The sequence below is a fragment of the Lissotriton vulgaris genome, unplaced genomic scaffold (assembly GCF_964263255.1).
Source record: "Lissotriton vulgaris unplaced genomic scaffold, aLisVul1.2 SCAFFOLD_1450, whole genome shotgun sequence".
In the NCBI taxonomy this organism is placed as follows: Eukaryota; Metazoa; Chordata; class Amphibia; order Caudata; family Salamandridae; genus Lissotriton; species Lissotriton vulgaris.
The window spans coordinates 157,261-301,439 of record NW_028243200.1 but is presented as its reverse complement, the minus strand read 5'-3'; the positions used below and the strand labels follow the sequence as shown (position 1 = coordinate 301,439).

Sequence of the window (144,179 nt, the reverse complement as noted above, 5' to 3'; positions counted from 1 at the left end):
TGAGCAGAATGAAAGCCATGCTTCTTCAGAAAGCTGTGGCCTTAACCTCAGACCGAGAGACTTTTGATCTCTAGCTCTAGTCTGTACGATATTCCCACTCCACTTTGGGGAAATGGTTCATCATATCTTTAACATGTCTGATACGAGGGGGATTGTGAACCAAGTTAAACGTATGTGTTTTAGACGGGTCAGCACCTTTCAGACAATTTTCTGAGTAATTCCGTCCTTGATACACTTCGTATTGGGAAGCGTTTTTGGAGGGCTTCTGCTGGTCCTACTATTTGTGTTGGGCATCCTGATTTTAATCTATATGCTTCACAATTAACTTCCCAGTTCATGGGGAGATGGAAAGAGCCCTACAGGTGCAACGTTGTCGTGAGTGCATGGTGCTCCATCTGGGCACACCTCGGCTTCGGGATGGCTTTCGATGTGATCAGTGAATGAACTCATATATGGACTTTATAAGACTTTTAGAGCTCTTTTAGTTGTAGCAGCATCTCTTTTTAATGATTTGTTTCATTTTGACATGTTTAGGTCTCGCCTGAGACAATGCGCTTGCGCATTGATCCGGCGAGATTATAGTAAGCGGAAAAGAAAAGTCTACCAAAACGGCTGCGGATCACATACAGTTCATGTGATCTATGCGCCTGCACAGAGCCAGCCACATAACACACCACCATTTGCGCCCCCCCATCAGACTTGAAAGGAAGCCGCTCGCACACCACCATTTGTTTGAGCCTCGGCATCAGACTTCAAAGGAAGCCGCTCCCCCGACCCCATCAGACTTCAAAGGAATGCACTCCCGCGCCACGCAATGCCGAGAGCTTTTTTTTAATTTTTAGCTTCAGTCTCTGTGCTGCTGCACCACTCTCCGCCCCCTGCCTCCACACTTTTTCTCTCCCTCATCCTGACTAGCATATTACTTTGTCGCATTCCGCATGAAGGTTTCTGATTTTCAAACAAGCCAACACCACAGTAATCTTGGGTGCGGGCACAATATCCTTACATCGCTTTCCGATGTGTTCTTTTCGTGTGCATTGCTTTATCCATTAGTCTCTTTTTCATGCCATGTACTTTGACCGGGAACCATGCCGACTGCGGAAACCTCGCCACATCAGGCCGTTTCCTACATTCCTGACAATCCATCACACACAGGATAACTAGCTGATAGCGATACCTTCAGAGGGATGAACGCCCCCTTGAGTCTCTCTTCCCACGTACAGTTCGGTGCCCGCTCTTCACTTGTTTAAGCTTTTTGCCCTCACTCGTGTTGTTTACTGATGAACATGCACTTTGCTCCAGCAAAGATCATGTATGTATCGTGTGTGGGTGCGGTCCTCCCTGTTTTGTGACATTTCACGCTGGACTAGTTGCTTCCACAGTTGCCTTGACAATAGCACACCTGTTGTTGCCCGTATGCACTTAGCTTGTGGTACATACATAGCCGCCTGACTAGAATACCGTAACCTGGCGCACTGCACATCACTCAGGGACACCACCATATCACTCAGGGACACCACCACATCACTCAGGAACACCACCACATCACTCAGGGACACTACCACATCACTCAGGGACACCACCACATCACTCGGGGACACCACCACATCACTCAGGGACACCACCACATCACTCGGGGACACTACTAAGGGGCACCACCACATCACTCAGGGATACCACCACATCACTCGGGGACACCACCACATCACTCAGGAACACCACCACATCACTCAGGAACAACACCACATCACTCAGGGACACCACCACATCACTCAGGCACCACCACATCACTCAGGGACACTACCACATCACTCAGGGACACCACCACATCACTCAGGGACACCCCCACATCACTCAGGGACACCACTAAGGGGCACCACCACATCACTCAGGGACACTACCACATCACTCAGGGACACCACATCACTCAGGAACACCACCACATCACTCAGGGACACACCACCGCACTCAGGAACACAACCACATCACTCAGGGACACCGCCACATCACTTAGGGACACCACCAGATCACTCAGGGGCACCACCACATCACGCAGGGACACCACCACATCACTCAGGGACACCACCACATCACTCAGGAACACCACCACTCAGGAACACCACCACATCAATCGGGGACACCGCCACTCACTCAGGGACACCACCACATCACTCAGGGACACCACCACATCACTCGGGTGTGGAAATTAGCAATATTAATGTACATAAGCGGCGTTCATTTGCCTTCTCCCATCCCCCTCCCTGTAGGCACCATGAATACCGTGAAACGTTGACCGCACCATCCCGCTAGTAAAAGCCCGTGCCCATTTTAGGCACCATGGACTTTTTGCCCGCTTATTGGAATCCCCGGCTTCCTTCCTGCGTGCATCTGAACACCCCCCCCACTCTCACATGCATAGACCATAAAACCCTCTCCCTCTGCGCGACCCTGCTCTGAAAAGTAACCCTCCTGCTTGACCCACGCACCCCCCCCCATTTCCTCTTGAAGAAGCATCCTTCGCCTCAGCTGACATAACCCCCCCCCCCCAGCTGTACCTGACTGCCCCCGCTCTCTCATATACGGGTCATAAGACCTCTCTCTCTGTGCGACTCTGTCCCTGGGAATCACACCCCGTGCCTGACCATCACCTCCCTTCTTCCTATGAATACCCTTCCCTTGATGACCCCTCCACTGAGCCCGATTGTCCGCACGGACCACTAGTCATCTCCTTCGCCTGAGGATACAGTTCATTGCCCACCACTGTATGCACTCGTCCCTCTTCAAAAGAGCTACTATTGATCATGACCTCCCCACCCCTCCGAGAATCGATCAGGCGCACACATTCCAAAGGAATCAGCGGAACACTCAGCTGAGCAATAGCCCCCTCCCATTGTATGGTGTGAGGACCTGTACTGTAGCCACGTGTTGGATTGCGCCAGAACGGGGAGGGGTCGGGGATGTCTTTTCCTTGCCTCACAATGTCGTTATTGTAATAAGGAATGTATGTGATGTATAAAAGGCGATGCCTCAGAGAACTTGTTAGAGCACCTCCCGAAAGACACTGTGTTTCGTGTCCGAAATGACAGGCTCTCCTCATGAGAAATAAACTCTGTTCTTATGATCCTGCCTCCAGCGCCCGTCTCTTTATTTGGTAACTATTCAGAATGGGAACTAAGAGGCGTCTTGCGCCAGCAGCCTGGGCATCGGTTGTAAATTGGGCTGACTTTCCACAATTGGCGTCCCAAACGCGGGGCCCATCAGCGACATAAGGTCCAGTAAGAGAGGTCCAGACGATGGGGGTGAACATCTAAACGATCGGAGTATACCTGCCTTAAGAGGACCCTCGTCCGGCTGCTGATTGAATGAACTTCACCGATTCCGAACGGACCTCTCTCGAGTGACCTACTGTCCTGACTGGGATCCCACAGGCATGATGCGGTAAAATCATGGAGTAAGAGAACGATCGGGCGCTGGGAAGGGGAAGACGAAGAACTGTCCACATGGTCCGGTCCGGGTAAGGTTAAGTAGGAGACGCCTGTTACGTCTAATTGGTAGGATGGCTTCATCCATCTGATTGATTGATTGATTGTTTGTATTGGAATCGGTATTTAAATACTGATATTGTTCATTGATTGGTTGCTCTGTTGCTCTTGGAGATTCGCTGTCTGCAAACAGGGAAATAACTCTCTCTCTCTTTGCAGGTAGCGAAGGATAGGTAACGCAGACTTTTGTCCCTGTTGTAATCCGTCGTGCCTATCTTTCTCACCCACTGATTGATTGTTTGGCCCGAACTGTTGTTCGCGGATTGTTCTCTGGAGATTCTCTGCCTGCAAACGGGGAAGAACAGGTTCTCTCTTTGCAGGTAGCGAAAGGGTAGGTAACGCAAACCTTTAACACGTCGTACCTACTTATTCTCCCCATTGATAGTTTGATTGACCTAACATTGATTGTTCGATATTGGTTCTTTTTGAGGTATTCGCTGCCTGCAAACAACGAAGAATAGAAATATTCTGTCTAGTCTTTGCCCGCCGTGATAAGATAGGTAGTGCAGACTTTTGTCCCCGTTGTAATCCGTCATGCCTATCTTCTCCCCACTGATTGGTAAACTAGTTCTACTCGGACCATTTATTGGAGGTAGATCATCTGGCTCAACCGGAGGGTACCCCTGATAAAAAGGGACATATAATGAAGTGATCACTGCATCAGGTTAACCGAAACTTTAGCATGAAACACATTAGAAAAAGTAGGGAAAAGAAATCGAGCAAAATCAGTAGGCCACTGATGAGTCATCGACCTCGCTAAAAAATTAAGAAACGTTAGAAAATAGCCTGCAACAAGAAAAGCATAAAAATGGCGAGAAAAGCCAAGCTTGACACCAAAGCAGCCACGAGGTAGCTAGGTCCCACCCCCCACTGCTTCAAACATGTCCATCCCGCCACGCCCAATAAAGGTAACATGGAATAGATACAAATCAGCATATACCTACCCCCACTCCGGAAGCTCCCGAAGTGCAACAGGTCCGCGGTTACGCCCATCCGGAAGGCAAGGCCTTGACGCGTGTCGAGCAGGGCCCGGCTGGCCGCCATCGGAAGGGGAGGCTGTGGGGCGGACGGCCCGAAAATTGGGCTGGTCTCCCCTTTCTCTTCTTTTGGCTGCCCTGCGGGCCACGGGGGGGGGGGGGGTTGTCTTGCCTCTGCCTCCGACCCTCCCCCCCCCTCTCTATCGCCTGCTCCGGCCGTCAGAAAAACGAAACCGGAGCGGAGGTCGGTAGCGCAATGCTGCGGCAATACTGGGGAGTTGCAGATAGCATCGCCTGGTCTGGCCGCTACGAAAAGTCCAGAGAAAACGGTGCCCTGCAGGCCGCGGGGGGGGGGATGTCTTGCTGCCTCCGACCCCCCCCCTCTTCATTGCCTGGTACGGCCATTCCAAAGTGCTGGAGCCGAGAAACGGCGTGGGGTCGCTGGAAGGGGGAGGCGGCGCGAACGAGCCTCCCCCACCCCCCCAGGTGGGGGCTTCCAGCGACACCCCAACGCTTCGATCAACAGGGTCCCAATCGAAAAGCGGCGCTTGGCCCAGGACCGGTGCACGTCCTGTGCTTTTTTCTCCTCGACCTTGAAGATTCTATGAAAGCCGGGGGGCCCCCGACCCTTCCACACGGGCGCCCCCGTCCCCCGTTGGGAACCGCGACATCGGCCCACTCCTGCCGTCGCCGACCTCAGTTTTGAAATGACTAAGACCCTGCAAGACCGCCAACTTGAACAGTTCCGGTGGGATGCCAGTATGACCCGGTAGAGAAATTGTTGCCTCCCTCCCCACATTTTGACTGATGGTTCACATTGCCAGTCTCTTCTGTTGCCCTTTCGAAAACAAACTCTTGAACTGCCGAAAGAGGTTCTGGTCCAACCACGAGATGGAGGAAACATTTTTTACTATACTTGGGCGTGCCGGACCTCGCCCAAAATGGCGCCGATACAAATGAAACTTTCAGCTCTTTGTTGTACCCTGATTGCTCAAGCTTTGATGTTCTGAGATATGTATGTAGTTTTTGGACAATGAAAGTAGATAAGATGGATATTGATAATGTGTTCAGAAAAGGATTTGATATAAGATGGATATTGATTATGTGTTGGGACAATGAACTGGTATAGGGTGGGTACCAATTATGTGTTAAAGCAATGAATTGATATGAAATAGGTACTGATTGAGCATTCGGACAATGAATTGATATTAAGTTTTAACGCACTATGGTTATTGAAAGTTTGACTTTTTGACATTTATGATGCTTACTCCCAATGAATTTCGATACGATGTTATTGCACTTGCCGCACTTTATATTATGAAATGAATGGCCACCGACTTCGTTCCCCTCACGCCCGGCTCCAGTCTGCTCTGTGGCCGGCCCACTGGGTTGTAGGCTCGTGTTTGTGCGCCAACATTTTTATTAAAGGTTTTTGAAAAAGCAAGTACAACTGTAGCGATTGCATTAATGAGTTTCGAATGTGTTACTACTGTCTCCGATATAAGCGAAAGGTAAGCAGCTTTATTAAGGTTGAAGGTTAAAAAGCCCGATACTTAAGCCGTTACATTGTATGCCACAGGCAGCAGGAAAAACGTTTTAGATGCCCTTAAACAATACTGAAGAAACGCCACCTGACCACCACCCTTGCGCATGATCTAAAAGACCACGCTCGAGTGATCCATGCGGATACGCAGAACACCAATGATTATGTTTCTAACACTACTGGTCCCTCTGGGCTTAAACGCCGAGATGGTAGAGAATGCACCGTGTGGAGATAGGTCGAGTATGTGGTAAGTAAAAACATTTTCGGATTTATGCGCGCTGATGTGTTCTGAATGTTGTCCCCACCCCCCTTCTTTCTCCTCCCATCTGCAGGTCACGTCGGAACATCGGCTGAAGTATGGAGGAGTGATGACCAAATGACCGGCGGAAGGGGAAGTAGGGAATTGGAGCATAGTGCTTATACATGACGAGCTTTGTAAGATGTAACACCCCCCTTACTTAGACATGACTGTTCCTCCCTCAGAACATAGTGATTGGGAGGATGGACTGACGTAGATACTCGACGGGTTAGTACGATATGACAGACTATGACTCGAACCAGCACGCCAGATAATGCAACGATGACGTTTAACTAGATAGGGAAAGGACAAGGAAAGTTCCGGGGTAAGGTTTACCTAAGCACCGCCCGTCTGGAAGACTAGGAATGTTGCTAATGTCTAAAAAAAACAAAAAAAACGTGTACCACCTCCTTCTCGCACCCTTATAGATATAGCTAAGCTGTCCGACTGTTCTCCCGATTAATGCCCTCCGTTGCCTCAGCCTGGAGAACCTTTTCGCCAAAAGGGAGAAAAGGAAAAATGATTCAAAGATCCCACCGTGAGCAGTAACCCGACCAGGTTAATTCCTGACCGACTGACCAAGGTGTAAGTATTAGTAACCGAGAACACTCGCAAAGATGGCAAATGAGAGGAGAAGGAGGAAAAAGGTAAAAAGAGCTCAGAACGTAGATAAATAGGATACTAAAGATGCGCAGCATGCAGAAAGAGATCTTTTTGGCCAAATAACTGTTCTATGTTTTGTCGTGAATTTTTTGTATGTAACACATGTACTGTCTTCCCTTGTCTGAGTTTGTGTGTATGTAATGTATGGGTTTATGTCTTCCCTCTGTTTGCGTTTCCGTGTTACCCGACCCCTGCCGTTCTGTGTTGTGAGCGCACTAAATGACCTATTACCGTACACGTCTCTCTCTTTCTCTCTCCCTCTCTATCTCTCTCTCTCTCTCTCTCTACCTTTCTACATGTCATACGTGTACCGAATGGCTCGTTTAGAATGTGGACGACTCTCACTCTCTATGAGAGTCCCCCCCCCCCTCCCCCCCCCCCCCCCTATTGCCTCTTCCTTTTTGTGGTAAAATTGTGCCCCGCCGGCACCAGCCTAATTGGGTACTTATTGAACGCGAAGGTGTTCAGCAAAATTGACAGAAACTAAATTGATTGTAACTCGCCATATTACTACCTCTCCTTTCTGCAAAAATGAAAGAACTTGAATTGGCTAAGAAGGAAGGGACAGGTAAGACGGCTGATGTCCCCTAATCTGGCCCTTTTATAGGGGGACTATATGTCAATGGCATCCTATTTTTCAGTTCGTTAGAGATACAAGCCCCAATGTCCAGATTGATCCCCAATGCCCAGATTGCCCCACCCCTCTGCACTCAAGCGCGAATGTCCAAAGCGTCCCCGCCTCTCCCTGACCCCAGCTCCATATCAGCTGTCCTCGAAGAATAACTGATGACCTTGATTAACTGTCGCTCCTCGATGAAAGCCTGTTCCCCCCCCCCTCTCTCGATGATAGCACCCCTGCCATGTTTTTGAAAGGGTTAGCCGGAATGAACGATAAATAGACTTGGCACAACACAGTAGGAGTGCCGACATGTGTACTTCATGGTGGTAGGGTTCTGACTGTGACCGATGAACGTAACCCCCCAGATGCGTAGGATTGAGGGCGGAATTCAAATGCATAAATGTCTTCTCCTGCCAGTTCTCTAAAACTTGTTTTGTACCCATTCAAAGATATACGATCATCGGAGGAGAAGGGTCGGACGTGACGTACAGCCTGGCTGCGGATCTTGAGACACATGTGACCTCGACCAAAGGTGGAGCTGCAGAGCAACAAGATACGGGACGAGACAGCAATCTCAAACGTGGAAAATGAAAAGTTGACGGGCTGCCCTGAAGCCCTCAGTCTGCTAACCCACGTGTGCCTGAAGTCTTCGCCCCCTTTTGGGTCCGATTGATGGGCCTGCCTGCTCGTTTTCCTTCGCTCCCTTGGTCCCTTGATGTGTTCAAGAAAAGATCTGACCCCTCTCCGCTCTCTCTTCCCTCGACTATCCAACACCCCCTCTTTTCCACATGACTTTTTGACTCAGACGAGAAGAACAGCATTCAGATGGAAATGGGGTTTGCCACAGAAGGAAAAAGGAAATACAGGTGCTGAGCATAGGGCACCCTTAAAGGAATTGGTTAGGGAACAGGACTGTGGTCTAACAGCAGAGGACTGACCGCACCTTGCAACGCGTAAGGATAGATCCGAGCTGGACCTATAGCTCCACCGCCGGTGCTCAACAGCGCCAACGAAAGAAAACGGACTAGAGCCTACCAGTGATGGCTCACTGCTAAAAAGACACTGTGACGAAGACACCCATCAATTTGACTAAATTACTTGTGTCGAACTGAATTCCGCCCTCAACCACTTTGTATTGCTTTCAAAATGTTTTTCGGTCACTTTTAAAAGCTGTACATTGATGCCACCGAAAAGAAAGTCAGAACATTTATACTATGTAGTATGCTGAACTCTAGGCTTGTATAAGTAACCCAGCAACTGTGAATTCATATTTGCTGCATTCCACCAACCGCATCGATTGTGCCATGGTTATATGCAATTCACTGGTATTTGACAAACGCTATCTCATCGACCACACATGTATTATATGTACGCCCATTAGTTAGGAAATGAACTCACTTATGTTAAAAGCGGCGACTGTGGAAATTTGCAATATTAATGTACATAAGCGGCGTTCATTTGCCTTCTCCCATCCCCCTCCCTGTAGGCACCATGAATACCGTGAAACGTTGACCGCACCATCCCGCTAGTAAAAGCCCGTGCCCATATGTACATGACAGCCATTTTAGGCACCATGGCCTTTTTGCCCGCTCATTGGAATCCCCGACTTCCCTCCTGCGTGCATCTGAACACCCCCCCCCCACTCTCACATGCATAGACCATAAAACCCTCTCCCTCTGCGCGACCCTGCTCTGAAAAGTAACCCTCCTGCTTGACCCACGCACCCCCCCCATTTCCTCTTGAAGAAGCATCCTTCGCCTCAGCTGACATAACCCCCCCAGCTGTACCTGACTGCCCCCGCTCTCTCATATACGGGTCATAAAACCTCTCTCTCTGTGCGACTCTGTCCCTGGGAATCACACCCCGTGCCTGACCATCACCTCCCTTCTTCCTATGAATACCCCTCCCTTGATGACCCCTCCACTGAGCCCGATTGTCCGCACGGACCACTGGTCATCTCCTTCGCCTGAGGATACAGTTCATTGCCCACCACTGTATGCACTCGTCCCTCTTCAAAAGAGCTACTATTGATCATGACCTCCCCACCCCTCCGAGAATCGATCAGGTGCACACATTCCAAAGGAATCAGCGGAACACTCAGCTGAGCAATAGCCCCCTCCCATTGTATGGTGTGAGGACCTGTACTGTAGCCACGTGTTGGATTGCGCCAGAACGGGGAGGGGTCGGGGATGTCTTTTCCTTGCCTCACAATGTCGTTATTGTAATAAGGAATGTATGTGATGTATAAAAGGCGATGCCTCAGAGAACTTGTTAGAGCACCTCCCGAAAGACACTGTGTTTCGTGTCCGAAATGACAGGCTCTCCTCATGAGAAATAAAACTCTGTTCTTATGATCCTGCCTCCAGCGCCCGTCTCTTTATTTGGTAACTATTCAGAATGGGAACTAAGAGGCGTCTTGCGCCAGCAGCCTGGGCATCAGTTGTAAATTGGGCTGACTTTCCACAATTGGCGTCCCAAACGCGGGGCCCATCAGCGACATAAGGTCCAGTAAGAGAGGTCCAGACGATGGGGGTGAACATCTAAATGATCGGAGTATACCTGCCTTAAGAGGACCCTCGTCCGGCTGCTGATTGAATGAACTTCACCGATTCCGAACGGACCTCTCTCGAGTGACCTACTGTCCTGACTGGGATCCCACAGGACTGCTGCGGTAAAATCATGGAGTAAGAGAACGATCGGGCGCTGGGAAGGGGAAGACGAAGAACTGTCCACATGGTCCGGTCCGGGTAAGGTTAAATAGGAGACGCCTGTTACGTCTAATTGGTAGGATGGCTTTATCCATCTGATTGATTGATTGTTTGTATTGGAATCGGTATTTAAATACTGATATTGTTCATTGATTGGTTGCTCTGTTGCTCTTGGAGATTCGCTGTCTGCAAACAGGGAAATAACTCTCTCTCTCTTTGCAGGTAGCAAAGGATAGGTAACGCAGACTTTTGTCCCCGTTGTAATCCGTCGTGCCTATCTTTCTCCCCCACTGATTGATTGTTTGGCCCGAACTGTTGTTCGCGGATTGTTCTCTGGAGATTCTCTGCCTGCAACGGGGAAGAACAGGTTCTCTCTTTGCAGGTAGCGAAAGGGTAGGTAACGCAAACCTTTAACACGTCGTACCTACTTATTCTCCCCATTGATTGTTTGATTGACCGAACATTGATTGTTCGATATTGGTTCTTTTTGAGGAATTCGCTGCCTGCAAACAACGAAGAATAGAAATATTCTGTCTAGTCTTTGCCCGCCGTGATAAGATAGGTAGTGCAGACTTTTGTCCCCGTTGTAATCCGTCATGCCTATCTTCTCCCCACTGATTGGTAAACTAGTTCCACCCGGACCATTTACTGGAGGTAGATCATCTGGCTCAACCGGAGGGTACCCCTGATAAAAAGGGACATATAATGAAGTGATCACTGCATCAGGTTAACCGAAACTTTAGCATGAAACACATTAGAAAAAGTAGGGAAAAGAAATCGAGCAAAATCAGTAGGCCACTGATGAGTCATCGACCTCGCTAAAAAATTAAGAAACGTTAGAAAATAGCCTGCAACAAGAAAAACATAAAAATGGCGAGAAAAGCCAAGCTTGACACCAAAGCAGCCACGAGGTAGCTAGGTCCCACCCCCCACTGCTCCAAACATGTCCATCCCGCCACGCCCAATAAAGGTAACATGGAATAGATACAAATCAGCATATACCTACCCCCACTCTGGAAGCTCCCGAAGTGCAACAGGTACGCGGTTACGCCCATCCGGAAGGCAAGGCCTTGACGCTTGTCGAGTAGGGCCCGGCTGGCCGCCATCGGAAGGGGAGGCCGTGGGGCGGACGGCCCGAAAATTGTGCTGGTCTCCCCTTTCTCTTCTTTTGGCTGCCCTGCGGGCCACGGGGGGGGATGTCTTGCCTCTGCCTCCGACCCCCCCCCCTCTCTATCGCCTGGGCATTGGTTGTAAATTGGGCTGACTTTCCACACGGGGACACCCCCACATCACTCGCGGACACCACCACATCAGTCGGGGACACCACCACATCACACGGGGACACCACCACATCACTCAGGAACACCACCACATCACTCAGGAACACCGCCACATCACTCAGGGGCATCACCACATCACTCAGGGACACCACCACATCACTCAGGGACACCACCACATCACTCGGGACACAACCACATCACTCACGGACACCACCACATCAGTCGGGGACACCACCACATCACTCAGGAACACCACCACATCACTCAAGGGCACCACTCAGGGACACCACCACATCACGTAGGGACACAACCACATCACACAGGAACACCACCACATCACTCAGGAACACCACCACATTACTCAGGGACACCACCACATCACTCGGGGACACCACCACATCACTCTGGGACACTACCACATCACTCTGGGACACCACCACATCACTCGGGGACACTACCACATCACTCAGGGACACCACCACATCACTCAGGCACACCACTAAGGGGCACCACCACATCACTCAGGGACACCACCAAATCACTCAGGAATACCACCACATCACTCAGGAACAACACCACATCACCCAGGAACACCACCACATCACTCAGGGACACCACCACATCACTCAGGGACACCAGCATTTTAGTGCTGGTGGCCACATCACCGCACTAAAATGCAGTAGTCACGGATTTACAAAACTCCTCAACACACAGAGGGATCATGAGAGGTGCTCCCTGGCTCAATTCAAGCACCCCATGCAGGGAATTCTTTCCTGCACTATATACAGATAAATATCCTGCAGCCTGAGGCACTCATTCATTGCTGTGGTGATCCAGTAAAGTCCTAGACATCAGTCAGAAACACTGTCCCAGCGCTACACTGCAAAAACTAATTGTGATCTGGCGGCCCCTCTCCTGAAAGGACCCTCCCCTGACTGGATCATTTCTCCGGCTGGTGACAGCTAAGTTTTGACAGAAGAGTTGCATTTTATTTTATTCAACACTACATGGTCAGTTGCCAGAGAGTGGGGTGGGGTGTCCCCTCCATATCCACGGGATTCCAGAGAGAGAACAGGTCAAAGACTGTGCCCATCATATGTTTGCAGCTGGCTCCTGAACAAAACTGAAACCAGCAGAAGCATGTCTCTCAGTAACATAATTCAGCATTACAGCCACAATTTACTTTATGTTGCGCTCCATAGTTACATTTGTTAGATGATGTTTCTGTAATTTGTTTTTCATGCTGCGTGAGCCTGCGCATGTGTGTGGCGGAGCACACAGCGCTATCTCCGGGACACTCAGACAGATCACCTATGCCACCCTGGTCTGGAGCTGCTGTGCAAACCTGTGATCGTGGGCAAAGACAAGAGTCATGGGCTGGGTAATGGAGCATCTCCCTTTGTACGAGGCAGCTCCACGCCACTCTTACCAAAGGTAATGGAGCCACTCCCTATGTACGAGGCAGCCCCATGCCACTCTTACCCAACAGCATTGGGTTGGTTAGATAGAGAAGTGAACCTGCATCACACTTGGCAACCTTTTCAAAACTAGATGTCACAGCGGTACTATACCCCAGAGTGACACATTATAGGTTGTGATAGAGAACTGGGTGGCTGAGGCTGAAGACGTAAAGAGCTTCTCTCAGTACCCCAGAGTGACACTTTATAGGGCGTGATAGAGAGCGGTGTGGCTGAGGCTGAAGGGGTTAAGAGCTTCTCAAAGTGCCCCAGAGTGACACTTTATAGGGCGTGATAGAGAGTGGTGTGGCTGAAAGTTTTAAAACATTTTTTTAAATTTATTTTAAAGGTTTTATAAAGCGCTGGGTAGACCCGGAGGTATCAGAGCGCTTTACATCAGTATCAGACCATAGATTGCAGGTTACATTGTTACAAAGGTTACACAGTTATTAGAGCATTGCAACATAGTTACATGAAAGGTCGAGACAAACAAGAAGAACATATGTACGTAAGGGAAAAAGCAGGCAAGGGTGTAGATTCAGGGGAGGGGGTAGGAGCAGGGGAAGTAGAGAATGGAGGAGGGAAAGGGGAGGGGAGGATGAGAGACAGCATGGAAAGAGGAGGGGAGGTGGGCGAAAAGGGTGACGGGACACAAACCAGAAGACGAGTCAAAGCTGCGTCCAAAGTCCGGTAAACTGGGGTCCCAGGGCAAGTGGTATCAATTCCACATCTCTGTTGCGAGAGGCTCCCTAAATGCAGTGGACTCTCTCAGAGGGGTCTCTGAGACTCCAAGGCCTACATACTGGATCCTTCCAAAAAAGGGAAGAGGGGGTGCTTTGGCAAGGGGTGCCATACCATACCTCAACTGTGAGTGGCTCCCTTGGCGCTGTGGACTCTCTCAGCGGGTTAGCTGAGACTCCAGAATATAAATGTTGGGTCTTTCCCCAACAAGGGGAGAAGGAGTGCTTAGTAACAGGGCACAAAAGGGCAGGGGGCTAGGTGGTGTAGCCGGCAAGGGGAGAGATTCAGGGGAGAGGGGATGGGAGCAAAGGAAGTAGACAAAGAAAGAGAGAGAACTCACTGGGAACAAACAGCATCAGTTTGGAGGACAGAACTGTTTTCTATATGTTGCCATGAGTTTGCCCCATCTCTAAGGTAAGAGCCTTGCACAGGCCATTCCAGGACATGAAGCACACAGTAATTCGATTTTTTATTTTTGTTTTTACGATTCACAGAAGTTTATAGTACGCTGCACATCAGCAATCCAGGTGTTAACAAAGCAGGTTCTTGGGTGCTGAAAATGATGCGCAGTTCACCATGTTGTGTTCCCCTGTTGTCGACACCTGTGAGTATTTGGCGGCTGTGATGGCAAAGTAGGAGGAAACTCTATTTTGCTGTTTTTTTGGCAGCATAGACTCAGAATACCTCAGAGTGACACATTATATGGCATGATAGAGAGCTGTGTGGTTGAGGCTGAAGGCGTAAAGAGCTTCTCTCAGTACCCCAGAGTGACACATTATAGAGCATGATAGAGAACTGTGTGGCTGAGGCTGAAGGGGTATTACAAGGAGGATCCTGCTTTGGCCATTTCGGAGTGGCCCGTTGTTCCCAAACCTGGAATTACCTGGTAAATAAATACTGAGCCTGGTTTTACCTGGTGAGAAAACACACATGGTAAAACCAACAAGGCTGAGTCCGGGAACAGTCTCAGCCCAGGTGCCACCTTATCACTTTAACAGCACTATGCAGACCCTCCAGGATTTCGCAATTTCGCGATTTGCCGCGAAATCGGTACTTTTGTAAAAATGTCGCGATTTTTACAAAAGTGCCCACGAAATCTGCACTTTTGTAGAAATCGCAGCATTTTTACAAAAGCCGCTATATCCTGGGGGGTCTGCCTGCCTGAAGAAGTCAATTTGTTATTGGGAGTGTGACATGCACCGAGCTGCGACGTGTCTCCCAGCATGGGTCATGTGTCAATTTGCATGAAGTGACAACAGCTTTCTAAGTACCCGCGTGCCATCCATCATCTCTCCTGTAACCTGAGAACCTGGCACTCAGCTGTAGACAAAGGAGTCATCATTACCGTAGCTGGTGGACCAACACCTCCCCCCACCCCACACCCAGGAGGCTGCTATTGCCGAAGTTGGATGAACACTTAACCAGCCCGGTCATGCAGTTTTCTTCAGCAATGAGATCCGAGTGGTGGGCCTCTGCCACAACTCTGCTCACACTCTAAACTTGTGCGACAGCGAAGGGCACACAACACCCACCCACAACTTTGCTGAGGCATATTCGCACAGACTTTCCAGAGTGTCTTACGCTAGTACTGCACGTTGAAGGGAGTCAGAGTTTACTTTATCAGTGCTTTCACTTTAAAAGAAGTATTGGGTGCCCTCATGAACTCTATTGCAAGACACAAACTGACCTGACATGAGTTTACCTGCATAAACAGGGTAATAAACTCTCACCTTGCCAATTCTAGCCCTAGGTTTTCCTACAGTAGGTTGGTAGCTGCAGCCACAGAGATAGATTGATGTAGAACTGCTAAGAAATACATTTGAAGCATGAAAATTAGGACACTTGCCTCAAATTTGAATAACGGCACTTTGGTAAATTTACCAAAGGTAGTGACAAGAGCCTGTGTTTGGGGGAGGGGAGCGAAGAGAAGATGCATGGTGAGTGCTACAACAATCTGACTCCGAAAACCGCTGTCGTCATATTGGAATAGATTGTATAGAGGCATTGGGCGCTCACCAACTCATGTGTTGGTAGACTGGGAGCTGCCATGTTAAAATCACGCAGTGCACCAGACGTAGTGGCTGCAGTACTAGCTGGAAAAAACTCCTGTACAGTGAGGAGGTGTTGTTGCAAACACAGGGGAAGGATGGGACGGGGAGCAAGATACAATAAAATATGGACAGGAAAGAAATATTCCTTCCTAGTTGTAGATTTGCTGTGAAACTGCAGAAGCCCATAATTGTGAAGCACACTCTCGAGGGAAACAAAGTGTCTACATTGTAAATAAACCAAATATACATAGCTTCATGTTGTTAAATAACTAAAAAACTAAGATATCTGTGTTTGTTGTAGGAAAAATGGCCACATAAAATGCCGCAAAATTGCCACCTAATTTCCATAATTGTGCCGCTAAATTTGCTAATTCATGCCGCTAAATCCTGGGGGGTCTGTCTATGTCCCCATAACTGCCCCAGTGTCTGCCCTGTCCACTCACATTCTTCTGACTTCCTGCAGCAGTCTTCTGTGACCCCCATTCCCCATCTGTTTGTTTGATCTTTTTTTTAAATGTTTTAGTTATTTTGTATACATATAAACAAAACAATTTAACAACATTAAATTTTACAGGGGTGATGCCCCTTGACGAAACACGTGTTGACGTTTGGCTGTTGTAAATTATATCAAGACTGTACTGCTATATCTACAAGTCTTCGTGATCATCTGGATTGAGAAAATAAAATAAGGACTTTTTTCAAACTTGGATACATAGATATGGACTATCATTGTTTGAATGGATATTATCTGTAAACCTTACAGATACGCTCATATATTCTTGTGCTCAGGGAACTCTGTAAAATTTGTTATTGTGACAAGAATTACTTTGTAATTTACTGTCTCTTGACAGCGGTGGGTGGTAGCTGTCTGTGGTTCCCTTGATGCCCCTTTTGAGATAATAATCTGTAGATTTATTGCTGCATAGGCTATGCGCTGACAATACCTCACCACCTATTTATCTAAGTGTGCAATATAACAACATTGATCGCATTGTACAGAGCCAGTAGGTAATCATAAAGTCAAGATAAGAAATAAGCATGGGCGGAAAATCCGTTTCGCTCGCGGATTTTGCGGATTTTCGGTAAATTCGCAATCCGCGAGATTCGCGAATCTCCCGCAAAATCCGCAAATCTGCGCACAGCGGATTTTATGGCTTGCTCGCACTGTTCGCGTGAGTTTGCGGCTTCCCAGTACAACTTCGCGCCCCGCGAATAAGCGCTAAATTGCAGAAATACGATCTTAGCAAAACTGAAACTACTTACCAGCTTCAAAAGTTCAGGCTCATCATTAGTAGCCATTTCCTGTAGTGCTTCCTGAGGGGCCCCTCCAGAGTTCAGTTGCCAGTTGCAACTATTATGTGACCCTGCTCTGAACCTCAGAATAGTTACACATATGCCACAAAGGTCCTGAATTACAGCTAAGGGAGACAAGCAGGAGCCAGGCTGGAAGTTCAAATCCATTAATCAGCCCCTAATTCATTATTGTCAGTTGGGGCAGGGCAGGTGTTGTAACTAATTTTGCAACAATGAAAGCACTTAGCAAGTGCAAAAGATCACTAATCAGGAAGCACTAAGGAAGCAGGTGCCAGCTAAAAAAATATTCTGTGACACATTAATCAGCCCCAAATTAATTCAGGTCACTTGAGGCAGGGAAGGTGTGCTTTGCTTTTCCACAATAATGTACACTGACTGGACAACCAGAGGGTGCTGTGATGAAACAGAGGGTGGCATGGGTGGGCCAGAGGGTGGCATGAGTAGTCAGAGAGTGGCAGTGGTGACAGAGAGTGGCAGTGATGAAGAAGAGTGCCCCAAACAGGCTGGACACGTAGAAACAACAAGTTCGCAAAACCTGCGACCCGACAGGTAAGTTCGCGTTTGCGAAATTGTACAAAACCCTCGCGAACTGGCAGAAACCCGCGCGAACACAAAAAAAAAAAAAATATCCGCAAATTTGCGAGAATTTGCGGATTTTGCGTATTGCGAGTTCGCAAATCTGCAAAATTCGAGAACGCGAGATTCGCAAAATTCGCCCATGCTTAATAAGAAATCAATAGCAGACCGGCATGATCACATCAATGAACATAAACAACACCAATAATAGCTGTCAACATATCCCCTCAGTCATAGCATCTGCACCTTCCATCAATAAAGCTGATCTAACACACTATGGTGCATCCTAACTGCAACTATGTGCCATGCAAGAAAGTACATAATTACATTTTGTGTGGCTTCACTCCACCACATCACATAAGTGACCCTCATTCCCCACGTAGATTATGTTATTGCCAGTAAATTCAGGGTGAAGTAGGATATTCCCTGTTCAATGGACTTCATCTTAGAATGCCTGGAGTTAGGGGTAGTGATACCGACCAGAAGCAGAAATTTCAACTTTGTTACCACTCACATCCTGCCCCCTGATGATACTCAATTTGTGCTCAAAGGTCAATGGATTAAAAAATGAGTTAAAAATGATTACACTCAAGAGATGAATGTCTAATAGCTGGCTTCGCCCACGAGGCCCCACAGTGAGCACTCAAAACCGAGACATAAAATGGTCACTAGCTAAATAGCTTACATATGAGGTCAAACAAAAGGGACAAAAAAGCTGCTGAAGATTTAACGGTGTGGGCAGATATGCTGCAGGTATTGACGACAATGCATGACACAGGGACACAAGATTATACCACAGGCGAGGGCTGCAAGGGCTATAGGATTGATGTCCTGATGACCAGGACGTGAAACGGAGGCCACACACAGGATGGATTTAGGAAATGTTTTTAGGTAGAGCCTGGACGCATGCGCAGCTCTGCGAGTTGCGTGCTGGCTTTAGGCTCAATCTAACAAGTAGGTGAAAGAATCTCCACCCAGTCTCCGCCCATATTTGCCATTAGCTTGTGTCCTTGTCTATACTAACTGCTGCCTTCTAATTCGTTGATAGCCTTGTCCCTCCTTAGTATCGCCTCCTCTTCATTTGTCATCTCCCATGGAGACTGTCCCCTTCACTTCAGCTGTTACATGGTACTGTTATTTAGAGTGTTACCACGATTTTCTTTAGGGTTCTCACAACGTGCTTTGGTGCCTTCTTTTCCACCCCCGCCTCCCCTCCCATTGCCCGTGCATTCTCCCCCCCCTGTTGTCTGTGCCTGGTCCCCCCTGCCCTCCCGTTGTCCGTGCCTTCCTTTCCACCCCCTGCCTTCCCTCCTGTTGTCTGTGCCTTCTTTTTCACCCTGCCCTCCCTCCCGTTGTAGGTGCCTTCTTCTCCCCAACCAGTCCTGTCAAGCGTCACGCTTTAGGCGTGACTCTAACGCATTTCAGTGCGGTGTTCCGCATCACCGCACTGAAATACATTGTCACGCATTAATGCCACTCTGAAATTGGATATGCCAGGGTGCTAGCGCACGCCCCTGGCGCCTCTGTGTACCTGTGCGTCCTCGGCTCTGCTGGTCCCCGCAGACTTGCCAGCAGCTCTAGCTCAGTTACTAAACTGTTAACTGATCTTTATTGTCTGCTCAGCTCTGGAGTGCTACAATGTTACAAATCTGCGCCGCCTTGCTGCCGCTGCATATTGAATCCCCCCAGCGCGGCTCTCCGTCACTGATTGACCGGCCTTTGACCTGGCTGACCCGGGACCTCGGCCGACGCCAGAGTGGTGTCTCAGCACCCTGAACTGAACTGGGGCCTGCCACCTGTTTGCCGTGCGAGTCGAGTCCTGCACTGGACACACTGCCCGAGTCATCGCGGCTGGAGGCCTGTGAGGGAGACTGCCTGGAAGTCAAGTTTCTCCTGAGGTGGGCAGGGCCACGGTGGGAGCATGTGGCAGTGTTACTGAATTTCTTACTTTAATTTGAGCGGCAGCATTTACTCGCACTGCTCGCTGCCAGTGCCCAATTGGTGATCACAGTGCGTCATCATGCCTGCTGCTCTCTGCACTCCGTTTGCGCACTACTGCTGACTCTAGCGTCTGCACAGGTCAGGCCGCCGCACAGTGGGGCCTATTTTATGGCCATTGCTCAGCCGCCACCAGGATAGTTATAACAGGACTCATATGAACAGGCCGCAGCATGGAATAACGCGGGCGCAGGCGGCAAACCAAAGTGAGTGCCCCAAGGGTTCCTGGAGGTTCGCCTGAGCTTGGAAGTTTGCTGCAGAGAGTCGCCAATGTCAGTCATGCAGGGCTGCCTGGCTGAAGATTCAGAATAGTTAGTAAGTAGTTACCATTTGCCACCCACCGAGTGTCTGTCCGTGCGTGTTAATTATATCATTTTGAGCGCACTCTCGGGCACATTGGTAGATCAGCGCCGACAAGATGTTGGGACTCCGGTGCTGTTGGGGCGCCGGCTGGGTCACGCCAATCACTCGGATCATAGTGGTACCAGCCCGAGTCCTGACCTGAGATTGATTTTACTGGTAGCGGGAGGGGTTTGGGGGGACATTGGCGTGCAAACTGTATTTTGTTTTTTCTTTTCATCAACACTAGGTACCAGTGTGTTGTTGCAGTTATTGGGGCCTCACACTATCTGTGGTCCCAGACGCAGGAGTGAGGCCTAGCCTGGAGTGCTGCTAAGCTGCCCCATTTATGTGTCACTACGTTCAATGTTCCCTCTGCCTTTCTACGGCGTTTCTGCATTAAATTGTAGTGGCAGTCTGTTCATGTCTTTATAATGCCCCTGTGTCTATCTCTCTGTATCTGTGTCCCAGTGTCAGTTACTACATCTCTTTCTGCCTCCTTGTCTCTCAGTTCCAGTGTTCACAGTATCACTGCACAGAGGCCTTTCCCAGCCTTCTGATGCTCCCATTCAAACTTTTTTTTTTTTTTAAACCTTTATTCAAAAAAGAAGGAGATACATGCGCAGGCCCACAACCATCACGGCCGGCCGCAAAGACAATCAATGAAAACAGGAGAAACTGAAGCCAATCAGTAAACAGGATATATCAAAGCATACCAAATGTGGTTGTGGGGCTCGCAAACAGGATATGAGGTTTTCATTTTTAAATTTTAGAAAAAGAGTAGGGGCTGCAACAACAAGGACATCACACCTCACAGGATAGGAGCACAAAGGAGACGATTGGGACTTACCCCAATTACAGTCGGAGATAGGCTATAACTAAAGCGACTATGCAATCCGGGCAGCCACGGCGATAATACTGGACAATAAACCACATTACAATAATCCACATTTCAAAAAATCACCCTAGAGAGCCTACCCCCCAAGAACAGAAAAACAGAGGCTTGTCGAGAAGCCGAAAAAAGAAAAAAGAAAGGTGCAAGACCAAGAGACAGCCAACCCTACGGAAGAGGAAAGAACCCTCCCAAAGCCAGAAAAGAGCGATAGGGACCATAGAACAAAACAAACTAAAATAACAAACCCCCCCGCACCCGCCACCCTGCACCCCTGTAATGGCTACGGCCTAACCCACTAACAGCGTGCCTGTCGCCCCGGAACTGCCCCACAGAAGGGAAATTATAAGAAGAAGTGGAGGAGGAGAAAAACAAACAAGCCCCCGGACACCTAATACCCCCCGCCGGCGGTGACCCCCCCATAGCACAATCATCATCAACAAAGCAAAACGGTCAGCATTATCACGGGGAGGACAGTCACCAGGAAAAAACCCCCTCCATCCCACCCTCGGCCCGGTGAGGTATTCGGTGCAGTCCCGGCAAAAGTAAATGGAGCAACCCCAGGGAAATAGAAGTCAACCCTGCAGGCCTCACAAGGAGATCTGTCGCCAAAGTCGTAACAGTCGCAAACCAAGGGAGCGTCTCAGATGGTCCAAAGCAGTGGCGAGGAGCAAGAAAACCTCAAAGTCAAAGTCAGCCCTGACCAATGCGAATCCGTTCCGGAGCACATCCCGACTAGGCCACATCCGACCAGAGGCAGTCAAAGCGTCCATGGCGGACCAAGGCAGTGAAGATGGAGCAAAGTCCGGTCTCAAAATGGCGGCTTCCATTATGCAGACGGGCCGGAACAAAGGAAAATGGCGATCTCCTTCGACGGGACCCTGAGACTCGGCAATGAAGAACAGGACATCCAGCGACGACACACCATCGGATAGGAGACATAGAGGGAAGACCATGTACTGTAGCAGATGAAGGAAAGGTGAGGCCGACTCTCAAAGGAGCAAAGTCGGGCTGCCGCTCGGGCCCCTGCAGATGGCGGGTCAAATCGCTCGTCTGGACCGCAGACTTCTGTGCAGGCGCTGCAGCGTCCGTGGCCGGTCGCGAGCAGACATCATCCAGTTTCGCCGCCAGGGAGACACATTCGCCAGTGAATTGCGAGCGGAGCGCCCCAATCGCCGCCATTACGGATCTCAATGAATGTGCGCCATCCATCCCCTCCATCCCGGGGTCCAGAGGACGGAGGGGGACACAATCTCCAGCCCACATCGCCGGGCTCCGGGCACACATTTGGCGATCGCAACAACAAGGGCGCCCCAAACTGGCCCACTCAGCACAGCCACCGGCCGTGGGTGCAGCCCGTCGGCCCCCGGACTGGGAAACGAGGGTCAGGCACACAACCCACAGCCGCAGGAGGATCGAAGCACGTCACAGTGTCTCTTCTCCGGCACCATCCATCAATGAGGACAAGAGTCAAGAGCGGAAAGAATTATTCAGACCTGGAAGACCGGCCACAATCGCGGTCCCACAGCCGATGTTGATCAGGTCCCTCTCGGGTGTTTCAAAAATCGAGGTCCCGGTGGCAGCCCGCGAGTAGGCCAAAAATGGGACACGACATAGCTTTGTCGCTGAGTAAGGTAGGAAATCCGGGAAAGCACTGTTGGCATCAAGCAACCTTCATACATCCAGGCACAGGGCGTGGGTAGAGGATAAACGACAGGATAGACGGGCCGCCGGCGGAGGTCGGCGGAGCCGGGAGCTTATGCGGCCATCTTGGTTCGCGGCGTAGCTCCTCCCCCTTTCAAACTTTATTGATGTATATTTCACAAAGTGCAGTAATGACTGCCAGGCATTTCACTCCTGCAACAAAGGAAGCAGGGGTACACTGAGGAACTAGTACATGGTTTCTCATTGAGTAAACGGTTGTAATTTGAATTTTTTTATATGTTTCTTTCGTCTTCACTGCTTTGTTTTGCTCGCGAGAAAGTGTCACTCATACTCGTTGAAATGTCACTCATAATAACACTGACATTATAAAAATGTCACACATGGCAATCTGAAACCCTGGCAGCTATGCCCAACCCTCCCGTTGTCTGTGCCTTCTTTTCCACCCCTGCCCTCCCTCCGGTAGTCTGAGCCTTCTTCTCCCCTCCCCTGCCTCTCCCGTTGTCTGTGCCTACTCCCCTGCGCTCTCCCTCCCGTTGTCTGTGCCTTTTTTCCACCTCCTCGCCCTCACGACCGTTGTCCGTGCCTTCTTCTCCCCTCCCGCTGTCCTCCAATTGTCTGTGCCATCTTTTTCACCCTCCTGCCCGTTGTCCGTGCCTTCTGTACTGACCTGCTGGTCACTGGTCTAGTGTTTTAAAGTACCAGCCACTCCCAGAGGGCTGGCTCACACCCCACCCCACCATACATGCCAATAGACCTGATTCAGGAGGGAGAGTATCGATTTTTAAAGCCAAAACTTGCTTTATTTTAGCTGTCTCCTGCCTGAAATTGCATTTTCAACGATAGAAGTAAATGAGGAATTTTCATTCTCACGATTTTTTATTTTAATTCTCCCACGTCCCTGTCCTAAAATGTTGGCATTTATGCACCCCACACCGATCCAGCGCAGGCGTCACAGGACATGTGACCCTGTAACTAAAAGGGTCCGGGCGCACGTGCCCTGGGCAAGTTCTACCATCTAAGTACAGAGTCTGTGTCCTTACTATTATTGTATGAGGGCCTAGGGCCCCATGACTTGATCCGAAGCCGCCCCTCCCTAGCGCCTTGAGACCCTCAGAAGTGAGTAGGGCGCTATACAAACCCCTGATTGATTGATTGATTGACTTTACACCTTCTTTTCCACCCCCGTTCTCCCTCCCGTCGTTGTCTGTGCCTCCTTCTCCCCTCCTGTTGTCCCGTGCCTTCTTCCCCAGCCTATAAACATGCATAAATAAAAATAAAACCATTTGCAATGCAATAGGTCTTGTGTAAATGCAACACCCACTGCATTGCAAATGCTTGTTTGATATGCATTCTGGTACTGTAGACCTGCTTTCATATTGGAACAAACAAGGATTCGAGTCTATAAATACAAATACCCAACTTCGGTAAAAAAAATTAATTTAAAACCATAAATGCATTTAGAGTTCTAAAAAGTATAAAGTCCCCAACTCCCTCCCCCCCTAAATATAAATTGAATGAGTTTTACCAAAAAGGTTCTCTTCAACCTCATCCAAGATGGCTCCTCGATTTTAATGCATAGCTTGAAACGAGGAGGCCTAGTTGTTGCCCTTCAGTGTTGTCGTGACCCGGAAGCAGTTCTGCTTTAAGTCCTCCAACTTCCATGCTTCTTCAGACATCTGCACTGGGTCTTTGGAGGGCTTTGAGAGTTCGAGTAGCAAACCGAAGGCAGCAGCTGCAGCCTGCGGGAGGCGCTGCACCCTCAGCCTGTGGGAGGCGCTGCACCCTCAGCCTGTGGGAGGCGCTGCACCCGCAGCCTGTGGGAGCCGCTGCACCCGCAGCCTGTGGGAGGCGCTGCCCCCTCAGCCTGTGGGAGGCGCTGCACCCCAGCCTGTGCTCGGAAGGGCCCGTCTCTGTCTCTGGGCAGACTCAGTGCGGACTTTAGGGTAAGTTTGAAGTGAAAGCATGAAGCGACCCTTGTACTTAAAATGGGTGTTTGCTTATTGTGTCAGATTGGACAGATCTGACATGTTCTCTCTAAACTGCAGAGTATGTGGAGTCCTGCCTCGTGTCCAAGGTTCTCATCGGGCAGATATTTTACTTTCGGTTTGCATTGTGTGGTGCTAGTGTGAGTGCTGCACTGGAGTGTACACGGGCTGGGCTTGCAGGGCGTGGCTGTGTCAACACAGTGTGGACATGTCAGATGGGCAACGACATGGGAGGCCAGGCCCCACCCGCGAGATTTACAGACAAAGCATCGGGAAATCTTCCCTTCGCCCATTCTCCTCGCTGACATAGAGTTTAGGTGTGATGCACAAAACCTATTAATGTGCTTCGCTAAACTATGAAGCGCTATAAAATCAGCCACAGCACGGTACAGTATAGCGCTATATGAACGATCAGGGCAATGCAATACTGGGGTCACCATGTGTTTACAAGTGATTGTGTTTACTAACGTTTGCCATTCCTCCACGAATGGTTGTAAATCTCGTGTTGTAAAAGGACATTCACCTTCGGAAGATAACTGCGCTCCGTCTAAAAGTACTCGGGTGTCTGCAGCAGTGTACGCTCAGTGCCCATTTAAGGAACTCTTAACAAAAGCCACCCACAATTCCTTGCGTTCTTGAATATGTGGGTTGTAATACTGTTGCTTCTACATCATTGAGGGTTTCAGACAGTTAGTAGCAGGTCCCTGCTGCCACTTTTTAAGCTACATATTTATTTATTTTAAAGGTTTTATATAGCGCTGGCTAGACCCAGAGGTATCAGAGCGCTTTACAGGAGTGCAAGGAGGAGCCGTAATTGATACATTTGGTCAAACACATTGCCATACAAACCAATATAACAGGATATGTCCTACATCACAATCAAAACACACAAACATATTCAACTCCCCTGCACTGACACCTACTCAGCAAAGGACACCAAACCTTTGGAAGACATAAGCTTGAACGCACCCTAGTAAAGTGCTGGGCGGGCTCCGGCGAGCTAAAGCCTGTTTGCCGCAAGTACTCGTATGCTTTGGGGCCGTAGGAATAGAGTGTGGCTGCAAAGTGCCACTGTCTCTTGCTGTAAGCATCAGGGTGCTGTTAATGAGCCCCAGGGGCAAGGCTGAGAAGGGAAGAGGAGAATATTTCAACACAAGGAAATAGACTTGCCCTCCAGCCCCCAGGCATCCACACTGCTTGAAAGCAGACATGAGAGGAGAGTCTTTATTCTGGACAAGAGCAGGAAGTACAAAAGACAGAGGGGAAGTGACGAGTGTGCTCAGTTATGACAAGAGGGGCGCACAGAACCAGACTGCACCGTCTAATACAACACCAAGACCATACGCTGCAGCACCGGAAACCCTGACAGTGTTTCTCTGGGAGGGCCCAGTTATTACAACTTTGCACGTTTTGGATTACTGGTGAACAGGCAGCTGGTTTAGATGCAACTAGAAGTTAGTGGTTCATGGATATTTCCAACTCTCGAACTAAGTTTTGCAAGTGGGAAACAGAAACTGGAGTGACGACTAGTCGTCAGATACGGTGGATTAGTCCAGCCCTTTTCTTGCCAGTTGTGTTCTGGGAAATACTCTCTTCTCAGCCTCCTGCAGCCACCCTGAGTTCGTGGTGCTGTGCCTGCTGTAGGTCTTGAGGCTGGCAATGCCTCTGCAGTTGTCCATGGTGCCTTCACGCTGTTGAGGACACGTCAGGTGGCTTGGATCCCTGACAACTTTGAAGTGATGTCGGATTCTTTTGATGTTAAGTTGAAGCTCTTTGTCCATATTGGGGTGACCTGGTTTTCTCCTTATTGTGAAAGTTTATTTTTTTTAATCCCCTTGTCCATCCCTGAGTGTGTGGAAAGTTCTATTCGAGGATGTCAAACGTGTCATAGCTGTTTACAGAGCATCTGTTCATCACTCCTTCTTGTGACCTCTTGTTATAATCCTGAAGGACGCCGCTTGTACAGTCAGGGGTCCCACTCCAACCGGATTTTGTGCAGCCTGGATTCCCCCATGAGCCACCCTCCAATGCTACAATTTCACGAGGATTTAGCGTAATAAATGGAAAACATGTTTGTAAACCACTCTGGAACGACAATGTGTGACAAGCTCAGTGTCAGAGAGAACAGTGTTTTTTATTTCTTATATTCTTAATAACATCCCTGGCTCTGCTATTCTTTTGTCTGGTCCGGGAGGAAGCACGTTCATCTAACCTTCACACTGAAGCCTTTATTTGCTTGTAACTTTTTATTTGCCATTGAAGTACCACAAAGCGACGAGATATGCATCCTCTGCATTCTAGAAGGCTTTTTTTCTGGCCAAAGGTTCTATTTTGGTGGAAGGTGCTATGCTTCTTCCCCTCTGCCGAATTATAGAACATAGCTGCAGTTCAGCATTTACAAGCCTGTACATTTAACATAACAAGTTTGCCAGCACCTGGAATTTGTTTGTGCTTTTGAGTTTTTTTCTGGTACTACTTTTCAGGAGACATTCTTCTGTAACTCACATTACAGCTGTGACTCACATTACAGCTGTGAAATTGTGGCTTCCAAAAGCAGCCACTTAGAGAAGGCTGTGAATAGACCAAGGCGTCCAGCTCTTGACTTCCACCACATCTGCACCTTCATTTATCAATAGCCATCCAAGTAGGCTGCACTCTAAGGCATCCATTGACGCATCGTCACAGACACTGGTGCATCAATACATTCACCAGCGTGACCTGTTCGCAGGACACCCCCGCGCCGCACGGCCAACAGCTGTGTGTGTGCCCCCGCCTCGCTGCTGCCTGAAGCCTCGTTGTGCCTGCCTCGCCCCTCCGTCGTATTTGCGTGTTTTCGTGTGCCTGAATAATCTTTTTTTCTTCCTATTTGTTTTTATTTGCCTCTGTACTGTTGTCCCTGTTGTCCCCCTGCACGTTGCTGTATTAGGTTTTTGTTACCCAGTCCCCCTGTGCCTGCCTGCCCCGCTCCCCGCCGCCGTGCAAGCGGACACGTCTCCTTTTTGTTTTGTGCCCTCCCCGCTCCCGCCTGCTCCTCCCACTTCGCCATAAATGGCGACCACGCGTACGCGCAGCGGGCGCGCCGTTTGTGCGCCGAAGTTGCGCCAAAGGCAAGCCCGTCTGCGCCTGTCCGCGCCTGGACCGCGCCCAGTGCCAGGGCCCCAACCGACGCAAGACGAGCCGACAAACCTACGCCGCCGCCGCCCTCAACGCACTCAATACCGGCCGGATGCCCACCTGCTGCAAGGCCGCCCTGAAACGTTTCCACGGACCCTTCACCTGCACAACCTGCAAATTCACCTGCCTCCGAACAGGCACCGCACCCGCCAAGCCAAACTCCAGCAGCGACCTCAAGTGCATCCTGCTCAACACCCGCTCCGTCCACAGACACGCCGTCGAACTCTGGAACCTGCTCGACACAACCTCACCAGACATCGCCTTCCTTACTGAAACATGGATGAACGCCTCCTCAGCCCCTGACATCGCCATCGCCATCCCGGATGGATACAAGATCATCAGGAGGGACTGCGCCAACCAGACCGGAGGAGGAATCGCCATCGTCCAAAAGAACACCATCCGCATCACGACCGACGCCGACGACACCTTCACCGCTGCCGAACACCTCCACTTCCAGATTCACACCAACCCAAAAGACGACCCTCAGAGGCACCCTCATCTATAGATCCCCGGGACCACGCGCACAATTCAGCGAAGACATCACGGACTTTATCAGCCCACACGCCCTCCCCTCCGCCGACTACATCCTCCTAGGGGACCTCCACTTCCACCTGAAGAACAGCAAGGACCGCAACACCGTCACCGGGCTGGAGAACCTCGCCAACCTCGGACTCAAGCAACTGGTCAACACCCCCACCCACTATGCCGGCCACACGCTTGATCCCGTCTTCTCATCCAGCAAGCACATCGCCTTCAGCCACTCCACCGGACTCCACTGGACCGACCACAGCTGCGTCCACTTCAGCTTCAGAAAAACCACAACCCACCACCACCCGCAACAGGCTCCTCACAGAAGCTGGAGCAAGATCACCGCCGACCAGCTCACCACCTCCCTCAGCCAAAACCCACCAGCCAGCACACCGGACCCCAACGAAGCTGACCGCCTGCGCCGACGACCTCGCACCACTGAAGAACCCTCCCAGCAGATCCAGAAGTAAGAAGGCCCCCTGATTCACCGACGAACTCAATGACTCCAAGAAGACCTGCCGCACCCTCAAGAAAGCCTGGCTCCTCGACCGGACCACTGACAACATGACCGACCTCAAACTTGTGACCCGCAAGCACCACCAGCTCATCCGCACCACCAAGAAGAAATCACTTAAGGGCTGACTGGACAACAACGCCCACGACAGCAAGGAACTCTTCAGCATCGTCAAGGAGTTCTCCAACCCCAGCACCGTCAACATCGACATCACCCCTTCACAAGATCTCTGCGACTCCCTCGCTTCATTCTTCCACCGTAAGATTGCCGACATCCACAACAGCTTCGGCGCACCATCCACGCTCCCAACCGTCGAACCAACGCAGCCCACCGCCACCCTCCGCACCTGGACCACGGTGACCACCGAAGACACAGCCAGCGCGATGAACACCATCCACTCCGGATCCCCGACGGACCCCTGCCCCCACCACGTCTTCAACAAGGCCGACTCCACCATCGCACCCCAACTCCGCGACGTCATCAACACCTCCTACGACACCGCTACCTTCCCGGAGAGCTGGAAGCACGCCGAGCTCAGCGCCCTACTGAAGAAACCAACAGCGGACCCCACCGACCTCAAAAACTTCCGCTCCATCTCGCTCCTCCCTTTTCCTGCCAAAGTCATAGAGCAGATCGCCAACAGACAACTTGCCGCCTTCTTCGAGACGAATGGATCCCTCGACCCCTCGCAGTCCGGTTTCAGAGCCAACCACAGCACCGAGACCGTCCTCATCGCAGCCACCGACGACATCCGAGCCCTGCTCGACAACGGGGAAACAGCAGCACTCATCCTCCTGGACCTCCACGCCAACACAACCTCAATATCATCTCCTACGCCGACGACACCCAGCTGATCCTCTCCCTCACCAGAGACCCCGACACCACCAGAACCAGCCTTCACGAAGGGATGAAAGACTTCACCGAGTGGATGAAGAACAGCCGCCTGAAACTGAACTCAGACAAGACGGAAGTCCTAATCCTGGGACCATCACCCTCCGCCTGGGACGACTCCTGGTGGCCCCCAGCCCTGGGCACCGCCCCCAAGCCTACAGACCACGCACGCAACCTGGGCTTCATCCTGGACTCCTCCCTCTCGATGACCAGACAAGTCAACGCCGTCTCCTCTTCATACTTTCACACCCTCCGCATGCTCCGCAAGATCTTCCGATGGATCCCGACCGAAACCAGGAAGACAGTCACCCAGGCCCTCGTCACCAGCCGACTGGACTACGGAAACACCCTCTACGCCGGAACCACAGCCAAGCTACAGAAAAGACTCCAACGCATCCAGAACGCCTCCGCCCGACTCATCCTGGGCATCCCCCGACGCAACCACATCTCCGGCCACCTGAAGGACCTGCACTTGCTCCCCGTCAGCTAGAGGATCACGTTCAGGCTCCTCACCCACGCACACAAGTCTCTCCACGACCTCGGCCCCAAGTACCTCAACGACCGCCTGACTTTCCACACACCCACCCGCCAGCTACGGTCTGCCAGCCTCGCCACCGTATCACCCATCCGAAGAGCCACTGCCGGAGGCAGATCCTTCTCCTACCTGGCGGCCAAGACATGGAACTCCCTCTCCATCCACCTTCGACTGACCCCGGACCACCTCTCCTTCAGGAAGCAACTGAAGACCTGGCTGTTCGAGCAGTAGCGGACCCCTTCCCCAAGCGCCTTGAGACCCTTCCGGGTGAGCAGCGCACTATACAAATGTCATGATTGATTGAATGATTGAGCGTGCGTCCTTGCACTGTGGCCCCATTGTGTTGTGGCCATACTGTCCTCAATGCACCAGACTTTCACTCGAAACAAAATGGCATCATGTTATGGGACTTGAAATTCGTCCCTTCCTGATCCCAGCATAGCCATGACAATGCAACCTCTCCCCAGATTTGGAATTCATGGAGCTGGAGAAGCATTTGTTTTCTCTTCCCTCAAAATGTGTAGATCGTGGCAAGCGTCCATCTTTTCACACATTCATCTTTTCATCCATGCACACATGCTTTCATCTTTCCAGCTATGCACTCACTCACACGCATGCATTTGCACCCTCTACTTTCAGCCCACCAAAGCCTTAGTAGCCCAATAGTTCCATTCCCCCAATGGAAGAACCTAAGCATCGGCATTGATCTCTTATTTATAGATCTTGCCTACAGACGCCTTTTAGCTCTCTGTGCGTAAAAGACGTGTTGTGAACCAAATCAAAAACGTCCAGTGGACTTTGTGCCAGCCCATTGCTTATCATTGGTTGCCTGTCTAATCGCTTATAGGCTTGCTTCTTACTTGATCTCTTTTCTTCCTCTCGTGTTTGTCATTCCCTTGGAAAATAGCTTCTGTACAATCCCTTTGACTGGATGACATCTATCCTTCCGCTGCTCAGATTCATATAACTACTTTTTTTACGTCTCAGCCTATCAAACAGTGCAGCTGTCAGGGTTGCTAAAGACATTGGAGACATTCAGAAAGTTGACCAAGAAATGCATACCGCCCGTTTCTTACCATTAGCTTTGTGGTTTGTTTGCTGGCTTTGTTTTAGACTGTTGAGTTTGTCGCTTCCATTGCCAAAATCGTGTATACCGTGTTCTTCCACAAACTCGCTTTCTGTAAACCTGCTTTTAAATCTTGTTCTTATCTTGTTACATTTGCTGTGCAATCAAAGACAGAGGTCAAATGTTAGGATATGTCTTGCTAGGAGCTTGGTGTTTATTTTTATTTCTCTGATTTAAACATGAGACGATTTATGTGACAATCATGCTGTATGTGGGGATCTGCTTGAGGATGGCTGTACAGGAAAAATTGAGGAGGTTATTGTTCCTCGTGCCCTTAATTTTTCTCGCTATCTCCTGCTGGGCGATTTTAACATCCATATGGACACGGGGGATCTGCCTGAATCAACGGCTTTGGTGGAGGTCCTCGCGCTGGCGAACCTGACACAATGGGTGAACTTCCCCACCCATAAGGCTGGTCACTGGTTGGATCTGGTTTGCTCTAACTTCGAGATCACTATGTTACCCCCTATGAGGGTTACCTGGTCGGACCATGCCTTGCTTTTGTTCACATGGCCCTTAAGTTCTAAAGGGCCGAGTGATCTGCCTGCCCCTCAAGCTCACGCCCAGCGAATAAATGTAACCACTTTTTCAGAGTCTCTTTTGGCTAATCGGCCAATTTTGCCGTCTAACCTAGAGTCTGCTGTGGATTCATTCAATGCCTGGGTTAAACAAAGCGCCGTCGTACCCACCAATAGAGGTGGTAGTAAACGGGTCAGGTCATCGCCCTCTAAACCCTGGTTCTCCCACGCTCTCAGGGAACTCAAATCCGGCTGTAAAAAACTGGAGCGAGCTTGGCGCCTTGAATTCCACCCTGACCTGAAGAGCGATCTGCGGAGGGCGCAGAAGGTTTACTATGCCGAAATTAAGGCTGCTAAAAGCAGGTATTTCTCAGAAAGGATAGAGAAGGCGGACAACAATGGCAAAGAAGTCTTTGCCATTGTTCAGAGTTTTCTCTCTCCCAGTGCTGCCTCCCCAGTCCTTCCGGCTTCTGATCTTTGGTGCGAGGAACTGTCCTGTTTTTTCGACAATAAAATTGCTAAAATCCAAGAAGAGCTCCAAAATTCCTGTGGTCTTCTTCAGCCTTTGGCACCCTTTGCCAGCTCTGGTGGGAAGCAATCCATCAGTCAATTTTCCATCTTCGAGCCAGCTCTGCAAGCGGACGTGCTGGCCATCCTGGAGTCATTAAAGTCGGGTTCGCCCTCTGATCCGTGCCCCGCCAGGGTTCTGGGTGGAGCGGCGAGCTTGGTATATCAGGAGGTCACTCAGGTTGTTAATCTGTCTCTGGCCTCTGCCTCTGTGCCCATTTGTTGGAAACAGGCGAAATTACTTCCCCTGCTAAAGAAACCTGGCCTGGACCCTCTAGCCACATCCAGTTATCGTCCGATATCGCTGCTTCCGGCATTGGCGAAGGTCTGTGAAAAGGTTGTTTTCAGACAACTGAATAATTTCATTGAGTCCTCTAAAGCCCTTCACCCGGCTCAATCGGGTTTCAGGGCGGCTTTTAGCACTGAGACGGCCCTGGTGGAAGTCTCAGAGGCTATTAGGGAGTGCCTTGACGGAGGCGGCAGAGCGGTCCTGGTTTTGCTGGACCTATCTGCCGCCTTCGATACGGTACCCCATGCTCTGCTGCTGAATCGGCTGGCAGAGGTGGGACTGTCAGGCGCGGTTCTGGCCTGGCTGTCCTCATTTCTGTCGGAGCGGACGCAGCAAGTATGGATACCTCCTTACGCCTCGTCTCCCAAGAAGCTCAGCACAGGGGTTCCTCAGGGGTCGACGTTGAGTCCTCTGTTGTTCAACATTTATATGACTCCGTTGATCCATCTGGCTGAGCAGTGGGGAGCCAAAATAATGGCGTATGCCGACGACACACAGCTGTTGTTTACCTGGCCTAAGAACTGCTTAGATGCCAGTGTCGTCTGCTCCTGTCTATCTAATGTCTTTCGGTGGCTCCTTTCAGCCCAACTCAAATGTAACGAGGACAAGACAGAGCTGTTGTTTTATGGCAACTTCCCGGCCAACTTCAAGGATCTTATCTGGCCGCCTGATTTTGCCTGTCCCAGCTCTCTCAGAGGCCTGGCCAAAAACTTGGGGGTCTGGTTTGGACAGGATCTCAGGTTTGAAGTGCATCTAAAAAAACTTACGGCGACCTGTTTCCTGACCCTTAAGTCACTAAAAAGGTTCCTCCCACTGCTTCATAGGGAAGCAAAAGAGACGGTTCTGCGTGCTCTGATCTTATCAAGGCTAGATTATGCCAACGCCCTCTTTAGCGGTCTCCCTAAATATCTTATCAATCGAATGCAGATCATTCAGAATGCTGCGGTTCGACTTTTATTTCATCTCCCGAAAAGAACTAGCGCATCTGCCCATCTTCGAAAGCTCCACTGGCTTCCTGTGGCCCATCGTATTGTGTTTAAATCACTGGTCCTGGCCTTTCGTGCCTTGCACCAACAAGGACCACAATACTTGCACAAGAGGTTTACTTTCTATATTCCTCGCCGTGCACTCCGATCAGCTAATCTCCTTCTGATGTCTACGCCTAAAGTCAGATATGTGAGATTGGGTGGCCAGTCTATCTCTGTCCAAGCAGCTCGGTCGTGGAATGCCCTGCCGCTCTCTTTGCGAGCTTCAGCCACACTGACAGAATTTAAGAAGGGGTTAAAAACCCACCTTTTTAAACTCAGTATCTAGTTGCTTTTTTTTCTTTCTCCTTCTGGTTTGGCCCTGTTTAAGCTCACATATCGCGCCAGGATACTCTGTAGTAGCAGAGCGCGTAATAAAATATTTTATACATACATACATACAGATTTTCTTTTCCTTGCACACAACAAAATTTCAATATCGAAATAAATTTTTTTGACGATCAAATCAATACATTGGGTGATGACTTTTCCACACATTATCATTTGTGTGCTGTATACTTTTATCAGTAAAACTGGGTGTGATTGCAAATGTAAAGGTAATTTCAATTGAAGATATGTGGTCTGAAATGGCAGCATGGTACCATATCATGCATACTCCACGTGACCCCACTGTACTCTACCCCGCGCCACTGCACTCTTCTCTGCACCGCTCAACTCTACGCCACTCCACGTCACTGTACTCTTCTCTACACCACTCCACGCCAGTGCTCTCAACCTCACACTACTCTACTATGCTCCACTGCACTGTATGCTAATGCACTCTACAACACTTTACTTTAAATCAATGCACTCTACGTCAATCTACTTTACACCACTGCACTCTGTCACTGCCCTCTACGCCATTCTATTCAGCACCACTGGACTGTACATCAATGCACTCTTTGACATTGTACTTTGTGCCACTGCCCTCTATTCCACTCCACTATACTCCACTCCACTGAACTTTACAACAGTATGCTCTGCCACACTGCACTCTCTGCCACACTGCACTCTGCCACACTGCAGTCTCTGCCACTGAATTCTGCACCAATCCACTCTAAGACGCTCTGCACTCTATGGCACTCTACTCTATACCACTGCACTTTTCGCCACTTCACTCTACTCTAAAAAAATCTACTCTGCACTGCAGTTTGACACTCTATTGCACTCTACGCCACTCCACGCCATGCAACTGCACTCTACCCCAATGGACTCTTCATCACTTTACTCAAAACCTATACACTCTATGCCACAGCAGTCTATGCCAATCTACTCTGTATCACTGTGAAGGCGTAAAGAGCTTCTCACAGTACCCCAGAGTGACACATTATATGGCACGATAGAGACCTGTGTGGCTGAGGCTGAAGGGGTATTACAAGGGGGATTCTGCTTTGGCCATTCCGGAGTGGCCCGTTGTTCCCATACCTGGAATTACCTGGTAAATGAATACTGAGCCTGGTTTTACCTGGTGAGAAAACGCACATGGTAAAACCACCAAGGCCGAGTCCGGGAACAGTCTCAGCCCAGGTGCCACCTTATCACTACCACAGCACTATGTCTCCTTAACTGCCCCAGAGTCTGCCCTGTCCACTCACATTCTTCTGACTTCCTGCAGCAGTCTTCTGTGACCCCCCATTCCCCATTTGTTTGTTTGATCTTTTTATTAAAGGTTTTAGTTCTTTTGTATACATGTAAACAAAACAATATAACAACATTGATCGCATTGTACAGAGCCAGTAGGTAATCATAAAGTCAAGATAAGAAATCAATAGCAGAGCGGCATGATCACATCAATCAACATAAACAACAACAATAATAGCTGTCAACATATCCCCTCAGTCATAGCATCTGCACCTTCCATCAATAAAGCTGTACTAACACATTATGGTGCATCATAACTGCAACTATGTGCCATGCAAGAAAGCACATAATTACATTTTGTGTGGCTTCACTCCACCACATCACATAAGTGACCCTCATTCCCCACGTAGGTTATGTTATTGCCAGTAAATTCAGGGCGAAGTAGGATATTTCCTGTTCAATGGACTTCATCTTAGAATGGCTGAAGTTAGGGGTAGTGATACCGAACTGAAGCAGAAATTTTAACTTTGTTACCACCCCCATCCTGCCTCCTGATGATACTCAATTTGTGCTCAAAGTTCAATGGATTAAAAAAAAGTTTAACATGTTTACACTCAAGAGATGAATGTCTAATAACTGGCTTCGCCCACAAGGCCCCACAGTGAGCATTCAGAACAGAGACATAAGATGGTCACTAGCTAAATAGCTTACATATGAGGTCAAATAAAAGGGACAAAAAAGCTGCTTAAGATTTAGCGGTGTGGGCAGATATTCTGCAGGTATTGACGACCATGCATGACACAGGGACACAAGATATACCACAGGAAAGAGCTGCAAGGGCTATAGGATTGATGCCCTGGTGACCAGGACGTGAAACGGAGGGCACACACAGAATGGATTTAGGAAATGTTTTTAGGTTGAGCCTAGAGCCTGGACGCATAGGCTGCTCTGCGAGATGCCTGCTGGCTCTAGGCTCAATCTTACAAGTAGGTGAAAGAATCCCCGCCCACGGACCGCCAATATTTGTCATTGGCTTGTTCCCTTGTCTATCCTAACTGCTGGCTTCTGATTAGTTGACAGCCTTGTCCCTCCTTAATATCGCCTCCTCTTCATTTGTCACCTCCCATGGCGACTGGCCCCTTTACTTCAGCTGTTACATTATTTATTTTATTTATTTTATTTATTTATTTGATTTATATAGCGCGTTATAGCCACCGGGGCGTCTAAGTGCTGGTTGTCCAAATTAACTAGTAGGGCTGAGCATATTACTTGATCTTGGAGTGCGCTTAGTGACTACTCCATGCTTGTTTGAATAACACAGTTTTTAGCTTTTTCCTAAAAGTTAACAAGTTGCGTTCCTTCCTTAGGTCTGGGGTCAATTTATTCCACAGAGCCGGGAGTGTTTTGGAGAAAGCACGTCCCCCTACCGTGGCCAGTTTAAATCGGGGTTGGGATAGGAGAGTAGCATCCGAAGAGCGTAAAGTCCTGCTCGGCGTATAGAGAGAAATTCTGGACTTAAGATATTTTGGTGCATTCCCATACAGCGTCTTATGCACTATACACAGTCCCTTGAAAACTACTCTCTGCCGAATTGGGAGCCAATGAAGCTCCTGCATCAGCGGGGATGAGTGGGTCATCCTAGGTTTCTTGAAGATCAACCTGGCCGCATCGTTCATAACCCCCTGTAGCTTATCCAGCAGCCGCTGGGGTAACCCTATGTACAGGGAGTTTCCATAATCCAGTCTGGCCAAGATTGTAGCTGAAACCACCTGTTTCAGGGTAGAGAACGATAGCAGTGCCGATATTTTCCGCAATTGCCGCATTAAACCAATGCAGGTTCCTACTACAGACGTGACCTGTTTTTCCATGGATAGTTTCCCATCCAGGTACAGACCCAAACTTTTGACTGCTACCGCTGGGTTCGGTGGTGCACCCAGCTCTACCGGCCAGAAACTCTCGTTCCAGGGGTTGCCCGTGATGGAAATGGGCAACACTTCCGTCTTCTCCGGGTTAATTTTTAGGGAGTTTTTAGACATCCAATTAACCGTGGCTTTAAGTATGTCCTGTAGCCTGGTAGACGCTCCTGGCCCTTCCTCTAGCCGGATGATAATCTGGGTGTCATCAGCATAGTTATAGACTAGGCAGTCCATCCTGTTCAGGAGTGCAATCAGAGGCTGCAGATAGATGTTAAAGAGCAGGGGCGACAAAGCAGAACCCTGTGGGACCCCGCAGGTAATAGGCGCGGAGGTGGAAAGCAGGTCCCCCAGTTGGACTCTTTGTGTCCTGCCCTGCAGGAATGATGCAAGCCATGCCAGGGCTGTACCTCTGATACCAAAAGACCTCAACCGCGACAAAAGTTGTTCATGACACACGGTGTCAAACGCCGCGGAGAGATCTAATAGTACCAGGGCGCTAGGTGTTTTAGTATCTGCCCGGCTCCTCAATTCATCCAGAATTGATAGCATGACTAGTTCCGTGCTATGATTAGCACGGAACCCTGCCTGATTGGCCTCCAACAGGTTGTTACTGTCAAGATGTTTTGAGAGCGATACCAGCACATGCTGCTCAATTACCTTAGCCAGAAAAGGCAACTGGGAGATGGGACGAAAGTTCTTTAGACACTTAGTGTCCGAACCAGGTTTCTTCAACAAAGGGATCAATCGAGCCTCCTTAAATGCTAACGGGACCTGTCCTGTGTGGAGCGAAGTATTCAGTAAGTGCAAGACTTCTTCTTCCATGCCCGGGAGGGCTAGCTTGAATACTTCCGGCGGGCATGGATCCACCAATGAACCGGATTTAACTCGGTCCGTGATCTTGGTCAGTTCCTGCTGTATAATGAAAGGGAACTCGGCTAACGGAGTGAGAACTGGCGGAACAGTATAATCAGGTGGGCTAGGACAGTCGAGGGTTATAGTTGCAGCGATTTCTCCCAGAATGTCGGAGATCTTACTCACAAAGAAGTCCTGGAACTTCTGGCAATCTTGTTGGGTGAACTCAGTGCTTTGGTACTGTTATTTAGAGTTTGAGCACTATTTTCTTCAATGAGGTTCTCACAACGTGCATTGGTGCCTTCCCTCTCATTGTCCGTGCCTTCCTTTCCACCCCATGCCTTCCCTCCCATTGCCTGTGCCTTCCTTTCCACCCCCTGCCTTCCCTCCTGTTGTCTGTGACTTCTTTTCCACCCTGCCCTCCCTCCCGTTGAACGTGCCTCCTTCTCCCCAACCCTCCCGTTGTCCGTGCCTTCTTTTCCACCCCTGACCTCCCTCCTTTACTCTGAGCTTTCTTCTCCCCTCCCCTCCTGTTGTCTGTGCCTTCTCCCCTGCACTCTCCCTCCCGTTGTCTGTGCCTTTTTTGACCTCCTCGCCCTCCCTCCTGTTGTCCGTGCCTTCTGTAGTGACCTGCTGGTCACTGGTCTAGTGTTCCAATGTACCAGCCACTCCTCGAGGGTTGGCTCACACCCCACCCCACCATACATGCCAATAGACCCGATTCAGGGGGGAGACTACCGATTTTTCAAGCCAAAAATAGCTTTTTTTTAGCTGTCTCCCACCTGAAATTGCTTTATTATTATTATTATTATTATTATTATTATTATTATTATTTTCTTATGTTAAATCTCCTACGTCCCTGTCCTAAAATGTTGACATGTATGCACGCCACACCGATCCAGCACAGGCGTCACAGGACATGTGACCCTGTAACTAAAAGGGTCCGGGCGCACCTGCCCTGGGCAAGTTCTACCATCTAAGTACAGAGTCTGTGTCCTTACAATTATTATATGAGGGCCTAGGGCCCCACAACTTGATCCGAAGCTGCGCCCTCCCTAGCGCCTTGAGACCCTCACAGTTGAGTAGCGCACTTGCAAACCCCTGATTGATTGATTGACTTTACACCTCCTTTTCACCCCTGCCCTCCCTCCCGTTGTCCGGTGCCATCTTTTCCACTCCCGCCCTACCTCCCGTTGTCGGTGCCTCCTTCTCCCCTCCTGTTGTCCGTGCCTTCTTCCCCTCCTGCCTCCCTTTGTCCGCGATGCCTACCATTTGCAATGCAATAGGTCTTGTGTAAATGCAAAACGTATTGCATTGCAAATGCTTGTTTGATATGCATTCTGGTACTGTAGACCTGCTTTCATATTGGAACAAACAAGGATTCGAGTCTATAAATAGAAAATCACAGCGCAAAATCCCTGGGTGCCATATTCGACAAAAATCTCAATCTACATTGCAAAGTCTGCTCGATACCAACTACGCCTTCTTTGGGGACTTCGTCGCTTCTTCCCGGAGCAAGACCTTAACACCCTGGTCCAATCGCTGGTCCTCTTCAGACTGGACTACTGCAATTCTCTTTTCACTGGCCTCCCCAAATCCCACCTGCCCCCCCCTTAAATCTATTCTCCATTCATCAGCTCGCTTCATTTATGGGGCCAAAAGAAGCGACCAGATCACACCCATGCTATCCACCCTCCGCTGGCTTCCCATCGAGGCAAGATCTATCTACAAGACTGTCTGTATCACCCACAAAGCCTTGCACTCCTTGCTACACGGCGAACAAACTGAAACTCTATGGAGGCTCTAGACCATCACCCAATGCAGAAAATTTACTGCTTGAACCTCCCACTTTCAAGAAGGAAAGATCGATGGCCCAATCCTTTTCAGGCAACGCGGTGAGAATCTGGAACTCACTTCCGCCTCAACTCCGGACCACCACCTCCTCCCAGGCCTTCAAAACTGACCTCAAAGTTCTCCTCCTTCAAAGACACTTCCAAATGTAATTCACACCCTCTCTATTATCTGAAGGAAGACCCTCCATTATAGAGAATCCCTTTCTCAATGACTATGGAAGTGCCTTCCCGGTGTGTTCTTGTGGTTTGAGTGCCTGCCATTTATTGCAGTATTATCCTTCTACCTGTGTTTGGTACTCGTTTGCAACATGCACACGTCACTTTTCTCTTGTAACACACTGTTTGCTACCTCTTACATTTTGTTTGCTTTAGATACTTCCACTGCTACAGCGGAACTCCAAAAATCATTTTAATCAACATTACCTTTTCCCTAAAACCTCCTAACACACATTCATTCGTCAGTGGGGCCCATAACACTGCACATTTACCTTGTTCTCTTAATTCGGTTTCAAGGATTGGTGAAACACAAAGGAGTAATGCTGTAACATTCGCGGAGTGTCTACCTATTTAACCAGTTATTATTTACACCTATAGTTTTATACGATTTACCATGGTCTTAATAAACATGAATTTTATTCAGACACACCACCATAGTGGCAATGGATCTGCTAGAAAGAAAATCAGGCGTGGGAAAAATTACAAGACCAGCTTTAATATTCAATTTTCCTAATTTTATTAAAAGCAAAACTTTAATATGTCTGGCATTAAGTAATTCTTTATTCAGTAAAATCTTAAACTTTATTTCAGAATGATCATTTTATTTAGAGCTCAGAAAACAGTCATTTATTTAGAAGTCAGTTAAAAGATTAGCAAAGAATAGATAGTTCCAAACTCATTCTCTCCTAACATCCCTAACTAACGCCCTCTTCTTATTCTTCAGTCCTGCAAAGCAAACAAGAAATAAATCAAAGTATCTTACATCCAGAAATCGATCTGCAATCCAACAGCACTTCGAGAGGAAATCAAAAAAGCGACGCTCTCTAAGCAAAATCAGGGGGTTTTATACACTAATTTCCTAACTTAATCTATCTAAAAAGTATCTAACATCACCAATTTGGGTTCTGATTGGACACATTTGGGATGGGTGAGCATCTCCTCACCATTACATCATCATATTCATAGTGAATCAGCATTTTAATAAAGGGGAATTGTTTAGGACAGTCTTTGGCCTGGTCACTTCCTTGACTTGTAACTTCGCATTACTTTACCACGTTCAGAACACTCTAGTGTCCATGTTTTGGCAACCATCCTGACTTCCAGGGCACGGTAGCCTTGAACTTCCCATCCGAACACAGGCAGTTCGCTCTCTCTTGCAGGCTTTTGGGTGCGCATGCGCAGTCCAGCACTTGCTCGCAGTTTACCAGAGCAGCCATGTTTTCGCTAGGCCTCAGAGGCCACTTTTGGCACTATCATAGAAACAAACACAAACTCATGGTAAATGACTTAGACATATTGTGAACCATATCAAAAACGTCCAGTGGACTTTGTGCCAGCCCATTGCTTATCATTGGTTGCCTGTCTAATTGCTTGTTTGCTTGCTTCTTATGTCTTTTCTTCCTCTCGTGTTTGTCATTCCCCTGGAAAATAACTTCTTTACAATCCCTTTGACTGGAGGACATCTATCCTTCCGCTGCTCACATTCATATACCTATTTTTATTCTTCTCCGCCTACCAAACAGCGCAGCTGTCTGGGTTGCTAAAAACATTTGGTACATTCAGAAAGTTGACTTAGGAATGCATTCCTCTCGTTGTTTACCATTAGCTTTGTGGTTTGTAACTCACATTTTCTGTTTGCTGGCTTTGTTTTAGGCTGTTGAGTGCGTCCCTTCTATTGACAAAATCTTGTATAATGTGTTCTTCCACAAATTCGCTTTCTGTAAACCTGCTTTTAAATCTTGTTCTTATCTTGTCACATTTGCTGTGCAATCAAAGACAGAAGTTAAATGTTAGGATGTGTCTTGCTAGGAGCTTGGTGTTTATTTTTCTTTCTCTGATTTAAACGTGAGATGATTTATGTGACAATCATGCTGGCTGGTGGGGATCTGCTTGAGGGTGGCTGTACTGAATTATTTTTCCTTGCGCACAACAACATTTGAATATCTAAATGAATTTTGTTGACTATCAAATCAATACATTGGGTGATGACTTTTCCACACATTATCGTTTGTGTGCTGTATACTTTTATCAGTAAAACTGTGCGTGATTGCAAGTGTAAAGGTAATTTCAATTGAAGATATTTTGTCTGAAATGGCAGCATGCTACCATATCATGCATACTCCACGTTACCCCACTGCACTCTACCATGCACCATTATACCTTGCGGTACAAAAGGGAGTGTTTGATTGGTTCAGATGCTCAGTCCATTACCACCCCCTTTTGTTCCGCTTTTGGCCGCCATAAGTGTGGCAGGGTATGCTCAGACGTGAGTCCCTTGCTCACTTTGCCACTGGATTCAAGCAAGCCGGGTTGAAGACGGCTGGAATGCCAGAAACCGGTCCTCGGAAGCTTGTTTCCGGTCCAGGGAAGGCATTGCTTGGCAGTTCGGGCTGGACTGTTCCCATGAGGCACAGGGTCAGACTGATTTGCATATAGCCATGTCTGATCTGGGGTGGCAGAGTGGGCTAAAGAACGGTGATGGATTAAACCCAGATCTTTTGACTGGGTGTGAGTGTTTGATTGGTTCAGATGCTCCGTCCATTACCACCCCCTTTTGTACCACATTATACCTTGCCACCCGCTCCGTCCACAGGCACGCCATCGAACTCTGGAACCTCCTCGACACCACTGATCCAGACGTCGCCTTCCTCACGGAAACCTGGATGAACGACTCCTCAGCACCCAACATCGCCATCCCAGAGGGATACAAGATCACCCGAAGAGACCGCGTCAAACAGACTGGAGGAGGCATCGCCATCATCCACAGGGACACCATCCACATCTCGACCAACACCGACGACACTCTGAAAACCGCTGTACACCTGCACTTCCAGATCCACACCGACCCGAAGACCACCCTCAGGGGCACCCTGATCTACCGACCCCCGGGACCACGCACACAATTCAGCGAGGACATCGCCGACTTCGTCAGCCCGCATGCCCTCCCCTCCGCTGACTACATCCTCCTGGGGGACCTCAACTTCCACCTGGAGAACAACAACGACCGCAACACCATCACCCTGCTCGACAACCTCGCCAACCTCGGACTCAAGCAGCTGGTATCCACCCCCACCCACCTCGCCGGACACACACTCGACGCAGTCTTCTCATCCAGCAAAGACATCGCCTTCAGCCACGCCACTGCACTCCACTGGACGGACCACAGCTGCGTCCACTTCACCTTCCAAAGAACGACGATCCGCCACCACCAGCAACCGGTTGCTCGAAGAAGCTGGAACAAGATCTCAGCCGACCAGCTCGCCGCTTCCCTGAGCCAGCACCCCCCCCCGCGCCAGCTCAGCGAACCCCAGCCAGGCCGCCGACAACCTCACGAAGTGGATCAACAACTGCGCGGACGAACTCGCCCCACTGAGGACCCCGCCTAGCAGACCCGGCAGCAAGAAGGCCCCATGGTTCACCGACGAACTCAAGAGCTCCAAGAAGAACTGCCGAGCCCTCGAGAAAGCCTGGAGAAGGGAACCAACACCGGACAACACGACCGCCCTCAAGCTGGCCACCCGGAAGCACCACCAACTGATCCGCGCCACTAAGAAAACTGCATTCAAGGACCGGCTGGACAACAACGCACACAACTGCAAGGAACTCTTCAACATCGTCAAAGAGCTCTCCAACCCCAACGCCGGAAACAACAACATCACCCCATCGCAAGAACTCTGCAATTCCCTCGCCTCCTACTTCCACAACAAGATCGCGGACATACACAACAGCTTCAGCACTCAACCGACGCACGCCACAACCAAACCACCGCCCCCCACCACCACCCTCCGCGCCTGGACTCCGATCAGCACCGAAGACACCATTCGCATGATGAACTCCATCCACTCCGGATCTCCGACCGACCCCCTGCCCTCACCACGGCTTCAACAAGGCCGACGCGGTCATCGCACCCCACCTACGGGACATCATCAACACCTCCTTCGACACCGCCACCTTCCCGGAGAGCTGGAAGCATGCCGAACTCAGCGCCCTACTAAAGAAACCTACAGCGGACCCCACCGAACTCCAGAATTACCGCCCCATCTCGCTCCTCCCGTTCCCAGCCAAAGTCATAGAGAAGACCGTCAACAAACAGCTGGCCGCCTTCCTCGAGACGAATGGATCCCTCGACCCCTCACAGTCTGGCTTCCGAGCCAACCACAGCACCGAGACCGCCCTCATCGCTGCCACCGATGACATCCGAGCCCTGATGGACAACGGAGAAACAGCGGCCCTCATCCTCCTAGACCTCTCCGCGGCATTCGACACTGTCTGCCACCGCACCCTAGTGAAGCGCCTCAGCAACGTCGGAATCCAGGAGAAGGCTCTGGAATGGATCATCTCCTTCCTCGACGGAAGAACACAGAGAGTCTGTCTACCACTGTACAAGTCAGAGGCCACCGAAGTCATCTGCGGCGTCCCTCAAGGATCCTCGCTGAGCCCCACCCTCTTCAACGTCTACATGAGCCCCCTCGCGGCCATCGCACGCCAACACAACCTCAACATCATCTCCTACGCTGACGACACCCAGCTGATCCTCTCCCTGACCAACGACCCCGCCGCCGCCAGAGCCAACCTTCACGAAGGGATGAAAGACGTAGCCGAGTGGGTGACGACCAGCCGCCTGAAACTGAACTCAGACAAGACGGAAGTCCTCATCCTGGGCTCCTCGCCCTCCGCCTGGGACGACGCCTGGTGGCCCCGCCCTGGGCAGCGCACCCAAACCAACAGACCACGCACGCAACCTGGGCTTCATCCTGGACTCCTCCCTCACGATGACCAGACAAGTCAACGCCGTCTCCTCGTCATGCTTCTACATCCTGCGCATGCTACGGAAGATCTTTCGGTGGATCCCCACCGAGACCAGGAAGACGGTCACCCAGGCCCTCGTCACCAGCCGACTGGACTACGGCAACGCCCTCTACGCCGGAACGACCGCCAAGCTCCAGAAGAGACTCCAGCGGATCCAGAACACCTCAGCCAGACTCATCCTCGACATCCCACGTCACAGCCACATCTCCGGACATCTGAGAGACCTGCATTGGCTCCCCGTCAACAAAAGAATCACCTTCCGCCTCCTCACCCACGCACACAAAGCCCTACACGATCAAGGCCCGAGCTACCTCAACAACCGCATCAACTTCTACGCTCCCAAACGACATCTCCGATCAGCCAGCCACGCACTCGCCGCTGTCCCCCGCATCCGAAGAACGACAACAGGAGGAAGATCCTTCTCCTACCTGGCCGCCAAGACCTGGAACTCCCTCCCTCCCGACCTGCGCCTGACCCAAGACCACCTCTCCTTCAGGAAGAAGCTCAAGACCTGGCTATTCGAGCAGTAGCGCCCCCCCCCCCCTCTAGTGCCTTGAGACCCTCCGGGTAAGTAGTGCGCTATATAAATGTCTGTGATTGATTGATTGATTGATTGCAGCACCCCACTTCACTGTACTCTATGCCACTGCTCTCTACACAACTCTACTCTACACCTCTGCATTCTACCCTGCACCACTCCACTCTTGTCATTTCACCCTTCTCTACGCCATTACGCTCTACATCACTCCACTCTGCGTCATTACACTTTACGCCACTGCAACCTAATGTGCCCCACTCTACTGTACGCCAATGCTTTCTACACCACTTAACTCTAAACCAATGCACTCTACACCAATCTGCTCTGCACCTCTGTACTTTACGCCACTTCACTATGCCGCTCTGCTCATCTCTGATGCTCTACTCCATTAAACTCTGCTCCACTGACACTCTGCTCCACTGTGTGCCAATCCACAGCACTCTACTCCATTCTGTCCCATTCTAAAACACTACTCCACAACGCTGTGCGCAATTCCCTCTATACCCCTCCATGCCAATTTACTCCACTCTGTTCTATGACCCACTACTCCATTATGTGCCACTCCACTCTGTCAGTCTACTTCGCTGTATGCCACTCTATTCTACAGCACTCTACTCTACTCTACTCTAAGCAACTCCCTCTATGCTACTCCACAACACTCTATGCCACTCCACCGTACGAGACTCTACTCAACTCTGACACTGTGCTCCCCTCTGCGCCACTCAACTACATGCCCTTCCACTTTCTGACACTCTACTCCCTCCAAGACGCTTCACAACACTGTGCGCTACCCATGACACTCCACTCCACTGTACGCCACTCCATAACGCTCCACTCTACTCCACGTTACGACACTCCACGCCACTCTCCTTTACCCAACTTACTCAGCCATGCTGAGCAGCAGCCACCCTGGTGTACAACAGTGCTAAAACATATTGGCACAGCCAATAGCTCTTGCAAAGGCGAGACCTATTGGCTTTGCCAATGCTTCTTTCCTATGGTAAGAGTAGGAATGAGTGCTATATGATAAGTAAAACACTCTGACTCAGATGCTCTGTGTAGACTTGTTATCTTTGATGTGAAAATTTGCTGTTGTAAAGCGCTCTGATACCTTTGGGTCTAGTCGCTAGTGCTATATAAAACTCTCAAATAAATAAATAAGTGAAGGTGGCTGTGCTACTGTCTGTGTGTTACCAGTTATGTGGGAGGGAAGCGCACACTGCTGCTGCCTCCAACACATGGCAGAGGCTGTAACGTCACTTCCTCTCCCATGGGTGGTACTACCATTAATTTTAGGCAGGAGACTGCACATTTTGTAAGCAAAAAAGTATAATTTTTATGAAAGTAGGTCTTAAAGTCCCCCCTCACAACCTAAATACAAGTTAAAGGTGTAATCATTTTACCTTGGTTTGTCTTTGAATCTCCCTCTTATTTTTATCCCAAATGTTGACATAGATATATGCTGTGGATGAAATAGAACTGGTGGTTGTCAGACTCCATTCGGGAAGGAGTGCGGGAGGGGGCTTGAGGGCTATGGGGTAAATGGGGGCTACAGGTAATTCACTTTAGGGGTTGCTCAAAAACAAATCTGAGGGAGCAGTAAATAGCACATAATACTATTTCTGCCTTTCTTAATCTCTCAGTGTTTTCTACTATTGTAGCTTTAGCAGTGCCTGTTACAAGCTGCAAAGTGACAGTGGGGACGGGTCATGGAATGAGTAGCATTAACACAGGTTCTAAGTTAACTCCTACTATCTGTATATTGAATATAATTTAGATTCATTCTTGAAGTGGTTTCTGATGACTATATCTGTATAATTCGAGAGTTGTGACTTTGTTCTGGTTTTTGGGCTAAATTTGGGTTTATACTTGTGCAGCTTCGGGCTTGGGACTGGCCTCCAAATCTGGCAACACTGTCACTCAGTCAATTTTCTATATTACTTTTGTTCTCAGCTCCAGATGCAAGGATTTGAAGGAAGCTCCGACTAATAACGGTTCAGTCTTGGTTCAGATTTTCTGGTGAGTGTTTGATAATCCTGTAGCTCCTCTGGTCAGTGCTCTGCTGCTGTTCCTGTACCCCCACCCCCTCCGGTCACCTCTCTGCTGCTGATCCTGTAGCTCCTCAGTGCTCTGCTGCTGATCCTGTACCCCCACCCCCTCCGGTCACCTCTCTGCTGCTGATCCTGTAGCTCCTCAGTGCTCTGCTGCTGTTCCTGTACCCCCACCCCCTCCGGTCACCTCTCTACTGCTGATCCTGTAGCTCCTCAGTGCTCTGCTGCTGATCCTGTACCCCCACCCCCTCCGGTCACCTCTCTGCTGCTGATCCTGTAGCTCCTCAGTGCTCTGCTGCTGTTCCTGTACCCCCACCCCCTCCGGTCACCTCTCTGCTGCTGATCCTGTAGCTCCTCAGTGCTCTGCTGCTCATCCTGTAGCTCCTCCAGTCAGTGCTCTGCTGCCTATCCTGTACCTTCTCAGTCCTCTGATCTCTCTCCATCCTCAGTGCTCCTATGAACTCCCTGCAGCCTCAGTGCTCCTCTGACCCTCCTCCTGCAGTCTCTATGCTCCTCTGACCCTCCTCCTGCAGTCTCTATGCTCCTCTGAGCCCTCACAGTCTCTATGCTCCTCTGAGCCCTCACAGTCTCTGTGCTCCTCTGAGCCCTCACAGTCTCAGTGCTCCTCTGAGCCCTCACAGTCTCTGTGCTCCTCTGAGCCCTCACAGTCTCTGTGCTCCTCTGAGCCCTCACTGTCTCAGTGCTCCTCTGAGCCCTCACTGTCTCAGTGCTCCTCTGAGCCCTCACAGCCTCTGTGCTCCTCTGAGCCTCCTCCCTCAGCCTCAGTACTCCTCTCTGCTCCTCCTCCCTCAGCCTCAGTACTCCTCTCTGCTCCTCCGCAGTCTCAGTGCTCCTCCGAGCCCCCGGCAGTCTCTGTGCTCCTCCGAGTCCCCGGCAGTCTCTGTGCTCCTCCGAGTCCCCGGCAGTCTCTGTGCTCCTCCGAGTCCCCAGCAGTCTCTGTGCTCCTCCGAGTCCCCAGCAGTCTCTGTGCTCCTCCGAGTCCCCAGCAGTCTCTGTGCTCCTCCGAGTCCCCGGCAGTCTCTGTGCTCCTCCGAGTCCCCGGCAGTCTCTGTGCTCCTCCGAGTCCCCGGCAGTCTCTGTGCTCCTCCGAGTCCCCGGCAGTCTCTGTGCTCCTCCGAGTCCCCGGCAGTCTCTGTGCTCCTCCGAGTCCCCGGCAGTCTCTGTGCTCCTCCGAGTCCCCGGCAGTCTCTGTGCTCCTCCGAGTCCCCGGCAGTCTCTGTGCTCCTCCGAGTCCCCGGCAGTCTCTGTGCTCCTCCGAGTCCCCGGCAGTCTCTGTGCTCCTCCGAGTCCCCGGCAGTCTCTGTGCTCCTCTGAGCCCCCCGCACTCTCGGTGCTCTTCTGACCCACCTCCTGCACTCTCGGTGCTCTTCTGACCCACCTCCTGCACTCTCGGTGCTCTTCTGACCCACCTCCTGCACTCTCGGTGCTCCTCTGTGCCCTCGCAGCCTCTGTGCCCCTCTGAGCCTTCAGCCTCTGTGCCCCTCTGAGCCTTCAGCCTCTGTGCCCCTCTGAGCCTTCAGCCTCTGTGCCCCTCTGAGCCTTCAGCCTCTGTGCCCCTCTGAGCCTTCAGCCTCTGTGCCCCTCTGAGCCTTCAGCCTCTGTGCCCCTCTGAGCCTTCAGCCTCTGTGCCCCTCTGAGCCTTCAGCCTCTGTGCTCCTTTGAGCTCCTGGAGCCTCAGTGCTCCTCTGAGCTCCTAAAGCCTCAGTGCTCCTCTGAGCTCCTAGAGCCGCAGTGCTCCTCTGACCCTCCTCCTGCAGTCTCCGTACTCCTCTGAGCCCTTGCGTTCTCCGTGCTCCTCTGAGCCCTTGCGTTCTCCGTGCTCCTCTGAGCCCTTGCGTTCTCCGTGCTCCTCTGAGCCCTTGCGTTCTCCGTGCTCCTCTGAGCCCTTGCGTTCTCCGTGCTCCTCTGAGCCCTCGCAGTCTCCGTGCTCCTCTGAGCCCTCGCAGTCTCCGTGCTCCTCTGAGCCCTCGCAGTCTCCGTGCTCCTCTGAGCCCTCGCAGTCTCCGTGCTCCTCTGAGCCCTCGCAGTCTCCGTGCTCCTCTGAGCCCTCGCAGTCTCTGTGCTCCTCTGAGCCCTCGCAGTCTCCGTGCTCCTCTGAGCCCTCGCAGTCTCCGTGCTCCTCTGAGCCCTCGCAGTCTCCGTGCTCCTCTGAGCCCTCGCAGTCTCCGTGCTCCTCTGAGCCCTCGCAGTCTCCGTGCTCCTCTGAGCCCTCGCAGTCTCCGTGCTCCTCTGAGCCCTCGCAGTCTCGGTGCTCCTCTGAGCCCTCGCAGTCTCGGTGCTCCTCTGAGCCCTCGCAGTCTCGGTGCTCCTCTGAGCCCTCGCAGTCTCGGTGCTCCTCGGAGCCCCCCGCAGTCTTGGTGCTCTTCTGACCCTCCTCCTGCAGTCTCGGTGCTCTTCTGACCCACCTCCTGCAGTCTCGGTGCTCCTCTGACCCCTCGCAGTCTCCGTGCTCCTCTGACCCCTCGCAGTCTCCGTGCTCCTCTGAGCCCTCCTATTCTCCGTGCTCCTCTGAGCCCTCGCAGTCTCTGTGCTCCTCTGAGCCCTCCTATTCTCCGTGCTCCTCTGAGCCCTCGCAGTCTCGGTGCTCCTCTGAGCCCTCGCAGTCTCGGTGCTCCTCTGAGCCCTCGCAGTCTCGGTGCTCCTCTGAGCCCTCGCAGTCTCGGTGCTCCTCTGAGCCCTCGCAGTCTCGGTGCTCCTCTGAGCCCTCGCAGTCTCGGTGCTCCTCTGAGCCCTCGCAGTCTCGGTGCTCCTCTGAGCCCTCGCAGTCTTGATGCTCCTCTGAGCCCTCGCAGTCTCGGTGCTCCTCTGTGCCCTCGCAGTCTCGGTGCTCCTCTGTTTATTTATTTTATTTATTTATTTATTTTAGGAAATTTGTTAAGCGCACAAATACCCGAGGGTGTCTCGGCGCTGAGGGTCCACTATACTTGTCCATGAGCAATTATTGTTTAAAGAGCCAAGTCTTTATCTGTTTGCGGAAAGAAAGAAGGGAAGTACAGGTTTTGATGTGGCTTGGAAGACTATTCCAAAGTTTGGTAGTGGTCGCTATAAAGGACCTGTCGCCCCAAGAGACCTTCTTAGTCCTTGGGACCTGCACAAGACCGGCAGTAGAAGAGCGGAGGGATCTGACAGGATTGTAGGGGCAGAATGCATCCTTTAAGAAAGCAGGTCCTTGACTGTGGACTAGCAGGTCTGTGCCCTAGCAGTCTCCGTGCTCCTCTGTGCCCTAGCAGTCTCCGTGCTCCTCTGTGCCCTCGCAGTCTCCGTGCTCCTGTGACCTCTTAGAGCCTTAGTGCTCCTCTGACCTCTTAGAGCCTTAGTGCTCCTCTGACCTCTTAGAGCCTTAGTGCTCCTCTGACCTCCTAGAGCCTTAGTGCTCCTCTGACCTCTTAGAGCCTTAGTGCTCCTCTGACCTCTTAGAGCCTCAGTGCTCCTCTGGCCTCTTAGAGCCTCAGTGCTCCTCTGACCTCTTAGAGCCTCAGTGCTCCTCTGGCCTCTTAGAGCCTCAGCGCTCCTCTGAGCTCCTAGAGCCTCAGTGCCCCTCTGAGCCCTCACAGTCTCAGTGCTCCTCTGAGCCCTCACAGTCTCAGTGCTCCTCTGAGCCCTCACAGTCTCAGTGCTCCTCTGAGCCCTCACAGTCTCAGTGCTCCTCTGAGCCCTCACAGTCTCAGTGCTCCTCTGAGCCCTCACAGCCTCAGTGCTCCTCTGAGCCCTCACTCCCTCAGTGCTCCTCTGAGCCCTCACAGCCTCAGTGCTCCTCTGAGCCCTCACAGCCTCAGTGCTCCTCTGAGCCCTCACAGCCTCAGTGCTCCTCTGAGCCCTCACAGCCTCAGTGCTCCTCTGAGCCCTCACAGCCTCAGTGCTCCTCTGAGCCCTCACAGCCTCAGTGCTCCTCTGAACCCTCACAGCCTCAGTGCTCCTTTGACCTCCTGAGCCTCAGTTCTCCTCTGACCTCCTGCAGTCTCAGTGCTCCTCTGAGCTCCTACAGCCTCAGTGCTCCTCTGAGCCTCCTCCCTCAGCCTCAGTACTCCTCTGAGCCTCCTCCGCAGTCTCAGTGCTCCTCCGAGTCCCCGCAGTCTCAGTGCTCCTCCGAGTCCCCGCAGTCTCAGTGCTCCTCCGAGTCCCCGCAGTCTCAGTGCTCCTCCGAGTCCCCGCAGTCTCAGTGCTCCTCCGAGTCTCTGCAGTCTCAGTGCTCCTCCGAGTCTCTGCAGTCTCAGTGCTCCTCCGAGTCTCTGCAGTCTCAGTGCTCCTCCGAGTCTCCGCAGTCTCAGTGCTCCTCCGAGTCTCCGCAGTCTCAGTGCTCCTCCGAGTCTCCGCAGTCTCAGTGCTCCTCCGAGTCTCCGCAGTCTCAGTGCTCCTCCGAGTCTCCGCAGTCTCAGTGCTCCTCCGAGTCTCCGCAGTCTCAGTGCTCCTCCGAGTCTCCGCAGTCTCAGTGCTCCTCCGAGTCTCCGCAGTCTCAGTGCTCCTCCGAGTCTCCGCAGTCTCAGTGCTCCTCCGAGTCTCCGCAGTCTCAGTGCTCCTCCGAGTCTCCGCAGTCTCAGTGCTCCTCCGAGTCTCCGCAGTCTCAGTGCTCCTCCGAGTCTCCGCAGTCTCAGTGCTCCTCCGAGTCCCCGCAGCCTCAGTGCTCCTCCGAGTCCCCGCAGTCTCTGCTCCTCCGAGTCCCCGCAGTCTCTGCTCCTCCGAGTCTCCGCAGTCTCAGTGCTCCTCCGAGTCCCCGGCAGTCTCTGTGCTCCTCCGAGTCCCCGGCAGTCTCTGTGCTCCTCCGAGTCCCCGGCAGTCTCTGTGCTCCTCCGAGTCCCCGGCAGTCTCTGTGCTCCTCCGAGTCCCCGGCAGTCTCTGTGCTCCTCCGAGTCCCCGGCAGTCTCTGCGCTCCTCCGAGTCCCCGGCAGTCTCTGTGCTCCTCCGAGTCCCCGGCAGTCTCTGTGCTCCTCCGAGTCCCCGGCAGTCTCTGTGCTCCTCCGAGTCCCCGGCAGTCTCTGTGCTCCTCCGAGTCCCCGGCAGTCTCTGTGCTCCTCCGAGTCCCCGGCAGTCTCTGTGCTCCTCCGAGTCCCCGGCAGTCTCTGTGCTCCTCCGAGTCCCCGGCAGTCTCTGTGCTCCTCCGAGTCCCCGGCAGTCTCTGTGCTCCTCCGAGTCCCCGGCAGTCTCTGTGCTCCTCCGAGTCCCCGGCAGTCTCTGTGCTCCTCCGAGTCCCCGGCAGTCTCTGTGCTCCTCCGAGTCCCCGGCAGTCTCTGTGCTCCTCCGAGTCCCCGGCAGTCTCTGTGCTCCTCCGAGTCCCCGGCAGTCTCTGTGCTCCTCCGAGTCCCCGGCAGTCTCTGTGCTCCTCCGAGTCCCCGGCAGTCTCTGTGCTCCTCCGAGTCCCCGGCAGTCTCTGTGCTCCTCCGAGTTCCCGGCAGTCTCTGTGCTCCTCCGAGTCCCCGGCAGTCTCTGTGCTCCTCCGAGTCCCCGGCAGTCTCTGTGCTCCTCCGAGTCCCCGGCAGTCTCTGTGCTCCTCCGAGTCCCCGGCAGTCTCTGTGCTCCTCCGAGTCCCCGGCAGTCTCTGTGCTCCTCCGAGTCCCCGGCAGTCTCTGTGCTCCTCCGAGTCCCCGGCAGTCTCTGTGCTCCTCCGAGTCCCCGGCAGTCTCTGTGCTCCTCCGAGTCCCCGGCAGTCTCTGTGCTCCTCCGAGCCCTCGCAGTCTCTGTGCTCCTCTGAGCCCCTTGCAGTCTCTGTGCTCCTCTGAGCCCCTTGCAGTCTCTGTGCTCCTCTGAGCCCCTCGCAGTCTATGTGACCCTCTGAGCCCTCGCAGTCTCTGTGCTCCTCTGAGCCCTCGCAGTCTCTGTGCTCCTCTGAGCCCTTGCAGTCTCTGTGCTCCTCTGAGCCCTCGCAGTCTCTGTGCTCCTCTGAGCACTCGCAGTCTCTGTGCTCCTCTGAGCCCTCGTAGTCTCTGTGCTCCTCTGAGCCCTCGCAGTTTCTCTGCTCAGTCTCTGTGCTCCTCTGAGCCCTCACAGTCTTTGTGCTCCTCTGACCTCTTGGAGCCTCGGTGCTCCTCTGAGCCCCAGCGGCCTCTGAGCTCCTAGAGCCTCTGTGCCCCTCTGAGCTCCTAGAGCCTCTGTGCCCCTCTGAGCTCCTAGAGCCTCTGTGCCCCTCTGAGCTCCTATAGCCTCTGTGCCCCTCTGAGCTCCTAGAGCCTCTGTGCCCCTCTGAGCTCCTAGAGCCTCTGTGCCCCTCTGAGCTCCTAGAGCCTCTGTGCCCCTCTGAGCTCCTAGAGCCTCTGTGCCCCTCTGAGCTCCTAGAGCCTCTGTGCCCCTCTGAGCTCCTAGAGCCTCAGTGCTCCTCTGAGCTCCTAGAGCCTCAGTGCTCCTCTGACCTCTTAGAGCCTCAGTACTTCTTCTGACCCTCCTCCCGCAGTGCTCCTCTGAGCTCCTAGAGCCTCAGTGCTCCTCTGACCCTCCTCCTACAGTCTCAGTGCTCCGCTGACCCTCCTCCTGCAGCCTCAGTGCTCCTCTGAACCCTCACATTCTCAGTGCTCCTCTGAGCTCCTAGAGCCTCAGTGCTCCTCTGAGCTTCCTCCTGCAGTCTCAGTGCTCCTCTAAGCCCCTGGAGCCTCAGTGCTCCTCTGAGCTCCTAGACCCTCAGTGCTCCTCTGAGCTCCTAGACCCTCAGTGCTCCTCTGAGCTCCTAGAGCCTCAGTGCTCCTCTGAGCTCCTAGAGCAGAGGTCTACATAAGTTTGATGCTGAAACCCCCTTGTGAAATTATTTTAGCCTAAAGACCACCGCCTGACAAAAATTTCTAGAATCTGGTCATCCTCATCGGCAACCATACACACCCCAATTCCCACGCCAAATAATTTTTACGGTGGGGAAATAATATTAAACAGTGTTTCGTCAACCAAAGGTCAGTGAGCATGGGGGCGTGGCCAGGGTGTATGAAAACATAGGGCCTCATTTACAAGAACTTGGCATAGGGCAACGCCGCAAGTCTATTTGCTACGATGCCCTACGCCAATATGAAAGGGCAGGAATGCACCATATTAATGAAATACGGCGCATTCCTGTCCTTTCCCTCTGCATTGGCGCACAAATTGGTGCCTAGCACCAACATAGACAGGACTTTTTGGGCTGGAAGGGCCACCAGGTTTACATGATTTTGTAAATATGGGGCAGCATCAAAATCCATGGGTGTTACATGGGAAACCCCAATCAACGCCTATGGAACACCTTCTTGACGCAGAGTAAGGCAACACAGTGACTTGCGCTGCTTTGTCTCACTTCATATTTATGAGGCCATGCAGGGTGACTTTGTGTCGCCTCATAGGTATGATTGAGACACTTGCACCGCCGGAGCATCCAAAAAAGGGATGCTCTGGTGGTGCAATCCTCTCCTAAATGAGTTCCAAAATATTCTGTACGTTTTTTAGCTCTTTCACCATCAGTTACATACATATAAAATAATGGGCAGCATAAATGAAAAATACATTTAAAAAAAGTTGTTACTCAGTGGGAAATACACTGTAGTACATTATGAAACCTCTATTAGTTAATGCACTGCAAAGGTCTATGTGTAACCAGGGAGCCACAAAATTAAATCTTGGTTGATGCAGTGGAGAAAGTGACTTGTGTATTTTTAGTGCTATGAGGTCAAAGCCTGTGACAGAAAGGACTGTGAATATGCAAGTCATTAAATTATACTTGCATTGCATTTCATTACACACAGTATATCAACAAATCCTTAGGGGTACTAAGGGCCGTGTAAATACAGTTAGGATTAAAAGGAAACACATCACAGCCCAGTTAACTTTTTGCACTACCACTAAAAAAAAGAAAACGAATCTTTGTCATCACAAAGGTTGGAGTCATTCATGGGGTCCCATTCACCCTATGCACTTACAGATTAACTAATAGGGCACATTTGCATTTTTCAGGCGACCAGGCACCCTGGCACGAAAGATTTTTACAGCACTGAAGCATTTTAACGAGCGAAATCAGTTGTCCCTGGAGGGATGTCTTTTTCCAAAATGAAAACAAGCCTTTCGGAATCCATGCAAAAGTGAGGCAGGGGAATGCGCGACCCCCTTCCCAGTCCTCCACGGCCCCCGAGGGGTCGCGCCCTACAGATTGTAGACCTCTGTCCTAAAGCCTCAGTGCTCCTCTGAGTCCACACAGTCCCAATGCTCCTCTGACCTCTTAGACCCTCAGTGTTCCTCTGACCCTCCTCCTGCATCCTCAGTGCTCCTCTGAGCCCTCAGCCTCAGTGCTCCTCTGAGCTCCTAGAGCCTCAGTGCTCCTCTGACCCTCCTCCTCCAGTCTCAGTGCTCCTCTGAACCTCCTCCTGCACTCTGTGCTCTCCTGACCCACCTTCTGCACTCTCTGTACTCTTCTGACCCACCTCTTGCAGTCTCAGTGCTCCTCTGAACCACCTCCTGCAGTCTCGGTGCTCCTTTGACCCTCCTCCTGCAGTCTCGGTGCTCCTCTGAACCACCTCCTGCAGTCTCGGTGCTCCTCTGACCCTCCTCCTGCAGTCTCTGTGCTCCTCTGACCCTTCTCCTGCAGTCTCTGTGCTCCTCTGACCCTTCTCCTGCAGTCTCTGTGCTCCTCTGACCCTCCTCCTGCAGTCTCGGTGATCGTCTGACCCTCCTCCTGCAGTCTTGTTGCTCCTCTGACCCTCCTCCTGCAGGCTCTGTGCTCCTCTGACCCTTCTGCAGTCTCGGTGATCGTTTGACCCTCCTCCTGCAGTCTTGTTGCTCCGCTGACCCGCCTCCTGCAGGCTCGGTGTTCCTCTGACCCGCCTCCTGCAGTCTTGGTGCTCCTCTGACCCTCCTCCTGTACTCCCGGTGCTCCTCTGACCCTCCTCCTGCAGTCTTGGTGCTCCTCTGACCATTCTCCTGCAGTCTCTGTGATCGTCTGACCCTTCTCCTGCAGTCTTGGTGATCGTCTGACCCTCCTCCTGCAGTCTTGTTGCTCCTCTGACCCTCCTCCTGCAGGCTCGGTGTTCCTTTGACCCTCCTCCAGCAGTCTTGGTGCTCCTCTGACCCTCCTCCTGTACTCCCGGTGCTCCTCTGACCCTCCTCCTGCAGTCTTGGTACTCATGTGGCCCTCCTCCTGCAGTCTCGGTGCTCTTCTGAACCTCCTCCTGTAGGAATGAATGAATGATGCTTTTATTTGTGCGGTTAATCAAAACCATTGCAAAATGCAACATGATTAAAAAGGAAGAGAGCAGCATTTCAAAGTGTTAAACAATAAATATTTTATCAAAACATTGATTAAAATCTCCATTTAATGTTTGTATATAAGATAAGACATTGGTTATAAAAACCTTAATGGGCAGAGCAAGTCAAAGGTTTGATATTGGCTAAGCATCACGGCCCAGGCCCTCCATTTTAAAAAACCCGAAGTTTGGGCCCCACTCGGCGTGTGGAGAGTTTCCCTTCAATAGAATGCGGATATGGTAAACAAATTTCCCCAAACTGGCCATGTTCTTTACAATGTCCAAAGTGTAAAGTTCTTGGACTGCCTCTTTTGCTGGTAAATGCTACGAACTAATTGAAGGGCTAAACAGCAAAGTAGAATATGGGCCAGGGATTCTCGTTTGTAATTGCAGAAGCGGCCTTCCCTAATGCCTGGTCTTGTATTCAGAGTTGGATATAGTTCTTTTAAAGGGAGAGGGTGGAGTCTGGCAGCTAAAATCCTGTGTAGGGCTTGCCTCCCCACGGCCTTTATTAGATGAAGGTTCCGACTGATCCGTGTATGTGGTAGACTTTGAGTCTCATGAAAGCCTCTTGCTGCCAGGGATTCCATATCCAGAGTGCGAGAGCATAGACGCAATTGCTTTTTATTGTTGCTTTAATAATAGTGTAGTTGGTTATGCTAGGGTTCCAGTTCTCTGTAGCTAGCTGCAGGAGATCTTTGGCTAAAGCAAGACAGGCAGACCATGGGTTGCTGGATTGAAGAAAAATCGATTTTAAAACAGCCTTCATAGAGTTTGTAGGGGCCGCTGTTGTTAAAAAGATGTATTTCGAGAGTCGCCAGCTCTTCTAGCTTTTGTTGGTTGAGATCAAATTCCAAACAAATTAAGGTATTCCTGGTGCAGGCTGGTAAACGGAAGAATCTTTTTTAGGCATTGCAATGTATTTTTTTCTTGGTCTTGCTCAAATTTCCCTGGGAATGCCTGTTACGCATAATTGAGGGATGGTAAAAGTTTAGCCCTCAAGACTCTTTGTATGGCCATTGTTGATGGACTGCCCAAAGTCACGTATAGTTTGCAGAGTGCGTAGGTGACCATTTTCCCCTTCTGCAGCAGTTTGTGGAGGTGCACCCGTGGGCGGCCCGATTAGCTGATCCAAACCACAAGGTAATTATTAGATTGGAAACAGTCCAGGGTCAGCATGCCCAACCCTTTTTAAGTTTTGCCTGAGCCAGCTCATGCGCTGCTCTGGCTAGACATTTAGTGAGTGGGCTTTAAAAAGCAGACCCACAGCTACTTGTGTCGCCTAGAGCATGCAGTTAAACGCACAGTAACTGTCAAGCGTCAGCTCACGAGATTCCTGTTGTTTCCTTCTTGATGATGCTAGCTCCCAACTCCTTCGTGAATAAACCAGTAGACCAAGAATATAACACCTGGTGCGACTTATGTACGTCTAATAAAAGAGAGAGGGACCCCAAAACCAAAGGGATAGGGTTCCACAGTTGACACAAGTCAAAAAGATAATTCCCTTTGGGCGAATTAACATTCAAACATAGATACTGACAGACAGTGATATTACAAACACCAACCATATAACAAGGAAGCAATGAAAATAGGTAAAAAACTACAAAATATGTGAAAACACTCTAAAGAAATGAATTATTAAAACTATTTATTAGCATACATTACATAAATAAGAAACTAAAAATCGGGAAACACATACAGGATGAAAAAATAGTCAATAAAAACAACATTCCAATAAAAAAGGAGCTTCAAGGAAAGAGGACTAAACTCAAACACTAAACAGTTATTTTGAATTTCCCTCAGTTTATCATCCCAGATTGACTCCTTGCATCGACGCGTTTCGGCGGTATGTTCAGATACAACCCGCCTTCATCAGGAAAATGTGTATAAATGTTTCCCAGTACTTCTGAAATTTAGATAAAATCAGTCTTAGTCGCAACTAATAGACAGAACAAATAAAATAACGGAAGTCAAAAATAGTATTCCCAACAAAACATAATGTATCTTGCTAAGTTTTGAACACACATAAACATTGCTTCCAATATACAGATCAAACAACATCAATTACATCATCAATTACATAAAGGGCTAATCAATTGATAGCCCAAGACCAATGAATTCAGATCACATAGGTAAACTCATCAAATAGGTAAGCTCATCATATTTAACATCAGTATAAACAACCTTTCTCATATGACCAAATTTCAAATCCAGTAATAAGTGGTCAACCATTATTGTAATGACCGGGTCTTAATGAGGAAATCACTACATAGATAAACATAAGAGAGGCGGCAATACAAATAGTCATGGTACATCACCTACCTCGACCCAGAAAGGGGTATAGCAGTGTAAGGGGTATATTTCCTCCTTAGCGTGAGGTATAGATATTCGTCCAGAGAATTATCTTCCTACAAAATATAGAATTCCTAATTGTAAAAAATGGATATCACATTCAGTGCATATCAGGCCAATGCTCACTTCTATACCTAACACAGTTGGTTCATATGTTAGGTAAATGACATGTGTCTACTTTGTCACAAAAGAGCTTCTTGTTGATCAAGATAGAGATAGTTGCACATAAATGTCGGTGGCAAAGCTCACATGGAGAACATATTATGTCTACCATACTTATAGATGGCAATATCTCGTGCCTAAACACAGCTCTAATACATGGAGATAAGGATACTTAACATAATTCTCATATTTCTATCTGCACATAGCGGGTCGATAGTGCCAGAAAAGAATAAAGAAAGCGTAATAGCAGTATGTGCACATAACGTGCCACAAATGTCTGGATAAACAAACGTCATTTACATATAATGAAGGCTATCCACCCTTGTTACTTACTGGTTAAAACAAATGGCGAAAGCCTTTATCGTAGATTCAGTATTAATGGCACATCCAGCGTAATGGCTGGGAGCTGAAAGTAAAGGATAAGCCATTGTTAGTTAAACAGCCACCCGATGTGAATAGTAGCTATTAGCGTAAATCTCTTACTATACTCACAAAGAGTTAAAAAACGCTGTATCCAATGCACGCGGTAATTCTATGGTCACTTTTCCATATGTAGCGTTTACGTGTATTCGGGAGTTTAGGGTTCCAATAGAGTGCCCTCAACCCGACACGAGGGAATACCTCCGTGTTAGCCCTGCATATTGAGGGAAGGCAAAAAACAGACACACGCTGTGTCTCAAAACGTGTCCCACAAATGAAAGCGCATAAAAGATATATAATGCCTCCCAGATTGGCCCTTTACCTCTTGTAAGAAGCTCTCAAACGTCCCGCGTGCCTGCTCGTAGTGCCGGATACTAACAAATGCATAACGCCGCACCGCGATAAGTACGTTAGCTTGATTTTTTTGTGGGCGTATACGATGACGAACGCGGAAGTGAAAGGCAGTGAGGAAAGACTTCCAACACGTATTCCACGTTTGTAATGTCTAAAAAAGACTGATTTGTAAACGTATATTCGATAATCACTATGGCAATGAGAAAATAATTAAATATCTATAAATGCACATTTCACTCAAAGGATTGTATATAGATTTATTGTGCTTTATCTTTTAATGTTGACATTGGGATGGATATGGTTAGGCTAGATAAGCCGGTATTTAAAAAAAAATATATATATATATGCATAGCCCAAGCAATGTGTGCCATTATTGGGGGTATGACGAAAAGGACTAAATTTAGAGTTGATATTTGAAATCTACTCTATGTAGATGGATACCCAACTGGAAACACTAGTAGTTATGAGCTAGGTGGTTGTCCAGAACCCATGTTCTGTATGTACTAACAACCCGGATACATGGAAGCGTGATTGCTCGATCACATAAACACATGTAGCTAGCCGCTGAGCTATCATCTAATGCTCAAAATCAAATCAGATCAAGTCACACTAAAGCAGAAATATTAAACTGCTCCAATAGTGCGGTCCTGACACCCCGGATACATGCATCAGTGATTAATCAATCACATAAACACATGTAGGTAGCCGCTGAGCCATCATCTAATGCTCTAAAACAAATCAGATCAAATGGCAATGAAGCAGCAATATTAGACTGCTCCAATAATGCGGTCCCACTCTTCCCTTGAATTCAAACCCCTTTTGACTGTGTCAAGGTAGGAGATATACCACTGTTCTCTTTCCTTTCTCCTCGTAACTATATTCCCACCTCTCTTGCCTATCTTGATTTTCTCCAGAATGAACCAGCCAAATTCGGATTCCTTATGTTCCATTTCCAAAAAATGGGGAACAATGGGAGCAGTTACTTTTTTGGTTTTAATAGCTGATCTATGCTCCTGGAGCCTGGTGCGTACTTCTCTTCCCGTTTCTCCAACATAGCAGAGGCCGCAGGGACATTGGATCAGATAGATGACATTCTTACTCTTACAGTTATTATGAGTCTTACATGTTATTCTCTTGGTGTTACATACAATCTCTGAACCAACAATGCACTGATTACAGATGTTACAATTCCCACATTTGGTAGTACCAATGACCCTCGTGCCATCAATTGTTCTTTGTTTCTCAACCAGTTCCTCTTTATAAGTATGGACTAGCAGGTCACGAAGGTTTTTGTTCTTCTTAAACGCAAATAGCGGTTTTTCAAGCACTAGTTCTTCTTCGTGGTTCAGGATATGCCAATGCCTATTCACAACATTTTTGATCTGATTGCTCAAATTTGAAAACTTGCTAACAAAAACAACTTTATTTAGGGGCTCCTTCTCTTTAGGGGTGTTATGAATTAAAACATCCCGGTCATAGAACCGTGCTCTTTTCATAGAGTTGGAAAGGAGTTTCTTAGGGTAGCCCCTATCCTTAAATTTCAGTCTTAGATCTTCCGCATGTTTATAATAGTCGTTTAGATTAGAGCAGTTTCGTCAGAGACGAAGAAACTGACTAAAGGGGATACTCTCCCTCTGTGATTTGGGATGGAAACTGGAGAACTCTAGCAATGTATTTTTTGCCATTGGTTTGGTGAACAGTTCAACTGCCAGCACTCCATTACAGTTCTTAATGCATAGATCCAAAAACTCAACTTTACTGGTACTACATGATTGTAGGAAGGGGGAGGCTCTAGTTGGCGCAGTGCAACACTAGCGACAATCAGGGACTCTCTCTTCCTCGTCAGGGCTGAGGGTTACCTTCAAGACAACCTCTGCTTACCCTCTAGGTAGTGTGGTTTAAGCAGTCTTAGGCTAATCTCTGGGGCACATAGGGTTAAACACTTGCAATAGTACACCTTCACAACCAACCCACCACACAACGAGACCAGACTGTATTCTGTGAAAATATATATCTTTATATAGATTTTAAGCAGGCTTGTAAATACAGTCGATATACTTTATGAAAACGGTTGCAGATTACTTGATTCGGGTTACCACAGTTCTTATAGCAGTTCTCTTGAGGCCCGTAGGCCGGTGTTAACCAAAGTTCCTTGTGGAGCCGGCGGCTTCCAGGGGATCTGTCCCACGTCGCGTTGCCTTCCCGGGGTCGCTGATCGTTGCGGCTCTTCGGCCGAGCAGGTCACTGGTCGTCCGGGGCAGCGGTGTTCTGTGGCGGCAGGGTCCTCTCCTCCTCGTCCGCTCCGACCCTGGAGACGGCGGCTGTGCGGCGGTGACAAGTGGCAGTACGGTCCCCAAGTGCAGGACGTACCCGGCCAAATGTCGGTCCAGCTGTGGGCTCACAGCTGGGCTGTCGGGCAGGCTACCGACCTTGTGGATTCTCGTAGGGCAACTGCCCGTCCTTGCAGGTGAGTGACTGCTCGCTATGCAGTCTCCTCGAGAGCTCGGACCGGACGGGTCCTCCTTCCCTTTGCTCTCGGGCTCCCTGTGCAGTTGCGGTCACGGTGTTCGGGCCAGCGGCGGCTGGTCCTTGCTTTGCTCCCGCTGTTGCTGTGGGCCCCGGTCACGGTGGTCGGGATGACGTTGATGCCTTAGAGGAGATTCCTCTTTGTCGATACTGCGGCGATGGTCAGCACCCGCAGTCGCTTTCTTCCAAGGGGGTTAGCGTCCACTGGTCCTGGGACGCTGGTCAGGGGGCAAGTTCAGTGGCAAGCCCTTGAAGATCTCTTCAGCAGAGTTTGGCACAAAGTAAAGCAAAAGTCTTCTCGTAGTCTTTTCTCTTGTCTCTCCTTCAGCAGCAAGGCACCAGACACAGGCAAGAGTCAGCACCCCTCCTTGTCTCTCACAGTCCTTCTCGTCGGGCAGAGTCCTTCTGTGGCCCAAACCGGATCTAACTTTCAAGGAGCAGGGCTCCTTCTTTTATAGGCCAATTCTTTTGTTCTCGCAGGCCAGGGGGGCCTTTGCATAGCCACTCTCAGTTCTGGAGTACCCCGGCGGGTGTACTCCGGCTTCTGCTTTCAGTGTGAGGGGCAGGCGCATCAGACGCCCCACAGGGGGTGGAGCCAGCATTGTCCGGACAGGGGTGGCCAGAGTACCTTGTTGATGGGGGCTTCGCCCTTCCGGGGCCAGGTGCCGGCAGAGTCATCCGCCGCTCCCCAGGAGGGTGGAGCCAGCATTGTGGTGGCCGAGCACAGTGACAGCTCGAGTCAAGAGGCACTCCTACCTCCCACTAAGGTGTAATCTGCGCATTCACCACCTGTCATCCCTCCAGCCCTGTCACTCACACATCCCAGACAGTCAGATACACATACCAGCAGAGGCAACTGAAATGGTTAAGCAAGCAAATGCTAACTTTCTAAAAGTAGCATCTGCAAACCCAGGATACTAAAATAAACTTGACTACAAGAAATATCTCATTATCCTGAGTTCAGGCATACTAAACATGACTCACTACCATGCTCCTTGAGCCTGCGGGGATTATAGGGTGTAATAATCCTCGCAGCTCAGTCTGGCCTAATGGAGCAGGTAGCCTTCAGTAGTGAAATACGGTCTTCGTTGTAAGTCACTACTAGGACATGCCACGCACATCAGGGCTTGTCCTACCTTACACCTACAACGCACCCTGCCCGCAGGCCTACCATAGGGGTGACTAATATGTAGTCAAGGGAAGGGTCGGTGCTGGCAAGTGGGGACACTTGCCCAGCTAGCGTGACAGTACGAGACCGCACGCGGGTTCTGCGGTCGCAGTTCCCAGACACATCTTTACGGCTGCTTCGGTGGGTGGCGCAACCAGCGCTGCAGGCCCACCAGCAATATTGGCATCTACAAGCCCCGGCACTCTCTCGTGCACTTTACTAGGGACTAACAGTAGATCCAATGCACCAATCATGGATACCAATCGTATGTACAATTTACAGTAGGGAGCACTTGCACTGCGGCACGGATCAGCCGTGGCGCAGTGCCCTGAGTATCGGAAAACCAGCAAAACATCGGAGGCACATCAGCAAAAAGTGGAAGGGAGACTCACGCCAAGGTGCCAGGTCTAACATGTGTCCCCTCCAGCTGAAATGTGGGGGGAACTACCCTTCCCCAGGGAGTTCCACATCACTAAGGCGGAAAAATCTGGACAGACCGTCAGCGTTGGCGTGATCGGTGCCAGTGCGGTGTTCCACCGTAAAGTCCATACTCTGTAGAGAAATGGACCACCTCAACAGTTTCGGGTTCTCACCCCTCATTTGCATCAACCATCTGAGGGGCCTGTGGTCCGTCTGAACTCGGAAGTGAGACCCAAACAAGTAGGGTCTTAGCTTCTTCAGCGCCCAGACCACAGCAAATGCTTCACGCTCTATTGCACTCCACCTACTTTCCCGTGGAAGTAACCTCCGACTTATGAAGGCTACGGGTTGGTCAAAGCCCTCCTCAGTCATCTGTGAAAGAACAGCCCCTACACCATGCTCTGAAGCGTCTGTTTGCACTATGAATTCCTTGGAGAAGTCAGGAGCCAGGAGCACGGGCACCGTGCACATGGCAGTCTTCAGGGTGTCAAAAGCCTTCTGACAGGTGTCAGTCCAAATCACATTCCTGGGCTGCTTCTTCGAAGTCAGCTCTGTCAAGGGGGTCACGATCGTGCCATAGCCCTTGACAAACCTCCTGTAATACCCAGTGAGCCCCAGGAAGGCTCTCACTGCAGTCTGGGTCTTGGGGGGTTCCCAAGCCAGGATGGTTTCGATCTTGGGCTGCAAGGGGGCTACCTTGCCACTCCCAACTTGGTGTCCCAAGTACACCACTGAACCCTGCCCAATCTGGCACTTGCTTGCCTTGATTGTGAGGCCTGCTCTGCGCAGGGCCATCAACACTTCCCAGAGGTGTCGCAGGTGTTCGGGCCAGGTGCCGCTGAACACCGCGATGTCATCCAGGTAGGCGGCACTGAACGCGTCCAGTCCAGCCAACACCTGGTTGACCAATCTCTGAAAGGTGGCAGGGGCATTCTTCATCCCAAATGGCATGACTCGGAACTGGAAATGCCCATCTGGTGTTGAGAATGCCGACCTCTCCTTTGCCCCATCAGTCAAGGCGATCTGCCAGTATCCAGACGTCAAATCAAACGTGCTGAGAAACCGGGCAGCCCCCAGCCGATCAATGAGCTCGTCAGCTCTGGGGATGGGGTGCGCGTCAGTCTTCGTGACTGAATTGAGTCCTCTGTAGTCCACACAGAACCGGAGTTCGGGTGTGGCTCCCGGCGCAGCAGCCTTCGGAACCAAGACCACGGGGCTGGACCAAGGACTGCTGGAAGACTCAACCACCCCGAGGGCAAGCATCTTGGAGACCTCCTCCTTGATGCAGGCCCGTACCCTGTCAGTTACCCGGTAAGCCTTATGCTTCACCGGTAAGCTGTCTCCAGTGTCCACATCATGGACGCACCAATCTGTGACACTCGGAACCAGGGAGAACAGGTCTGGAAACTGCCCCAGCAACTGGCGGCAGTCCTCCTGTTGTTCGGCGGTCAGGGAGGGTGAGAGGTTAACTCCATCCACTGACCCATCCTTCTCACAGGCCACCAAGAGGTCCGAGAGAGGCTCTGACTCCTCCTCCATTCCGTCATCGGTTGCCAACAACATGCCCACTTCGGACCTTCGCAAGTGGGGCTTGAGGCGGTTGACATGTAGGACCCGCAAAGGGTTCCTGGGCGTCTTCATGTCCACCAAGTATGTCACGGGGCTCTTGCGCTCCACAACCTCAAATGGTCCTGTCCACTTATCCTGAAGGGCACAGGGCTCCACTGGGGCCAAGACATACACCTCCTGTCCAGGCTGAAGCTCGACCAGAGTGGCATTCTGATCGTACCACCGCTTCATTTCCTCCTGGCTCGCTTCCAGATTTGCCTCGGCAAGTTGTCTGAAGCGCCTGGTTTGGTTTCTGAAGGCCAGCATGTAGCTATATACATTCTGGGGAGGTTTCCTGGGAGATTGCTCCCAGCCTTCCTTTACCAAACTCAGTGGTCCTCTCACGGGGTGGCCGTACAGCAGTTCAAAGGGGCTGAACCCTAGGGACTTCTGTGGTACCTCGCGATATGCAAAAAGCAGGCATGGTAAGAGGACGTCCCACTTACGCCTCATCGGACCTTCCAGGCCCATGATCATGCCTTTCAGGGTTCGGTTGAATCTTTCAACCAACCCGTTACCTTGGGGATGGTAGGGTGTGGTGAACTTATACGTTACGCCACACTCTTGCCAAAGGGACTTCATATACTTCGATATGAAATTGGTCCCCCTGTCGCTCACCACCTCTAGAGGGAATCCTACTCGTGAGAAAATTCCCATCAGTGCACGCCCCACCACGGGAGCCGTCACTGTCCTCAGAGGGATGGCTTCAGGGTACCGGGTGGCATGGTCCACCAAGACCTGGATGAACCTGTTGCCCATGGCCGTCTCGGGGTCCAGAGGCCCAACGATGTCAATACCCACTCGCTGGAATGGCGTACCGACCACAGGGAAGGGTTGGAGGGGATCCTTGTTCTTCCCTCCCGTCTTCCCACTTGCCTGGCAAGTCGGACAGGTTCTGCAATAAGCATCGGAACTCTTATGCATTTGGGGCCAGTAAAAGTGGGTGACAAGCCTATCGTAGGTCTTGTCCATCCCCAAATGTCCTGCTAAAGGCACATCGTGAGCCAGACCCAGTAGGAAGGCTCTGAACTTCTGGGGTACCACCAGCACACGGGCTGACCCAGGTTCAGCAGCCTTAGGCTCGGAATACAGGAGGTCGTTCTCCCAGTACACATAATGTGTTTTGGCCTGAACACCATTGGCCTGGTCTGCAGCCTGCTGCCGCATACCCACGAGAGAAGGGCATTCTTTCTGCTCCCTGCAGAATTCCTCCCTGGAGGGTCCTCCTTCTTGCTGCCAATGGGTCAGCTCAGGCAGGTCCCCCAGTTCGGCGATCTGTTCCCCTGTAGGCTCCAGGGCATCCCCCTCAAGGTCTGCTTCCTCCTGGACCGTGGGAACGTTAGGAGCCGGTTTCCCGCGCCCCCTGCGCCTTCTCCCTAAGGCCGGTTCCTGGGCCTCTCCATCAGGCCCCAGGATCTCTCGATCACCCCTACTGGCTGCCATCGACCGGGTGGTCACGCACGCCCAGTCAGGCAGACCCACCATCCGCAGGTGAGTCGTTTTCTCCACCTTTTCCCAAGGGGAGTGCTCCAAGTCGTTCCCTAGCAAACAGTCAACAGGCATGGTTTTTCTCACACAGACCTGCAGAGTACCAGAGACCCCCCCCCACTCGAAGGGAACTTGAGCCATCGGACACTGACTCTCAGAATTATCAGCGTTGATAACCCTACAGTAGGCATGGGGTACAACCTGCTCTTGAGACACCAGGTGCTGCCTCACTGCAGTCACACTGGCTCCTGTGTCTCTAAGAGCCTCGGCTTCCTTACCATTGATGATCACCACCTGCCCATATTTTTTAGTGTTAGAGGGCAGGTAGTTCGTAGGGATCATCTCGCTGTCTCCTAACGAGACCAGGGTCATGTGAACGGGATCTCCACCCCCCGGGACCATCATTTCTTCTCCCAGGTGAACGCTAGTCACTTGTCGGGGCGGAGCACCAGTGGGTGCGGGTTTCCCAAATAGGCGACACTTGGGGTCACTGGATATGTGCCCAGGCTCGCCACATTTGAAACAATTGAAGGGCCCCTTTGGAACAGGTTTACCTGTCGGGCCCCATTCTGCTTCGGGGGTGGGGAAGGCTGAGAACCCTGCTGCGGATTCCCTTGGGAACTACTTTGGGGGCCTTTTTGGAACCCTTTCTGTTTTCCCCCCTTGTCCCCCCCACTCTTCTGCTGGGGACCCTGCCCACTTTTGGCGGAGTCTCCCACGGGACCCTTGTGGACCCTGGTGCTGAGCCAGCGGTCCGCCTCCTCAGCAAGCTTCCTCGGGTTGGACAGCTTGCTATCGATCAGGTGTTGGCGTAACTCAGGAAAACAGTGATCAGACAAGTGCTCCCATGCAATTAAATCAAAGAGACCTTGAAAATCATTAACTTTGTTACCTTTCACCCAACCATCCAGTGCTCTGCAAAAGTAAGTCACATACTCCACATACGTATTCCTAGGCCGCTTAGTACATCCCCTAAACTTCTGTCTATACATTTCAGGGGTAAGCCCGTACCTGTTCAATAAAGCTTCTTTCATGTGGGCATAGGATCTCTGATTCTCGACGGGCAAATCTAGCAAGGTATCTCTCCCTTCGCTAAGGAACCTTCCCCACAACCCCGCTCCCCAATCCTTGTCATGGACCCGGTGGGAGGACATGGCTACCTCGTATGCCCTAAACCACTGCCCTATGTCATCCCCCTTAAAGAACTCCTTAACTACGTCCTTCGGGATGTGCACTCTTGACTCTACCTGCACTGGCGATGTGCTGCCACCAGAGGGAGGACGATCCAAGCCTCTCTCCTTGAGACTTATCTCCCTCATTTTTACTTCATAATCCATCTGGTGCTTTCGCTCTTCCAGCGCCATTCTTTTTGTTTCAAGCTCCAGCTGGATTTTCAATTCTGCCAATTTTCTTTCGTGATTCCGGGTTTCCTTCCTGTCCGCCAGCTCCTCTGGCGACAGGCCTTTCCCAAAGCTGTGTTCGCTGTCTTGCCGCTCGAGATCGATCAGATCCCCAAGCGCATTCTGCTCCGTCGTTGCATTCTGCTCGGCGAGGACGTCTTGCTCCTCCGGGGTCTTTCTGGACTCCACCCAGGCTTTCAGGGCCTTGTAGAGCTCCGGCTTGTTTTTGCAGCCAGCGTGCGGAACTTTGAGTTTCCGACAGAAAAACTTCAGTTCAACTCTGGTGTATTTATCCAGCTTTGCGGCGTCCCACTCCACCTCCAACACCTCGGAGGTCGTGGACTCTGCTCCATCCAGGCTCTTTGTGCCCGGCATGGCTTCTGCACTCGGAATCTTCTTTCAGCAAAATTCAAAAAGCAAAGTCTGTGGCTAAGTAACTGGACCGTAATCCTTGTGTAGTGGTCAGAAGCTCAGGTATAGATATCGCAAGTGTAAATTCGAAATCCTCACCGCTGCGTCCAATGTAGGAAGGGGGAGGCTCTAGTTGGCGCAGTGCAACACTAGCGACAAGCAGGGACTCTCTCTTCCTCGTCAGGGCTGAGGGTTACCTTCAAGATAACCTCTGCTTACCCTCTAGGTAGTGTGGCTTAAGCAGTCTTAGGCTAATCTCTGGGGCACATAGGGTTAAACACTTGCAATAGTACACCTTCACAACCAACCCACCACACAACGAGACCAGACTGTATTCTGTGAAAATATATATCTTTATATAGATTTTAAGCAGGCTTGTAAATACAGTCGATATACTTTATGAAAACGGTTGCAGATTACTTGATTCGGGTTACCACAGTTCTTATAGCAGTTCTCTTGAGGCCCGTAGGCCGGTGTTAACCAAAGTTCCTTGTGGAGCCGGCGGCTTCCAGGGGATCTGTCCCACGTCGCGTTGCCTTCCCGGGGTCGCTGATCGTTGCGGCTCTTCGGCCGAGCAGGTCACTGGTCGTCCGGGGCAGCGGTGTTCTGTGGCGGCAGGGTCCTCTCCTCGTCGTCCGCTCCGACCCTGGAGACGGCGGCTGTGTGGCGGTGACAAGTGGCAGTACGGTCCCCAAGTGCAGGACGTACCCGGCCAAATGTCGGTCCAGCTGTGGGCTCACAGCTGGGCTGTCGGGCAGGCTACCGACCTTGTGGATTCTCGTAGGGCAACTGCCCGTCCTTGCAGGTGAGTGACTGCTCGCTATGCAGTCTCCTCGAGAGCTCGGACCGGACGGGTCCTCCTTCCCTTTGCTCTCGGGCTCCCTGTGCAGTTGCGGTCACGGTGTTCGGGCCAGCGGCGGCTGGTCCTTGCTTTGCTCCCGCTGTTGCTGTGGGCCCCGGTCACGGTGGTCGGGATGACGTTGATGCCTTAGAGGAGATTCCTCTTTGTCGATACTGCGGCGATGGTCAGCACCCGCAGTCGCTTTCTTCCAAGGGGGTTAGCGTCCACTGGTCCTGGGACGCTGGTCAGGGGGCAAGTTCAGTGGCAAGCCCTTGGAGATCTCTTCAGCAGAGTTTGGCACAAAGTAAAGCAAAAGTCTTCTCGTAGTCTTTTCTCTTGTCTCTCCTTCAGCAGCAAGGCACCAGACACAGGCAAGAGTCAGCACCCCTCCTTGTCTCTCACGGTCCTTCTCGTCGGGCAGAGTCCTTCTGTGGCCCAAACCGGATCTAACTTTCAAAGAGCAGGGCTCCTTCTTTTATAGGCCAATTCTTTTGTTCTCGCAGGCCAGGGGGGCCTTTGCATAGCCACTCTCAGTTCTGGAGTACCCCGGCGGGTGTACTCCGGCTTCTGCTTTCAGTGTGAGGGGCAGGCGCATCAGACGCCCCACAGGGGGTGGAGCCAGCATTGTCCGGACAGGGGTGGCCAGAGTACCTTGTTGATGGGGGCTTCGCCCTTCCGGGGCCAGGTGCCGGCAGAGTCATCCGCCGCTCCCCAGGAGGGTGGAGCCAGCATTGTGGTGGCCGAGCACAGTGACAGCTCGAGTCAAGAGGCACTCCTACCTCCCACTAAGGTGTAATCTGCGCATTCACCACCTGTCATCCCTCCAGCCCTGTCACTCACACATCCCAGACAGTCAGATACACATACCAGCAGAGGCAACTGAAATGGTTAAGCAAGCAAATGCTAACTTTCTAAAAGTAGCATCTGCAAACCCAGGATACTAAAATAAACTTGACTACAAGAAATATCTCATTATCCTGAGTTCAGGCATACTAAACATGACTCACTACCATGCTCCTTGAGCCTGCGGGGATTATAGGGTGTAATAATCCTCGCAGCTCAGTCTGGCCTAATGGAGCAGGTAGCCTTCAGTAGTGAAATACGGTCTTCGTTGTAAGTCACTACTAGGACATGCCACGCACATCAGGGCTTGTCCTACCTTACACCTACAACGCACCCTGCCCGCAGGCCTACCATAGGGGTGACTAATATGTAGTCAAGGGAAGGGTCGGTGCTGGCAAGTGGGGACACTTGCCCAGCTAGCGTGACAGTACGAGACCGCACGCGGGTTCTGCGGTCGCAGTTCCCAGACACATCTTTACGGCTGCTTCGGTGGGTGGCGCAACCAGCGCTGCAGGCCCACCAGCAATATTGGCATCTACAAGCCCCGGCACTCTCTCGTGCACTTTACTAGGGACTAACAGTAGATCCAATGCACCAATCATGGATACCAATCGTATGTACAATTTACAGTAGGGAGCACTTGCACTGCGGCACGGATCAGCCGTGGCGCAGTGCCCTGAGTATCGGAAAACCAGCAAAACATCGGAGGCACATCAGCAAAAAGTGGAAGGGAGACTCACGCCAAGGTGCCAGGTCTAACAATGATGATGTGAATTTCAGGTTGGGATCCCCCAGGTTAATCCAAAGAAGGAACTCTTCAAGTAGTTCCATAGGTCCTTCCCAGATAAGTAAAATATCGTCTATGTAGCGGTACCAGCCCGCTACATTTTCGAAGAAGGGTGCCAGTTCATTGTTTATATGTATGTTCTCAAAGTTACCCACATACAAACAGGCCAGGCTAGGGGCACAAGTGGCCCCCATACTGGTCCCCTTGAGCTGCCTATAGTAATCATTTTTAAAGAGGAACACGTTGTTGGTGAGGATGAGTCTCACACATTCAACTATAAACTCTCTGTTTGCTCCACCAAGGTCATGGCCAGAAAGAACTCCATCTATGACCTCAATAGTGTCCACCTGTGGGATGTTAGTGTATAGAGACTCAATGTCTAGAGTAACCAGACATTGAGTCTCTTCACAGAATGGGGTACCCTCAACCAAAGATATGATGTGCGCTGAATCTCGCACGTATGATTTTAAATTACATACAAGGGGTCTTAGGAAATGGTCAACATATTTACTGACCGGCTCTAAAAGTGAATCTATACTGCTCACTATTGGGCGCATGGGTGGGTTCAGTTTATTCTTGTGCACTTTAGGCAGGCCATAGATAGCCGGAGTTCTGGGCTCTAGGTTGTTGAGGAAGCAAAATTCCTCTTCACAGATATAGCCAGCCTCCTTGGCTTCTGTGAGTAGTGCTATGCATTCTTTGGCTACTTTTTTCAGACTGGCTTCGGTAGTGCGGACGTAGTGTTCACCGACTCCAAGGAGACCAAGCATGCGCTGCTCATAATCTCCGGTGTCGAAGACCACCACCCCGCCCCCCTTATCTGCTGGTTTGATAGTGAGAGACCCGTCTTCCCTCAGCCGGTTAAGGGCCTCTCTTTCACTAGCTGAGATATTATGGTTGTAATACCGCTTCTCCTTTTCAAACAGTTTGTGAATACCACTTTCAACAGCTGTTTCAAAGGCTTCTATGTTTTTATTTACCATACTTAGGGTCGGTGTGAATTTGGACTTAGGTTTCAGCCCTGAAATGTTGGTTTTCTCTCTACTCTCTCTATTCTCAAAAAATCTCCTGAGTCTGATCTTCCTAAAAAAGGAACGTAAATCTTTCTCAAACTGGAATTTATCCAGGTGGGTGGATGGGACGAAACTAAAGCCTTTACTAAGAATCCCTATCTCTGTATCACTCAGGATTTTGCTTGATAAGTTAATCACTGGTAGTTTGTTTGTTTCCAATACTTCTTGTTCCGGGTACTTAGATACTCCTGTTGAGGAGGTGCTTGGTTGTAGCTCTGCTGGGGAGGTCCCCGATTGTAGTTCTGTTGCGGAGGTCCCTGATTGTAATTTTGTAGGGGACGTCCCTGATTTTGATATTGTTGTCTCCCTCGATTGAAGTGACCCTGGCCTCGGTTCCCATTGTAGGTCTGTCCTCTCCTTGGGCGTGATTCTAAAAAAAACCTCTGGTCATAGTTGTTGCTATCTGCTTCACTAACCTCTTCCTCCTCTGAGCCAGAGCATGATGAGTTCGAGAAGGTTACATGCTTGTTGCCCCCTCTAGAATATACCTGCCTATTAGGGGGTCGTTCCCAATTCCCACTGTATTTGTTCTGATAATAGTTTTCTTTTAGGAAAGGGTAGGTTTTCTCTTCAGCATATTGTTCAATATCATTCTTTAGCTTGTTAGTTTTTTTATTTAGAAGATAAGTGCTGTAACCCTCAACATCTGTTAATGTCTGCCAGTTTCTTTTTGGCCTCTTCCAGAGCTGGACTGTTTTTAAGTTCCTCTTCTAATTTATCAATTTCTTCTTTTTCCAGGATGATTAAGCCTTGCGCTGTTTCGATAATTAAAAGCATCCAGTCTCTGCTACATCTATTTGAGATTAGTGCCCAAGTTTCAAGGAATTTCCTATCCTCTGTGAATACTCCCGGTTCATTGCGAACCTGTAACCCAATAGGGATAGTGCCGGATGTTACATATTCGACTAGAAAGTCGGCATGGGCTTCAGTCCGAATTAGTTTTTTCTTTAAATTCACTAATTTGCCCCAGTTTTCCCCTTTCCCAGAGGCAACTGTAATTCTATTACCACTTTTAGTGCTGATAATGCGGTGAAGTTGATCTTCACTAAATCCGAATGTTTTAATTTTATCCATCAGAGATTATAATCCCTTCTTACAATAGTATACACACTCAGTGGCTAAACGCAACTCTCCAGTCCACGGACCGTACACAGAATCTCTAATAAAAGAGAGAGGGACCCCAAAACCAAAGGGATAGGGTTCCACAGTTGACACAAGTCAAAAAGATAATTCCCTTTGGGCGAATTAACATTCAAACATAGATACTGACAGACAGTGATATTACAAACACCAACCATATAACAAGGAAGCAATGAAAATAGGTAAAAAACTACAAAATATGTGAAAACACTCTAAAGAAATGAATTATTAAAACAATTTATTAGCATACATTACATAAATAAGAAACTAAAAATCGGGAAACACATACAGGATGAAACAATAGTCAATAAAAACAACATTCCAATAAAAAAGGAGCTTCAAGGAAAGAGGACTAAACTCAAACACTAAACAGTTATTTTGAATTTCCCTCAGTTTATCATCCCAGATTGACTCCTTGCATCGACGCGTTTCTGCGGTATGTTCAGATACAACCCGCCTTCATCAGGAAAATGTGTATAAATGTTTCCCAGTACTTCTGAAATTTAGATAAAATCAGTCTTAGTCACAACTAATAGACAGAACAAATAAAATAACAGAAGTCAAAAATAGTATTCCCAACAAAACATAATGTATCTTGCTAAGTTTTGAACACACATAAACATTGCTTCCAATATACAGAACAAACAACATCAATTACAGAGAGTTTATAGTTGAATGTGTGAGACTCATCCTCACCAACAACGTGTTCCTCTTTAAAAATGATTACTATAGGCAGCTCAAGGGGACCAGTATGGGGGCCACTTGTGCCCCCAGCCTGGCCTGTTTGTATGTGGGTAACTTTGAGAACATACACATAAACAATGAACTGGCACCCTTCTTCGAAAATGTAGCGGGCTGGTACCGCTACATAGGCGATATTTTACTTATCTGGGAAGGACCTATGGAACTACTTGAAGAGTTCCTTCTTTGGATTAACCTGGGGGATCCCAACCTGAAATTCACATCATCATGTAGTACCAGTAAAGTTGAGTTTTTGGATCTATGCATTAAGAACTGTAATGGAGTGCTGGCAGTTGAACTGTTCACCAAACCAATGGCAAAAAATACATTGCTAGAGTTCTCCAGTTTCCATCCCAAATCACAGAGGGAGAGTATCCCCTTTAGTCAGTTTCTTCGTCTCCGACGAAACTGCTCTGATCTAAACGACTATTATAAACATGCGGAAGATCTAAGACTGAAATTTAAGGATAGGGGCTACCCTAAGAAACTCCTTTCCAACTCTATGAAAAGAGCACGGTTCTATGACCGGGATGTTTTAATTCATAACACCCCTAAAGAGAAGGAGCCCCTAAATAAAGTTGTTTTTGTTAGCAAGTTTTCAAATTTGAGCAATCAGATCAAAAATGTTGTGAATAGGCATTGGCATATCCTGAACCACGAAGAAGAACTAGTGCTTGAAAAACCGCTATTTGCGTTTAAGAAGAACAAAAACCTTCGTGACCTGCTAGTCCATACTTATAAAGAGGAACTGGTTGAGAAACAAAGAACAATTGATGGCACGAGGGTCATTGGTACTACCAAATGTGGGAATTGTAACATCTGTAATCAGTGCATTGTTGGTTCAGAGATTGTATGTAACACCAAGAGAATAACATGTAAGACTCATAATAACTGTTAGAGTAAGAATGTCATCTATCTGATCCAATGTCCCTGCGGCCTCTGCTATGTTGGAGAAACGGGAAGAGAAGTACGCACCAGGCTCCAGGAGCATAGATCAGCTATTAAAACCAAAAAAGTAACTGCTCCCATTGTTCCCCATTTTTTGGAAATGGAACATAAGGAATCCGAATTTGGCTGGTTCATTCTGGAGAAAATCAAGATAGGCAAGAGAGGTGGGAATATAGTTACGAGGAGAAAGGAAAGAGAACAGTGGTATATCTCCTACCTTGACACAGTCAAAAGGGGTTTGAATTCAAGGGAAGAGTGGGACCGCATTATTGGAACAGTCTAATATTGCTGCTTCATTGCCATTTGATCTGATTTGTTTTAGAGCATTAGATGATGGCTCAGCGGCTACCTACATGTGTTTATGTGATTGATTAATCACTCATGCATGTATCCGGGGTGTCAGGACCGCACTATTGGAGCAGTTTAATATTTCTGCTTTAGTGTGACTTGATCTGATTTGATTTTGAGCATTAGATGATAGCTCAGCGGCTAGCTACATGTGTTTATGTGATCGAGCAATCACGCTTCCATGTATCCGGGTTGTTAGTACATACAGAACATGGGTTCTGGACAACCACCTAGCTCATAACTACTAGTGTTTCCAGTTGGGTATCCATCTACATAGAGTAGATTTCAAATATCAACTCTAAATTTAGTCCTTTTCGTCATACCCCCAATAATGGCACACATTGCTTGGGCTATGCATATATATATATATTTTTTTTTAAATACCGGCTTATCTAGCCTAACCATATCCATCCCAATGTCAACATTAAAAGATAAAGCACAATAAATCTATATACAATCCTTTGAGTGAAATGTGCATTTATAGATATTTAATTATTTTCTCATTGCCATAGTGATTATCGAATATACGTTTACAAATCAGTCTTTTTTAGACATTACAAATGCGGAATACGTGTTGGAAGTCTTACCTCACTGCCTTTCACTTCCGCGTTCGTCATCGTATACGCCCACAAAAAATCAAGCTAACGTACTTATCGCGGTGCGGCGTTATGCATTTGTTAGTATCCGGCACTACGAGCAGGCACGCGGGACGTTTGAGAGCTTCTTACAAGAGGTAAAGGGCCAATCTGGGAGGCATTATATATCTTTTATGCGCTTTCATTTGTGGGACACGTTTTGAGACACAGCGTGTGTCTGTTTTTTGCCTTCCTTCAATATGCAGGGCTAACACAGAGGTATTCCCTCGTGTCGGGTTGAGGGCACTCTATTGGAACCCTAAACTCCCGAATAGACGTAAACGCTACATATGGAAAAGTGACCATAGAATTACGGCGTGCATTGGATACAGCGTTTTTTAACTCTTTGTGAGTATAGTAAGAGATTTACGCTAATAGCTACTATTCCACATCGGGTAGCTGTTTAACTAACAATGGCTTATCCTTTACTTTCAGCTCCCAGCCATTACGCTGGATGTGCCATTAATACTGAATCTACGATAAAGGCTTTCGCCATTTGTTTTAACCAGTAAGTAACAAGGGTGGATAGTTTTCATTATATGTAAATGACGTTTGTTTATCCAGACATTTGTGGCACGTTATGTGCACATACTGCTATTACGCTTTCTTTATTCTTTTCTGGCACTATCGACCCGCTATGTGCAGATAGAAATATGAGAATTATGTTAAGTATCCTTATCTCCATGTATTAGAGCTGTGTTTAGGCACGAGATATTGCCATGTATAAGTATGGTAGACATAATATGTTCTCATGTGAGCTTTGCCACCGACATTTATGTGCAACTATCTCTATCTTGATCAACAAGAAGCTCTTTTGTGACAAAGTAGACACATGTCATTTACCTAACATATGAACCAACTGTGTTAGGTATAGAAGTGAGCATTGGCCTGATATGCACTGAATGTGATATCCATTTTTTACAATTAGGAATTCTATATTTTGTAGGAAGATAATTCGCTGGACGAATATCTATACCTCACGCTAAGGAGGAAATATACCCCTTACACTGCTATACCCCTTTCTGGGTCGAGGTAGGTGATGTACCATGACTATTTGTATTGCCGGCTCTCTTATGTTTATCTATGTAGTGATTTCCTCATTAAGACCCGGTCATTACAATAATGGTTGACCACATATTACTGGATTTGAAATTTGGTCATATGAGAAAGGTTGTTTATACTGATGTTAAATATGATGAGCTTACCTATTTGATGAGTTTACCTATGTGATATGAATTCATTGGTCTTGGGCTATCAATTGATTAGCCTTTTATGTAATTGATGATGTAATTGATGTTGTTTGTTCTGTATATTGGAAGCAATGTTTATGTGTGTTCAAAACTTAGCAAGATACATTATGTTTTGTTGGGAATACTATTTTTGACTTCTGTTATTTTATTTGTTCTGTCTATTAGTTGTGACTAAGACTGATTTTATCTAAATTTCAGAAGTACTGGGAAACATTTATACACATTTTCCTGATGAAGGCGGGTTGTATCTGAACATACCGCAGAAACGCGTCGATGCAAGGAGTCAATCTGGGATGATAAACTGAGGGAAATTCAAAATAACTGTTTAGTGTTTGAGTTTAGTCCTCTTTCCTTGAAGCTCCTTTTTTATTGGAATGTTTTTATTGACTATTGTTTCATCCTGTATGTGTTTCCCGATTTTTAGTTTCTTATTTATGTAATGTATGCTAATAAATTGTTTTAATAATTCATTTCTTTAGAGTGTTTTCACATATTTTGTAGTTGTTTACCTATTTTCATTGCTTCCTTGTTATATGGTTGGTGTTTGTAATATCACTGTCTGTCAGTATCTATGTTTGAATGTTAATTCGCCCAAAGGGAATTATCTTTTTGACTTGTGGCGACTTATGTACCCACAAGGGAAAGGGGAAGTGGATTGAGAGAAACAAAAAACAACACTGGATCTCTTCTTCTCAGAGACGTCTGATGTAGTTTCTCTTTTTGAAGTGATCTGAGCTTCTTTGATTGTCTCCAGGAAATGTATAAACACTGCGTCTAATAAACATTACATGTACATTAATCACTTGAACTAACTCACTTTAATCTTCTTCCATACATAAAGCTAGATTTTCAATAGTACATACCATATTCCTGTAAGCCCATTCTAACACTTCTGTAATTGTTTGACGGCTTGAATCAACCTACTGCTTGAATAACAAAAGATGCACGTTTTTAAAAAACAACAACAATAAATATACCAAGAATGAGCATCAAGAACTGGTTAGTTTGTTGTTAATAGTAGGGTTTGAACTAGCACAACTCAACTCGTCCTACCTTTCAATTGCGTACGATTCTCCTTGCATGGATTCTGAAAGAGAGAAGCAGAAACAACAACCTAGCTACTCTCTGTAGTACTTGGATTCTAATCACAGACTCATAAACCTCTGAGTCTTTTGTTTGGTTGATTCTAGAAATAACAACTTAAAAGCATTATCAAGGTTTTACAAGGAAGAATAATAAATATCAAATTAGCACTTTTGGCTACAAGTAATCACAATGTTTGAATTAACCAAGTCCGCTTTTAACTCTATCTTTGCCAGGAAATATCACAATTGTCTTTGTCAATGCTTGTTTGAATATCACGATTTCCTTTACCAGTGTTTGTTTTTCTGTATTTGCTGATGCGATGAAAGTTTGCTTCTAAAATCACTTGCTGCACCCAAAGCTTATTGTTTTCCTCTTTGTTGCTTAGTAACCCATAAACCTTACTTTTGTTTACAGGAACCGGAAAGTCATCAACTCGCGTCGGGACCGGAAAAGAACTTGCACCGGAATCGAGGTTTCCAGGACTGCTGCCGTCGGAGCTTCAGGGATGAGGAGTCGAGAGGTCCAGGTAAGAAGAGACTGGGAGGGAGCTCCGGGTACAGAAATCCGAGCTGCGCAGGAATGAGGGTGGAGGTCTCTGGGCGGCTGAACGGGCAAAGGGAACCTAGGACAGGAATGCTTGTGGAGATGCTGCAACGTGAAGCGAAGCATCTCTGTGAGCAAGAGCAAGGCTTTTATAGTCTAGGGATGGGAGTTGGCTGCCTTTTCACGTGCGTTTCCAGAATATTTAAACACGTGCAATACAGGCAATAACATCTAACTGGGTGAACCAAAAACCAGCATTGCTAAAAAAATAACCAGCATTTCTAGCTACAAGAGCTCACAAGTAGTTACATTTAAAAGTCTAACCTCAAATAAACCTCAGTGTACACCTAATCAGTTATGCTGTAACATGCAACATGTGATCCCATAACAGTAACAGTGCGGTTACGCGCACAGTAACACGCATTCCTCGCATCGCTCGTGGGAACCCTTACAGCGGGCGATCAGGCGCCATCTGGCTTTCCTCTCATTTGCTCTCCCAAGCGCGTGCTGCAACGCTCCTCACCCTCCCCCACCACAGAGCGCGTCTCGTCACTTTAACGGCCGTGCGGCCAATGCTTGTTTTTATTTGAAAGTTTCTGGCTAGCTTCAGCATTGATTCCTGTCCCTCCCTACAGCACTTTTAGGGCCGCGTTGCCAGTTTTTAAAAAGCTTTCAGCGCGAGGCGCGCGCTGAAAGGCAAGTACTTTCCCGCTTTCCTTTCCTTTAATACCTTTTTTAGGTCTCGCCTGAGCCAATGCGCTTGCGCAATGCTCCGGCGAGATTATAGTAAGGGAAAAGAACTGTCTACCATCGGGCGGATTATACACAGTTCATGTGATCTATGCGCGTGCACAGCAGCAGCAGCCACGTCACACACCACCATTTGTCTCCAATCAGACTTCAAAGGCTACTGCTCCGCCCCCCATCAGACTTGAAAGGAACCGCTTGCACACCACCATTTGTCTCAGACTTCAAAGGAATGCCTCCCGCTCCCCCGCCCCCGCCACAGCAATGCAGAGAGCTTCTTTTGTACTAGTACTAAAGCGTGTCCCCTTTTACTTAGCCTCATACGATCCTATGTACATTTTGCAGCGCTCGGACTGTACAGCAAAGGGTTTGCTTCGCTTTATAACACCGTTCAGTACATGATGACGTGCCTCTATGGCACACCCCGTGTCTTGCGTGTTGTTCTATTATACAACGTTATGTAATTTTGTGATGCTCCTTTTCCCTCTCTCACCTTCCGCTTAATCACCCCTCTCTTTTTTGCATACTCCTCTGCCTACTTTCTCTAACTTCTCCGTTCTCTCCCTTGCACTTTTATTTTCAGTCTGTCAATCACTCCTTTCATCTCCTAGCCTCAGTCTTTCCTCCTTATTCCTTTATTTTCGTCCTCTTCATCCCACTTTTCTGCTCTTTGACTGTGCGCCACACACTGCTGCACGCCACACACTGCTGCACGCCACACACTGCTGCACGCCACACACTGCTGCACGCCACACACTGCTGCACGCCACACACTGCTGCAAGCCTCACACTGCTGCACGCTGCACGCCTGACACTGCTGCACGCCTCACACTGCTGTACGCTGCAGGCCACACACTGCTGCACGCCTGACACTGCTGCACGCCTGACACTGCTGCACGCCTCACACTGCTGCACGCCTCACACTGCTGCACGCCACACACAGCTGCACGCCACACACAGCTGCACGCCTCACACAGCTGCACGCCTCACACAGCTGCACGCCTCACACAGCTGCACGCCACACACTGCTGCACGACACACACTGCTGCACGACACACGCCACACACTGCTGCACGCTGCAGGCCACACACTGCACGCCACACACTGCTGCATGCCACACATTGCTGCATGCACACACTGCTGCACACTGCAGGCCACACACTGCTGCACGCCTCACACTGCTGCACGCCACACACTGCTGTACGCCTCACACTACTGCACGCTGCATGCCACACACTGCTGCACGCTGCATGCCACACACTGCTGCCTGCCTCACACTGCTGCCTGCCTCACACTGCTGCCTGCCTCACACTGCTGCCTGCCTCACACTGCTGCCTGCCTCACACAGCTGCACGCCTCACAGCTGCACGCCTCACACTGCTGCACGCCTCACAGTGCTGCACGCCTCACACTGCTGCACGCCTCACACTGCTGCACGCCTCACACTGCTGCACGCCTCACACTGCTGCACGCAACACACACTGCTGCACGCAACACACACTGCTGCACGCAACACACACTGCTGCACGCAACACACACTGCTGCACGCAACACACACTGCTGCACGCAACACACACTGCTGCACGCACCACACACTGCTGCACGCACCACACACTGCTGCACGCACCACACACTGCTGCACGCACCACACACTGCTGCACGCACCACACACTGCTGCACGCACCACACACTGCTGCACGCACCACACACTGCTGCATGCACCACACACTGCTGCACGCACCACACACTGCTGCAGGCCACACACTGCTGCAGGCCACACACTGCTGCAGGCTACACACTGCTGCACGCCTCACAACACCACCATATCTCTCAGGGACACCACCACATCGCTCTGGGACACCACCACATCGCTCTGGGACACCACCACATCGCTCTGGGACACCACCACATCGCTCTGGGACACCACCACATCGCTCTGGGACACCACCACATCGCTCTGGGACACCACCACATCGCTCTGGGACACCACCACATCGCTCTGGGACACCACCACATCGCTCTGGGACACCACCACATCGCTCTGGGACACCACCACATTGCTCTGGGACACCACCACATCACTCAGCCCAACCACATCATCACTCAGCACCACCACAACAGCATCACTCAGCACCACAACAGCACTGTTCTTGCTTGCTACCAACAAGCATTGCCATAGCCAATAGGACTTGCATTAGGAAAGTGTAAGCTATTGGCTTTGTGAATAACCATGCTATTAATTTATATATTTTCAAACCCAACACTTATTAAAAACAATTGTCATTTACAATGCCAATAGCTCACACTTTCCTAATGCGAGACCTATTGCATTGCAAATGCTTGTTTTTTCCCCTTTTACTTCAAGCGTGAGGCGCGCACTAAAAGGCAAGTAGACCCACAGCTGAAATGCCCTCCTGCCAGGCGGTGAACAACAACTTGGAAAGCACGGAGAGCCTTTTATTTTTATTTAAACTTGCGACCGTCACCATCCACTAACACGCCGAACTTTATTCGGCGGTGTTTATCGAGGACGTGGCCTTCACCGAGGCGGACATCGAGGAGTAAGTCTTGTTCTCTATGTCTCTCTAAAGCCTTTCCATTTCGAACTTGTTTGTTTTTTCCTGAATCCAGTTTTGCCTGCCGTGTTTAAAATGATTGATATGAAGCTACTCACGGGCTTAAGCAAACAGCAAGTATCTCTTAGACGCTCTGCTGACATGCTGTCTTAAAAGGATGGGGTGAACATCTAAACACATCTGCTCCGGTGAAGCATTCTTGTAATAAAAAAATAGCATGTTCAGACACTTGCTTCTTCATCAGCCCCAGGGTGCATGGTTTGTTCCTCCAGCTCATATCTGGTAAAGGGCCTTGTTTGTGTGACAGACATCGGTTGCAGAAGGTTCACTTCTTGCAAGTGACCAGAGGAGAAGCTTCGGGAGGTTGCCGTACCCATATTTCATTCAGAGTGTTTCCACTCACACTGCTGCTAGCTGCCCCCAGTGTTGTGAGGCTCTTTCAGCCTGTCCTGCTTCCTTCGCCCACATCACTGGACAGAAGAGATGGAATCTTCTCATTGCATGGAACGCTGCTGTGTCCACACTGGGACATCACCTCGGAGTTGTTATCATTGGAACAGAGAGTCAGGTGCCTGTTGGCTTCCTGGGGAACGTATGAAATGAACTCTACTCTGCTGAATGTGTGCTGCATCCGGGCTCATGTGCGTCAGCGGGGGGAGAGAAGATGGCAAAGGGGCAACCCTACGTGCTACATCTACAGTTCACACTGCTGAGGTCAGTGCAGAGGGGAGTTTACATCCATCTTACACAATTGATTTGTTTCTCTCCGGCGGTTGCCCCGCGTGTTCCCCAGCGCCACATGTGTGTCAGTCACTCTACTGACCTTACAGGTGCTAGAGTTGTCTAGCGCCTGGAGGGCGCTTTCATCTACTGGCTTCTCTGGACGGATCGATTTAAACACAGCCTGCCCTTGAGAGTCACAGAATTCAACACCGTGCACTCCCCTTGCCCCCATCACCACCAGGGCCACACCGGGTAGGCGGGCACTGGGCGAGGATGGGCGGGGTCTTAGGGTGGGCTGAGTTGTGTTTTTAGGGCCTCTGTTACCCGCCCACGGCTGCCAGTTCATGTCCATCGTTTCCTTCCTATTTCTAGAGCAGTTGCAGCTGTGTGCTTTTTCTGACCCCTTCCCGTGTCACCTCGGCTCCAGTGTCTTCCAGGCCTTGGTGGATGACCAGGGTGCTTGCATAGGCCTTCTGAAACAACACCTTCCCCAGAGGAACAATCATTGGCATAGCCAATAGGTCTCTCCTTTGGGACCTTATAAGTGTTTAGCCATGCAACAGTTAATGTTGTTGCAGTAGGGATATTGTACTGCATAACTAAACACTTATAAGGTCCCAAAAGCGAGACCAATTGGCTATGCCAATGCTGGTTTATATATTGGTTGCAGCAGTGAACCCCTCCAAGAGTCTGGGACGTCTGCATATAACTGTGCCAGGGTGTCGGACCAGAAGTCTGTATCATCCCTGAAAAGGGAGCCGGGTAGACCGCTGGGGCCAGGGGCTCCGTTCTGTTATATCTTTTGTAGGATTAAACAGGCCTCGCCTTTACCTGGGAGAATTTAAGCGGCTGGAAGGACAACGGGCTCTACTAAGGTGTTTCCATGTCCCTCCCCACTGTTTTGCAAAGTGCCATTCAGATCCTCTGTATACAGACTTTTAACATGGGTTTATCCATGTAGCTGCATCGAGAGGGTTCTCTCTGTTGGAGGTCCTGTGAAATAGTTGGTTTAGATATTGCCAAACTTCTTGGGATTTGCGCTGCCCCAACCAGTCAAAGATCTTCACCTATTTTGCCTCTGTGAGTTCACGTCTTCCCTTCCAAACCTGTTGTGAATTTTTTTTGCTACTAATTTAAGTTCATTCTTGCCGGTCTCTGACCTGGTTTTTTGATAGGCCCTTCGTTTGGTCTTTAGATGTTTTACGCATTGCTTTATCCCTGGAGCTTGACCCAGAGCATGTGTTGGGTTTAGGGGGATACTGTCTGTGGTGTTCCCCCGGAACAGTGTGGCTAGTGCATATGCGAGTTTGTCCCAATCCCCTATACGACCCCAGTTATTAGGACCGGTCTGCCATTCGATCCATGTTGTGTTCCATGAGACAAATTCGTTAATTGTCTTTGCCCCCCATTTGATCCTTCTGAGGAGCCTGTGCTGTTCCTCACCCTGGGACACTCCAATGCAGCGGGGGTGTAGTGGATGTCCTCTGTGCTGGTTAAAGGCAGAATTAAGGCAGCGTGGACACTTTCACTCCGTGGAAGCACTTCGAAGTTTAGCATATGTTTTTGTAGCCTCTCACCTAGTAAAATATAGTCTATAGTGGTCTGATTGTTGTAGGTGTGTGCATGAGATACCCATGGCTTGGACTTTGTGGCTAGGGAGTTCGTAGTGGCCAGATTGTATGCCCGCATGAAGGCATTAAATGTCCCAGCACACCCCGCGGAATGGCTTTCCATTATATCCTCTCCTATTTTATGCATCTTAAGATCCCCAAGGATAATAGGTTCCATAGGTGCAAACTGTATGAGCAAAGACTCAATCTCAGCAATCAGCTGAGTGAGCTTGTCTTTTTGTGCCGGCCTGCAAGGGTTGTAATATACGTTATTTTCGAGTTGGGATAGTGGGCCTTCGCCCGTATTAATGCCTTTCAAGGTCCCGGACAGGATTATGTCCGAGACGTTCTTTATCTCGGTAAAATGGATTTTCAAGGCATGTTTCATGTATATGCAGATGCCCCCCCGGCCTCCCGAAAATATTGCCTTTGGTTGCATGTTTAAAGTATTCTTTATAGCCTCCTATTGGAAGGGATGTGGTTGACCACGTTTCTTGAATGGAGATTAAATCTGCCCCTGCAAGAAGCGGGGTTGCTGAGGTGCTTTGCATATCCTTGGTCATCCCAGTGACATTCCAGGTCATAATGCTTAATGATTGGATGTTATCAGAAGGGTGTCTGGGCTGAGCAGGGCTGTTGCTTGAGGGGGGCCGGGCCTTTGAAGATCCAGACCCCTTACTTGATAAGGCCCTGAGATTTGTTGGCCACATTGGCAGCGACCCAGCCCCAATAGGCCGAATTTGGGGATGGTGGGGGACAAAGGAGTGGGATATTAGATGTAGAAATAACCTGTCTTCCCCCTGCCCGACCGGGCACTGAATGTTGAAGTTTGCTTGTGCAAGGGAGCCCTCCCCACCACAAATCACCTTCAGTTTGCTAACTGTAGTGGGGTTCTTAGTAGGAACCTGGAGGATAAATGGATACTTTTCCTGTTCCAACCTCCACACTTCGGTTTCCCCCATTCTGAAAATTGTTCTTTTTCCATAGTGACTCTGTCAGCGGTGTCCGCATTGGCCCAAGTTACAATTGTTTGTTCCTTCCAATGTTGCAAAGTCAGGAAGGTGAATTAGACCCTGACAATATCCCCGGTTGTTATATGGGAGAGTGTCTGTATGTGGTGAAGTGTCAAAATGTTTGTTCTATTAAAAGAATCATGATTGCCCTTTGAGGTATAGCATGGAATCATACTCTTTTTTTGCGCTTTGTCCTCTTCCAGAATTCCCATGAGGGGCCTGAGTGTTCCAGCATTGTGGGAGGGCCGTTGTGTGATGAGGGTTGTGCCCATGTGAGTTGACCTGGTCTGGGGGTTTGGCCTGGAGGGTCAAATTCCGTCCCTTGTTTTAACCTTGGGGGGCTCAATTCTAGTAGGGGCAGCGTTGGATTGATGAAAATGACCCGTTGGTTGGTCTTGAAAGTTTCCCGGGCAAGTTGGTAAATTTCCTCCATGCCTGGTGTTGTTCTGGGTGCTAGTGGGGGTGGTTAGAGTCCAGCCATTGGGCTGGTGGGACTGTCCCATTGGTTGGCCTTGTACATTACCCGGGGAAGTTGTTAAATGTCCTTCATACCTGGTGTGGTTCTGGGTGTCGTTCTGGGCTCCAGTAGGAGAGAATGGAGACCAAGTAGGGGGCCAGTTGTTTTTTTTTGGGGGGGGGGCAGTTGGTTGCGGTGCTCACGGTCGATAGCCACCCTGCTGGATCAGCGCTTTGTTCATCGGACATCATCGGACATCCCATTATTGATGGCATTTAAGGTGGAGGTGGCAGGCTGTCTGCGCTGGTTCAATGTTGGCGAAAGCCCTACTGTGTCTGGCCCCCCCAAACGTGTGTCTCCTTGACTTCTTAGAACCGCCCCCTGTCGCTGCATCCACTACTGAGGGCTGGTTAATTGATTGTGTGTTCGATACTTTTACGGCGGTTGAGGGTTTGCTGTTGGACTTCTTACAAAATATTTAAAAAATAGGCTGAATGTTGCCCAGCTCATTTGTCCGATTGACTGCTGCATTTGTTTGTTCTGTGGCCATAGTATTGCACTGGCGGTTTCTTAGTGCTAGACTCCTGGCTTGCTTCTCTTGTTTTTGGAGGCGTTTCTTCTATGTCTGTGTTATTGGCGGAGCGTCCTGGGAAACTTCCGACCGACGGGTGGACCCAGAATTAATGGGGGTGGAGTCTGCTATGGGGTTACTCTTCCCCCCCCCCCCAACCCATCGAGCCCTCTAGAGGTGCGGGAGGGGAAGGCTGGGTTGCCGTTGTCTGGCCCCCCCAAACGTGTGTCTCCTTGACTTCTTAGAACCGCCCCCTGTCGCTGCATCCACTACTGAGGGCTGGTTAATTGATTGCGTGTTCGATACGTTTACGGCGGTTGAGGGTTTGCTGTTGGACTTCTTACAAAATATTTAAAAAATAGGCTGAATGTTGCCCAGCTCATTTGTCCGATTGACTGCTGCATTTGTTTGTTCTGTGGCCATAGTATTGCACTGGCGGTTTCTTAGTGCTAGACTCCTGGCTTGCTTCTCTTGTTTTTTGAGGCGTTTCTTCTATGTCTGTGTTATTGGCGGAGCGTCCTGGGAAACTTCCGACCGACGGGTGGACCCAGAATTAATGGGGGTGGAGTCTGCTATGGGGTTACTCTCCCCCCCCCCCCCCCCCGCCCCCCCCCCCAACCCATCGAGCCCTCTAGAGGTGCGGGAGGGGAGGGCTGGGTTGCCGTTGTTGTTTGCCTCTGATGTAATTGTATGGGCTCCAGATTTTCGTCCTCGACCACTGGTGTGTGGCTCCTGGTACACAGCTCCGTGATAACTGCAACTGGCCGTGTTCTAATAATGTGCTTTAGTTCCTCTACCAGCGAGGTGAGTACCGTGAGGAGCAAAGCCAGTTTGTCAATTAGGGTAGGGCATCGGCAGTCGGGGGGAGGGAGGAGAAGAAGAGGGTTGTCACTATTTGTGGCCAACTTGTCAATTTATTTGGCCATCTCTACCATTTTAGATGCCATGATTTGCAGGTCATCTGTTGGACTTGGCCCTTCTGTCAGGTTCACCCCTAAACTTTTTGCTTTTAATTGTGACCTGTTGTCAGTGAGTTTTGGCTTCTGCGTACTTTACCTCTGTGTCCCAGGGTGAAGTGCGTGCGTGTGGTGAGGTTGGCCTGCCCTCCCATAGGAATGCATGGAGAATGTATGTGCCCATGTTAGTCCCTGATGTGTGGGGAGTGCAGGGTCGAGTTTGGTATGTGCGGACTCGTGTGATTAAATGCTGCGCGATGATGTGTGCGACGTTATTGTGTCTAGTGTGGAAGTGCCACTTCTAGAAGTTGGCATGTCTGTGTAATTTATGTAAATTGGCTGTCTAGCTTGTGATTGGCTAGAGCTGGCTGGTGAGCCTGGCTACAGGAGGCAGGATGGGTCTGCCCCGCTGGTGAGTGGAGAGATCTGCATGATTGATATGTGGGAGGAGTGCACCTGGGACCTGACTAGGGCTTGGCTTTCCCCACACAATGCTGGCTCTGCCCCCTGTGGTGCGACTGATGACCCTAGCCTGGCCAGTGAATGGGAAGAGGGGCTGAGCACATCAGAGTGCTCCAAAACCAGCTGCGACTGGTTTTCCTCCCACCCTGCGGCCTAGACAAAGGATTGTGTATAAAAAGGGGCTGTGACCCCTTGCAAAAGGTTCTCCTCCTGATCCTAATTTGAGGGGGTGTAGCAGGGTTTCCGTTCTCTCACAGAACTGTGCATAGAGATCTAGAACCTCAGTGAGTTAGGATGATCCAAAACTCATCTCAGTGTCAGAAATCCCCTTACCTAGCTAGCTACAGTGTCTCATGGATCATTATGAAATGATCCATGTCTTAGACAAACCAGAACATGATCTTTAGAATACCTCAGGAATCGTGGAACACATGAACACTCTTTCGTTATATAATCATTTCAAACCAAAACTGAGAGTCAAAGAACACACGTGCAAGTTTGAAATATTTATTATTCAATGCAAGGTTCTCAAACGCAGTATCTTGTATAATACCAAAATGCAGATTTAGCAGCATAGTCACTAATCCATAGTAAGCAAAAGGTGATAGCATGTTACAATGCAAAATCTATAGAAATCTATATCACCTATATTTCGCGCACCCTATTTAGCATATTATTTTATATCTAAGAAGGTCTCATTCGGGCTTTAGCAGGGCGGACCCATACCTCTAAATGTCAGTAGGAGTAGATCACATCAACAGCTAACAGCTCTCTTCATGCGCAGCACCAAGTGTCTACGTTCATTCCCTGTAACTCTATCTTAAACCCGCGTAGAGCCCAAAATGTTGGCATCAACATTATTTGTGTTATGTCTAATGTGGTGCGAGGATCAGGCCTCCCAGCAACCTTGTGTTAGGTTATTCCTAGAGTGTGCAGCTCTCAGTGTGCAGACAGTTGTACCAAGTGTACCAGGCAAAGCTGATAGCATAGTAATAACATATTATTCTCAAATAAATCACATCACCGCTTCTAGGTTGAAAGCGACAACAACAAGTAGGTGTCGTATGCAAAACTGAAGCCGAAGGAAAAATGGCTGTTTAAACATGTAATCCACTCATGCTAACTTAACGCAATATATGTAACGAAGTATCCATATGACACCCCCCCATTGATCCGAGCACCGCCAAACATAAGGGAAAAGGCAATACTAAATCAGATACATAAAATGAAAGCAAAGTTCAATAATCTTGAGCTAAAATAAGCTAAAAAATATGTATGAATGAATATGTATGAATGCCTACAGTGGCCTCAAATCTAAAAATAAAAACAAAACTTTCGAACCAAAAGTTATCCGCCAGGTCTCAAAAACATGAAATGTAGGACCAGGTCGCATTAATTCAAATGTCTGTAAGAGAAAAAAACAAGGCACTTATCCGATATCCAAAGTCATGTGCCACATTGACGTTATTCTCAGCGTCATCATATGATTGAAATCCCCATCATCTGAACGCAGTCCATCCCTCCAATTTAGCAAGGGGAAAGTAATATTTCATAACAAAGCACTTCTCCCAGGCATCTCACGATTGGACAGTATATGCAAAGAAAGTTGCAACAGCCTCCAGTATGAAATCACTGCCATCATCCGAAAATAGTTCAGCAATCCAATTCAGCAATGGGAAAGAACATACGTGCTCCTCCAGCATCGGATCCTCCTGTAACGTCAGAGGACAACTCGGTGGGTTCACCAGATCGCTGTGTGTCAGAAAGGCATGCGCCGCTGCAGAGATCTCCCATTGGCCCAGTACTCCATTTATTGCTGCCAAGGCCATAACTCTTTCGCCAGAACAAATCAGCTCGTGAGCCACTAAGGGACGCATTAGCTAATCAAAATCGACGTCAAGAGCAGTCCTCAAGCATAGACACAAATCAATGGCCCAATCGAACTCGCAGCTCAGGCAGTGAAACACAGGTTGGACACACGTGAAGTCGGTGAACCGAAATGACAATCTATAAGCCGTGCTTAATGCTGCAAGCGGCAATGTTCCATAGTAATTGAGCATCCGATTACGGCACAGTGTCAGGAGGCGTTGAACGGCTTCTTGCGCAGGATGGGCATCCATTTTTTATGAAGAAAAACAACAATAAAATGCCCGCAGCCACAGCCAGTAAAACAGGTAGTCCACCAAACAAACTCGAAAAAATAGAATGGAAAAACGTGGGAATGATACCAAAAACTTTTTCAAATGTAGTCACGAGGCCACTGCTAACCAATTAAAAAAAATGTGCGAGCCCAGTCGTGGAAGATGCATTAAAGATCTGGTGCACCAGCTCACAGAAATGAAACGGCAAGTCAGTATTTAAAAGTGCCTGCACCTCTGTGCGTGTGTTAGCTATGTGAAGGACATAATTTTCCCGGGCCGAACTCAGGGTCACTTGTTTTTGAGACAAAAGGGCCCTTATTCTGCTTAAACCATTGAACTTCGCTTCCAAGGTTGGAATCCGTGGCCAGATGGAGACATCTGAAGACCCATGCGTGGGTGGGTATAGAACATTCTTGCAACACACCACACGCTCTGATACAGTTACCACATAAGCCACACCAATTAATAACCCACAACATACCTCGTTGTTTAAAAGCAAATAACTACCATTAGTCAATAATGTAAATGTGGGAACTACTGCTGGAACTGGCGTGTCTTTTAAAACACATGCTAAATTTGGCCGGTCCTGATTACAAGAACCGTGTAACTGAATGTGTCTGCATATTAATGAATGGTCAGGTGACTGTGTGCATTCCTCACCATTAAGATTCACTTCTTTTCCATCCTTCAGACATCTGTATGTGTATGGTAATGACCATGCCTCATGGAGGAATGCATTGCCTAGTGGTTCATATCGTCCTATAGCAATATACTGCATACAATTAGTAAATGTGTACAAGGGAAATGGTAATGTAATTAATCCATGAATAAGCCACGTGGCAGTAGTGGTTTCAGCAACAGAGAAAGGTAAGGATTCTAGCTTTTCAATATGTAACATAGAAAATGACGCATCACGCATTGAAAGCATGCGTTGCTTTTCAGTCAGATTAAAAGGGGCCAAAAGGGACGAAACGTTCAATGAGTTCCAGGGAACTCGACCAGCCTTAAGTGTCTGTAGGGTCCATGCAAACTGCATTACAGAACGTAACTGATTTTGACCATGGTATAACGTGGACACTTCATCATGTACAATATCAACAACAGAAGAAACAATATTATCCAACGTGTAAATCCTGGAAGAAAGCATGTTAATACTGTTATCGACCACTGCAAGCACTTTTTCCAAATTTGCTTGATCAATAGCTCTCAGGCGTTTAGCTGCCTATATCTGTGAAAATTTCCAAATTTCATTGTACACAGCATAAAGCCAGCGTTTAGATCTACCCCTAGCCGGGCCTTTTATAAAATCATTTAGCTCTATATTCTCATTCAACTGGGACAGATGCAGTTTAACTGCAGCCAAAGTGGAATGTTGTAACCAGTTCTGACACAATTTGCCTACTGAATAAGTAGTAACAGTGTGATCTGTTTCAAACCTGGGATCTGGCCTGATGTGTGTAAAACCTTCAGACAAACCCAAAAAACGACGTTGGCAAGAATCAGAGCTTCTTTGCCACAAAAGCCACCCCTCCGGATCAAAACTGGAAATATTAAAGGAGGAATTGTGCAAAAGTGCTTGTATCCCACTGATGGACAATGTAGTGAAATTACTCCAACCTGAATATTCTTCCAAATCAGGGATAGTAGGTGTATTTAATTTTTTAGATGTAGCCAATCCAAAGCATGTTGTTTGGGAAATAGTAGAATTTAAAAACAACATGTGATTCGGGATGAGACATGCACGATGCAAAGCCTCAGTGCCTTGTACCTGCCAATCTTTGGTACCCCAAAACCGATTTAAGGTCAATAGCCTCCTTCCATAACTCATAGCCATCTATAGCTAACCTGTCTAGAAAGGACTTCGAATACAACAATTTTGTATCGGTAAGTCTAACTTTGGACATGAATTTCTGTTTCACTTTAAAATAAAACGACTCAGGATTTGATTGATTAAAATCTGTAAAATAAGAGTATTTTCCCAGAAATGTACTTGAGCTCCCCTGCAAAGGAGCAGGACAATGTTCCCACTGTGTGTAGTTCACAGGAACCCTCCTGGAACTTGTTTTGTGTAAGAAATGATTTCCATAATGTTGATAACAAAACAAATCACCATAATTGACAGAATCTAAGTACAAATCCTCAGCATCAAAGGCCGCATAATATTTCAAATCAGAGAACAATGCTTCTACGGCCTGAAGATCCCAATCATCAGAACGAATATTTTGCTTAATCACATCTCCCATGTTTACTCTAAGCACATTAGGAACATTAATAACTTCTGTGGGGCCATGTATCTGAAACCTAACCGCATCCCACACAATCCCATCAAGGACAGGCCAAGCAGTAATCTCTACTGTATTTAAGTCTCTTTTTAGTCTGTGTGCTGAATGTGAGGAGGAAAGAGGGGCCAATGTTCCATTAAGGTACCGAATTCCTGTTCTTTCTTTCACATAATGGCCATCGATCAGGCGGAAAAAATAAAACACAAAACCAATTGACATAAAAAGATAAAATGAAAATAGTATCAGCCAAACGTATGTCCAAGGTGGAATTAGAAAATGTTTTTTAAACAACGTGGCATATTTTGCAATAGTCGATGGTTCCTTTGAAAGTTCCGAATCAGAGTCAAAAGAGAATCTGGACTGGTTAGCCAAACGAGCTTGTAAATCGGACATAGATAAATCAGCAGGATCTGCATAGGTCAGCTCATCAATGTTAGTAACAGGAATAGTATTTAATAAAGGTCCGGATATAGCAGGCATCTCGAGGGACACCTCCTGATCTGCACCAGATGTAATAGCCAGCACAGAGTTCCTCACCATGGAAGGACAGGATACAGCCGGTGTCATGCTATGAAGAATCGGCCACCCTGTGTGTCTTGACATTGTCAATAGAAATAAATCTGTTTTCTTTACGACCTGGAAGTGGTGGTAAAATGACTGTTCTTGTGCCCTTCACTCCAAGAACTCGAACCGGTGCTCGATATGAGGAACCAAATTCTTTCTTGTTATCGATCTTCTCTCGAACCAGTTCTCCAACTTGGGGTAGCCAGCCAACTACCGGGATCTGCAACGCATCATCCGACGTGGAGGGCAAGTGTTCCTTAGCAAGACTGTCTCTGGTCTTTTGTAGATCCTGTAAAACATTGCAATGTTCATCTACGTCAAAGGCCGCGGCCTGGGCCTGGCAGTCTGCACCATCGAGGTCAGGGACGTACATCTTGATAGCAAAGAGCATTTCGTATGGGGTCCGCCCACCCAGAGACCTTCTAGGGAGATTATTAAGCGCACGCTGCACGCCATAGAGCTGGGTCAGCCAGTTTCTACCAGTGCCTATAACTCGGGCTGTCAAAGATTGCTTTAAGTCGCGGTTCATTCGTTCTACTACACTATTGCCCTCAGGCCTGTAGGGACTTGAAAACTTGACTTGGACTCCCAACGAAACCATAGCATCCTTATACGCCTTAGAGGCGAAAGCCGGACCCTGGTCCGAATGGAAAGTGCCACAGGCAAAGATTCCCACAAAGACACGCAAATCCTTAATGACAGTCCGCGAATCAGCGCTTCGATGCGGCCATACCCACACAAAGCGTGTGCATGAGTCAACTGCTACTAAGATGTATTTATACGCAGTATCAGAGGAAAAAGGACCGCAGTGATCCAAATAAACGCAACCAAGCGGTTTATTAGAGATGTACAACTGTGTCTGAGGCGGACGCGCAGCAGTAGAAGGCTTAATCTGCTGACAAATGTCACACATAAGGACATAATCGCGCGTCTGTTTGTACAGTCCCCGCCACCAGAACCTTTGTTGTAGCTGAGTTACAGTGGCTGAGACGCCCGCATGCGCAGACGCCACACCTTCATGAGCCGCTGTAATCAGAGAAGCTCTGCGATCCGAGTTGGGAACTAGACGTTCGCCAACTTCAGGAATTTTCACATAAGGAACCTTATCGGGACTTAAGTGGTATGTGTACTTCGAAGGGAACCCCGCAGGATATGTACCTCCCTTCTCCGTGGCAGCAACAGCCGCCAAGATGTCATCATCTATTTTGCTTTTGGACCTCGTGACTTCTGCAACTAAGTATTTTGATACCGCAGACTTCGCTGCCTCATCAGCAAGCGAATTACCAACAGCGTGGACCCCCACGCGCTGATGGCCGAGAGTATGAATCACAAACACGAGCGGCAGCTTCTCTTTAAGTTCCGGCACTCGGACCCAGATCATTTTATGTTTTATTGTGCTACTTTTGGAATCACGAAAATCATTCTGAATCCAAAAGAACAAGTTCTCATTGTAAGACTGGACACAGTAGTAAGAATCACTTACGATTAAAGTCGTCACACAAGGATCAGCGTACTCTAATGCGAGCATAAGAGCACGAAGCTCTGCTAATTGTGCGGTGCAGTCCCCTAGTGTTTGCGTGTGCACTACACTGGACTTGAACTCATCGTTCACCATGGCACCGACCACAATGGCGCAAGCGGAAACGTAGGCATGTTTAGAGCCATGCGCAACCTGCGCCGAAAAATCAATCTGTGTAAATGATACAATGGAAATCCTCCAACGGCCGCATCGCTAAAGGAGCAGGATGAACAAATTCATACTGTGAATACTCCTGCGACCGTAAAGCGGCGTCAAAAATAAACGTGACATCCTGGGATGTCAAGGAAGTAGCCCACTGAATCCACCGAGGGTGCAAAGCTTTAGAATTCGGTACACTGGCTTTCGTGACCGCCTCCAAGGCAGGACACGGGGTAACCACCAACATGCGTTTTCCCTGTGACAGGGCACGTTCCTTAAGAATTGCCATCTGTACTGCCGTTAAAACTTTCTCCACAGTGGAAAAACGCAGTTCAGCCGAAGTGTATAAATGTGACTTGTAAGCAATAGGTACAGTATCCCCTTCATTAAAAGTCAGGTACGTGAAACCCACCGTCCCAGGGATAATTCTTATCACCAGGTTGGTCTGGTTATCACGAGTCTGTAAGTAGTCAGAAGCGAGCAAATCAGCCTGCAAAGACTGCAGAATGGCTGAATGCTCAGGCAGCCAGCATGATTTGGAAAAAGATGGTTGTATCAAGGCATACAAAGGCTTGATACGCTGGGCATATTCCGGAATGTATGTCCTACCGAAATTTAAAAAACCCAGTAAAGACTGTAATTTTTTCAGCGTTGTCGGAGAGCGCAACTGCGCGCACTTCTCCAGGAAGTGAGGAGCCAACCCCTTTCCCTCGTGGTTAAGTTCATAACCCAGAAACAACACTGTGTACTCCGCAATGTGTGATTTTGCAAAGTTAAACTTGTAACCCATGTCTGCAAAGTTACACATTATGCTGTTTACTCGACACAGATGCTCCCATAATTCGTCGTCTGTGAGATAAATGTCATCCACATAAGAACAAGCAACTGGATCGAAGCTCTCCAAAAGAGAGACTATGCGTGCGGAAAACACTCCAGGACTATTCTTATAGCCCATTGGGAGTCGTTTAAACATTTTTTGTACGCCGCCGCACGTAAAACTGGTCCATTGGGAACTTAGACCATCTAATCTGTGTGCATAAAAACCATTGGAAATGTCAAGCGTGGTTTTGAACCGTTTACGCTCAAGACTATTCACTAGGGCAGAGCCGTGAGTATTCTGTACTGCACAGTTACGGCAATGCGAGTTCAAATGCCGGTAATCCAAAACCAGACGATATGAGCCGTCCGGCTTGTTCACAGTAAAAAGGGGATTATTCATTGGTGACACACACGTTTCAATTACACCTTGATATTCCAATTGTTCAAGGATAGCCGCGACAGAAGCTTTAGCTTCACGCCGTATGGGATACTGAGGTTGTGGCTGCGGCTGTGACCGTAAAGGAATCTCATGGCTAGGGGACAATTTATCCCAGCCACACTGATTTCGGTACACAGCCGGCGCAAGCGCCAGAGCCCACTCTTCTGCAAAATGCAGCGCTTCCACTCTCGATACAGTGTGCGCGAAACTGGGGAGGATCACCTCCTCCCCTCGCGGAGCTGCGAGAACAAAAGGTGGGGGCCAGTCAGCCTCCGAAAGCAAAATGTCATACGTAGACGGAAGATTTTCCCCAAATACCCCTTTTACAGTTCGCTGCATGTCACCTTCAATTAACAGGACAATTTCAAAAAGTCGTTCAGGGGGAGCAACATGTGTATCAGCCGTTTCAATCACAACATAAGTGTCAGTCGCTGTCACCTTCAACAGTGGACGGAGGGCCTCTCTCACTATGGTAATCTCCGCCGCGCTGTCCAGCAAGGTCAGAGCCCACGTCAGATTCCGAAGCCGCGTTCTCACTATCTGGGGCATATCGATGCGCCGTTAAGGCTGCGACCTTCTTCTTGGCAAACTGCGGTCTCTTGGGCGTAGAGTCGTCCCACTGATCCCCTTCACTTCGCGTGCGGGGCTGACCACGTCCTTATTTATTATTACATTTATTAAGCGCGCAGCTACCCGGAGGTTTCCCGGCGCTAGAGCAAACTGATCGGTGAAAGGAGGGAGGAACATTAGTTGTTGAAGAGCCAGGTTTTTATGCCCTTACGGAATTTCAGAAAGCACGATTCCGTGCGCAGAGATTGAGGAAGAGAATTCCATAAGGATGGGGCCAACAGGGCAAACGAACGGCCTCCCATTTTGGCTCTGTTGATGCGCGGAATTTTAAATTTGTTCTGCGACGAGGACCTGAGTGTACGGGGGGGAATATATTGCTGAACCAGAGCAGAGAGATAGCGCGGGGCTCTATCAGTCATGATTTTATGCATGTAGCAGAGTGCTTTGAAGTGCACTCTGCTTTCAATGCGCAACCAGTGCAGGTTCCGCCTGTGGTGAGTGACCGAGGATCTTGCAGGAAGGTGACAAATCAGGCGGACTGCCATATTCTGTACCACCTGGTACTTCCTGGTTACCTCTTTGGCAGCACCTAAGAGCAGGATGTTCCCATAGTCCAGGCGTGAGATGACAAGGGCCTGGACGACGGTCCTCAAGGTGTCTGTAGGCAGCATCCATGTGATCTTTCTCAGCCACCTGATGATGGTAGTACAGGTGGCTGCAACTTTCACAACGTGATGTTTGAAAGTAAGTTGGTTGTCGAAGATCACACCGAGATTGCGAGCAGACACTGATGGAGTGGGTAGAGGACCCATCTCCGGAGGCCAATGGTGTGGGCCCCAGAGAGAGGTGTCAGGGCCAAACAGGAGCAGCTCTGTTTTATCCCCGTTAAGCTTCAGTTTGTGCTTCAGCATCCAGTCTGATATATGCTTCAGCCCAATTTGGAGAGAGGAAGAGGGGAGGTTTTTATTAGTAGACAGTGAGTAGATGACTTGGGTGTCATCAGCGTAGGAATAAATTGTGAGGCCAGCCTGTTCAGCCAGGAACGCAAGAGGCCTTACGTACAGGTTAAAGAAAAGGGGACTGAGAATAGAGCCCTGGGGAACACCGTGAGAGGAAGGGAGAGTAGATGATACAGATGTGGAAGAAAAAACTTGAAACGTGCGATCAGACAGAAAGTTAGCAATCCAGGCCAGGACGGTACCACCAACACCAACTGCCTCCAGGGTGGACAATAAGATGGAATGGGAGACGGTGTCAAAAGCGGCACTCAAGTCAAGCAAGATGAGTGCCACCGTCTCACCATTATCCACTTGGCGTCTGATGGTTTCTGACACGCCAAGAAGAGTAGTTTCTGTGGAGAAACCAGCCCTGAACCCGGATTGAGAACCATGAAGAAAATTAGTGGATTCAACAAAGGAGCTAAGTAAAGAATTAACATGTTTCTCCAAAATCTTGGAGAAGCAAGAAAGCAACGAAATAGGGCGAAAGTTGGAAGGATTGTTGGGGTCAGCGTTGGCCTTTTTTAATAATGGTACCACCATTGCGTGCTTCCATTCATTAGGGACAGTCGCTTCTACCAAGGACGCGTTCAGGACATCCAAAATAATGTGGAGTGGAGCTGGGTCGAGGGAGCACAGAACTTGAGGGGGCAGAGGGTCAAGGGGAGAGCCAGATTTGATGTCCTGGAGGTACTTTTTTAGAAGCGCGGGGGAAATGGGATCCCAAGAGAGCAGTTGGGAAGTGGTAGGCAAGGAACAGGGAGAAGTGTCCCGGGGAGAGTTGTCGGGATTTTGAGCAACGTGAGTAGAGGCAGCAGGAGTGGAATTAAAAATGGCATAGATTTTATCAATCTTTTCACGGAAGAAGTTGGCTAGAGCATTACACTGTGCAGTGTCTAGACAGGGATCTTTAGGAACAGAGGAAGCACCTGAGAGCTCCTTAACTATTTTAAACAGGGCCTTGGGCCTGTTTTGAGCCGTAAGTATGGTGTTGTTGGCAAAGTTAGCTCTAGCGATGTCACATGCCGCGTGGTAGGATTTAAGAGCGGACCTGTAGTTAGCTTTATGCTCAGGGTTATACTTTGAACGCCAAATACGTTCCAATTTTTTGCAGTTGGATTTTTCAAGGCGTAAAGAGTCATTAAACCAGGGAGCCGGAGGGTGATGAATTTGAGATTTGTTTTTTTGGGTAGGGAGGCAGGAGTCCAGAGCTGTAGTTAGCCATGATCTAACGGCGGGTAGCTCTTTGATAGTTATGTTGGAAACTGACGGTGTAGAGTTGGCAAGGAGAGAGTTTAATCTATCTAGATCTAGACGTTTCCAGTTCCTGCTAGCTTTATGGGGAGGGTCTGGCCTGAAAGTATCAGCTACACATGTTTTAATAGAGAAATTAACAACAAAATGATCTGACCAGAGAACAGGGGTAGAAGATTGATAGGAAATGCTCGTCAGGTTGGAAATGATGGGGTCTAAGAGGTTACCGGCCTTATGAGTAGGGTCGGAATTAAGGAGATGCAGGTCAAGAGCTTCAAGATCCTGTATGAGGCGTTTAGCAATGGCACACGAGACAGAATTAAAATGGATATTTAAATCCCCAACAATAGTGAAATTGGTAGATTGTGCTAAAAAAGGAGCAATGAGTTCGGGAAGTGCAGCAGCCCAGCAGCTAGCTGACCCCGGCGGGCGGTAAATCAGGGTACCTGTTAAGGTAAACTGCGGGGAGAGTGTTAATTTAAACAAGTTAGGGAAGTCAAGGTCTTCCCATTTACAGGAGAATTCTCTCTTGAAAATAACAGCAATTCCCCCGCCGTCTTTAAGCGCTCGATTTCGCCCCACGTAGGTATAATCATTGGGGAGAGCCATGGCGATATCAGGGCCAGAGCTGTCATTGAGCCATGTTTCGGTCACAAACAAGGCAGCAGGACGATCGGACTCCAGGAGGTCAAAAATATCTCTCTTGTGTTTAGAGAGCGACCTACTGTTAATGCTAATGAAGGTCAGGTCTGGTGAGGAATTGTGTGAAGTGGGAGGTACAGTGCGCACAGGGGAGGAGAAGTTCCAGAACGAGGACGACATACTGTCGGTACTTGATTCAAGGGAGTCCAAGGCCAGGGAGCAATGGGGACAGGAAATGGGAGCATTTTGACAGTTCAGAACGGTATGCGAGGGGCAGAGTGGTCCCCGCAGCAGCAGGAGAGCGGATCGAGAGTAGGAAAGAGGAATATGAGCAGAGGGGCTAGGCCCTGGGCCCGTGCTGGCGCGGACGGGCGCAGACGGGCAGGACTTTGGCACGACTTCGGCGCGAAGTCGGCGCTCCCGCTGCGCTCGTCCGCTGCGCTTCCGCCATAGAGGCATTAAATACACCAAGGGAGATAAACACTGCACCGCTAACCTGCAAATTGGGCAGCAGGGCGGAAGTGAGTATGGAGGGCGGGGGTCAGAGTGCGCTCGTGTGGCCACCGCCGCTACAAACGGCACAAGCCGTGGCGGATCGGTGCCAGGAGCAATGAGCAATGATAACAGCTAATAAAACACGTTGCGCCAAGGTGGCGATCAAGAGACAGACGTAGCGCCGAAGGCGGCGATCAGAGCAGGTAAGCAAGTGCACGAGAGAGCACAGCGCTGAAAAGCACTCACTCTAACAGGGGAATACAATTTAAAAGCAGTTTTTTAAAATAGCAGAGCAAACGTAGCACACGTAGCCTCAGCAGCCTCTCACGCTGACAGTTAGCAAAGAACTAACATTGATGCCGGGTTTAAATACAGCCGCCTACTTCAATCACTGCACCGCTAACCTGCAAATTGGGCAGCAGGGTGGAAGTGAGTATGGAGGGCGGGGGTCAGAGTGCGCTCGTGTGGCCACCGCCGCTACAAACGGCACAAGCCGTGGCGGATCGGTGCCAGGAGCAATGAGCAACGATAACAGCTAATAAAACACGTTGCGCCAAGGTGGCGATCAAGAGACAGACGTAGCGCCGAAGGCGGCGATCAGAGCAGGTAAGCAAGTGCACGAGAGAGCACAGCGCTGAAAAGCACTCACTCTTAACAGGGGAATACAATTTAAAAGCAGTTTTTTAAAATAGCAGAGCAAACGTAGCACAAGTAGCCTCAGCAGCCTCTCACGCTGACAGTTAGTCCTTGCTGGCCACCCCGGCCCCTGCCGCCCCCTCCACCACCGGTTAACGGAGCCGATGAGTCCTGAAAGGAACGAGGAGAGCGTTGGTCAGAAGCCTGAAATCTTTCAGGCGATTTAATCGTCGCGCGATCGCGCAAATCATAAACTCGATCTGACTGCGCAGGTTGTGAAGGCGCCGGACTAGAAACCTGTGTCTGCTGTTGTTGTTGCTTACCCTGATTCTGCTTTTTTGGCCAATTTTGTTTTTTGGACTTGGGTTGTCCGCCCGATTCCAAAGACTGTCCCTGGGGCTGTTTCTTCTCCTTTTCAGAAAAAGCCTTTACACCCTTAGAAGTGCGGCCAACCATTTTATAAGCCGCCACAATAATCCTTGCTAACTGACGGGGTTTATCGGCATCGGGAATTAACGCCAGAGCATTGGCCACCTGAAAGTTCACTGCATCCCCCTTGACATTTGCAAGGATAAGACCGCAAACAGTCTCAAACGAGCCACTCAGGCGCATACCTAATTCAACCGCCGACTCTGGTCCGTGATCATCCTGAACACGTTTAAGGACCGCAGATAGGTTTGACACAGACGGGGTGCCATAGCACCTCGAGTAAACCGCTGCAAAAGTCTTACCCCATGTTTCACAGTCAGCAAGTTCAGGGGCTAAATCTTTCGGCAAACTGAGCGTAAGAATCCGGTGTTTTTCACCCGGAGTCGTATTAGGAAACACAGCCTCCAGCTGGTCGAATTTCTCGGCAAGCCAGTAAGGAAAATCATCCTTATCCTGGGGCTTCTTGCCCATAACGGAATTCACCATGACAGGACTGATTTTCAAACCAGCCTGTTCCGCTCGAAGCTGCGCACCTGCGGGGGCTGCGCCATGAACATTACGATCAATGTAATGAACAAGCGCCCTAATCACTCCAACCGCGACTTCATGAAGACGCCGCAGGTCAGCCACATTACAAGTAGCGCGATTAGGGTGAGGAGTAAATCCACCCAAAGCGGGCCAATTTGTGCCCGGAATGGACAAAGGACCTAACCTCGGAGCCGTTAAAGAATGGGGTAGGGCGCCACCAAACCAAACTCCGTGCTGCCAAGCATCGATAGGTACTTCCAGTGCCCTGTACGGAGCATAAGCCGCCGGTACAGCCGAGGCAGTGTATGAATGGAAGACACCCGAATTAGCGTCCACTTCCGGAAATGTCACCCAGGAATAAAACAATTCGTACGGGTACGCATGTTCCGCACTCACCACTAGAACCACAGCCAAGCCTTCCACAGGGACATTATATGCCCGCAAGTGGTCGCGAACCGCGATGCGGCTATGCTGCGGTATGTCCACGGCCATGGTAGCACAGGAAGAGAAAAAAGACAAAGAACACTTTGTAGCACAACTGGGTAGTAATTCAAAGAAACCGTTTTTAGAAGAATTCAAGCTTGAAAAGACCTATTTAAAAAATAGGTAGGTTTGTCCGACACCACCGTTTACCGGAAACGGGAATGAAGGTGTCAAGGTTTGAATGATATACTACTCGAGTGTCATGATATAAGGCCAACAACGTACGGGCGCCATGTAGCAGGGTTTCCGTTCTCTCACAGAACTGTGCATAGAGATCTAGAACCTCAGTGAGTTAGGATGATCCAAAACTCATCTCAGTGTCAGAAATCCCCTTACCTAGCTAGCTACAGTGTCTCATGGATCATTATGAAATGATCCATGTCTTAGACAAACCAGAACATGATCTTTAGAATACCTCAGGAATCGTGGAACACATGAACACTCTTTCGTTATATAATCATTTCAAACCAAAACTGAGAGTCAAAGAACACACGTGCAAGTTTGAAATATTTATTATTCAATGCAAGGTTCTCAAACGCAGTATCTTGTATAATACCAAAATGCAGATTATAAAAATCAGAGTTAGCAGCATAGTCACTAATCCATAGTAAGCAAAAGGTGATAGCATGTTACAATGCAAAATCTATAGAAATCTATATCACCTATATTTCGCGCACCCTATTTAGCATATTATTTTATATCTAAGAAGGTCTCATTCGGGCTTTAGCAGGGCGGACCCATACCTCTAAATGTCAGTAGGAGTAGATCACCTCAACAGCTACCAGCTCTCTTCATGCGCAGCACCAAGTGTCTACGTTCATTCCCTGTAACTCTATCTTAAACCCGCGTAGAGCCAAAAATGTTGGCATCAACATTATTTGTGTTATGTCTAATGTGGTGCGAGGATCAGGCCTCCCAGCAACCTTGTGTTAGGTTATTCCTAGAGTGTGCAGCTCTCAGTGTGCAAACAGTTGTACCAAGTGTACCAGGCAGAGCTGATAGCATAGTAATAACATATTATTCTCAAATAAATCACATCAACGCTTCTAGGTTGAAAGCGACAACAACAAGTAGGTGTCGTGTGCAAAACTGAAGCCGAAGGAAAAATGGCTGTTTAAACATGTAATACACTCATGCTAACTTAACGCAATATATGTAACGAAGTATCCATATGACAGGGGGCCTGCTGCTGCTGGGCGCCAGGAGGACCGCCACTGGGGACTGCCTCCCTGCCTGGAGGGCCCTGTGAGCTGGCACCTGGGCTCAGCCTTTGCCCCCTTGCCTTCCTAAGAACTTTTGCTAGGCTTTTCCTGGACTCTGCCTGTAGAAGCGCCTGGGGAGCGCTAGGTCCTGAGTGCTGGGAGCCCTCATACTTTTAAACTGCAGCCCGAGCTTCCATTCCCTGTCTCGAGGGATTCCGCGGCGTGGGGATCCACCCATTTTGCTTATTCCAGAGCAGGTGCCCACCCTGCAGGATTGCCGCTATTTTTTTTATACCTTCACAGGAGCCCACCCCGTTTTATTTATTTATTTATTTATTTATTTAGGCAGGTGCCACCCCGCCAGGGACTTTATATTTAATTATTGAGGGTGCCTACCCCTCGTTTGGCACCTCGAGAGACCGCCGACACAGCCATCAATACTACGGGCCGCCGCTCTGTCCGCGGCGACCCAGAAGTGCTTCCACCAGAAACTGGAAGCAGGAAGCGACGGAAGCCTACCCTGTGCTCCTGCGTGTGCCTTGGGAAGCCATGCCGCACATCGCCGGTCGCCTGTGTGGAGAGGGAGACCGGCAGTGCTCCCCGCAGCCACCAGCGAGGTCCTGAAGTGCGGAGACCCCGCCCGCCGCCAGATAGGAGCACCGGCCGCCAGAGCAGCGAAGCTCCCTGAGTGAAAGAAGAGACCTGGGGAGCCGGTGAGTGGGGCCAGAGACCGCCTACGTGGAGCGACAGGTCGGGGGCACACAAGGAAAGGTGTGCAAGGCTTCCGGGGGCATTTTTGCTAACTCTAGTCCCCCGAGCTGGACTCCCACGATACCGGGCATTATTTACTTAGAGCCTGTCGGGCTCCAACATCCTCGGGGGACATTTCTGGCAGATCGAGCCAAAACGCTCCGTCAGGGGCATTCCTTTGTTGTTCATAGCCCACAAGAGGCTCCTGAGGGCAGTTGGCTATTCCGAGTCCCCAGAGGGGGGACTCCAACGACGGGGCACATTTGATTAGAGCTCAGAGGCTCCACCAACAAAGGGGGCATTTCTGAGGGTAGAGCGGCCCCTTTTGGTAGCGGGCCGCTCCCCCCAGTGGTGGCAGCATTTCTGTTTCGAACCCACGAGGCTCCCAACTGTTTGGAGCACAGCTGTGCCAGAGCCCAGGAGGCTTCCACATTGTTTTATTAGAGCCCATAGGAGATCTCCAGCTGCCCAGCACGTAGTGGGCAGCTGCTTCGTTTAGGACCTTGCATTTCCTTTGGCTGCCTGCGCAGCCTGCCCTGACTTTTCTGGACACACAGCGTTTCAGCCCCTGAGAGGCCAGTTGGCCTGGGGGACAGTTCATGTGTGTTGCCCTTGCGTGGGGTATATGTTTTTTGCCTTAAGTGATTTTCCTGCGCAAATGTGATTACCTCTGAATGTGTTTTCATGCATCATGTGTAAAGCTTCTTTCTCTATACTTCTGAATGTCTGTGTCATGCTTAGGAGGTTCTAGTTAGGAAGTTCATGGTTCCCTGCGTGATATTTGCCTGAAGTGTTTAGGATTGTGTAGGTGGTACTTACCTTTTACCAGTGGTTACTGGTTGTGTGCTACCTTTTGCTATTTTTGTTGCTCAGTTATTATATGTGCTATGTGCTAAGTGTTATTCCTTCAAAGTGCTCCTGACAGTGGCCGACGTGGCCCTATCCCATGTACATAATCCCCCGTAAATTCTGCCTGTGCCTATGGCACATTGTAAGGTGTGAGTTTACTATCTATTTAAAGCTATATTTAAAACAATTACTAATGGCGGATGTGAAGCCTTGAGATTCTCCCTCTTTCTTCCACACAAGGATAATTTTAGAGGAATTTTGTTATATAGGCCACCAGGGCGAGAAATTCGTTTATTGATTTAGTGGGTAATTTGATGGAGGAAGGCATAAGTGACAGATCTTTTTCCATAATGCGTGACTTTAACTTCCATTTAGAAGACACTGCAGATTTAGACACACAGGAATTATTGGACCTCATGAATGGACTAGACCTTTTACAAATAGTTAAAGGGGCCACCCACTCGGCAGGACATACACTGGATGGGATCTTTTCAAATTACCCACAGCTATCTGTCATTGAGGTGTGCCCAGTAGTATGGTCGGACCATGCTGCACTCCCGGCACGCCTTGCCTTCACCCCTCCTTCAACCTCTCACCCCCCACCCTCAGTCCCCACTATCCCAACTCCACCCCCGCAACCCCCAGCCTCCACACCGCCCCCATTTACCCTTCCCCTCTTAGCACTGATGCCCTGCCCAATAACGCCAATACCAACCCTAGGACCAACCTTCTCTCTAACACTTCCATCCCCCTCACCAGCGCCACCTCTCCACCCCGATTCACCCCCTTCTCCAGTAACCTATACGCCTGTTCACCGCCAGTACACTTCCCCAACTCCGCGCCCAACACCACGTTGGACATGATTATGTCCACCCTCCTCCAAATGAAAGAAGAACTACACTCCATCAAAGAATTCCTCATCACACACCCCACACACGCCAGACACCCCCCTCCCACCACCACCAACCTCACACCTAATAACACTTCCCCCTCACCTCCTACTCGCCTTACCACACAACACTCCCCACACTCGACCGCTATCCCCTCTCGCAATACCACCAATCGCAATACCAATCGCAATCGCAATACCACCAATCGCAATACTACCTCTGCACCTAACAACACCTCCTCCTCACCTCCTACTTGCCTTATCACACAACACTCTCCACACTGGACCTCTATCCCGCTCGCAATACCACCAATCGCCCCAGACGCACTACCAATACGATCTCAGACCATGACTTACACACCCTTCTCCACTCTTACGTCCCGGCTCCCCAAAATCGCCTAGCCACCAGCCATCTGTCCATCCCAACGATTATCTGTAACCCCCTCAGACACCACACGCATAACAACAGAGGCTCCGTCCCCAACAACCTCACAAATGTACCCTTCACTATAGAACCCTCCTCCACCCTCCGCGTCCCTAGACTCAAATGCATACTTCTCAATTGTAGATCGGCCCAAAGACATTCCGCGGGGGTCGCCGATCTCATCATTTCCCAGGAACCGGATCTAGCCATTCTGACCGAAACATGGTTGTCCGATTCTTCTACACCTATCATGGATATCCTAGTCCCCCCCAACTACTGTATCATTAGACTTGACAGGACCAAAAAGACAGGCGGTGGAATTGCCTGTATTTACAGAAGCAACCTTTCGGTGATCAAAGCGACCGCCCCCTCTTTTACTTCCTGTGAATACCTCTGCCTTGATGTCATCAGCGAAAGCAAACCGGTATGCTCACTACACATCATATACCACCCACCTGGGGACAAGCTCTCCTTCTCCCAACAACTCATGGACACAATCTCAACCAACTCAGGACGGCAATACACCCAAATTTTCCTTGGCGACTACAATCTCCATTGGAACGACAGCAGTGACACAGTGGTAAATAGCCTCAAAAGCTTCCTCAACGCCCTTGATCTCACCCAAATATGCAATAGCCCGACCCATGAGAAAGGTTCTATCCTCGACCTTATCATTTCCAAAGAGGACGCTATTCAACTTGAGTCAATCCAACCTTGTGACTGGTCTGACCATCATATTGTCTCTTTCCTTATCAATGAAAAAATTAAATTTAACCCAGTTCAACCCTCTAAGCTCAAAGTTTGGAAAAGAGACATGAAGAAACTCAACCCAAACTCCTTACCGCCTAACAGCTGCAATCTCCTACTTCCCCCTCCCGGCGCTACGGACGTTCAACTCCTGACCGACCACTATCTCAGTGCTATGACCACAATAATCAATGAGGCTGCACCCATGCAATTGAAAGAGTGTCGTCCAAGATCTCCAACCCGTGGTATGACGGGAGCCTCAATGAAGATAGACGGGCCATGCGACTGGCAGAGCGCACCTGGAGATCAGACCCCTCTGCACTGCACCTAAAAACCCTGAAGAAAAAAACGCCTACTTCAGGAAAATAAAACGCTCAAAAAGAGATTTCTTCAGCCTCCAGCTCGCCCAAGCAAAAAACCGCCCAAGAAAATTGTTTGAGCTAATGAGAACACAATCCAAAGAACAACCCCAGTCACTCAGCACCATGGGCGCTACACCTTCCTGTGAAGACTTCTCTGCTTTCTTTAACCAAAAAAACGACAACATACGAAGCAATCTCCTCAATGACGCTATCCTGTACTCCAACCCCCAACACACAGCATCGTCTGAACCAAAGAACAATGCTACATTGTCCTTCTTTGGCACCTACTCCGAAGAAGAAATTGGCAGACTGCTAAGCACCCTGAAACCATCCAATCACCTCACTGACCCCCTTCCTGCTAACGCTGTAAAAGACTTTACCCCTTTGCTCCTCCCACTCTGGAATAGGATTATCAATAGCTCTCTTCAACAAGGATTCATCCCTAGCGCCCTCAAAGTCAGACAAGTCACACCGCTACTAAAAAAACCAACAGCAGACCCCACGGATCTAAACAACTACCGTCCTATTACAAATATTCCCACTCTCGCTAAACTGTTGGAAAAATATGCGCAGCTACAACTGACTAAACACATAGATAAGTTTGATCTCCTCAACCCTCATCAATCAGGCTTCCGAGCAGGGCACAGTACCGAAACTGCTATGACTCACATAGTTGACGACGCCCTCCAAATCCTAGACCAAAATGATACCTGCCTTCTCATCCTTCTTGATCTCTCCTCAGCATTCGACACAGTTAAACATGAAAACCTACTCGAACTATTAAACACAAGAATGGGCATATCTGGGACTGTTCTCAAGTGGTTCACTTCCTTTCTACACAACCGGTCTCAGAGATTCAAAGGCAACAACCTGATGTCCTCTCCGGTACCTGTATCGCTAGGCGTCCCTCAAGGATCCTCCCTCTCCCCAACACTGTTCAACCTAGTTATGGAACCTCTCACTACTTTGCTACAAGCATCCAATGTTCACTTTCACATGTATGCCGACGACACCCAACTTTATCTCAAAATACAATCTCCCAAGGACATCATACTTCTGAACACCACGATCAGAAACACCGAATCTTGGCTTGCCGAGAATCACCTCAAACTCAATGCGCTGAACACTGAGTTCCTCCTGATCTCACCTCCCGCAAAAATCTCTACCGCTCAAACCTGGCTTAAGCACCTAACGGCTCTAAATGTACAACCTACCATCGTAGAATCAGCAAAATCTTTAGGCATAACACTTGACGCCAATCTCAACATGCAGCAGCACATCAGCAAGGCAACCAAAGGAGCGAACTTCCAAATCAATACCTTGAGAAAACTTAAACCCTTCCTCCCAGCCAAAGACTTCCAAACTGCAGTACAATCTATAGTCATCCTGCACATAGAATACGGTAGCACCGCCCTCTGCGGGCTCCCCCTAACTACAACGGCTCCCCTAAGAGTGTCCCTTAACGCTGCAGCGAGACTCATCACTGGCTCAAAAAATACTCGCATATTTCCCCTGACTTTAAATCCCTGTACTGGCTAACTTTTGAAGCCAGAATACATCTGAAAATCGCCTGCATGACACACAAGGCTAGACATTTGAACTCGTCAGCCTACCTCACTCATAAGCTGACAATTTCTGGTGGCTCTAGAACTACTAGAAGCACAAACAATCTTCTGCTGAAGCCTCGAAGATTTCGGAAGGAAAAAACCTATAAACGCTCCTTCTCAGGAATGGCGCCCAGGATCTGGAACTCACTCCCGCCTGAAATCAGGCTCATCTCCTCCAACAAACTTTTTAAGAAAGAAGTAAAAGCGATCCTCATGGCTAAATACACATGATCTATTATTCTGTACTTCTCAAGTATCCGCTCTGTACTACCTGCCTGACCCCTTGGACCATTTGTATTACTTGTATGATCGACTTATTTGTTTGTATATCTATTTGTATATTTTTTATATTGTTGACGCACCTGTTTGACTTGCACACTGTACCTACACCAACTGAACTATTCCTACTCCTGTACTACTGATGCACCTGTGTGACTATGCACCCTGTACTCACCTACCTCAACTATGCTTACCTGTATGCTACCTCCAAAAGCATTTTAAGCACGCTTAAACAAGTATATGCCACTTCTTTTTGTACCTATATACTAGTGGCGCACCTGTTTTGACTATGCACCTTGTATCTACATTACCTACCTCTTGTTTATCGACCTACCTATGTAACTGTGCACCTCGTACCTAACTACCTCAACTAGTATACCCCCTTGTCCTTGTAAAGCGCTCTGATATCTGCAAAGATCTTGTTTGCGCTATATAAAACTCTCAAAATAAATAAATAAATACAATTCTATTTGAGATAGCCTGCTTAGCTAAACAGAATCATGTGAAAGCTAAAACAAAGCCCAGCTTTGCACGTGCCTGGAATAAGATTGAAGCTAAAGATTTGTCAGACCTCTTGGAATCCACATTGCCCTCTTTAGTTGGCAGGGATGTGGAATTCCTATAGCCCGACGCCCGAGACATATTGTTTGGGGTCAAGGGCAACAAGTTTTAATGTGTATTTTGTCCTTTGGACAAGTAGGCCCAACCCCCTGCAGCACAAACACTTTGGCTGCCAGTTTACAGTACCACATTGTGGCTCAGGGAAGGGCTTTCTCTACAATTAAGGTAAAGTGTGTGTTATATGTAATATGTGTGTTAATGCAGTTCAAACTTGTATATTTGGTTCATTAACGCAAAGCCTTTATTATTAGGGTGAGCACTAAAAGTAAATGTTTTAAGCTCAGCCTGCACTACTGACAGTGGTTCCAGTATAAAAGTGAACCCACATTTCCAAAGTTTAATAATATGAGGCTCTGTAAAATGCACCCAGAATGCTCTTTGATTATATGCAAATATTTGCAGAAGCTTGAAATCAAGAGTAATGATTATTTGCTTTCAAAATAAAATGTTCACAAAAAAATGCATGTAAGAAAAGAAAACATTTAGCTAAACTACTGTATGGTTTTAGGTACTGTATCTTTGCAGCGTCACTTAGTAACATGTTGATGTATGTTAGTATTTCCCAAAAATATTCAGAATGGAATATCAGTGTAACCAGATAAATATGAATATGGAAAACAAGAACAAACCAGCATTGGCAAAGCTAGAGGGTCTGAAATTGGTGGTCAGCCTTTTGGTTTTGTCAAGGCGTGACTTGTTTAGGCATGGTTTTTGTAAAACCTTAACAGTGTGGGAGCTGCTGGGTCCTCACCATTCTAACAAGCATTGGCAAAAGCAAAACAAAAATGTTGGTCTCAGCACACGTTGCCACAGCGGTTCTGGGCACTGAACAAAACTACTTTGTGTGCCAATATGCTTCTTCTAAAAGAGCAAAATACTGTCACTTACAGGGAGGCCAGCTCATAGACAGACACAGAGAGACAGAATAAAAAACAAAACAAAAGGTCATGGTTAACGCCAGGCCTAATTAGAGGCCCAATTATTAAAGAAAGTCTCAAATGTGCATCCATTGTTTATATCCTTGCATTAAGTGCATATGTACAGTTTCCATGAATTCACAAGAATTTACAGAAATAGGCTAAGAAATAGTACTCCCTGAAAATATTTGTGAACTGCATTTTAGCATGAGCAAATATGCAGGTGTAGATTTGCTTATGTGAAAATCTCAATGTTATCAAGTTCACTTTTCCTCCAACCACTTTTTTCCCAACCCTGGAAGAAGTGTTAAGTCTGCCACTGTCAGTAGTAACTTTCTGACCGTTCTCAGAAGAATTGGTGAAAACCCTTAAAACATGCAGGTTAGTAGGTTTGCACGGACTAAAAAGGGCATTCCAACCCTGGAACTATTGCTTACCACTACCTTCAGCCCCAGTATATAGACCTGCAGAAACATAGCAGCATAAGTGAATTGCTAGTATTCAAACACTACTAGGGTATGAACCCTGGCATAATCAGACAGGCTATATCAGAACTCTTATTTAATGAGATTGCTGCGTAATTTGTTGCCGCATTACATGGCAAAAAGGGGACATTTTGTTACAGGACAAGTAGATTTATTAAGCAGCCTGCCCCATGGACAAGTAGATATTTAATTAAATTCCACACCCCTGAGTTGGTGAGGTTGACATGGTTACTACCAGATTTAATGATTGGGTTAATGAAGCTTGTGATAAGCTCGCCCCAAAAAACGCTTCTACCCTAAAAGGATCTATCCTTCTGCCCCCTGGTATGCCCCTAATCTAAAAGCTCAGAAATGTATCTGTAAGCACTCTGAACGGGAATGGAGGAAGGGTTATAACGCAGAGGATAAAACAAAACATAGAAAGTATACGGGCATATAAGCAACTGTTGCTTACGACTAAGCAAGAATACTTTGCTAATCAAATTGAACTAGCGGAAAACTCAGCAAAAGAACTTTTTAAGATTGACTGCAAATTGGCCAACCCTCATACGTCACAAGTCGCAGAGAGCCAGGAACTCTGTGATAAAATCGCCAGGTACTTTTTAGATAAAGTTGAGGATATTTTCTCAACCTTCAATAATGCCAACAATGGTCTCTCTCTCAGGAACCTGGCATGGATAATAACATGGCCTCACAAACGCAGAACGCTTTGACTGAATTCCCTCTGCTATCCAACACTGATACTGCCATATGTTTGCAAAACTTGAAATCAGGCTCCCCTTATGACCCCATTTCTATTAAAATAGCCAAATTGATCCCTCAAATCTTTACTACGGCTCTGACTCCCCTTTTTAATACGGTATTGGGGGTGGGCATCTTTCCGGCGTATTGGAAGACTAATCTTGACTCTACAGATGTTCGCAAGTTCAGACCCATTTCTCGCCTACCTTTTCCAGCCAAAATGTTGGAGAAATGGATTAATAGATATTTGAGCAGATATCTATATGACGCTGAGGTGCTTGATTGTACTCAATATGGCTTCCAGGAGGGCCACAGTACAGAAACCGCCCTCTTAAAATCTACAGACGAGATTAGGAAAACTCTGGATCAGGGTGGTAAAGCAGCAATGATTATGCTGGATCTCTCAGCAGCGTTTGACACGGTCCATCATGATCTTCTGATGGACCGTTTGTCAGCCTGCGGAGTAAAGAACTCTGCCTGGAAGATCTTCAAGTCTTTCCTCTCTGATCGTAGGCAGATAGTAGCCCTTGGAGAGTTTTGCTCGGCCCCTTTTCAACTTCCCCGTGGGGTCCAAGAGGGATCATCATTAAGTCCAACTCTATTTAACGTGTACGTATCGTCCCTGGCTCCATTGATAAGATCTTTTGGTTTCCATCTTACCTCCTATGCGGACGATACGCAGATAGTGGTATCCCTCCTTCCAGGATTAGAAGGGGCTGTTAGCCACAAGCTTCATGAATGTATGGAAGCAGTTGGATCATGGATGGCCAGTAATTGTCTTAAATTAAACTCAGACAAGACTGAGGCCATTCTATTTGGGAACAATAGTAACTTGTGGACCCCAGAATGCTGGCCTGACTCTTTGGGACCTCTGCCTGTACCTTCCACACATGTGAAAAATTTTGGAGTGTATCTGGATGACAGATTGGACTTGAAAAAACAGGTCAACGTCATGGTGTCATTCACGATGTTCACTATTAGAACTACCAAGAAAATCCTCCCTTTTCTGCCTAAGGAGAGTCGACAGACAGTGGTTACGGCACTGGTCATGTCAAGACTGGGCTATTGCAACAGCCTCTATTTAAATATCCAAGAGAGGCTGTTGCATAGGCTACAGATGCTGCAGAACATAGCTGCTAGGCTGATTTCAGGCATACCTAAATTCTCCCCTATTTCTAGTGAAATCCGTAGACTTCACTGGTTGCCAGTGAGACAGCGAGTGCACTTCAACTCGATGGGCCTCGTTTTTAAGTCACTTCAGAACAAGGGACCACGCTGTCTACAGGACCAACTTTAATGGTATCTACCAACTAGGCCTCTACGCTCATCAGCTCAAAAACTGGTGAGAGTACCACCAGTGAAAAAATCCCACTAGGGCGGGAAAAACTTTGTGGTGGGCGCAGCAAAACTGTGGAATCAGCTTTCCTTTTATTTGAGGAGTTGCACGGATTTGCCAACATTCAGAAAAATGCTTAAAACTTGGTTGTTCTAGAACCACCTCTTTACCGTGCAACTCATCTGTTTTCCCTCCCTCAGGATAGCAGATAGCGCCAGGACACCCACGGGTAACAGACGCGCTCTATAAATTAATTAACATAACATAACAATGTGTTTGGTATAATAGGACGGCTATTTTTATATATAACCTTGTGTGGAGTTCCTTTTGTGGGGGGCCTGGGATGTTGTTGCTGGTGGGTGTGTCCGCAAATACTTAACTTATATTGCCTCCGGGGTAAGCCGTACTGCTTGTGTCACGCTACCAAGGGGGTGAGCAGGGGTTATCTTGGCGTGTAACTCCCTTGCCCTGACTAGAGTGGTGTTTTCTGCCTGGTTTTGGTGCAAGCCTTAGCCAACCGGAAATCCCATTTCTGACAGCATCCATTTGCAGTTCGAGTTTCTCTGATTACCATGATAACACGTTTATGGCAGTTGTGAGGGATGGGCTGACTGATCTTAACAAGTTGTCCTGAGCACATGAGAGCTCGAATGGCAGAAATGATGGTGATCTATATAAAGAGTCCCTTTTCTCCGGGTCGAGCTCAGGGGAAGATCCTATGGTTGTGCATGACCCTCCTTTGCTAATAATAGCTGTGGTACCCGGGGTTGGAGTGGCGATGGCCGTATCTTCTTTTGGTCTGAGGCAGGTGACCGTCGAGATTTTTGGAGTATTGTGCGGGCTGCTAGTGCCGGTTGAAGTCCTCCCAGCTGTTCCCAAGCCCAATCCCTCTTCCTGGTTTGCTGCCTGTTTTGTTGTATGTAGATCAAATAAAGCTGGAGAGGCTCCCAAGTTGTGCCAAGACAAAGATCTTTTCGTCCACCCCCTGAACAGTGTACCTGAGAGCCGACGAGAGGATGACTCCTGCCCCATTGGTGAGAGAGGGGTTAGATCTTTTGGCCATCCACCTATTGTTATACTTGCCCTTGGGGATTTGCCTTTTACAGTTGTAGCTCCAAGAAGCGTTTTGACTGTAGAAGGCTGTAGGCCCTTAAAAGCATTGCCATAATCATGTATGAATATGGGAGATGTTGTGTCCATAGATCGTACGTATTCCCACCCTTGGGGTGACCCTTACGCTGGACCTTCGACTGATAGGTCCCCCCCGCCCCCCTTTTAGTATTGTTGATGGACATGCCCGCAGTTATGGACAAGTACCGCGCGGGAGCAGATTCCAGGCCTGCTTACAAGGAGGTGCGAAAGCAGGGCTCACTGGGGTGCCGCAAGCCGCACCCAACCTAGTTGGGCCGCCTCTGTGGGACACTCCCGGGCACTTCAATCCACGGCCGCCGTGAAGGGAGACCGGGCTCTCATGCTTATGCTCCAGATGCCCGCTTGAAACCTTCACACTTGCCTGGCGAGGCCTGTCTCTGGGTTCTGCCTCGCCGCTCTACCGGGCTCTCAGGCGGGAGCCCCGTAGTCACTGCTTCCGGCTGGTTAAAATGTAACACCCCTGGTGATTTTCTCCAGGTCAAATTGGAGCCAGGTACGTGTCCGAGCCACTGTGATCCGTGACTCCCCCGCACCGCCAACTCTATCGCCTCGCTCGCCTCACCTCGACCCTCCTCCTGTACTCTCAGTGCTCTCATGTAGGAATTCTGCACATATACAAAACTATGCACAGGAATATGGAACCTCGGTGTATAGGGGCTAAGTCTTCATATCGCCTTCGTACCCACAAGCCCAAGACGGACTAGCTATAGTGTCATATTCGCTCTCCTACTCACAAATGGAGAAACAAATGATTAGACAACCCACAACACAACACTCCCTGATCTCTCTGGAATCGTGGTAACAAGACACTCACTTTCGCTCACACTCTCGTACCTGTCCACTATAATATCTGACAGAGTCACTGAATTAGTTTTAAATATTTATTTCAACTAACGTGCTCTAAAAATCAGTATACATGCCACTACTAGAGTAATAACTCATAATACAAATATTGTCCGCATCGCAGCAAGCCCATACATTATGAAAAGAGATGTCATTTTTAAAAGACAATGGGGACAGGATTATAATGCCCAAGCTCCCTCCACGTGGACAGAATATGTAATATTATATAATAGAAGATCTCGGGGCTTTGTCAGCAGACCCCATACTATAGGACCTCAATCGTATTTCTACAAGTGCATGTTGCTCATCTCCCTGGAAAGGTCCCTCTCCAAGTCTGTGTCTGTTAAACAAACATTCTTGTAATATCATAAATGTGAGTGTTCCACAAACAGCAGCTGCAGGGTATTTTTTGCCTACGTGCTAGGGCCTGACCAGAACAGGATAACAAGGGGAATTGTTGTTTGACCTTGCTTGTTCAGGCTAATCTCAAGGAATAAGCAGAGAATGGTTGCAGCAGACAGTTCTCATGTGAACAGAGTAACAGTCTTGCATTCGAGAAAGCGTCTAGTAGCGTGTGCAGAAGCAGCATCATGGCTCTCGGGCTCATGCTAACTTAAAGATGTTGACAGTGCCCTCTGTAACCATGTGACAGCTCCTCTGAGCTCCTAGAGCCTCGGTGCTCCTCTGATCCCTCGCAACCTCAGTGCTCCTTTGAGCCCTCGCAACCTCAGTGCTCCTTTGAGCCCTCGCAACCTCAGTGCTCCTTTGAGCCCTCGCAGCCTCAGTGCTCCTCTGAGCTATCTGCAGCCTCAGTGCTCCTCTGAGCTATCTGCAGCCTCAGTGCTCCTCTGAGCTATCTGCAGCCTCCGTGCTCCTCTGAGCTATCTGCAGCCTCAGTGCTCCTCTGAGCTCCCTGCAGCCTCAGTGCTCCTCTGAGCTCCCTGCAGCCTCAGTGCTCCTCTGAGCTCCCTGCAGCCTCAGTGCTCCTCTGAGCCCTCGCAGTCTCAGTGCTCCTCTGACCTCCTAGAGCCTGTCAGACCCTGTCAGACCCTCCAGCATTTTGTGATTTCGCAATTTGCGAAATAATTGTGAAATCAGGTGAGGAGCACGATGTCTGCTATATTTATCTTCTTGGCCACAAAAAAGGTCTCTGGCTGAAATGGCGCTATCTGATTGGCTTTACGCGCTCACGTCACTACGGGGTGCCGTACAGCAGTAACATTACAGAAGTGATTGTGTAACAGTCGTCTCTCTGAGCGTGGATAGTGTGACTCTGTCACTTCCCTGTTTGTTATCCTGCTTGCAGCTCTGTGATCATACCCAGAGCCGAGGATAGCTCAGGTCTGTCATGGTAATACGTGATTTTTGGCAGAGATCAGCCTGGCCCGCTCACTCTACGTGAGCTACTCACAGGTGCTGCACTAAGGCAGATTTGAAAGCTTGCCTCGGACCTCAGGGCATCCAGGGCTGGAGTGGAGAACCACGCAGCAAGCATCCGTAACACATGACACTTGTTAGCAGGCAGAAGAATACCTTGGAAGTTGCCACCCTCCCATGCTCCTCGAGCTAGGTTCACAGCTCACATTCTGCAGCGCCCAGCTGCCCCCCCTGCCAGTGATGAAAGATGGAGTTCATGGAGGCCAAGAGGTGGTAGATGAAGCTCACGGACGGCCATCACTTGTCCTCCTTTGCTGCTCCAGTCCAGTTTCCAAGTAGCGGGCAACAGACGTGCATCCACTGCAGTCTACAGCAGGTCTTTCCAATCCTTATTTTCTACCACACATTGAATTCTCCCTGTAAAGGGTGCCTTCCATTAAGGAAAGTTGGTTCAGTAAAGAATTGGAACCGCTGAACCAGAAAAAAACCACACTTAGATAAAATAGGAATTTCATGCACATTTGCATTATGATTCAGAAAGTATTTTTGGTGAAATTGTTGGCAAAAATGACAAGGTTTTGCATACCTATGTCTACAAAATGCATTATATTAGTGCACACCTCAGCTTATTCAGGCTTGGCAGTGATAACATTGTAAACTTCATCAAAATTAAAGGCCCTGCTTTTGTTGTGTACATGTGGATTGTCTGCCTATTGCACTAGCAATGTGTACACTATGCAGACTCTTGCTGTCTGAAATGCTCTGTATTCAGTGTGAATTACGCAACACAAATCTTTTTTGGGGTCGAAACTAAGATTATTATTTTTTTAAACTTTGGATGTGGGGCTCAAATGTGCAAATCTGAATTTTAAGCAACACCACTTGCGTAGTGGACCTCAGAAGCCTGAGCCTTAAACGGGAAAAGTAAATTTGCTTACACCAGAATCCAAAGCGTTGTTGCCAAAAATGCCATAATATGGGGGTCACTTGTTATTGATTCTTCAGTCCAAATTAACAATCTGGATTGTGCATTAGATATATAGACTAATAGATAAGGCTTCAAAGATTGTTCCACGGAGAGCAGAATTGTTACATAACTGCCATTATATTTTTTCTGTAGGTGGTCCTTCACAACACCATGATTGCATTTCTGAAGACAGCTTATGGTATTGTTGACTGCAAGTCCGATTTGGGGTGATGCTTTTATTGAGAGATTTGATGGCAATGTTCATTAATTTGTGAGAAGATATTTCGGCACTTGGATCATTTGTTGTGAAGAATTATCCATAACCTATGCTTGTGTGATTTATGATTCACTGATGTGTTTCTTTTACTAGTAGTGGGTTAATAAATATTCCTCCAGAGACCAGTTGCCTAGTCTCTGTTGGTTTCTTTATGCTTCCTTACCCAGTTAGTCAATGAGTACAAGCGGAGAAAGTTTCTACTGCAAAATCTCTAAATGGATTTTTCAAATATCATGACACGCCCTCACATCGCTGCTTTATAGGAGAAAACTAACTGCATTAGGACATTGTAGGTCTGCAATGTTATGAAACCGCTCCTTAGATTTGAAAGACTGCTAATTTGTTCAGAGAGGTAATCCAATATTGCCTGCATTATGGAAGTTTACTTCACAAAGTCAATAAAATTCTAAGGCGGTTCCAGTGGCGCTTACAGGGATCTGGTATTTAGAGTCTGAGTTAGTGGAGGGACAGTTCACACACTCTACTAGTCCTAGAAGTTACTGGTTAATCTTGGGTGTACTAGTACTGTTGCTGGGTTATCAACCAGAAAATGTCATGGTTAAGAGGCACACATTTTTTCAAAACTGAACAGTCTGATCAGTTCTGATCTGATTGGAGGAGACACCAATAGGATCGACTAGTTCACCAGTTGCAATCAGAAAGGTGGACTTTGCATTTATCCTCTAACTCTGACATTAAACCTAAATATCTTGAGTGCAGACCCTGTTGCTTTTCTGCTACCTCCTTCTCTGCCTTTCCCCTTCAAAATCACTCCTTCCTCTTCAAAATCACTCCTTCCTCATCTATTAGCTCTGTCCTTTATAGTCCCTTTCCTAGCCCTACCCTTTTTAATGTCTTCGTATCATCATTGGCGAAAATCACCGAAAAATGGGGAGTCTAATTCTGCTCTTACGCAGATGATACACAACTGTTGATTGCTATTGATGGGCTCAAAGATACAAGGATTAGACTAACCAACTGCCTCTCTGGAATGGTGGCTTGGATGTCCAATCACTGTCTGAAACTGAATGCAGACAAATCTGAGATTCTGCTCTTTAGAGGAGGACATCCAAGCACTCGTCACTGGGCAATGCACCCGGAGTTAAATAGGCTGCAAAAAACGTTGGCATTCTTGTTGATAATGCACTAAACATGCGTACACTTTGTGGGAAAAGCTTTGCAACACTAAAATTGCTAAAAAGACTCTTTCAATGGATCCCTCTAGAGTGTTGGATGACCATCGTCCAAAGCACTGCTAATTAGCAAATGGGACTATGGGAACGCACTCTTTGTGGGTATGGTGGACTACCTCTTCACTCCATTGCAGATGGTTCAGAATGTGGCAGCCAAACTGGTATGCAACAAAAGCAAGTACAGTTTAGCATCAGAAAGCATGAGGACGCTCCACTGGCTCCCTGTGCGACAAAGGGCCAAATTTAAACTATTCGGTCATACGTACAAAGTCCTACATCAGTTGGGCCCAAGAATTCTTAGTGATAGAGTTGTCTTTTAAGCACCCACACGGAACTTGAGGTCATGCCACTAGGCACTGGCAAAAACTAAGCGCCTCGAGAAGAGCAGGGCTAGAGATCGCTCCTTTTCACATCTAGCAGTGACTCACTCAAATTAATTACCTCTAGAACGTAGGCTTATCAATGACTACCTAATATTCAGGAAAACATTAAAACCAAATCTGTTACCCAAGACCTGTTTAGCAACCTAAAGACCCTCTGTCAGAACTCTACCCTCACTAATAATGTGCTGTCCTTAACGCCGTGATATCCATATGGATGAATGATGTGCTGTATAAATAAATAAATGAAAAAGTCCCTTTGATTTCATTCCCATCCTTACAGAGATTTGTTTTTCATTCACAGAATCAATAAAACCTGATGAAGAGACCTGCAGCACCCCAGCACCAGTTAATCAACTGTACCAGTGTGTAGAGTCTGCGAAAACCCTCGGCTGGAGGTTGGACCTGGATACACACCCTACGATGTATACGTTCAGGGAAAAAACACAGACCTAGTTCGTGAAAAATTTCATGCAGAGCTCATCTTAATGGACAGTTTTAAAAGATTCACACCAGAAATCATCTCTTTGAGTATACAGAGTGTGAAAAACCTTTGGTTCACTCAGAACTCCCACAATTGTAATTCTATTGTGAAATTAGAGCAGTTAATCTGAATATCCTGAGGATAGGTCATACCAGTGTAAGGAGTGTGAGAAAAGCATGATCCCAGAACATTTCTGTTGAAATATCATAGAATGTTCACTGGGGAGAAAATCTAGTTGTCTATGGAATGTGGATAAACCTGCACTGAGGGTTCTTCTCTGTACAGGCATCAAATAGTTCATTCTGAGGATAGGCCGTACCAGTGTACCGAATGGGGGAAAAGCTCCACTGAGACAAAGAAGCTGTTGAGAGACCAGAGAGTCCATACAGGTGATGAGCGCTATAATTGTACAGAATGTGGGATTAGCTACACTGAGAATGGCACACTGGTAAAGCAACTGATAATCCAAGCTGGTGAGGAACACTTTCACTGTAATGAATGTGAGAAAAACTTCGCTGAGAAGAAATCCCTGTTGTCATATAGTCCATACTCGTTAGAAACCATGCCACTGTACAGAAAGTGCAAACAAAATTCAATAGTGACTCATAAGATAATTCATGTTGGTGAGGAACCCTATCAGTGTACCGAATGTGAGAACATCTTCACTTGGAATAGCATAGATCAGATTCATCAGAGTAACCATACTTGTTAGAAACCCTGTCACTGTACAAAATTTAGGAAATGATTCAGTGAGAACGGCATACTGATGATGCATCAGACAAGCCATACCCGCCAATAAAATCTATCAGTATACAGAATATAGGCAACGCTTCATTAAGACAAACAGTTTTTTAAAACAACAAATAGTCCATAATGGAGAGCAAGACTTCCACTGCACAGAATGTGGTAAAAGCTTTACTCAAAAGGGCACGCTGTTGAACCATCAGAGACTCCACACTGGTGAAAAATCCTATAAGTGTACAAAAAGCTGGAAAAGCTTTACTGTGAAGGGTACGCTGTTGAGCCATCAGAGAATCCACACTTGTGAGAAACCCTATCAGTGTACAGAATGTGGGAAAAGCTTTACTAAAAAGGGTACACTGTTGAACCATCAGAGAATCTATATTGGTGAGAAACCCTATCATTGCACAAAATGCAGGAAAACCTTTAGTATGAAAAGCCATTTGTTGATGCATCAGAGAATCCACACTGGTGAGAAACCCTATCAGTGTACAGAATGCTGGAAAAGCTTTACTCAAAAGGGCGCGCTGTTGAACCATCAGAGACTCCACACTGGTGAAAAACCGTATAAGTGTACAGAATGCTTGAAAAGCTTTACTGTGAAGGGTACGCTGTTGAGCCATCAGAGAATCCATACTGGTGAGAAACCCTATCATTGCGCAGAATGCAGGAAGAGCTTTACTGTGAAAAGCAATTTGTTGAAGCATCAGAGAATCCACACTGGTGAGAAACCCTATCAGTGTACAGAATGCGGGAAAAGCTTTACTCATGAGGGCACGCTGTTGACTCATCAGAGAGTCCACACTGGTGAAAAACCCTATAAGTGTACAGAATGCGCAAAAAGTTTTACTCGGAAGGAAATTCTGTTGAAGCATCAGAGAATCCATACTGGTGAGAAACCCTATCAGTGTACAGAATGTGGGAAAAGCTTTACTAGGAAGGCTACGCTGTTGAACCATCAGAGAATCCATACTAGTGATAAACCCTATCAATGCACAGAATGCAGGAAGAGCTTTACTATGAAGGCTACGCTGTTGAACCATCAGAGAATCCATACTGGTGAGAAACCCTATCATTGCGCAGAATGCAGGAAGACCTTTACTGTGAAAAGCAATTTGTTGAAGCATCAGAGAATCCACACTGGTGAGAAACCCTATCAGTGTACAGAATGCGGGAAAAGCTTTACTCAGGAGGGCACGCTGTTGAATCATCAGAGAGTCCACACTGGTGATAAACCCTATCAGTGTACAGAATGTGGAAAAAGCTTTACTCGAAAGGGTACACTGTTGAGTCATCAGAGAATCCATACTGGTGAGAAACCCTATCATTGCACAGAATGCAGGAAGAGCTTTACTGTGAAAAGAAATTTGTTGAAGCATCAAATACTCCACACTAATGAGAACCCCTATCAGTGTACTGAATCAGGAAAAGCTTTACTGAGAAGAGCACATTGTTGAAGCATCGGAGAATCCACACTGATGAGAAACCCTATAAATGTACAGAAGGCAGGAAAAGTATTACTGCGAATAGCAATTTGTTGAAGCATCAGAGAATCTACACTGGTGAGAAACCATATCAGTGTACAGAAGCCGGAACTCGGAATGGTACCCAGTTCACCCATCAGAGAATCCATACTGGTGAGAAGCCATATCAGTGTACAGAACCCGGAACTCGGAATGGTACGCAGTTCACCCATCACAGAATCCATACTGGTGAGAAACCTTATCAGTGTACAGAATGCATGAAAAGCTTTACTGAGAAGGGTACCCTGCTGAGCCATCAGAGAATCCATTCTAGTGAGAAACCCATCCGTGAACAGATTGCTGGAAAAGCTTCACTGTGAAAAGCACTTTGTTGAAACATCAGAGAATCCACACTGATTAAAAACCTGATGAGTGCACAAAATGCAGAAAAAGCTTTACTGTATAGGGTAATCTGTTGAAGCGTCAGAGAATCCATACTGGTGGGAAACTGCATTGGTGTACTGAATGTATGAGAGGCTTCACTAAGAAGAAAGCTATCTTAAGACATCAAAACATCCACACTGGTGAGAAACCGTATCCATGCACAGAATGTTGGGTAAGCTTTACTCATACGAAATCACTCTCGGAGAATCCATACTGATGAGAAACCTTTTCATTGTTCACAATTTAGGAAACACTTCACTTAGATACCCTTAATAAAGGCAATTCATTGTGGCAAACATGAGAAAAGCTTCACAAGAATGCAGATATTGTAAAATAATCTGAGAATCCATTCATTGTAGAAAACTCATAGCTTAGAATGTGGAATACTAATGAAGCAAGGGGACTTAAAATATATCAGCATTTGGGAGATAGAATGAATGCAAAAGCGAATTCAGAAGACCAATTCAAAATAAGAGTCCTCTCTTTCACCTTACGTAATCTATTATTTTTAGAATTTCTTCATATTATAAACCTTGCGATCTTGCCTTGCACAAAGGTACGTGACTGGTAAATAAGAATGTCTGTGGAATTGTTGAAAGTATAAAGGTAAAGATCGTCGCCATGGTGTCCAATCAAGAGCTTTTTTAAAGTCTGTATTACCCCATTCACTCGCTTACTAAGATTCCCTGGCCATGACAGCTGTTTGTCCTTTTATAAATACTACATGCTTCATTAATTATTATGCACAAATATAGACACACACCTGTGAAAATAAATGTGTAATAACACGTTATTTGCAACAAAGCAAAAATCAAACATTTCTTACTATGACAAAATTCTGTTATATCCTCAATGCAATGTGGCTGACATGTGACTAATTCTCATTAGAAAACATCATGGTGTATAGAGATCTGTAACATGAAATATTCTAAACATTATCATTTGTTTTTCAAGACTCATTTTTATTTCAGGAGTAGGTGAAATGCTATACTGTTTGGTTATTTGTTGTAAAAGAACATAAGCAATGCTTAATTATGTTGTTAAGTGTGAGAGACTCTTTTTGCAAGCTCCCCCGTATGCTTTTTGCCCTACTGTTGCTCGAGTTAGTGCTGTGTAATGACTGTAGTGCCTGTGGACCCTGCATTCCAGGACTCTATGCATGTACTCTGACCCTTAAAAGTGTATGTTTAATTGGCTTATCTCCAATTAGCATAAGTTTACTACAACATTGCTGTCTATTGTATGACACCCAATGTACCCGGAGTCTATACATTAAGTGTTCCTCATGGACTGCAATACTTATTGTGCCACCACAAGTGTGACAATGTGTAACATCTCTCCCACACTGCCATTGCAGGCTGGCAGAGTAGCATTAAAACTGCTAACTCGGCTGTGCCATTTCAACCTGTGCCAAAGCCAAAACCTTCTTTTTTTAATATTTGTAAGTCACACCCAAGGTAGGTCTAACAAGCCTCAAAGGAAGAGTGTATTATATTACAGAGAAGGATATCCGTTATATTTTACATATCCTGACAGCAAAAACCCTGAATTGTCAATTTTACTGTGTTAAGATGAGTAGCCCCATTGGTTCGTGTGGAGTTACACACTGACAACTCCGTATTGCTAACTTCCAAATGGCACTACTAAAGTTGAAACTTTACGGTATCAAAAGAATCATTGCAAAAAATCTAACTTGATGCACAAGTTGAGTTTAATGTACCTATATTATTAATTTTTAGTATTAAATCTCTTTATTGACATATTATGACGCATGCATAAATAACACCTGACCATATGGCCCCAAACCCTCATTACATTGTAAGGTAGAAAGCTTAGGCAATAAGACAGAAAGAGCCATATCCGCTATAGAACAAATTCCAGGAATGAGCACACTGTAGATGCGAACAATCTATATCAGGTATTAGAAAAACCAGAAGCAACCAAAACCCCCAAATGCCCACCTAAACCCCCCACCCACCACCCAAGTTCCAAGTCCACTACCCCTTCTATCGAGGGCCCTTAATTTGTAGAAAGTTGTAATTTTGTTGCCCAAAACTTTCCACTAACCGTCTTTGGTTGCACCCAACTGCTGTCCTTGAGACAGCCTGCTGCCCTCCTAGGGAGAGGTGAGAACAACTTTCTGGAAGGGGAATTAAGGACCTGCCCAGGGAAAGAGGTATGATCTTCTGGCAGGACGGCCTGAGGGGGTGTGAGCCCAGAAGGCGTGTTGTGTGTTTCTTGCATGGCCCATTGGTGCTTTACTATTTTAACCTAACTGTGCATGTTTTAGGCCGCTTTTCTTTTACACACATTACTACATAACATGCTTGCTTTTGTGCCACATTGTATTTTTGCACAGAACCGGCACATCTCCGACAAAGGTAACGGGGCCACCGATATCCCCAAAAGCCAAACAGGATTATTTGAGTGGGGAGTGTAGTTTGGTCAGTGCTGGGGACTATTTGGGAGAGGTGATTGATTTAGATTTGGTTGATTGGTCCAAGCACTTAAGTCCTAATCGTTTCCAGGTCCTGTCGTTCGATATGGGTGATGGTGATGTTGTTGCACAAGTCCAGAATGAGGTAAATTTAAGTTTACTGCAGCAGGTTTCGCCCCCTGAAGTAAGTAGCTCTGGGGTTATAATTGGCCCCCCTGATAGTCCTAGCATACCAGGTGCAGAGGGAAAGCAGTCCGACCAGTTGGTCCAGCAGAAGGAGGCAGAATCGGAACAGGATAGCAGTGATTTCTCTGTTATCGCTTTGCTTAAAATGTTTAATTTGGAGATGCATAAGAGATTTGAGGGTTCTGAGCTGAATCAGGAAAGTATCAGGGTGGCTTGTGGCTTGTTGGAGAAAAAGATAGATGGTTTGAGTAGCCGTACGACTGCATTAGAGGTGGAGGTTAAGTACCTTAGAGTGGAAGTTATGGTCAATCGGAAAGAGCTAGAGGCAATCAAGATTAAAGATAGGGAGCATGAGGAAAGAGTAGAAAGGTTGGAGAATATGCAGAGAAGAAATAACATGAAAATGTTAAAACTCTTGGAGGGCAAAGAAGGAACGGATACAGAAAATTTGTAGTGCAGCTATTGAAGAGTGAGTTGCAGCTGGAGGAGATAGAGAAGGAGATCTCCAAGGATATTCAGAGAGTACACCATGATCCTTTCAGGTTGAACCCGAATCGTGCTAAACCCAGGAGAATTTTGATTCATTTTATGATATATACTCTGAAAGAAAAGATCCTAGCAAGCGCCCTTAAGAAAAAAACAATTGAAGTAGATGGTGTTAAAGTGGAGGTAAGATCAGATTTATCATCCATCACTGCTAATAGACAATGGGAGCATGGTAAAAGTATCGAGCCGTTGAGGAAATTGGGGGCTTCGGTCCAATTGAAGTTCTCTGCGCTGTTAAAGGTTATATGGAGTAACAAGATGCAATCCTTTCGTTTTGTTGATGAGGTCAGTGTCAATCAGGAGGTATGTAAGTCAGGAAACGTTATCGCCACGTATCGTGTTTATTAGGTTGCTCATGTTCTCTCTTAAAGGACTCTGTGTGTACATCAGTTTTTATTTAAGTTGTAATGTTTTCTAATTTCACCGCCCGTCAAGGGGCACTCATAGGGCTTATTTAGCCATGGGTAATTGGAATGGGTTTTCCGAGGAGACGGGGTGGTTTCTAGGGTCTCTCTGGGGTGGGGGGAGGGGAGGAGGGGGAAGGGAAAATACAGAAAAATCCTCAGGAGCATTTTTGCTGTCAATGGAAGAGAGGGTGTGAGAGATTATGTGTTTATGTCTGGGATGAGTGGGGGTACTTCTAAAGAGTTGAGAATTTTATCTTGGAACGTAAATGGAATGCGTGAGAAAAGAAGAAGGGATTTAATTTAAAAATATTTGAGGGATTCTTTGGCCCAAGTAATAATATTACAAGAGGCCCATTTATCCGGGGATGAGAGTAAGAAGTTGTTCTTGTGTCAGCGGTGGTTGGCTCATGAAGTCTATACTCCCTAGACTGCTGTGACTAAAGGGGTCGCAGTTTTAATCAAACATGGTCTAAATATCTCGGTTGAAGGGAAAGCGGCCAACGTAGGAGGGAGGTGGCTGGTTGTAAAGTTAAAGGTTTACGGGCAAGTGCTTATTGTGGTGGTCTACTATGGTCCAAACCAAGATAATATAGGCCCTCTGACGATTTGGCTAGGGAACTATTACATTTTTCAGGACAGATCTTCTTGGCAGGTGATTTTAACACAGTGCTGGATCACAGATTAGACCGTTCTGAAAGGAGTAGAGCAGCTGTGAATCCTAAAATGTCAAATAGAGTCAGGCTGATGATGTCCCAGCTAGGGGTATGTGATATTTCGAGATGCAGGTTTGAACAGCAGCTAGTATTTACGTTTTATAATAAAAAATACAGTCATAAATCCGGAATTGATTATTTCTTGGTAGATAGAAGGCTGGTTGATTCAGTTGTTCAGGTGGGCCATGTTGGAGCACATCTATCTGACCATTCAGCCATAACCCTCCGCTTGGCGATAGGGGATGGCAACTCTGATTCAATCTGGAGGTTAGATCGCACAACACTCTCTGATCACGAAGCAGTAGAGGTTTTGAAGGAGGAGACTAAGCTATTTTTTTCAAAGAATCCGGGATCAACCAGGACACAGACTTTTTGGGATGCGTACAAGGCATTTTTACGAGGGAGATTGGGCGCTTTGGCGGATAAGAAAAGGAGACTTTATTATGGTAGGGTTACAGACCTTGAGAAGAAGATCTGTATATTGGAGGCGGGCTTGGTAAACTCTGGTAGTAGGGGCCCTATTGAAAAGGTCCTTCAAGATCTTACGGAGTTAAAGACAGAGCTAGTGGGAGTTCTGAGGGAGAGAGTTAAGTAGAAGTGAGATTCCAGCCAGCGTGCTAATTTTGAGTATGGTGAGGGCTGCAGTAAGCTGCTAGCGTGGAAGACAAAGAGTGACCAAGTTTGAAATCTGATTAAAGAAGTAAAAAATGTGGAAACGGGTCTGATGATTACAGATAACAAAGGAATAGCTGCTGCTTTTTATGAATACTTTGGCAAGTTTTATGAGGATGATATGGTAGTTGAAGATCAGGCTGTGCAGAGTTGGGTGGAACTGTTGGACCGCCTATCGGATGAACTTAAGGATGTTCTGAATCAGGAGATTACTAAGTTGGTGGTTGAGGAGATTATCGGGGGGGGGAGCCAAGGGTCCTGGGCCAGACTGCCTCCCTGCTGAAGTTTACAAACCATTGGTTGGGATACTAACACCGATTATATGTCAGTTGTTTAATGAGATATTTTTGGGTGATATGTCTTTGCCCTCCTCTTGGAATGAGGCAAATAGAACATTAATACTGAAGCCAGGGAAGTCACCCAAGTCTGTGGAATCATATAGGCCCATCTCATTACTTAATACTGATTATAAATGTTTTGCTAAAAATATTGCAGGGAGGCTGAACGGTGTCATACCACAGTTAGTTAATGAGGACCAAAAAGGTTTTATTAAGGGGGAGATATTTGAAAGAGCTGACCTTTTCCCTCATTGGTGCCATAGATATGGCTTCTGCTCATGATCTTCCCTTGGCGGTTATCTCTTTAGATGCCGCCAAAGCGTTTGATCGAGTTAAGTGGGTCTATTTGCATGCTTAGTAAAACATCTTAACTTGGGAATACATTTTAGTAAATCTCTTTCAGCAATATATCAGGCCCCCACTTCAAGAATACTAGTGAAGGGGATGCTAACTCACCCAGTGTCAATTATGCGAGGCACCAGACAAGGGTGCCTGCTGTCACCCCTTTTATTTGACTTGTATAGAGAGCCCCTAGCGCATAAGATAAGGTCTTCTGAGAATATTGTTCCTTTCGAGTTTAAGGTATGGTCTAAGAAGATTGGATTGTATGCAGTTGACATAATTATCTATTCTCCTAATCTTCAGGAATCGATGACATGGCTCCTAGATTTAACTAAAGAGTTTGGGGCTGTTTCAGGCTACTATATTAATAAAGAAAAAACAAGTTATGGCCTGGAATATAAATACTGAGGGAATTGTATGTAAAAACGAGATGAGGTATCTCATAGTTAGGATAACGCAGAATATTGCAGATCTCACCAAAATTAATTTTGTTAAGCTTAAAAAGGAGATAAGTGCTAGTTTACGAGGGTGGTCCCATTTACCAATTACAAAGTTTGGGCGGACAAATTTGGTGAAAATGATGCTGTTGCCAAAGTTAACTTTTTTATTTGAAACAGTCCCTCTGATGTTTAAGAAGGATTTGCTTGCAAGTTTGCAGAGTGAGATTAGTACTTTTTTGTGGGAATCAAAAGGGCCGCGCCGGTCTTGGAAGAAGCTCAGGAGAAGATTTGCAAAAGGAGGTTTAGAGGTTTCGGACTTGCAATTTTACGCGTGGGCTTTTTTGTTGAAAAACAGCAGGATGTTGCTGGACATTCCGACTAATACGGTGATTGGGAAAATGTTTTGGAGCAATGTTGATGAAGCAAAGCTATAATGAAAATGGTTTTATGTATACATTTGCTGTTCCCAAATTCTTCAAAAAGGTTAGGTTAAACGTTTTAAGACACTTGGCAGAGACTTGGTTCAGAATCAGTAGAGCTTTAAAAATTAATTTTTATAGCCAAATGGCTTCGATTTAGGATGCACCTGGCCCGACCATTAAAGGAGATCGGTCTGCAGAGATGGAAGGAGTTATTCCCGGATGGAAAATTAGTTCCCTGGGGGCACTGTGAGGAGGTATGGGGTCGCAGTTTTTAGAGATTTAAATATTTACAGATCCAAAGTTGGTCGGCGGTATCGGGTGATCAAATTGAAACTCATAACGAGCTGGAGGATAAGCTTTTCTCTAACGGTGTATTCAGAAAAGAAATATCACTGTGGTACTGGCTGATGTTAGAAATGGAGGATGGCCGCTTCAAGTTACCTGAGATCCTGTGGGAAGACTGCTTGCCGGAGATCGCTATGGAAGACCAATGGAAAGTAACAATGTCTATGCTTTATAAAATAGTAAAGCCTGCAAATTTAAGGAGGAATCATTTTTTTACGATGCACAGGGGGTATTGGTCTCCGCGAAGACTCTTCAAATTTGGTTCAGGGGGTGTGGTGGTGTGTCCCAAGTGCAAAAGTCCTAATGAAGATGATCTGCATATGTTTCTGCTGTGTCCGAAGATTCAGGCATTTTGGGAGGCCGTGAGTAGCTGGTTTTCGAGTGCCCTAGGGTTGAAGATCAAGGTAAGCCCAGAGTCAGTCATAGCTAGAAGACTTGACCTGCAAGGTAAGGGCACAGATGATAATGCAAAACTTATTTTCTATGCTATACTCTTGGCAGGAAGAGAGATATGTAAACTGTGGGCTTCTCCGGTCTCGCCAATAGAAGCGGACTGGTCACGAACTATGAGATTTATTGCAAAATTAGATATTTTGGATCAGACGAAGAAGAGATACAAATTTTGGATTCCTTTTTTGGCATGTTTTGGATGAGGGCAGGGTGAGTTGGTTTCAAAACATATAAATCCAATGATTAATCCTTAGCCTGCTTCGGTTGGTGAAAGTCTTCTTGGTTACTGGGAAGATTTGGGGTAAGGGCTGACGCGCTGTGGAGGAAGACTCCTCGTCCCTCTCCTTCGACGGGCTTTGCCCGGAGGGGAGTTTCTATTCTAAAAAGCATTGTTCTGTCTCTTCCTCTATAGCCAGTAAAGGAGGTGGAAAAGCCCAGGGTCGTTTCGCTTAGTTTTGGGCGGTGAAAAAGCAAATGAGAAAAAAAACAGAACCTGCACATGTTCCCGTATTTTATTATTTTCCTGGGATTTAGTCCGAACACACTAGACAAGGTCAAACAGCAGTGCCCCTGGTTATTCTCTTTGGTCTGTCACTATCAAATAGACATAGCAAGAGAATGCAACTGCTGTTTGTGAGTACACATATCTTGTCATATAACAGGACCAGGGTTTAAAAAAAAAACACACTGAAATGCGACTCAGATTGGTGCAATTGAAGGTCCTCCATCGTTGCTATGTTACCGGCCCGCATTTGGTGCGAATGGGTTTGGCTGCTAGTGGTGAGTGTAGAAGGGGATGTGGTGAGACTGTAACGTTTATGCATATGTTATGGGACTGTACTGTCATCCGGGGGAATTGGACCACAGTTCATGATAAGATACGCGAGGTGTGGGGAGTGGGCCTTGAGTTGGAAGCACGTCATTGTCTCTTGAATGTCTGGGAACCAACTGATCTTACGTCTCACGGAAACGTATGGGTCACGCTTGCATGTGCTATTGCCAAGCGCAATATCGCTCAACTATGGGGGGCTAATCAGCCCCCACATATTGGGAAATGGATGGAGGACCTGGGCTGGTGCATGTTTAGAGAGCGATTTGTTTACGCAGTTCCAGGGGTAGGCCCAGGAAGTGGGGGGAAATTTGAGGGGCCTGGAATGTGTACATAGGAGATATTTGTGTTCCCCCTGCTATACTGGAAGATCATGTTGTGTCGGAGGATCCCTGAACCCGTTTAGTATTATTTGCATTGTATTTCGTAACTTGGAGGATGTGACAACATTTATTGTATGTTTGGATGCCACCCAGTCTATTTTTATGTTCGTGTTTTTGTTTTCTTATTTGTGTGAGTTAATAAAAAGGAAAAAAAAACACACTGAGCGAAGGTCCTGAAGCAAGAGTGCTGTGCCTGCTGAGATGCAGAACATCCACCTATGTATGCTACGATACGGGGTCTGCCACTAATCCCAGAGAGCTACAATATATATAATCATTTAGTTTCAATAGAAAGGAGGAGGTAGGCTAAACTGTCTTATAACATGACAGGCCGTTTGTGGTTTTTTAACAATGCTAATTATATTTTTGGTGTGCATTCATTGTCTAATTGTAGCACAATACTGCATCTTAGAGCACGACAGCTTAAATAATTATTATAAACTTCCTTTGTGTCTTTATCTTATTGTTGAAAAGTATGAGTGCGACAGCGGAACGGTGTGTCCTGTTACCACGGTCCCTGAGAGGGTTGAGTATGTTGTGTTCTTCAGTGCCACTTACTTGTTTCACTGTTTCTTCCACCTATGAAGGGCAATTGGTTGGTACATTAGGAATGGGGTGCTCTTATGGTTGTACAAACAAGCTGGTTTCTTGGGCAAAGAGGGAAAAGCCGCTGTCCAACTGTTTTTTCAAGGGGAGTGTAGCCTCCAGGTGGCCATACCTATTCGATGGGCTAGAGCCCTCCACACACAGAAAGGTCCAACCATGTTGGCAATCAGCCAAATGTCGTACTCTTTGATATCTAAATGCCACATGTAAGAAATTGGTTTTTTTTGTTTAGTGGGGTGTTAACCCTTATCAAGCAACAACCGCAATCCTTGTCAGGTGATCCAGAAAAGGTCACAGACTTACCTGTGCTTAACCCTCTGATAGCGTGGCACAAAAGCTGTCAGGCCTAACTTAATATTTAACAACAAGGGGTGGTGATGGACAGAGTTTCTGAATTAAGCAGAATACTCTCACCCAGTCAAGAGATCAGGGCTAGATCCAACACCGTTTTTTAGCTCACTGCACCATCCCAGCTCAGAACCTGGCTATATGCAAATTAGTATGTTCCTGTCCCAGTGCATGATGGGAACATGGCAAACCAAACTACCAAGCCAATTCTTACACTGGGAAGGAAACAAGCTTCTGGGAAACGGTTTCTGGCATATCAGCTGTCGTCGGCCCGGCTTGCTTGAATCCTGATGGTGCAATGAGCAAGGGACTCACATCTGAGTATACCCTTCCACACTTAGGGTGGACAAAATATTTAACAACGAGGGGTGGTGATGGACAGAGTTTCTGAATTAAGCAGAATACTCTCACCCAGTCAAGAGATCAGGGCTAGATCCAACACCGTTTTTTAGCTCACTGCACCATCCCAGCTCAGAACCTGGCTATATGCAAATTAGTCTGTTCCTGTCCCAGTGCATGATGGGAACAGGGCAAACCAAACTACCAAGCCAATTTTTACACTGGTAAGGAAACAAGCTTCCGGGGACCGGTTTCTGGCATTTCAGCCGTCGTCGGCCCGGCTTGCTTGAATCCTGATGGTGCAATGAGCAAGGGACTAACATCTGAGTATACCCTTCCACGCTTAGGGTGGACAAAATATTTAACAAGGGGTAGTGATGGACAGAGTTTCTGAATTAAGCAGAATACTCTCACCCAGTCAAGAGATCAGGGCTAGATCCAACACCGTTTTTTAGCTCACTGCACCATCCCAGCTCAGAACCTGGCTATATGCAAATTAGTCTGTTCCTGTCCCAGTGCATGATGGGAACAGGGCAAACCAAACTACCAAGCCAATTCTTACACTGGGAAGGAAACAAGCTTCCGGGGACCGGTTTCTGGCATTTCAGCCGTCGTCGGCCCGGCTTGCTTGAATCCTGATGGTGCAATGAGCAAGGGACTCACATCTGAGTATACCCTTCAACGCTTAGGGTGGACAAAATATTTAACAACAAGGGGTGGTGATGGACAGAGTTTCTGAATTAAGCAGAATACTCTCACCCAGTCAAGAGATCAGGGCTAGATCCAACACCGTTTTTTAGCTCACTGCACCATCCCAGCTCAGAACCTGGCTATATGCAAATTAGTCTGTTCCTGTCCCAGTGCATGATGGGAACAGGGCAAACCAAACTACCAAGCCAATTCTTACACTGGGAAGAAAACAAGCTTCCGGAAGCTTGTCTCCTTTCCAGTGAAGAATTGGCTTGGTAGTTTGGTCTGCCCTGTTCCCATGATGCACTGGGCCTGGGACAGACTAATTTGCATGTAGCCAGGTTCTGAGCTGGGATGGTGCAGTGAGCTAAAAAACGGTGATGGATCAAGCCCTGATCTTTGGACTGGGTAAGATTGGTCTGCTTAATTCAGACACTCTGTTCATCACCACCCCCTTTTCTGAATCATTTTTGGCCACTATAGGTGTGGCAGGGTATACTCAGACATGAGTCCCTTGCTTACTGCACCATCAGGATTCAAGCAAGCCGGGCCGACGACGGCTGAAATGCCAGAAACCGGTCCCCGGAAGCTTGTCTCCTTTCCAGTGAAGAATTGGCTTGGTAGTTTGGTCTGCCCTGTTCCCATGATGCACTGGGCCAGGGACAGACTAATTTGCATGTAGCCAGGTTCTGAGCTGGGATGGTGCAGTGAGCTAAAAAACGGTGATGGATCAAGCCCTGATCTTTGGACTGGGTAAGAGTGGTCTGCTTAATTCAGACACTCTGTTCATCGCCACCCCCTTTTCTGAATCTTTTTTGGCCACTATAGGTGTGGCAGGGTATACTCAGACATGAGTCCCTTGCTCACTGCACCATCAGGATTCAAGCAAGCCGGGCCGACGACGGCTGAAATGCCAGAAACCGGTCCCCGGAAGCTTGTCTCCTTTCCAGTTGTTAGGGTTTTGGGCAGCTAGTCCCTTCTCAGTGACCATGCCGTGGCATCACATGACCAATGACCTGTAGGATAAAAGTGTAGTCCTACCTTTACTCATTGCTTGAAATCGCCATTATTGGATTCCGGTTGCTGGCTGCTGTTCGAAAACGCTTCTGCTGATTGACCCCTTTTTTTCCGTCTTCTTCACGGGCTTGTGAGAAGAATTCCTGTTGATTTTGCTGTGTTTATATTTCGCTCCCCTCTCCCCCTCCTTGTCCCCTCCCTGTGGTTAGTTAGCGTAGGGTCCCGGGTTGGTTCTTTCCCTTATTAGTTTCCCTTGTTTTTCCTTCCCAGCGTAGTGGGGTGTTGGGTGTTCGGGGGCTCCCGTTCACTGTCTGATAGTTTGCTTCCGCTCGGTGTACGAAGGCTTTTGTTACCGAACGCTAAGAAGCTTACGGATGTAATCGGCGCGTCCTGGTTAGACGCCGATTCACATCGTTATTTGCGGACGTGACGTTTTGGGTCACTCCGCGAGAGTTGTGCCTCTATCGCTGGGGTTTTGCCTAAGTATGGGCAAATTTTGAAAATCTCGCGTTCGCGAATTTTGCGGATTTGCGAACTCGCAATCCGCAAAATCCGCGAATTCTTGCGAATTTGCGGATCCATTTTTTTGTGTTCGCAAGGATTTCTGCCAGTTCGCGAGGGTTTCGTACCAGTTCGCAATTGCGAACTTACATTTCGGCGCCCAACGGTCGCGAATTATGTTGTTTCTACGTCTGGTTTCTGGCATTTCTGGCATTTCAGCCGTCGTCGGCCCGGCTTGCTTGAATCCTGATGGTGCAATGAGCAAGGGACTCACATCTGAGTATACCCTTCAACGCTTAGGGTGGACAAAATATTTAACAACAAGGGGTGGTGATGGACAGAGTTTCTGAATTAAGCAGAATACTCTCACCCAGTCAAGAGATCAGGGCTAGATCCAACACCGTTTTTTAGCTCACTGCACCATCCCAGCTCAGAACCTGGCTATATGCAAATTAGTCTGTTCCTGTCCCAGTGCATGATGGGAACAGGGCAAACCAAACTACCAAGCCAATTCTTACACTGGGAAGAAAACAAGCTTCCGGAAGCTTGTCTCCTTTCCAGTGAAGAATTGGCTTGGTAGTTTGGTCTGCCCTGTTCCCATGATGCACTGGGCCTGGGACAGACTAATTTGCATGTAGCCAGGTTCTGAGCTGGGATGGTGCAGTGAGCTAAAAAACGGTGATGGATCAAGCCCTGATCTTTGGACTGGGTAAGAGTGGTCTGCTTAATTCAGACACTCTGTTCATCACCACCCCCTTTTCTGAATCATTTTTGGCCACTATAGGTGTGGCAGGGTATACTCAGACATGAGTCCCTTGCTTACTGCACCATCAGGATTCAAGCAAGCCGGGCCGACGACGGCTGAAATGCCAGAAACCGGTCCCCGGAAGCTTGTCTCCTTTCCAGTGAAGAATTGGCTTGGTAGTTTGGTCTGCCCTGTTCCCATGATGCACTGGGCCAGGGACAGACTAATTTGCATGTAGCCAGGTTCTGAGCTGGGATGGTGCAGTGAGCTAAAAAACGGTGATGGATCAAGCCCTGATCTTTGGACTGGGTAAGAGTGGTCTGCTTAATTCAGACACTCTGTTCATCGCCACTCCCTTTTCTGAATCTTTTTTGGCCACTATAGGTGTGGCAGGGTATACTCAGACATGAGTCCCTTGCTCACTGCACCATCAGGATTCAAGCAAGCCGGGCCGACGACGGCTGAAATGCCAGAAACCGGTCCCCGGAAGCTTGTCTCCTTTCCAGTTGTTAGGGTTTTGGGCAGCTAGTCCCTTCTCAGTGACCATGCCGTGGCATCACATGACCAATGACCTGTAGGATAAAAGTGTAGTCCTACCTTTACTCATTGCTTGAAATCGCCATTATTGGATTCCGGTTGCTGGCTGCTGTTCGAAAACGCTTCTGCTGATTGACCCCTTTTTTTTCTGTCTTCTTCACGGGCTCGTGAGAAGAATTCCTGTTGATTTTGCTGTGTTTATATTTCGCTCCCCTCTCCCCCTCCTTGTCCCCTCCCTGTGCTTAGTTAGCGTAGGGTCCCGGGTTGGTTCTTTCCCTTATTAGTTTCCCTTGTTTTTCCTTCCCAGCGTAGTGGGGTGTTGGGTGTTCGGGGGCTCCCGTTCACTGTCTGATAGTTTGCTTCCGCTCGGTGTACGAAGGCTTTTGTTACCGAACGCTAAGAAGCTTACGGATGTAATCGGCGCGTCCTGGTTAGACGCCGATTCACATCGTTATTTGCGGACGTGACGTTTTGGGTCACTCCGCGAGAGTTGTGCCTCTATCGCTGGGGTTTTGCCTAAGTATGGGCGAATTTTGCAAATCTCGCGTTCGCGAATTTTGCGGATTTGCGAACTCGCAATCCGCAAAATCCGCGAATTCTTGCGAATTTGCGGATCTATTTTTTTGTGTTCGCAAGGATTTCTGCCAGTTCGCGAGGGTTTCGTACCAGTTCGCAATTGCGAACTTACATTTCGGCGCGCAACGGTCGCGAATTATGTTGTTTCTACGTCTGGTTCATCATCACAGGTTCCCAGCACCCTCTGTTTCACCACTGCAACCCTCTGTTACATCAATGCCACCCTCTGGTTCATCATTACTGTAGATTATGGGGGGGGAAAGCAAGCACACCAGCCCTGCTTCAACTGAGATGAATTAATTTGGGGTTAGTTTATTAGTGTGTCACTGTTTTAAAATTCCAGTCTGGCACCTGCTTCCTTATCTGTAATTTTGCTTTCTGTTGCAGTGCATTTTTTTTCCCCAGGACCTTCTTTGTGGCCTACTTGTAGCTATTGTATGAGCCTGCTGTGAGGGTCAGAGCAGGGTCATACAATTGTTGCAACTAGCAACTGAATTCTGGAGGGGCCCCAGTCAGGAAGCACTACCGGGAATTGTTACTAATGATGAGTTTGAACTCTTGCCCCTGCCGAGTGCTTTCAGTTTTGAAAAACTCGTTTTTCTGCAATTTCGCGGGGTTCGCGGGCCGCGAACACGCGCGAGATCGGATTCGGAAGCCGCAAATTCGTGCGAATATGCAATTTGTTTTTTTTGCGGCGTGTTAGTTGGCAAGGTTTTGTGCGTTTTTGCGAGCCGCTCGTAGCGCAAGACGCGAAGTTACCCTCGCGGTCGTTCAAGGGCGCAGCCATCTTGTTTGCCTGACGTATTTCCGTTTCCGGGTGCGAAGTGTAATCTCGCAAAGTCCGCGGCTTGCCAGTACAGTCTTGAATGAATGAATGAATGGCGTTTTTATACCGCGCAAACCTTAGCCCCAAGGGGCATCAAGGCGCAATACGAACAGACATAGAAAGTCCAAACTCCATATAGGTAGACCAAAGGCCATTTGGGAGAGCAAGAATCTAATATGCTTGAGAGAAAAGCCAGGTTTTGAGAAGTTTTTTGAAAATTGTCAAGGAGGATTGACTGGTGAGCTCAAGGGGAAGGGAGTTCCACAGTTTGGGAGCCAAGGTGGAAAAGGCTCTACCTCCCCATCTAACCTTAGCAAACCTAGGGACTACCAGCCTATTCTTTGAAGATGAACGGAGCGTTCTAGTGGGGGTGTAGGCACACAGAAGAGATCTAATGCTTTCAGATCCTGAGCCATGGATAGCACCATGGGCCAGACAGAGAATTTTGAAAGAGATCCTAGATGGAATCGGAAGCCAGTGAAGGTCCCTTCTGGCCATTGTTGCAGATGTCCTCCTAGGGAGGCTTAGAACCAATCTGGCTGCAGCATTTTGCACCATTTGGAGGCGATGGATAGAGCCTTTATTGATGCCACCATAAAGGGCATTACAATAGTCTAGCCTCGATAGTACTAGGCCAGCTGTTGCTTGTTTCCGGGCTGCCAAGGACAGGTAAGGGACAATTTTCTTTAAGATTCTGATGGTGCCACAGCAAGTAGACACTGTCCTATTTACCTGGGGGTCGAAGGAAAGGGCGGGATCAATTTGTACTCCAAGGTTCTTAGCAATAGGGGTGGGAGTCGGGCAATTTCCCAGGGATGGAGGCCACCAGTCCTTTGACCAGAGATCTTGGCTCCCTCCGAAGACCATAACTTCGGTTTTTTCACCGTTCAATTTTAAGAAATTACCTGTCATCCAATTGGAGACTGCCTCCATACAAGCTCTAAACTTGGAGGCGATCTCACAGACTGGCTGGGTGATGGATACCAAGATCTGTGTGTCATCAGCATATGACAGCACGTCCAGGCCAAAGGATCTTACCACCTGTGCAAGTGGGGTAACATAGATGTTAAGCAGTAGAGGGCTCAATGAAGAGCCCTGGGGAACCCCACATTGCATCTTTTGGGGATCGGAGAGGAAGTTGCCCATTTTTACTCTCTGCTCCCTGTGATGGAGAAAGGAGGAGAGCAAGCTGAGGGCAGAGCCTCCTAGTCCGATATCCTTGAGCCTGGAGATAAGTATTGACGGGGACAGGGTGTCAAAAGCCGCTGTGAGATCCAACAACACTAGCAGCGAAGGATGTCCCTTGTCAACCTCAGATCGAATTTTGTTTGTCACAACAGTGAGGGCAGACTCAGTGCTGTGAACTGATCGAAAACCGTGCTGGGAGCTATCAAGCATGTTGGAATTTTCAATATAAGTGGACAGATGTTGATTTATGTGAGATTCCAGAATCTTGGCTGGGGCCGGGAGTAAGGAAATAGGGCGGTAATTCTTCAAGATCCCTGGGTCTAAGGAGGGTTTTTTTAAGCAGAGGCCTAACAATAGCGGTTTTCCAGGAAGAGGGAAAGATACCCTCTTGGATCGCCAAATTCATAACTTCCAGTAGCGGGGGAAGCACCGACCCTCTGCAAGTTTTTAAAACTTTTAGCGGGCAGGGGTCAAGAGGCGAGCAGGACTTTGTGGTATCAAGTAGAAGATCGAGATCTTCTATAGATAAAGAGGGAAAACATGTAAGTGAAGGTTTCAGCAAAACATCAGTCTTTTCGTTTATATCAGGAATGGAGAGGGAGGATTCTGGTGCCTTAGCATTAAGCTCTTGGTTTCTAATTTCGAGCACACTATAGATATCCGCAATCTTATCGTGGAAAAAACTCGCTAAGCTGTTACAGAGTTCCTGAGTTTCGATGGTAGGGTCAGCCGGTTTGGGTGCCGAGAGAGAGTCGATAATATTAAAAAGGTCTCTAGGGGATTTTAGGGATGTAGTCAGGTTAGTGAAATAGTGCCTTTTTTCTTCCGTGTTCGCAAGGAAAATCTTACGCGAACTTACCCGCGCGGTCGTGAACGGGCGCGGCCATCTTGTTTCTCATTCATTGCTATGGTTCTGGGCATGGTCTTTGTATCCTCTGTCAATCTCTGCCATCCTTTGCTTGTTTGAAGTTTTTTTTGATCTATTTTACTTATTATCTATCCCTCTATTTTTCTAGCCCTATATTTTTGTGTTTACTGCTACTTTTGGTTAATTTTAAACTACTTTTGTAAACTCTTTTCTTTTCTTCTCTTCCCTATTCTATTTTCTTTATTCCTTTCCGCCCAGACCATGGTGAAGGGAGCCGGGAAGCATCCCGAGAAGGGGAAGGGTCCTGCACCCCGTATCCGGCTCCCGTGCAGGCGTTTGAGGGGGAGCTAGTGATGCCACGGGAGATCTTTACCCCGGAGGAGGTGGCCCAACTCATTTTTTATGTTCAGCGCCGCCTCCCCAGGACCATCATGGGAGGCGGCAAGATCAGTGCCGGGTACGGGGCCCGGGAGCGCCGGAAGCGGTGGGAGAAGGTGTGCCAGGCAATTTACCACCACTCTCGGGTCTGGCGCACCTACAACCAGGCCACCCACCGCTGGACGGATGTCCTGACCCGTGAGCGAGATCTGCTCGACCTCCTTGGCCTTGAGATCCCCGGGCTTGGTGAGTAGTAGCTATGTCTTTACTACTATGTTTTCTCCTGCTTTGTTATTATATTGCAAATTTTTGTTTTTTACCAAGAGCAATAATGCTGCTCATTACATTGTAGGTAACTTTTATTTCAAAATCTTCTGTGCATTTCAGGTACACTGCTCTCCTTCTTCTCAGTAGTGTTGCTACTATGCTTATTTGTTTTAGATTTTGTGTTCATTTCATGGGCCTGTGAAATTATGTATGAGTGTAGTTGAAAGAACTGCGTAATGCTACACACTAAGGTTCAGATTTTTAATTACCGGCGCATCCCTGCAAAGTTGCAGGGATGCGCCAGTAATTGTGCGTCACGCCACCATCACCCATGGTGCGCCGTATTTACAATGCGGCGCGCCATGGGCCCAAAACGTCACCAAAGCGTTACGCATCTGTGCGGTAAAGGCGGCGCATTGCGGGAGTTGCGTCGCAACGATGGTGCAGCTCCATCAATGCTCTGGGGTGCCCTATCTCCCCAATGCTGCGTCAAGCCGTACGTCTGCTTCAAGCAGGCGCAGGGTTTGAGTCGCGCATCATTGTCCTCAAAGTGACTGATTGAAATCTTGTAGATTTCCCTCAGCCACTTTTAGGATGCGTTCCTGCGCAGGAACGCCCTCCCTTGCGCCGGAACGCCCCCTATTGGCGCAGGGCTTTACAACGTGATGCATCTCCCATATGCGTCACGTTGTTAATATACGGCGCACCATTGCGCCTCTTTTGTGCTGTCTCTGCATCACAAAAGTCACGCAACAATGGAGCAAAAGAGCCGCAAGGGCCTTCTAAATCAGCCCCTACAGACTCAAGTCCAGTCCTTCCTTTGTACACATGGCGATAAGAAGAAATAGTGGTGGTGGATTAATAGTTTGAGTATTTTAATGACTGGTGAATGTAGTAGGAAACTTTAGTGTTGTCGCTGATCTTCAATCACGATGGACTTTGGCTGTCACTTTGCGTGCTGCGGACTGCTGCCTGCCAATCCTAGGCAAACCTTTTTAGTACTTTGTTTAGTGAGTTACATAGGGTAGTTTCCAATTCGACGGTCCGCAAATCAAGCAATACTAAAGTAATGACGTAGTCGACCACATGAGATTGGTCAATAATATATCCCGTGGAGTCGTTCCCTATTTGCTATTTCGCAAAAATATTTTGTTACTTTGTTAGTTCTTTTGAAATGTTTGATTTGGTTGAGAAATATCATCCATGTTTTCTGTTTTTCTTTCTTTCATGTTGTACATCAGCTTCCCCCAGGGGCAAGAGGAGGACACAGGAGGAGGAGGAGGAGGGTGCTGTTGTCGATGCAGGCCAGGACCGGGCAGTCGAGGGCTCCTTTGCTGGCCCCAGTCAGTTTTATTTTTAATATAGAGTACTTATTTTTTCCTAGCGTTCCTCATTCGATTTTTTCTAAATCGTCTTTGATCTTCTTGTAGACAGGATCTAAATTCTTATCCTGCCTCGACTATGACTCCGTGTGGTATTACTAGATTATTCTTATTAGTCTGTCTGTGTAGATAACTAAGATTGCACATTTGGCATTTCCATTGGACTCCCATTCTAGTCAGCAATAGCTCTATGCACTGCATCCTCTGGGATTGTCCATAATGTCTTTTCAAGTATTCTAAATGTTTATGCTTTGACCATTGCCAACAATAAAAAGGTGAATGACCACCACCAAGAAAGAATAAGATACTACTTTACTTTTGGTTTGGATAGGAGGACAATCCATTCTACTACTGTTGCAGGGACAAATCTGCACAAACAGAACTATGGACACTAAATAATGCATCGCTTAGCTTATCAATTATAATAGGTGCTGTAACTGTTAGACTTTCCACATACCTCAGTGATAACAGACTTTGTAGTTGAACCCCCAATCTCCTTACTGACTAGATAGTGTGGCAGAGTCATTTAGCTCCCAAAGTCACCGATGGCAGAGGCACGGACTCATGCTTGCAAAAATTCGAAAACCCTTAGCTCATCCACTCTAGTCTGGAGGACCAAAAACCGCAGAGTCTATTTAAGTTTAAAAGCTTTATTAAAAGTAAACACATTTATTAAATTCAAGTTTGTCATAAAAGTGAATGTGTAACTGAAAATGGAAAAGTGCTTAGTGCTGACGATTAATTGGACACATTTCTTGTGGTCGAGCCGAGCTCTCACCTGGTTTGAACTTGATCCTGCTCGTGTTCTTAGAAGTCAAGGTTCTGTCTGTTAGGAGAAAAAGTGGTGCGTGTTAAAAAGTAAAAAGCAAACATTCATCAGTTGTGCCAAAAAGTGCAGCAAGACAACAGCCTTCCCTGGAAAAAGGGACATTTTTACTCTAGAGTACACAGTCAAAAATTATTAAATTGTACACTTTTTTTCACATTTCTTTCTTCCTCCTAGACCAAATATTATATAGTAGGTAGTGGTGTATTCTAACATTATTAAATGTACTTTGTAGGTGGAACATCTGGAGACGGGGCCAGCGCGGAGGTGGTGGAGGCATTGGACGAGGAGGACAACTCTGGGGAGGAGGCGGTGCAAGTGCCGGACAAGGACATGCCTGTGAGGGTTCACACGGTGGTGGCGGGCAGAGGTAAGCTATACATTCCTTAGTCATTGAGATTGAAGACTGCGGAGTGTGCTTTCTGCACGGGTGTATTATAAAAAAAGCAGGTAGTAGCCTTCTCTAAATGTACTTCGACTTAGCTGTGAAGTTTTTGGCGAGAAGAATCCCAATCAGATCTGAGGTGAACTTGATGGATGGGATGAACGAAAAGCGAAAGAAGGGTGTAAGTAAGTGTGGAAGCACGAGAAATGTAATGATGACTGGCAAAGAAGAATGATTTGTGTTTGCTTGGTCCCCAAGGTGGCTGGGAAGGTAAGAAAATGGTATGGTGCATGGCTGGGTGAATGATGAAGCAAGGATGGGTGGAAGGAGAACAGCCTGGGTGGGTGAGACAGAAACTGTATGTGTGCAATATACTTTGAATGGATGGATGCCTGGATCATTCATGGTACTATCTGACTCTTAGATAGCATATGTGTATCTAGAGAGAGTAGACGGTCACTGGATGAACTAAGTGTTACTTTGAAGAGCATGTAACACCGCACCTGCACGTCCGTTCCAGTGTAGGAAAGGCAAGGAAAAGAAGTTGTAACGTTGTCCAAAGACTACCATGAATAGTAGCAGTAGTTTGTATTGCAACTGCAAGCACAGCATATATCCGGTTATTACGGTGGACACTCCCTACCTCCCTTAATAAATGTAGTTTAGTAGTAGTATGTCATTCATGTGTGGGGGTATCACTGTTCACTGAATAATAAGCAAAGCACCTAAAGTCATCCCATATGTCATCAAATACATCCCATGTGAAGTGATAGATAATCAGATAATTTAGCTTCTTCATTTTCCTTTTCTAATACTCATTTGCACTGTAGGGTGAAAGCTAAATTAATTAAGCAGTAGCCCTTTTAACAGAGTATTCTCAGTGCCACCCGTAATAGAAAAGTAAGAGCTTCACCACCTGCATGTACTGGACCGGTACAGTAACGCAAGTCTGTCTCACTCACCATGGTGTGCGTCTGTTTTTCTCGGGTGCAAGTTCACTGCGCTGGCATTATGCCGGCTTGCATAAGATAACGTACCAATTTTCCTAAACAAGAGAGAAGAAGAAGAATAAGAGTGGTGTACTGTCATAGTCGACTGTAATAGAAGTCCATAGTGCTCGTAGAATTTGTTCCTTAAACTCCCACTAATGTTAGAGCAAGGATGAAGAAATCGGAGGTTACATAGATACTGTCCTTAATAGTTATGTACTGT

The 144,179-nt window shown here is 48.1% G+C and overlaps 1 pseudogene across 1 annotated transcript; it reads left to right on the top strand.

Moving 5' to 3' along the window:
* The first annotated feature begins 24,325 nt into the window (after window positions 1-24,325).
* Window positions 24,326-123,789, top strand: LOC147668669 (uncharacterized; annotated as a pseudogene). The gene is made up of 4 exons (XR_015303845.1): window positions 24,326-24,606; window positions 47,534-47,599; window positions 79,247-79,358; window positions 120,151-123,789. The product of XR_015303845.1 is annotated as an uncharacterized LOC147668669 (transcript).
* Window positions 123,790-144,179: the final 20,390 nt, after the last annotated feature.